The following is a 144179-nucleotide window of genomic DNA, read 5'->3' as shown; positions in this document are numbered from 1 at the left end:
GAAAGCCACTTTCACTTTTACATTTGCACAAAAGAATAGCAGGAGCAGGAGGCAGTGCAGTAGGATAGGTACGTTGCACGGGATTTACCCATGTGCAATAGTTGACAAAAGGTCTTTAATTTTGAACTCATCTATGTACCAAACAAAGTGCCACCAGTCATTTATTTAGGGTAACTTTGGTTAATTTTATGAGTTGGTTAATTATTTATAGTTAAAAAAAAAATATATTTTGTGTAATTTACGAATTGTACTTTTTTATTCAATTTATTTTAAATAAATCAATAAATTTAAGTTATTCTTGATGAACACTTATTTGTAAAAATTGAAGTGGCAAAACTAGTATTGTTGTAATTCAATGGCATCACTTGTCTCTTATGTGAAGAAATCCACTATTCATATCCCCTCTCTCCTACTGGTTTTAACAATTAATTGAATTATCAAGAAGAATTTGCAAAGATGAAATTGCTATAATGGTGGTCAGTGACAAAATTTAGTTATTGGGATTTTATTAAGGGTCATGCAAACGAGTGCTCTTAGGACAATGATTAGTAATCCATTTTAGAAAAGTTTTGACACTAATTTTATGGAAAATGAAAAAAACTATTAAAACATTAGTTGCTTTTTTTTTTCCTCATAAAAATTTTCTTTAAATGGATTGTTAACCATTACTCTAAAGGCATCTGTTAGCATTTCTTTTTTATTAAAGCATAAAATTTAGAAACAATACATTCAATCCCCTAATAAATTTTAAATATATAGTTGCATTAACTAATAAATTATAAACAATATTATCTTTATTAATAAACTTCAACCAATCATCTTATCTGTTCACTTATTTTAATACAAAGTTAATTACTCATTATCATCAACAATATCTATTTCAATAACATCTTATCTATAATAATTAAATGAAAGGTGACACCATTAGTTCAACTCCGTGTGAATAAGGCAACATTCGTAAAATCTTTTTTTTTGGTGAGGCAGGAGTAATTGGAGGAGAAGTAAAAGGCTTAAGTTATGGAGAGAATATCTTATGCATCAAATGTGTATATCCCGCATCTCATAGCATATTATAGTTGTGAAGTACATATATTGTACAAGGACGAAAAAAAAAAATCAAATACATGAGATAATCATTGCAATCTACGAGCGTCTCATACATATTTATAAGAGCAAGATTTAGGTACAGTATTTAGGTGTTGTTCCTTAGGTTCTCATTTTAAGATTTTACTATGTGAATTTTTTCTCATAGGATGAAAGTGTATTTTTAAGTTAACTACAAGACTGAATCTTAAGAGTGAAACCTAAATAATAGTATCTAAGGTACTATACCTAAGTTTTTTCCTATTTATAATTCCCATGTTGAAGCAAGTAGCATCCTATATAGGCAAAGCAAAATAAAAGAAGTGTGTTAGAGCTTATTGCCATATTGTGATTTATAAATTGGTTTATGAACAAATAAGTGCTCTAAAATCTAAATATGCAATAGCTATCTTACGCACCCACAACTTGTGAGACACCCATTGGATTTGGATATAGCAAATACATAAAATACCTCCTCTTAAGCATGAACATTTTCTTTGTATATTTAAATATTGTTACACGGCATATATATAAAAAATTAAAAATTTTAAAAAGCTATTTATATAACTACGAATACAACATTTTGCATAACTATGTGATTTATACATTTATAAAAGTAGTGTTGGTGGACTGAACTACTGAAGTGAAGTATCTGTGCAGGTTGTTACTTAGTACCAGGTTGACTAAATTTTCGTGAAATGATGAGTAAACCTAATGGTAAGACATTAATTATTCTAGGCAGCATTGGTAATACCAGTAAGTAGAAACATTTAATGGTGAAGCTAAACACTGTTCCTAGTTTCTACCAAAAAGAGAAACGAAGTTAATTTATTGTATAACTGCCCTAATTTATAAAGAGAGAGAGCGCGCACGAGGAGGAGGCAGGTCTGCAAGGTCTGAGGTGCAAGCAGAGAAAATTCATTGAGTCGAATAAATTAATCGTGCGAATGCGACGTGTAGAGTTATTTAATATAAAAAACAAAGGATTTATTTCACAGTTCACTCGCAAAATGCAATGGTATGGTGTGAATGGAATCCGAAGGAGGAGCGAGAGAGAAAGCAGAGGTGGTGGGTACTGTGTATGGATGAATGTGATTCGTCAAAAGGCAAATTTATCTGAAAGATTAGTAAAGGGTCGAGGCATCTGTACCACTCCACGGGATTGGTGGAAGCTGGGCTGCTTCGTTTTGGTTTTTTTTTTTTCAGAAAACAATAAGTCTATGTGCATCCAATCCATCCATCCATACTTATTTCCATCCAACTCAACTCTTTAACGTTATCCACACACAACTGCTACACAAACAGCCCTAACTTTCTCTCTCATTATATTTCCTTTATTATTTTATTTATTCTACTTGCAAGTTACAACCATGACCCATTAATAAGTTTTTATATTTGTGGTGAATTTGCTCTCGGGTACTTTCTTCTCTCTCATTATATTTCCTTTATTATTTTATTTATTCTACTTGCAAGTTACAACCATTACGGCATTACCCATTAATAAGTTTTTATATTTGTGGTGAATTTGCTCTCTGGTACTTTCTTCTTCTTCCTTATTATTAATGTTCTTTGTGTAACTAATTAACCAAATAGTTGCGTGAAACTGCGCATTGTAGATTTTTTTTGGGGCGGCAGTAGAGAATTTTTTTAAAAAGTTGAAACTACAATCAATTTTATTATAAAAAGTTATAAATTAATATGATAATGAATATGATCGACACTTTATTCAAGTAGTCATCTTGAGTGAAAACTGAAGAGTGGTGTGGTATAGGTTTTGGATTGAAAAATACCCTTGCATGAGTTAGTGAGTTTGTTTATCGTTGGAGTTTTGAGTGTGAAAGCGTTAATTGTATGAATTGGAGTTTTGAGATTGTGTGTTTCTATGTTTGATATTTTTGAGTTTGTGCTTGTGAGAGGTTTTATTTATGTTTGTAAGTATTGTTTGTAAGCAGTTGTGAGGTTTGATTGAGAGTAGTTTGAACTTAGAGCTTTGTGATGTAAAAAAATTGGGTGTAATATTTAATTTTTTTTTTGTTGTTGTTGTAATTGAGTATATAATTTTATGTGTATTTTGATAATATATAGTTGTGTAGTTATATATAGTGCTTGATTATGTTTGGATTATTTTGAAGAATGTTTTAAATTTAATGTAAAGATGCACACTAATGCTTGAATTTAGCTGAATAATATTTTGTTTCTCAAAAAAAGAAAAGAAAAAAAGAAGCTAAATAATATTTTAGATGTTCAATTTTGAATTACTGCAATCCAACCGATTTGTACAATTTGACTCGTGATAAGAATCTAAGATAAATGGGTGGGTTTATCAAATTAAAATGGAATGAGTTTAGGATAGAATTTATGACAAAGTATTTAACGGGTTTGAGTTTGGTAGATAATTTGGGTGTTTCATGAATGAGATATATTATAATGACAATATTTTTGCAATACTTTTACAACAAGTCTTAGATGATTAGTTGTTACTAACAGTTATTAATAGGTAAAAAAGTAATTTTAGTAGTAAATTCAAATTAGAACTAGTAATTATTTACCACTTAGGATTTGATTTGAAAGTGTTATAAAAATATTGTAGCTAGATATGACATTTCTCCATGAATGAATTGCACATGTAACTATATCACTAAAATATGTTTATTTTTTAAAGGCAATCTAAACTATGTTTATAATCCTTTTCTTTTTTCAAAATCAAGTTTTCTTATTAACAACTTCTCAAAAAAAAGAAAAAAAAATATTAATTGTATGGTTGATGCTTTATGCATTTGTAAATTGTAATATATGAATAATGATTAGCTTTTTCTGACTTTAAGTGGCAAGTTGAACTTGCCGCTTGGCCAAGAAATTGTTCCAATAGGACCGCGACAGTGATGGTGGGCTACTAGCAGCTTTCGGTGGCTGTTGATTATATTTGAAAATATATAGTTGAGAAGCTCATTACGCTTGCAAGTGCCAGGAGCATTGAGCTAATAAATCCATTCTCTTTTTATAGTTAAGCTACTTGACAGTTATTTGATCGATGGTCTAAAGTCTAAACCTTTAAATGTTTGCAGTTGCTCAATTTTCGGGATAAGACATGTTATTAATGAAAAAGGAAAGAATTTATTAGAAAAAATAAAAGAAAAAGTTAACTGATACTTTAAGGTCATTGGTTTAAAATATATTTATACAATTTTTTTTTTCAAAATTTTTTTTTTGACAATTTTTTATATTTTTCATAAAAGTTGTATTAATTTTTATATATAAATAAATATATATATATATATATATATTTATCCATTAACAAATGTCTTAAAAATACTTATTATCCGGACCCAAAACATAAAACCTCTATATATTCAGTATCAATTGTGTACATAAAACATGGGTATACATATACAAAATACACCAAAGAGTTACAACAGAAAATTTTGAGCTTTAGAAGTCTCAATTATATATGTTTTAAATCAAGGCTAATTAATATGTCTTGATTCTTTTTATTCTTCAAAAAAAAAAAAAGTCTTGATTTGCTATTTTTCTTCTCAAAAAAAAAGACTTGATTTAAGCTATAATTTAGATATAAAAATAGTTTCATCACAGGTAATAAACTTGTAATAAATACAATAAATATGATAATATCCCCCTTAAACTTGTTGGGACGTACAAAAAAGACAATTTGAGGTTGAAAATCAGAAAATGAGATTGCAAAAAGGCAAAAAAGTGAATGAGATTTACTGATCTAATCTACAAGTTGATCTTTAGAGGAGACAACCTACAAATTGAGGTTGTTATACTGAAGATAATGATGAATAAAGTGATAATCAATCTTAATATGTTTAATGTACTCCTAAAAAATATTGTTATAACCAAGTGATGATAGAGAGTGACATTTAAAAGATGATTGCCATCATAAGCAAGCTTCGCATAGGTTTTTTCTCCCCTGTTCTTTTCTATTTTCATGTTATAAGTATTTAAGATATCTAATAACTACAATAAATATGGTAATAATTAGTAGTAATATAGTTTTTTTTTTTTCATTGACATTTATGCTCTTAGGTTAGACTTTCTTTCCTTAAAAGAGTATAAATTTATCAACTCTTTTTTAAAAGAAAAAATAAATAAAAAAATTTATCAAACTGAACCAGCAGTGGCCGCATCTTATCCTCTTCATGATACTTTTAACCGATATTTTTGTTTTGTTTTTTTTTTTTTTTGTTTTGTTTTGTTTATTATTATTATTTGTGTAGATTGATTCTGAGTTATAATGTTTGGGATTCAAATGCTGAACTTTGCTGCCTGTGTACACTACACCGTCATAATTAAGAAGAATCACTGAATCAGTGTCAGATTGCAAATATGGAAATAACAAATTTAATATTAGTTCTTCAAATATATATATATAATTTTTTGTCCCCAACTTATAAGATGTAGAAGCTGATTCGCTTATAACTAAAGAATAAAATATAAAAAACTTTTTTCTTGGCTTATTTTCGCTGCTATTGCTGCCTGAAAACCCTGCTAAATGATACAGAAGTTGTGCCTCTATAGCCTCCAATTAAGTACAGAAGTGAGGTTAAAATGTTGAGAGAAAGAGGCAACAAAGAAAGAAAATAATTATAATAATATATGGTGGAAAAACGAGCGCATGCATGACATGGAGCATTTCTGTCTTTAACATGCCATGGAATTCCTTTACAAAAAGTCCAAGTTCTCTGCTTCATAAACAGACTTAAATCATGTTGAACAATTTGTTCAAACAGAGAAATTGGGGTTTTCTCTTTTCTCAAAAAAAAATTAAAAAAATGGGGGAAGTTTACAACACTAATTAAGATTATTTTGTCAGTCACTATAGGCTTTTGCTCTCGTTTTTACAAAGCCTGGTCCATATAGTACTTGCCGCAAGATTTCAGAATACCCATCAATAGTACCTAAAATGCCCCCGGGTATGAGTAATAATAAATAACTAGTAAACCAAAAAAATCCAAATATTGAAATAAATATATATATATATATATATATATATATATATCCCATGTCCAAGTTAATACATCTCTTCTTTTGGTCAAGTGCTGCGGTTGAGTCATGGGTGACACTACTAACTTCTTTTGTGAAGAAGAATTTGGTTTCAAATCTTCAATATCTCACTTATTATTAAAAAGAATCCCCTTTGAAATTAATGAAGGAGATGGATTCATTTTGTTAGTTATACACACATATATCCTTTAATTTGTATACATAAACATACGTTCAAAGAGATAGATGCTCATACTACTTTAGAATCACTAAATTCACTATTGGGGGAGAAGAAAATTTTCATTTTTGTGAGGTCTCTTTATGATTGTACTTCTTTATCCTCTTTTTGGAATTTGTTGGAATTCTTTGTTTTCTTGAATTTTAGTTAATAGATTTGATCTTGGGTGGTTCTCTCATATACATTTTGTTTACTAAAATTTTGTTTTATAGGTGGGTTCCAATTATAGGTAGTTCAATTGATAAAATATCTTCTTTTTTTTTTTTTTTTTTTTTTAAGGTTAAAATGCAAAACTGACTCTCTAACCATTTTCATATCTCATTTCAGCCTTTTAACTCTATTTTCATTCATTTCAGTCTTCTAAATTTTAGATTTATTCAATTAAGGTATTTTCGTTAACTTTTGTTAAAAATTTTTGAAAAAAAAAATCGGGAAAATATTTTTCAATCATTAATTGAATTTTTTTTAATTTAAAAAATTTGAAGAAAAATTTATAAAGTTGAAAAATTAACCAAAACATATAACAAAAGTTGATGGAAAAGTCTTAATTGAATAAACTTGAAAGTTAGAAGACTGAAATGGACAAAAGAAAAATTAGAGAACTGAAATGAAATTTGAAGAAATTTAGAGGGCTAATTTTGCCTTTTACCATTTTATAATAAGAAATTTGAGTTTGAATCTCATCTACACCAAAATCAATTGATATCTTGCTTTGATAGAATGGTTAGGAAATATTTTTAAAATACAATAAATGCATATACTCCCCCCTCTCACATAATAGTGAGTTTTACTAATTAAATTCATGGTGGGATAGAGTATTCATGTGAGAGACGAGAGTATGTATTTATTGTAGTCCCAAAGTATTCTATAATTTTTTCAGTTTGATAATAAAAAGAAATTATCATAGAACAAATTTGATAAACAAAAGTTTTAATGAATTGATTCATTTAATCTTCCACTAAAGTAAATGTTTTAATGAATTGATTCATTTAATTATTTATTTTTGTTCAACAATGAATAAATTTATTTTTTAATATTAAATTTTGAAATAGGAACTTCATGTGTGAGAACATAAGATTCTACCATGCATGTGGTGCATTTAAAAAAAAAAAATCATTTAACCATCCACCTACGCAAATATTTTAATGAATGATTTAATTTTTAATATTTATTTATATTCAATAATAAATAATTTATTTCCTTAGTATTTAATTTTTAATAAAAATTTTGGACATCCTATTAGAAATATATATATATATATATATATTATTTTATATTTCATACTAGATACAATTGTTTTTCACAACTGCCTAACTAATAATTTTGTTCACACATCTCATTCCAAGCTGCAATAGCCTAAGGTTTTGCCATATGACACATTATTTGAGAATGAAATAAAATACTCTTGATTTAGCCTTCTACCTTAGTAAAAATTTTATTCATTTGTTTAATTCTTTTTTATTTAAAAAATGATAATATTAATTTATTGTCATGTGTTTAGTAAGGTACATGCATCCATTTTTAAATATTATTTTTTATAGGTGGTGCACTAATTATTCATATAAAAATGAAAAATTTATGATTTTTTCTTTTTCTTTTTTCTCAAAATAAAATTTGGCAAAGAGGATTGTAAGGTCATAATCTTGAGCTTTTAGCATAACAGAGATATGGACTTAAGCCCAAAAAAGTTCCAAACAATAAATTTATAGATAATGGGTTGGAAACCTGGACTTTTGCGAATTAGATGATCGACCAATAGGTTTTGATGATAAAGAAAGAAAGATAACAAAAGTTTACTAGGGAAAGACATTCTCGGATTTTACTCGAGGAGGTTGATTCTTAAATATTGTTCTCAAGACTTTGTTACAAGTTTGGCCCCCAGATTGCTCCGAGGCCCCCCCTCTTTCTCCTCTATTTTATACTATCTTCTTCTCATTTCCACCATCTACGTGTAGATTTAGATTGATAGTGCTGATACTTGTCTCGTCAGCCCCTCCCTAAAGTCTTTGGGAGTGGTTGTAAAGGCCGAAAAGCATGGTTCAGTTAGTTGCAAAGTATTTAATGCAATAATAGCAGTTTTCTCTTAGATATTTCCATGCTTTCCTTTGTCCTGTTCTCTCTTAATACTTATCATCTTCCATGGAATGGTCTAGAGTGTTGCTCTTAATGGCAGACCATTCACTCTAGACCATTTCCTTTGTCCTCAGCCTTGCCTAGCCGAGGAGTTCTTCCTCGGATTGGACCCTCGGCCCAACATATACATAGATATTGGCTCCCTGGCCTTTCACCCCCACAAGGATTTAAATTTGGGTTTTTTTCATGAAATTAATTCCATTGTTACACAAGGATCTTGTCAATTTATATGATTTTTTAAAAGATTTATTTAAAAAAAAAAAACTAATTTGGAATATGGCATTTATGCTCAAGTTTAGTTGCTTTATTAACCATTGAAACGAAAACCAGTAAAACAAAAAAAATCAATGATTACCTGCAATAAAAAAAATATAGAAAAGAATTATGTAGTTAAGTAAATCAAAATAATTAAATATTTGTAAGTTCATTAAAACAATATGTTTGTGTACAGACTTATGTTAATCATAATATAATTTAGATAATTTTTTTTAAATGACATGCAAAATAATTTATTCTCAAATATAATACTACCTAATGAGTATTATACATGAACTATTAAGATAAATTTTTACAAAATTTTTTAATTTAAATTTATAATGTACTTGCGCATCATGCAAGAAATCCGTAGTATATATAAACAAAAAATGTTTGACTTTTAGTTGACCTCATAATATTTTTTCTCATAAACTTTTGAAATCTCACAATTTATATATATATATATATATATGTGTGTATATACACATTTATTTCTAATCTAAATTATATTCTATATTTAACTCTTCAATTAAAATTTTACCATCTTATATTTTCTTTCAATGTTAGAATTGATAATCTGTTTTTTTTCTTGGAACCTTCTTGCTGAATAATTTGAATAGTGTAGGAAAAAGATTTTCATCTCATATATTTTTTTAGGAAATTGTGTTACTTCTTCCCAAAAAAAAAAAAAAAAAAAAAAAAAAAAAAAAAAAAAAAAAAAAAAAAAACCCCACTAGTGCTCAAGTAATCATGCTTGCATACAATGATTGGTAATGATGTCTGCTGGCTCATTTGGAGGTCATATAGATATTTTGGATAAGCTTTAAAAAAAATATATATATATATATATATTTGTTTTGTCTTAATTAAATTATGTCTTTTTAGATAAACACCCATGTTATGAAGTAGTGTAATCATACACGGCACTGTAGATTGCTCACTAAGAAAAAATGGGTGCAATTGTAGAAGTACACCCATTTTTACAACAATTAAGTTTTTACATAGTTATATTTTCATTTCATTCTATCATTGATATTACTGTATCATTTACTATTAACAACTTGTCACTACGAAGTATCTTGTAATTTTTCTTAATAGGTATTTTTTATGTTTCCAATAATGACGAACAAAGTTCAAATGCCCAATTCCAATGCTAGATAAGTGAATCTGTTCTCAATTTTTCATTCTTGAAGGCAGAAAGAGGATGTTATGTTTCCACTATATGCAAAGTCATGCTCATAGTGTATGATCAGTGTGATGTTGCATTGCAAATGGCCGAACACGTAATGCTGCGTAGTTGCGGTGAGGAAGAGACTAGTATCGATAAAGAGTGAGAAGCAAAAGCTGTGTAATTATGGTTGAATGAAAATAGATGAATAGAAAGGGCCAAACCTCCTAACTACCCCCTTATAAAGTAGGTAATAAAAAGGAAACAAATGTGGTTTGCCAAAACAGAGAAAAATCCAAAAGAATTTGAAACCCAAGACTGTCCCCAGCTATTTATAACGCCTTCTCATCCATGAGGCTCCTCCGGATCAGCCTCTACTACCTCTGCATTGTGTACTTTCTCTAGTGTCTTTAAGAATATAAGGAAAAATGAATACTCATGATTCTCCCAATACACCTCATCACCTAAGTTGAGACACTTTCTAGAGAGGTAAAAATCATGAGGAGTCGATCTTCAAAATCAGAAACTAGGCAAGGAATGGAAATAGATCATAAGCTTAATAGTAAGCTCAAAGAGGAACCTCATCTCTCTGGTGCTTACATCCGTAGCTTAGTGAAACAACTTACCTCCTCAAGAACCAAAGACCCCATGAATTCCATAGACCCAGAAACTAGTGCTGTTGTTGCTGAAGGTTTACCTGGTGGCCAAAATTTAACATCATTCGGTGAAGCTTGTTTCAGTGATCAATCCCAGCAACAAGCACAGCAAGAACCTCCACAACCTCAACAACACAAAAAACAAGTTAGGAGGAGACTCCACACCAGTAGACCATACCAAGAGAGGCTTCTAAACATGGCTGAGGCTAGGAGAGAGATTGTTACTGCTCTTAAATTTCATAGGGCAGCTATGAAACAAGCCAGTGAACAACAACAACAGCAAGTGCAACAACAAACCCAACAAGAACATCATCAACAACAACAGCAGCAACAATTGTTCTCAGTGCAGTCTCAACCACCCCACTTGCACCCATGTTTTGAACAAGAAAGGATCAAATCTAGGAGAAATCCTAGAATATACCCATCAAGTACCCCCAATTTTTCTAATTATCTAGACAGTCTTTCCTACTCATCATCTTTTTCTCATTCTCCAGGATCATATCCTTTCACTTGGTCCACTCCTTCTCCATTTGCACCTCCACCTGTTGCTGAAAATCTCAATTTCACACTTCCAAACCAGCCCTTAGGCCTAAATCTCAATCTTCATGATTTTAACAACTTAGAAACCAGTCTTTATCACAACCCTTCACTGTGCTCATCCTCATCATCTCCATCTCAATCATCATCCTCATCCCCAACTCTTTCTTTAGCTACTGATCAGGAAGTACCCAATTCAGTTGTGACTACTCCTGCACTAGCAGATCATGTTATTGAGTCTTCCAGTGGCACAGCTGGTGGCAGTAGTGGATCAGGAGACTTACATGCAGCCATGGATGATGAAGAGATGGCGGAGATTAGATCGATAGGCGAGCAGCATCAGATGGAATGGAATGACACAATGAATTTGGTCACATCAGCATGGTGGTTTAAGTTCTTGAAGACCATGGAAATTGAGGGTCCAGCTGAAGTTAAGGCTGAAGGAGCTGATTTTGAAGGGTACCATCCATTTGATGAAGTCATGGAATTCCCATCTTGGTTGAATGCAAATGAAAACTGCTTGCAACAACATTTCAATGATGACTGCGCAAAGGACTACTTACAATATCCTGCTTTGCCTTGGTAAGAATCCTATATTTTTAAGACTTTAATTTACACTATGTTTGGTTTAAGGAAGAAGGGAAAGGGAAGAAAGTGAGAGAAAAGAAATGAATCCCTTTGTTTGGTTTAGGGAATTAGGATGGAGGAAAGGAAAAGAAAGAGTACAACGTTTTCTTAAGGGATTCATTTTCCTCATTATTCCACCATTTTTTTGAGGTATTAATTTTCCTGTTTGGCCTACTATTTTGTTTCTCCCAATTTTGGAGGAAATAGAGAGAAGAAAATGTCTTGTTTCTTTATCTTTCCTCCTCGCAAACCAAACACTTGAAAGGGAAAATTCTTTTCTTCTTCTCTTACCTTGTGCTAAGAATGTTTTTTTTTTTTTTTGGCTGTGTTCCATGCCTCTTTTCACAATAGTTAGGTCTTTTCTCTTTTGGAAAAATCTGCTGACACCAAAATTATTAAAATCATGTTTGTTCCTAAAATGAAAGAGGGATGTACTTTAGTTTCGATCAATCCTTTCATCATTGTTTTTCCCTCATTAATATTTTGAGCCTTTGGGCCCCCTTTTTTTTTTTTTTGGAAAAAGAGGTGACTTGAACCCTCAGAGCATTACTATCAAGTGTGCCAAATACCGAAAAACATCTCTCATGAGATGTTCTAGATGACATTGATAAATAGTACACTCTCAAATATGGAAGCGTACGGACAGATATTGTAAAATTTTAATGATTTTTTTTATTCTTTACTCTCTCATCTCTCTGTCAGTCTCTTCCTCCCTTTTTTTTCTCAAACACTGATCATAGCTCTATCATCCTCTCATATTTTCTTCTCTCACCATCAGTGGCAACTCTAGGATTTTTTTCTAGGGGGGTCAATAGTGTCGAAGTTAGAAATTTATTGTGGCAGGAGTAAAAAATAAAATGATTATTATCTTTTGTATATAAAACTTTCATATTATATAAAATAATCTAAAATAGTATTCTAAATACAATTTAGTATACAAACTGCATTGTGCAATAGCCTAAAAAATAATAGTTCAAAAATCAATAAGACAACAACCATTGAATGCATAAATAAATATAATTAAATAACTAATTAAACATTTTTGTCAAATTAATAATAATTTATTATATTTATATGTACTAACAATTAAAAAAATGATAAAGAAGAATAGTAACACACATAAGATTTGGTTTGGGAGTAAATGTGAAACTAAGAAAAAAAATAGTAATTGATATAAGTTTTTGCTTTTGAAGTGTATGAATTTTTAACATACACATGATCATTCTCTTGAAATTGGAACAAACACTAAAAAACTTCTTGGACTTGGAAATCTATAAAGCACTTATCAACCTACTTGATTAGATAGAAAGAAAACATAGAAGGGAGAAAGAGAGAATGAGAAAAAAATCACAAATATAGATAAAAATAGGTTTGTTGTAGATGTGGTGTAATTTTTTTTTTAATTACTAAAAGTGGTGAAATTTTTTGCTCATGAAGAAAAAAGTGCAAGGAAAAATAGTTTTATTTTGCCATCAACAATAAAGTAAGCTAGAGTTAGATAAGGACTATTTATTTATTTATTTATTTTAAAACGAATGAGCAATTTTAAGAGTAGTGTTACTGCACAACACTTTCATAACAAAATCCTGGTGACAAGTTGTTAAATGTATGTAAAAAAGTGATGTCAATTGTGGGTCTAGATAAAATCAGTTACAACTTGCCACTTAACATTTATTTTAAAATTATTATGAAAATATTGTGAAAGTAGCACTAAGTTAAGCATATTCAAGCTTATTTTAGCTAGATTTAAACAAAATTTATGTTCAGGGTGTTCAAAATTTTATTTTAGGGGTTCAAAACAAAAAAAAAAAAAAATTAAATTAAATTTTATATATCAGGGGGTTCATTTGAACCCCTTGGGCTGGCTGTGGAGACGCCCTTGCTCAACATCACTTCTCTTCCACGCTAACGCCGATGCATCAATTCCACACCGCACCGATGCATCACTTCCATGCTAATGGCAACGCCAACGCTGACGCATCACTTCCATGCCGATCTCTCTCTAGCTATGGTTTTTCCTTTTTTCTTTTCTTTTTTTTTTTTGGTTGTGGTTTGATGGGTGGGTTCAGATGGGCAGATCGGTGGTGGGTGGGTTCGGATGGGCAAATCGTCATCCACCACACAATGGTTGTAATGGGCTAATGTTGGTGGGTTATGGCGGTCGGTGGGCTAATTTTCATGGGTTGTGATGGGTTGATGCTGGTGGGTTATGGCGGTGGGTGTGGGTTGATTTTGGTGGTTTGGTTGATTTTGGATTTCAGCTATGGTGGTCGGTGGTAGTGGGTTGGTTGATTTTGGGTTTTGGTTATGGTTGTCGACGGTGGTGGATTGCGGTGGTTGTAGGGGTGGGCTACTATGGGTAATGGTGGTGGTGTGCTATGGGCAGTGGTGGTGGTGGGTTGCATAGTATATATTACTATTTGAAGTATTTTTTAATAATATTTTAATGTGATGTATATATTATTTTAATATATGAGATTGAAGAATAGAACATATGATAAATGGTATATTATAAAATGATGTGTTAAAATAATAAAGTAAATTTTTGGTGTATTTAAATGACATTTTTTTTTATGGAAGAACCGATGAGAATGTTCTTATACACCAGTTGAATACAATGAGAAAGTAGATACAACTTTTGTGCTATAACTATTATAACAACTATGATATAATAAATTGTGAATAATGGAAAAAAGTTAATGAGTCTAATTAAAAGTGATAAACAAATATTCACAATCTATCATGTCAAAGTTGTACTATAAAAGTTGTCCTCCTAACAAAATTCCAATATCATAGAGCTGATGAGATCAGGTTGTGTTACTTCCTTAATTAGTTGGTAAGGTATTTGACTTTATATATATATATATATATATATATATATATATACACACACATCCTAGGCCGCTAGGGTCATGTCAGATGATTATGGACTCTCATGACAAAATTCCAATATCATAGAGCTGATGATATCAGGTTGTGCTACTTCCTTAGTTGGTAAGGTATTTGACTTTATATATATATATATATATATATATATATATATAGACACACACACATCCTAGGCCGCTAGGGCCATGTCAGATGATTATGGACTCTCATGACAAAATTCCAATATCATAGAGCTGATGAGATCAGGTTGTGTTACTTCCTTAGTTGGTAAGGTATTTGACTTTATATATATATATATACACACACACATCCTAGGCCGCTAGGGCCATGTCAGATGATTATGGACTCTCATGTAAAAGGTTGCCTCAGTTTGAACCGGCCACATGAAATTATATGCAACTTTATTTTTATTTTTTATTCTATTCCTATTTTGCTTGTTGTGTACTCGAAAGGACAATTAAACTAATTTTTATTCTATGTCCCTTTTAGTTATCGGAAAATTTTGAGGTGTACTAATTTTTATTTTATTTTCACTTTGTGATTCTTTAATACACAGCATGGACATTGGAGAAATCGAAGGCATGGACGGGGACTGGTTATCATGACAAAGGATTGATTGTTTTTTGTTGATCAAATCTTTGGCTCTATATTTTTGCTCCATTAAATTTTTGTTAGTCCTAGAAACTTTGTTTTCTATCTTTGATAAATAAGGCTTGCAAAGATCTCAAAGAGTTAAAGAGTTAAAGAGTTAAAGAGTATGGTAGATGGCCATAGAAAATAATGTATGTAAGAAAGAAAGGAGTATGCTTTTCTCCTTTATACTCAATTCTTATTCCTCAATCTTGAATTTCCGGACTGTGCTTCTTAATGTAGTATTTGAGAGTGAATCAATGCACTTTGCACTAGCTTTAGAGGAATACTGGAAGTTTATATAGATTTGTGGAGAAGTGACAAAATCCTCCACTTCATAATTTGTACCTTAATATATACTGAATCATACAAAGATTATTCTGTATTTTGTTTAATCTTGGAAGAGTAGAAACATTCCAGAACATTACATTGAAGTTCTATCAATCCTGCGGTCCAAGTAAGAGTGTTAAGACTGTAGTCAAAAGGAGCAAGTTGGTTGGTTAAGGCTTTTATAATCGGCAGTAATAACAAAAAAATAGAATTGTATCAACGTGTCCAACGCTTATTATAAAACTGCCACTGGGTATTGCAACAGTGGTTGATGCAACTATATATCTTTTCTCAAGCTTTCTTTCCTGGGCAAGGCCGGCCAGTTCCAAAGAAACACTCTTACCAATTTTATCTCTCTCTCTCTCTTAAATTCTATCTTATACACTAATATTTGACTGTCATGCATGAAATCCTAAAATAACAATGGCAAAATTATTAGGCACAAAAATATTAAGAATGCCTAACTTCTCAGGAAATTCAACAAACTACTCACAAATTGAGAGGCACCCAATTCTCAAGAATATACGAGGATGTTTTAATAAGTAGTTCATTTATTATAGATCAAATAACAACTAAAATACAATATATAAATGTTTCGAAATAATAGGAAACCTTATCTTATCAATACATACGTGGGGGAGGAAAACATTTCAATTTTTTTTTTTTTTGATGGGAGAGCAAATATAATTTATTCTCTTGCACTAGCTAGCTAGCTCACCCCATTTAAATCTACTACTAGTTTTAATTTAATTTTCTTCTTCATCAATGTAGTCTTGGCTGTTGTAAGGGCTAAAAGCTTCCGAAAGCCAATTCTTCTTCCTCCAAGCATTCCATCCCATCTCTTCACAAATCTCATCACTGTGGTTGATACTGAAAGTGGAAATGCAGTGTCTCTTGTAGAATCTGGTTGTCCTCTTCATGACTTGCATCTCTTCTGTTACTTGTGTCAGCATTTTCTCAACACTAGGAAGCTTGAATACATTATCAGCCAATCTAGCCAGCCAGGTGCACCGTAACTCCGCCGTGTGCAGATTTGAGACACTCTCAATATACCCCACAAACGCCATGTTGGGGATTAAGGGATGAATTGTGCCTCTGTTCATGACAATCATTTAATTAGGTCATTTGATCCTTCGAAATTACAATTTAAATCCAAGTCACATATAATCTTGATCAATATGAAATTAATGAGTTATATGTCTTTGTCTTGTTTTCAATAAAAGGATTTTTTTATTTTATTTATAAAAATATGAGATAATTTTAAACCTAAAATTAATGAGTTACATGTCTTTTTCTTGTTTTCGATAAAAGGATTTTTTTATTTTATTTATATAAATATGACAGAATTTTAAACCTATATCATTCGCTTTATGATAATTTCTTTTTATCATCACTCAAAAACATCAATTTGTTGTTTTTTTTTTTTTTATATATATATATTAATATAAACAGGATTTGAATCTCAAATTTCATTCAATAACAAAACTTTATGAGTTGAGCTAACTAAAACCAATGTTTTAGTTAAAGGAAATTAATTCCTTAGTAAACATATAATTTAAGTTGGTTAAACTTATTCTTTACTTCATATGCATGGACGCGCCAAGGCCTGCACAATCATGCACATTAAATATATACTGGACCATTAGAAGCCACACTCAATACACAGCAATCTTTCACACGGCTAAGAATACATAAATAATGAAAAATTATTTAATACTTTCAACGTAGAGCAACGTTGACGTAGTATACTCTCTATCATTCTTCTTAATGTATTCACGCGAGTTGAAAAAATTTCATATTTTAGAAATACTTAATAATTACTTATATTTATTTTAGTTTAAATACCTGTAAAGGGGCATGATCCCGGAGTCATCCACTATGAGACTCCTAAAAGGCTCAGGAAGTACAGCTTGAAGTTTCTTCTTCCCATCATAACCAGTAGCAAGAAGCACAACATCAGCTTCCAATCTTGTGTTGTCTTCAAATTCAATTCCCCCATTCCAAAACCACCATTTTGATGTCTTTTTAAACTCTATCTTTCCCTTGTCTGCCTCAGCAAAGAAATTCTCTGGCAAGATAGCCATCTGGCAGGAAGCATAGTCCTCCACAAATGGATGATCTGGTTTCAGTCCATACTTCACTAAGGGAAGCTTCCACACCAAGTACGACTCTATGAACTTGGAAATTGCTCTTTGCTGTTTGGAGACAAGAATCACTTATCTGAGTGTCAAATTATACAATATGATGGCACATAGTACTCTAATAATAATAATTATGATTATGGAGCAAATGATTTTGGGAGGAGTTCATAGTAACAACGAAAGCAAATATTTTTTTTCCCTATATTTAATTGGGTTTGGGACTAATAAGTATAGAGAAGTGAATTACAAATTTTGGTATATGGGGAAGTTTATAAAATTTTACAACATAAATCTTATAAACTTAAGTGTTATTAATCACTAGTCATTTGTTTAAATAACTCGTGCATTGCACGGAAAAGTTCCACAAAATATAATATTTTCTCTTTTTTTATTTTTTTAAATATAATATTTCATAATTATATTAGTTATTAGTATGTATTTATATGACTGTGTTCCTCTATAGAATTATTTATGAGAGCCTAGGGATTCAACTTTTATCATAATTTTGATACGTATGACTATGAATAATAAAGAAAAAGTTATGGGTCCATGTACAAGGGATTGTTTATCATTTATAGCCGACCACTTCAATAAATTGTAGTAAAATTGTTACATATGGTATAAAATAGTCATATACAGAACTTAGAAAAAGTGATTCTTTATTTTACCGCTTAAAGAAAATATGTCATGGCTATTATTATGGAAGATCTAAATATAAAAGGTTTTATAAGGAATCTTCGTAGAATTTAATTAAAGTCAATTAATATATAATAATAATATTAATAATAATGTGGAAATTTTGTGAAGCCTCTAGAATCTATGTGGCTCAATATTAAGAGATCAACAAAAAGTCAATTTTTTCTGGTTTATATATTATATATATTATAATATATATATTTTTTAAATAGCTTCAATTGCATTCTTTGTCACATCAATCATAAGTTATTTGTAATAAAATCTATTTTTTTTAATTAAAAGAATTTTGTAATAAAGTCGGCAGTGTCTTTACTCTTTATCCATAGTGTCTTATATACTATTGTGCCCCAATCACTAAAAAAAATAAAAGATATTTTTTTATTATGTTTCCGCAATGACACCAATTGTATTCATTATCACATCAATTTGTAATATTTTAATAGTAAAATCGGTAGAAGTTTTAGCAATTTTCATATCCATATTCCATATATTCATCTTATCATTTTTTTTTTCGTGAACTTATATTTTTTATTCATCTACTGAACAAAAGAAAATAAAAAAATATGATGAATTTACCATTGGAGATAAAACAGGTAAGAACAAGGTCCTGAACAAATTTTGATTTGGCCTTTCGTGTAGAAACTGAGAGGACCTTGTTGAATAAAACAAGAAAAATGGCAATCCCCAAATCCTGTAAGACGGAACGGTCCAGTGCAAAGTCCTTATCACCATCGTGCATGATTGCCCATCAGGTCCTTTAAAAGTAGGGCAAAAAATGTCAGTTTTCAAAGCCTTTTTTCTACAAAAAGGCAAACCAATAATTTCATCTGGCTTGCAATTTCTATTAGCCAAAGACCTATTATAAAGGGGTGCAATAAGAGAAAAAAAAAATTAAGCATATCTGACTATTCTCTTCTCTGCGACGTTCTTGGCAATTCTACATCATAGCACTTTCAATGAAATTTCTTAAAAATGCGTGTAAATATATCTTATACGTATATATTGATGTCCAATCCAATATTTGAAACTTTATTAGCAATTTAGCCCCAAAAGTTAGTGGTAAATAATTTTTTACATTTTTTTAATATTCTTTATTTACTTAGCAAGACATGAACTTGTGGGTTCCAGTTAGATAAAGACTCTGATTGTTGTTTAAGAGATTTAAGATTTAATCTCTACTTATATTAAAAACTGATTGGTGATTGGTGTCTTGATTAAACTTATTTGAACTTAAACTTAATCTCACCTTGTCTAGTGTTGCTGACTCATGGAGTGTGCAAGATTAAAAATTGAGAATACATAATTTAGTGATCGGCCAATCATTTTTTCTTCATCACTCACACTCGATCTCTTAATAATTATAAAAATAAAATAGAAATTAAACACTCCATCTCTTAATAATTACAAAAAAGAAAAAAAAAAAAAAAGTAGTGTATGTATGATTAATGATTGACAAAAGACTTCAAATATCACACTGTGCCCCGGCCTGCCTATGTCAACTAGACCCTTGGCCTAAGTTGACCGCTCTAACTGTACCCACCTATGTACTAGTAGAACTCGGAGTCTCTGACCCCTAAACAGGGAAAAAAAAAAAACACTAGGAATCTAGTAGCACCTAATATTGAAAGCAAACCATGGATCTTGGATCCTATATTGTATAGGAAAAATATGATCTTATAAGATCATATTTAAGAAAAAAAAACGAGTGTAACAGTATCATTGTCCGATTATATGTAGTTTATATAATTATATATACCTTGGTTTGCCTGTGCGCACTCGACGGCTAAATCAATAGCTGATTTTTTGTAGCCAACAATTGCCACCTTCTTTCCTTTGAGAAGTGCACGAGAGGTTTCTCTGTCAAGTTTGGAGTAATCCACTGAATGTAAGACCTTGCCTTGAAATACTTCTTGGCCTTTGTTTGGTGGAAAACTTGGCATTTTTGGTACGTCTCCATATTTTCCGATGCATACCACAAGAAACTCGAAAGCATACCACTGTTTAATTTGTTCCAAAATGCTCGATTAATCAGCAAAAAATAAATAATTAGAAAATAATCTAATCGCGTCATTAATTTATCATATAATTTCCTAGAAGCAAACCTTGGACGATAGAGAATATAATAATTGATATATTCAGGGAGTTTCAGTGCATGCGATTCTTGGTATTATTTTATTTTGTTTTGGATAAACTATCAAGGTCTTAAAACTTATATGGATTAATTAAGATCCTTTCAGTGACATGCAATTACCGAACAGTGACACAAAGCCACACAAGCATGACTACCTCTTGGCAATTGGCTTTTAAAAGATATTGAAGTAGAAGAACTAAGATTTTTTATTATTTTATTTCGAATGCTTTTTTTGGATAATCCAATAATTAGGATGCTGAATCATTTCTGAGTTGGAAACGCTAAAAGTGACAACTGACTTACAAGACTCTTCACGTAAAAACAATAAAAACAAGATAAAGTTTAACATAATTAAGAAGCTCCTTAAAATCAATTAATAAGAGAGAAATGAATAACCTGAACAGTTTGGGATTGGTTATTTTCTATGGCAACCTCCCAAACAGGATGGCCTTTCAGCAGATTCCCGTACTCTGTGGATGTTTTGGAACTCAATTTGTGCTGAATGTTATCAGTACTCCGGTCACCAACATACCGGATTTCAATCACCCTAGAGTTGAACTTGATGAACTTCAACACATCAAAGTGTGTTGCATAGCCATGCAAGTATTCCAATATTTCAACATGAGAAGGGAAAGTTGAATTATCTCTTTCAGGCCAAGGGTAATCAGAGAACTCATAATCACAACGAGGGGTTTGGAGTTTAGTAGAAGTGAAAGAACAGTGTTTCCAGACACCTCCTATGGAATCTGTGGCCTCAAAAACCACAGGGCTATAACCCGAAAGCTGTTTAGCGGCAGCGATTCCGCTAATACCAGCCCCAATGATCCCAACCTTAGATGCTAAGAGAATGTGGCTTTGGTTTTGCTCGCTAGCCATTATAGTGTAGGACTAGGTTCGACACAATAATTAAGCTATAGCTTGCTTGTGAATTGTGTGTTGGTGTAGTAACTACGAGGATGTTCATGAACTATTTATAGAGTTGTGGAATGACCAATTCTCGAGCTTGGCCCCATTTTTCTTTTTTAAATTAATCAATATCATGTTGTATATTTATTTAAGTGAAAATGGTAGGTTGCATGGTTACTTACTATTCATTCATGTACCATTCCTAAACGGCATTTGTTTATGGGCTCCTATATACCGTTAGGGAATATCCAAAGGAATCTCATTTGCATTAGACGGTGACAAAATTTCATAAAAATCTTTCAAGTTAAAAGTATTTGTACTACTTATAAAAATATCATCGTCCTTTAATGGTCATGAATAGGATCCCTCTTAAAAATTCAATAGACGGTGACAAAATTTCATAAAAATCTTTCAAGTTAAAAGTATTTGTACTACTTATAAAAATATCATCGTCCTTTAACGGTCATGAATAGGATCCCTCTTAAAAAATCAATAGCATGTGTAGGGTCACGATTTTTTAACGACCCAAGAATGACGTTGGACTCGTATGTAAAGGGCCCTAACAATATGATTTGTAGAGAGTGGGCTTGAAAGGCAGGACCTTGGTCACAGGTGAGCGGTTTAGTCGTAGTTTTTATGGAGGCTTATACATGGGCGGACTTGGCTTAACTAGCTAAGCCTTCCATTGGTACGGGTAGTGAGATTTAAGTCCTTGGACAGTGTCCGAGGAGCATAGTCTTCTTCCCCTTCTCCCTTTTGTAGGATTTTCCCCTCCCTCTTGGGGCCTCTCACTTCCCTTCGCTCTCTCTCCTTTTTATACTAGTGTTCACTTCCCTTTTAGTGTCCACGTGTAAGTTTTACTTTCTGGGCTGCAGACCTGTCTTGTCGATCCATACCTCTAGTTGTTGGGGGCGGTTGAAAAAGTTAAATAGTATGGTTTGGAGTATGGGCCTGTCAGATGCAGGATTCGGTATTACAATGTTGGCAGCTTTCTCCTTTATCCTGCCCTTATACTGAGTTTGTCCTTTTCTTTAGGTGTTTTGTGAGGTGCTGAGCATAAGATCGTCCTCGGCCATATCCTTGTACATTTTTTTGAGCCTTCATTATGCGTCCTTGGTAATAACTCTCCTCGTCTTAGGCCCAGACCCAAATGTAGAATGGGCCTGGGCCACGAATTCTCAGGCCCCACAGTTATAATTGTAGTTGTAGGATATGTTTGAGATGACAACTCACATTACTTTATTTTGTAAACCTTTAAAAAAATAAATAGATGATTGATGAATTTAGGATTTGAACCATAAATGTTTTCATTGGAAATATCAAAATATGAGAATTTAACTACAAAATTTTGATAATTAGTTTGGAAGACATTTTTTTAGAAGACTATTTTGTAAGAATTTTATAATATATGTAATTTAATTGAGAATCTTATCATATAGTTTATTGTTTACATAAAGTAACTCACTCGGGCATTCTAGTGAGACTAAATTAGTGACTTCACCTCACTATCAAGGATGGAATTTTACTTTATTAAAATGTTTAATAAATAATAAAATTTTTGATCTCTCAAATATTTCTTAGCTTCAAAACTATAGTTGACAAGATTTTTTTGGATTCTCAAAAAAATAAAATAAAATAAAAAAGATGACAACATTTTTGTGTTAATTAATTCTTCCCTATTTTGTCCATCGAAATTTATATGTTGCAATTGTAATTGTAGAATATGTTTGAGATGAGAACTCAAGTTACATTATTTTGTAAGACATTGATTAGAGAATGGGGGGATTTTAGCTACAAAATTTTTTACTAGTTTGTAAGATTTTTCTCCTTTATTTTTCCTTGAGAATCTTATAATATAGTTTATTGTTTACATAAATTAGCGAATTCGCTTCACTTTCAAGGATAGAATGTCACTTTGATTAAATTGTTTATTAGATAATAAAATTTAATTTCTCAAATATTTCTTATCTTCGAAACGTGTTGACAACATTTTTTTTTTGTTGGAGTCTAAAAAACAAGTTGACAACGTTTTTATGTTAATTAATTAATTCTTCCCTTATTTTGGTTGACCCAAAGAAATTAAACATGTCCTCCGTGTTTTGTGTCAATGGTTCTCTGATTGATCAGGGAAAGTGCGTGCATATGATAACTGGTAATGCTAATAATTTTTTATACCAAATAAAGAAAAAAAAAATTGTTTGTCTGACCTTGAAGTGTCTACGGATTGCCATTTTTTTGTTTAATTAATTAAGCACATTGCATTATTTGATTAATTAAAAGAAAACGAAAATCCCTGGAAAGATAATGATAATTTTTTATAAACAGCTAGATTAGTTAGCCTAGGACTCATTTAGTTCTTGTGTTCCCATAGTATGACCATAATTTTCAATAGGATTCTAAGGTGAAGTCAATGTGGTTTGAGATCTAATTGTCCCCTAAATATATTTAATTTAACATATATGTTAGTTTCACTCTCAATGTATCAGTGATGTCAAATTGTACGTATTAATATTAATAAAGATAACTGACGTTTCATTAATGTTGACTTGATCTAAAATAACCATATAAACAATTATGAAAGAAACTGTTTTAGTTTTGGCAGGTAACTTCTAGAAAATTTAACATGAGTAATGATCGAATTATTTTTTTGGTTCAAATGAAATTTGACATGGCATAGTATACGAAACTATATGAGAAACAGTTTTTAATCTTAAAAGTGACATAAATTTTAGGTGTTTGGAATATATTTCCCTGTTTGACTTTATTAATTGTGATATATGGAGACTGAAAAGTTGTATTCTATTAATTATAGTATAGATAGATGATAATCAGCATTTATTTAAATATTGATATAACAAAATCCAATGCACTTATTTTAAAATAGATTGCTAGAATATTACAAAATTTCTGATGCAAGCATCCAACAACTCTTAAGAATCCTAATTTGAAGTAACTATGATAAAAATATGGAAAATTTGCACTTCTGGCATGGGTGGGGTTATGTTCGTTAACTTGTCATTCGGAAAATATTGCTTCCTAAAGTTTGCCATTTGGCGCAAGTTGGATAGAAATTAAAAGACGTGCTGCCAGAATAAATTTTGATAATAGAAAAATGGTCCTAAATCCTAGTAGAATGAACCTCAAATGGGTAAAGCATATTCTTTGTTTTTAAAGTAAGCCAAATTAACTCATTGATCCTATATCATAGTTGAGAAAATGAAATGTTTTCTAAATAAAAACTTAAATCAAAATCTATGCATGACTCAATTGAATGCTATGTGTTAACAGCTTCGTTTTTCTTTTCATTTTGACTTTTAGAGCTATATTATGCTAATGAAAGTAGGTATTCCATGGTAAGCTTCTATTTGGTTAAGGACCAATACACTGCATAAATACATTTATCATTGCATGGTATTTGCTTGACGTTTATGCAAACGCACACCTCTCATGCACTATATTACTATTATATATCTAGTTGTCACGTTATGGATCATATTAAAAGTTATATTTAAGATGATTGTTAATAAATTATTTTAAGAAAGTTTTTATACTACTTTTATGGAAAATTAAAAAAATTGTAAAAATACTTTAAAAAAATTCTTCTTTATAAAATATTTCTTAAAATGATTTACTAATAAATACGTTGAGAGATATCATTAATTTTTACTTTTCTTATGAGGTCTTTCTATTTCTAAGTTATTCTACAAGTGTTAAAACGTTTATTTTCATTACATAAATAATCAAGACACTTACTTCTTACTAGTATAATATAAACAAAACATGGAGGGAAATATCGAAGAAGTAAGGAAGAAGTTTAACAGAAAGAAGTCCATTTGAATTTGGAAGAAACTCAACAAGATTAGACCTTTACTGAAATACATTTAGAGCGCAGCCATAAAGAGACAGCGAAGTCGTTGTCTCTTTTACCAAAAAAAAAAATATAAAAAAAGAAGTAGTCATTGTCTCTATGATTAAAAAAACACAATAAACAATTTGCTAACTCAAAGCGTGCAGAGAGATTTTTTTCCCCTCCTTTTGGGTTCAAGGATAGGTGAATTTTGGATCACCTATTATTGGGTTGACGTAGATGATATTGTCATCCTAGCTTTTTCTTTCCCGAAGGCCAAAGAACTTGGAAAGTATATATACTACCATAGTATGTTTGGGATTAGCTTTATACATTAACTTACTAATTAATTTATGTACAAATTTTTAAAAAGAAGTGTTATGTTCACAATATTTTTACAACAAATTTTAGATAGTAATTTATTATTAGTTCTAATTTGAACTAAAAATTGAAATTATTATTTGTCCATCAATAACAGTCAAAAACAATTTGCAATTGAAGATTTATTATGAAAGTGTTGTGAAAATGTTATGAAAGTATTTTTTATTTTTAAAACCAAACTTTTTTCTTTAATATTTTACTTGTCAACTTTCAACAAATAAACAATTAAATTTTCAATAAAAAGTTCATCCAAATGAATGCAAAAGAATAATCTAACAATGCTAAAATATTTTGATTGTACTTTTATCCCTATTTTAAGGAGAATGCATGCGACTTGACAATTTATAGGATTAAAAATACTACGGCCCTTTTGTTTTTATAAAAAACAATTTGTTGAAAATCTTTAGTGTATCTTTTATGGGAAATGCTTGACTAAATAATATAATAAATAAATATATATATATATATATATATTGACACACACTAGGTGGTAATCAGTAAAATACAATTTTTTTTTTTCATTTTTGTCTATATATAAATTTTGATAATTATGATGGTACCTAATAAACATTTATTTTAATTGTGTTTGTATACAAAACTATATATTCTAATATTAAAAGAAAATATAATGTATCAAGAGTCTAATAGAGAGTTTAAATATAGAACGAAATTTAAATTTAATCAAGAAATATATATATTGGAGTAATAACGTATTAATTTACGAGGCCTAAAAAGTTGATGTGACAAAATATTATAAAGTTTACAAAAAGTAAAACATTTTCAATTTAATATATATTATAGATTATAGATTTGGACGTTTTGTGTTACATTATTTTGTATGCAATATGTCTATGCTTGATTGATTGTATAGAAGTTTGAGAAAAACTCAAGAGAAATGTTTTTAAATTATATTTAATCTATTTACTTTTTTTATGTACATCGTTTTTAAATTTTATTTCTTTTAATAATTGCATTTTTACTAATTTTTTTAGTAATAAATAAGAAAATAAAATTTTCAACAAAAATTTAATCCAAATATACACTGAGAAATAATTTGGTGTGTTTTAGTTTAAAATTTCAGTTTATTTTTATTGCCAGCTTATATTTAACTTTTTAAAGTTCTTATTATACAGTTATATTTTTATACACCTTTATTTTTAAAATATAAATAAACACATCCAAACGCATGGTAAAGGTGTCTTGTTAGTTCAAGTAATAGAAAGTTAATTACTATAATTTTTTTTATCTCTCTTTTAAATATTCAGCATATAAGTGATTATCATTATAAATAGTTTTTTATTTTATTTTTATACTCAATTATATTATGCATAGTATATACTAAGGCCACATAAACTTACACAATTTTTGCCACAACTCACCATGTAGTGAGTTGTAAGTAATAGAAATGTAGTAGTGGATCTGGATCTAGGTCCACACATCTACCACTTACAACTCACCAAATGATGATTTTTGACAAAAATTGTATAAACTTATACGGTCCTAGCATTGTTCGCATGCATATAAGCATTCATAAACTACATTATCAGCAGCCTAGACTAACCATTGTCAGTAGCTGGATAATAGGAAGTTTCAGGAGAGGAGCCGAATAGAATAAAAGAGCTAGCCAACTACTTTTTTGTTCAATATAGCCGCCTTGTCTTCCAATTTATATATGATCTTTAACAAGGATGTATCGAGGGAAATTACTTGGATCGTATGTTGCTCACAAAATTTGGAAAAAATTGTTTAGTCCATATGAGTTATGACAAACTTTCCTATCCTTAAGAACAAGCCAGCTGTATCCTATTCTCTCTCGGCATTTGTCTTTGTCTCTATCATACAAATGAGATGACACGTTCACGGCCCGCCCCCCCACACAAAAAAAAAAAAAAAAAAAAAAAAAAAAAAAAAAAAAGAAGAGAGAGAGAGAGAGGATGAGTCGCATTTGGTATCACAAAATCCGATATTTCACACTACAACTCTAATATAGAAATGAATTTTTCTTGGTATAAGTATGACCATTTTTTTTTTCAACTTTTGGAAATTTGACTTAAGTAGAATAGTAATATCTATTGAACTTCATTCATACATCATTTATAATAAGGCCATACATTCACTAATTAAAGAGTGTAATAATTAGTTAAGTCCATGATCAATGTGCTGATCAGTGGAATTATTGGTTCTGTAATGGCGCCACATGATCATGAATTGACCAGCAAAGACTTAGAAAGTTAGAAGTCCTTTTATTTTAACAAGCAGAAGACAAGAGAACATGCATGCAAATTTTTGATAATGCTTTTTGTTAAGTGTCCCTAGCAATCGTATCCTACCAAGCAACCAAGATGATATTGAGGGTGAGATTGCACTTGGAGACAATGACTAAATAAGTTTTTCTTCTTTGATATTTGATTTTTGTTACGTGATGTTTTCTTTGTCTTTTTATTGTGCGGAGAAAATTTTCCTATTGATGGAAGAAATGATAGCAAAATGGCCTCCTTTTAGTGCCTCTCCCTATCAAAGTGAGTATCAAATTCTTTGCCAAAAAGCAAAAGGAGGCCAAATACAAATAGAAAAGCCAACCCGATCATTCTTAGAAGGTGTAAGTGTAACCATATAGGAATGTTTGGCACCGGGCAAAGCTAGGTGATAAGTAATTCAATTAACGTAGACTTTGATGTCTTTTTTTTGTTGCTGAAGCTCATTGAGTCAAGGTTAATTAAGAAAATTTCTCCCCACGACAAATTGTCTCGTGTCTTTGAATTTTCATTAGAAAATGAAATAAGTTTTCATCCTCAACAACCGTTTCACTCTCTGTCTAGTGAAGACCACCTTTCGGTCAATACATTTCTAAATTCTTAGTGATGAAATTTAGTTTCCCATTTGATTCATTCTTTAATTTCTAAAACTAAATTAAACAAGTGTTTGACTCGGAAGAAGTTTCATTTGGAATCTGGCAAGGGTCAGTTCTGTATATAATTAATTCGGGGAAGGTTTTCTAAGTTCTCACCTGGTAGTTGACAAGTTCATATAGTTTTAAAATTCATATTTAGTTTTTTCTTTTTTGGTAAAAATATGTTAGAGAGAATAAAAAAATAGAAGAGAAAGAAAAAGAAGAAGATGTCAAGTGTCAACACAAGTTCAAATGAATTTTGTAGTTTCTAATTCCTACTTGCACTAAAATGCCAAATAAACAAGTCTTGGCCCAATGATGAATTGGAGCGGTTAATAGTGTGAGGGACCGCACCCCCAGCCCGTTTTATGAATGTTGGACCAAACCCACATGAATAGGTGGAATCATGTTATTACCTCTCAAAATGGAGGTTCGACTAGTTATATTTTTCCTTTAGATTAAGGGTTTTATAATGGAGTTGTCACTTATTTAATTATTGAGATAAATAAGAAAACCAAAATTGAAAAATTCCTCATTTTATTAATTTTCAATTGAATTTACATTGATCAATATCATAGGAAAATTACATGGCTTTGGTCCTAGATACAATCTAAGATAAAGTACATAACTTTGTTTCCTAGTTACAATATAGAAATTGAAAATTATTAGGATAAACATTGGTCTATCAACCCTTGATCTAAATTTGGAGGCTATGTTACGAGGTGGGAAGGTGTTAGGCACCCACCTTGCTCGGTGAATTCAGTCTTCTAGATTATGGTGGTCAACATTCATATCATGTCATCCAATATGTTATCAATCAATTTGCATGTTGAATTTAAAGTATGTGCATGTGATGAACCTTAATTCAATTTATTAAGGATTTCATTTAGATTGAAAAATAAATTCTAATGAATGTGTGTGTGGATAGTGATATCCTAAATTCAAGAATTTGAAAGAATTATTAAACAAACATGTTTTTTTATATTTTTGATGTGGATTTAAAATTAAAATTAGTGTTATACATGAACGTGTGATGAACAACCAATAACATGTAAAGAACATATAATAATAATTAAGAACATTCAAACATATTCAAGGGAATTTAAATGATTATTATCATGCTTTAATCTTAAACTCTCATCATGGCAACACAAAAAACAATTAAGGAAATGGATTATACTTTCATTCAAGATCTATATAATGGAGGAGGAGACTCTTGAGGGAGGTCCTAAAAGTGGAGGAAAAGAAGAATTAGGACAGGAAGTGTGAGTCTCACTCAATACCTAGAGTCTCAAGAAAACTAAGATATGACAAGACTACTCAACTTCCTAGAACTCAAGAGAGAAGAAGAGATGGGGTTTTTTCTATGTGCTTTGGAATGAAGGAGGGGGGGTTTATATAGTAGTGGTAGAGGAAATATGAATGGAAAGCCATTTAATGAGAGTTGATAAAGAATTATGAACCTAGACCTCATTTTAGCCTTGGGGAAAATTTGGTGCATTAAATGGAAAAATTGGTAGGAGTGAGGAACAAACCAAAATTCGGTTTTCCCATAGCTGTTGTAACAGCTTGTAGATCCAACTTCGAATAATTATATCTGACTTAATTCTAATCAGAATTGTCTCGTTCGTGTGCTCAAATTGAAGCCCTATATGTCTAGTTTCTGGGAAAATTAACCTCATTCATAGATTCAAAATATTTTAAGAGATATCGATGAAATGATGAGCAGGGGTCATTTGTTAGAAAATGATTTCAACATAATTAATATTAATAGATCCCAAATTAACTCCCAATTAACATTAAATAGCTCCAATCACTCCTATTTCAGACTTTATTGGTTCCAAATTTACTCTAATTAAAATATAATTGCACAAATTACTCATTAAATAATTAATATTTAATTATCTAGTTAATTAGGTGTGTGCAACCCTACCATAAAATGTAGTCCTAACCAATCAAATTATGACACATCATCTTTCTCAAATTGATTATACTTATAACCAATTGAAATCAATTGTTCATAATCACATACAGTCGAATTCAATTTGTGATTGTGCATCTCGGCCATTAAAACTTGATTTGATGATAACTTTCAATCTGATGGTCCGATTAGGGCTTATGACCAGTCAATTTGATCGTTAAAATATCAAGATTATTTTGGTGAAATGAGATTAAGGATCTAGTGACCAGAATTAAGATGCATATTTCTAAGGTAAAATTACCCGTTTACCCTCCATGTGAGGTTAAATATGAGTTGCAAAATAGGGTGTCAACAAATAGTAATGATCATGATTTTAAGTTTTGAAAAGACCGCCTAATCGTATCTAATTAACTAGGAACCACCGTACACCCTTAGTATGATAGCCACTCCATAAGTATAAGTGCTTGTAGGGGTATGAGGGGCAAGGATCATGGTTCAAGTCTCCAAGAGAGAGCTTCACGTACACACATATACACTTAGATTAGGTTAGAGTAGAATTTCTATTTTGTAAAAAAAATAAACAAATAAATAAAAAAACTAGGAACCAATCACTGATTTGGTTTTTAAAACTAATAAAATTCGAAATTTCAATGTTTATTGAAAACTACATGAACTGTAGTCAAATTGTCCAATTTACTAAATCGAGCATGGTTTAGAGATTCAAGATTTGAGGATCTAAACCACTTAATTTAGAGATTTATACCTACATTCAATGTAGGAGTACTCAAGGTTGAATTTGAATGTTCTTGAGTCCTTGGATTGATGTACAACACATTCTTCCTTCAAGCTCAAAAATTGGGCAACACTTTGAGATGATTTAACTCCTTGGTTTTGAACAGGGTGATTTGGGTAGCACCTCCATGGATTGGATCTCGAATGGGGGCACCTCCTTTGATTAATTGGACAACACCTCCTTTCATTGAAGTTCATTTGAAGGTGTTCTTCAAATATTTTGGAAAAGTAATGGCAAATCTTGAAATTTTCTTCGAATTCTTCAGACAATTAATGGGCTTCCTTTGAGTGTGTTACTATTGAGAAAGTCGTGAATTGACAAAAATAATCAACATTCACCTTAGGGATTGGTGATTTGCAAATGAGGGAAGCTTCTCTATTTAAAGAGAGAGTAGAGGGCATTGGGGTTGAGTTAGGATGAGTTTGAAACTCTTCCTAGCCTAATTCTTACGCACATATTTTGATAAGGTCAAGCAATGCAAGCTAGAGTTTCAAAGATATCCTAAAATTTTGAAAGTTGGAGGGAATTGGGTTCACGTGCAAATCAGCACTTGGAATAGCCCTTTGACTACTGGTCAGTAATTGAGGTTGGTGTAGATACCCCATGTTGTACTAGTTAATAATTTTTAGTCCTTAGTCCCAATGTGGAGCTTGATATATGTCAACTTAGGGTAATTGATGTATTCACAATAATTCGGACATAATCATAACTAAAAGTGCTCAAAATTGCTTTGAAAATGATGTTGAAAATAACCTTTGCTCACTCGTTTGTTGATATCTTTCGAACCATAAAGACTTTTTTAATGAGGTTTTTTCATTGGAAAGTAGAAATGTCATTATTCAAAATGAATAAATTTTTCCTTTCCCAATTTGGATTTAAAATGAGTTAGTTATGACCATTTAAAGTCAAGGGAATAGTGCTATGAGGAAATTAGGGTTATAGGCAAGACAACGTATGCAAGCTTTAGGGCTGCATATCCAACTTCATCCCAAACACCTTAAACTTCCATATTTTAGCCCAAAACACTTCAATCTTCCATGGACACTGTCCAAACCTCTAAGAAGTTCTAGAACCCTATATATACCCATATTATACCTCCATTCCAAATCACTTCTAGAGAGAGATTCTTTTTCACCAGTACTCTTACAATTTTTTTTTTCTTTAAATATTTTCACACTCCATCACTTTGCACAATTTTCCACTCTTCAAAACTTCTCTCTATTAGTCATTAGGGCAAAAATCATTTTCAATCATCTTTCAAAACATTTCAAGAAAACTTTTTAGAGAAAGAGTACTTTTCTATGTTCTTCATATTAAATCTTTTATCTCACTAAATTCTTCATACAACCATGTATTTTATTTGCAAAACCTCTCCAGGAGTCACTTTGAGCAACAAATGGTTTTTGATTTCGTTTTCAAAAGGTCTTTGAAGTATTTTCTTCTTTGAGTTGTGTTCATCAAGTTCTATGAACTTTCTTCAATTCCCCATGCTATCTCATTGAATATTATTGTGTAGCCACTGAGGGGTTGATTATAAAAGAATCAAACCTGTGATTTTCAAGTAAGGTAAGTCCCTCTCCATGACTTTTCCTAGCTTGGATAATTGAACATGCTTTTGTGTTGTGTTTTTGTTGTTCTTAAGCAGATTTAAATCATTTGCAAACTTAGGAATTGTTTTTGATTTATTTAGTTTTAATTCATTGTATTCTATTTGTTTTGAGTAAAGTTTTAAATGAAAAAGTTAATAGATATGTGAATCAATGAACATGCTTTGTTTTATGATGTGTTGTTCTTGAGTAAATTTTAGATTCTATGCATGTCTAGAAATAGGTTTTGATTTCTTACTTTTGATTTGTTGTATTTTAGTTTGTTCTCAATAAAAGAGTTGAATTGATAAATTAATAAGATGTGTGAATTTGATTGAATGTGGGAAAGGATTTGGAATCATGTTTCTTAGACAAGATCCATATGCATAATCAAAGGCACATATGCATGCTCGAAAACTTGCGTACACAATCTTCTCCCTACACACATAACATGAGCCAGAAATTTTCGAATCCATGCTTAAATTGTTTAATCGATTGCCTTGATGCTTTTCATATTCCACATGACATGACTTTGTTCTCATTATGATAATAAATAAAGGGAAATGCTAACTAATACTCTTAGGGCATTGGTTAATAATCTATTTAAAGAAAGTTTTTATGGGGAAAAAAAACAATTAATGTTTTGATAGTTTTTTTCATTTCTCATAAAAGTGGTATCAAAACTTTCCTAAAATGGATTGTTAACCAATACCCTAAGGGCATTCGTTAGCATGACCAATAAATAAAATAGATATTTTCCATGATTCCTTTAATTGACATTGCAATAATTGAATTGATGTGAAAATGTCTAGGATATGACTTTTCCTTATCAAGGCATGTTTAATTTGATTAATTAGAGTTGATTTTTTTTTTTTTTTTTCAATTTTAGAATATTTGATTTGACTTGACTTTAATTTTGAATTATTTTCTTTTGTACCATGATGCGATGTAATTGAATAATAGGGTTTATATAAGTGTGTGGTTTTGTGTATTTCTTGTGCATGATTAGGATAATTCCATTAGTAGATTCCTTGATAGAACTAGGCAATGAACATAAGAGTGGAGCCCGGCTCAAGAGTTATACAATTTTGGGTGCTTAATACTTTACCAGGCCATACCTTAACTCCAAATCTCAAATCTGGTCTGTAGGCCTTTACAAGAGACTTAAGTTGGTTCATTAACCTAAAATAGATGGTGACTCCAACCCTTTGTGTCTTGGACCACTCGACTAAGGCGTACTCCTATGGACAACACTTGTATTTAGCATAGGGCACCCAATAGTGGAATCCAATCACCAATTTGCACTTGGTCCTAAGTCCAAGTTTGATCTTTATTCAAATTTTGAAAAGTTTGAAACTATTTAGGATGAGTTTTAAGGTTTGTATTTGACTTTAAATTCTAGATTTAATCCTCTTAAAATCCATATTCATTTTGTATAAACCAGTTTTTTAAATCACATAAACTTTATCGTTATCTTGAACTCTTAGAGTTTATTGCAGGCATCCTCAAGATTACTATCATGGATTACTAATCAGATTATGCCATATAATTAATTATTTAAATCTTTTTATTTACCAATAATAATTCATTACTAATAATCACACATGTCCCGCCTTGATTCGTTTGAATGCATATTAACCGTTAAAATTTTATCCAACTCTAACTTTTTTAATTCAATGGTCTGATTTACATACAGTACATATCATTTTGATGATTGGAACTTTAAGATTTAGTTTCAATGATGTGGTTGAAGATCGAATGGTCAAAATTACAAATTTGCCCTTACATTGTAAAATGACTATTTTGCCCTTAATGCGAGGTTAAATGGAGGTTGCAAAATAAGGTGCATATACCATTCAATGGAGAGGGTTGGAATCCATGGATATAACCCAATCAGATTAATAAAAATATTATTATTTTTTCATTAAAAATAATAAATGAAGCTAAGGAGACGTAGAGATAAAATTCTTATCACGGTGACTTTATTACTCTTATTCATATGTTTTCTTTTTGTAATTAAAGTGATTGAAACTACTGTGGAAAATAGTTTATATTTTAAATATAGAGTGAAGTAAATATCTTGATTGATTACCTCTAAATATTTTAATTTGTGTTCGTTCAACTTACTTTTTATTAGGATGTGCTTTGTATTATCAAAGTTTTAATTTTTTTTTTTAAATACTAAGTATTTTTAACCCACACACGGGAAGAGAGAATAAAATTTTAAAAAAACTGACAGTAATATATATCCAAAAGTTTTAAATTCTATTTTGGTGTTTGTTTTAGTTTGCTTATTGAAATGAATTATTTCGGTCCCAAACAATTTTGATTTACCATTTCGGATATGTATTTATACATTGCATATTTTATATCTCTAAAAAAAGTCCACAAGACTCATAAAATTGTTCAACCCAAACTCACAAATAGGGATGGCAATGGGGCGGGGCGGGGCCGAAGGATGGGGTCTTCATCCCCGCCCCGCATGGCTTTATCTTACCCCATCCCCTCTCCGCCCCGCATGACGGGGAATACTTTCTTACCTTATTCCCGCCCCTTGGGGCCCTACGAAGCCCCGCTCCACCCCGTAAAACTCTACTTTTTGTTAATTTGCCCTACAACTAATACAATTTTTTTAATGAAACCTATTTCATTAATAAAAATATACTTGAAATTACAACTAAATTTATCCCATCAAATCAAATCAATTTTTAGAAAAAATTGAATAATATATCCAAGTGTTTATCAAGACAATCATTAAAAAAAATAAAAATAAAAATCTCATAGTATAACACAACAAAATAAAGGCAGAGAATCACATTGGGTAGAATAAAATATGCTAATATTAATATGTTTGTTTAAATAGTAGGGTTTTAGGGTATGAAAATTTTACAATTATAACCTTTAGTAACGTGGGGCGGGGCGGGGACGGGGAGGGGCGGGGCGGGGTGGGTCTAAAAAGCCTAAACCCATCCCTGCCCCGCCCCATGATGCGAGGCTAAAATCTTGCCCCATCCCCACCCCACCGCCTTTGTGGGGCGAGGAAAACTCGTGCAGGGCGAAGCGGGGAGGGGCGGGTTAAGCGAGGTGGGGAAAAATTGCCATCCCCACTCACAAACTCCATGATCATACAATAAAAGCCCACAAAGTCATCTCTCCATCAAAAAAAAAAAAAAACCTTTATTTTTATTCTTTTTTTTTTCTAATATTTCAAAATGAGGGTATTCAGACCTCTTCAAGTATTTAATTATTCTCTCATGCATATGTAATCTTCTCATCCTATACATACCAAGTTATTACAAAGAAAGTCTTTAAAGATGCTCTCAAGACACTGACAAGAGGTTTTGTATTCTATTCTTTGTGATCGTGGCCAATCCTTTCCTTATTCATTTTTTTTCTCTCTCTTACCTTTATTTTCTGTTCTTTTCCTTATTTTTATTTTCTAACTATGCCAGACTCAACCACTTCTATTTCTCTTTCTTACGTCATATCTTTGTCCTAATCTCAACTTACGTCTTATCTTTCTAACCATGTCCAATCCTTACTTTGCTACAGTTAGAAGGTCGATTATACGGTTTTAAAAAAAAAAAAAAAAGAAGGTCGATTATACAATAAATATTGTTAAAAATTGACTACTAAACAAAAGGAAAATTAATGAAATTATGATTATTTGGTTGCAACGCGAAGAAAGATATATTTATCACTATTAGAAACGGAGAAAAAAAAAATCATACTATCAGTCTCAAAATATGAAAAATTATATTTTGAACAGCTAAGTAAATATTTATATCATATTTTGAATGAGGGTTACATTTCTGTTTAATTGTTAGTTTATTTAATATTTTTATCAATTAATAGTTATAGAATTAGTTTGCTTTCATTAATCTTCTTTAATTATACCCCTAAACTAAAATCTTGACTCTATAATGGGTCTTACATTTAATAATATTAATTAGAGAAAATGATAGTTTTTCCAGTGATATATCATCACCAATCATCATTGAGTAACTTCATAATGCATTCAAGCAAAAGAAATTTAAATTATTAAAAAAAAAAACTAAAACTAAAACTACTACTAATTTTACAATAAAAGACTTATAAATTGACATTGTGTCAAAAAAAACATAAAAAAATAATATTTAAATGACTGTTTTTTAATGGTTAATGATACATCAACTTATAAAACTTATGTAGTAACATTTGTAATATCTCTAATATCATTTTAAAATAATAATAAATAATTAATGGTTTTCGTGTGAAAGTTTTTTTTTTTTTTTTGGGAAGAAAGAGGTTATCGTGTGTAAGTTGAGCCCTACCTTTTAGTCCAATTTAAATTATCAAGAAGTGTGGGATTGGGACCACAATAGTAACAATGACAATTGAGGATATATAAAACAACTAAGTCTTATCTCAAAATTTTGAGATCAATTATGAATCCAACAAAAAAATAAATTGACACCATAAATAGCTATTACTATAGTTCAACAAAGTAAGGTTCATAGCAAAAGCATATATGCCAATTTGCCAATATATCATTTCGAAAAGGAAAAAAAGAAGAAGAAGCAAACCATAGGAGTAAAGTACTAATTAATCCATCAAACTTCTGAATTAACATAATCCAAATGAAGCATTAGTAGCAATACCTTGCTGATTGCCAGCCTTAATTATTAATTGACCCTACAGAGAGAGATTCACAGGGTATCTGTCAATGCAATCGAGCCAGGGATTCCTATTAGGCTTCCTAACACGACGCATGGCCCTCCAAACCACACTGTTGCACTTGAAGCCAGACCCAAATGCTAGTTGCCAAACCCTGTCTCCTCTTCTCACCCTCTCTTTAGCCTCCAAATAAGCTAACTCGTACCATATACTGCTGCTTGAAGTGTTACCAAAGCGGTGCAATGTCATCCTTGAAGGTTCTATGTTCTTGTCACTCAGCTCAAGGTTTCTTTGTAGCTCATCTAACACGGTCTTACTCGCCGCGTGCACGCAAAAGTGCTCGAATGCCAACTTATAGTCAGGAATGTATGGCTTCTTGGATGATGGTGATGATGAAGGGTGTAAACCAGGTCCAGTTTTACCACCAAATAAGTGCCTCCAAACCAATGTGCCGAAGAAGAGGAGCTGCTCTGATAAGGGTAGCACCAAAGGTCCAAGTGTGGTGATGTTGGTTTTGAGAGCATCACCACCAATTTCCATTAGGTCTTTGCTCACCTTTAGCCCCTTAAATTTTTGTTCATCTTCCTCCTGGTAAACACAACTGTTGCAATATTGCATATTTGTTTTGGTTATTTAATCAAGAACCTAATGTACTGTACCTAAGATACTATACTCAACTTTTACCTTAAACTTCTTAAAATATTAAATTGTTAATTACTACTATACAAGATATTTAAATATTATGAAATCAGCAATTATGCTTTAACAAAATCAATGAGAATTATTTCATATGTCTAATAACAATAACTCTGAGTACATACTTAATTCAAACTCAATTTCACAACATACTAAAATGTCAAGTTGTGATTGATGCACAATAACGCTCATAGTATTTCACATTCTTATTAGATCTTATCATAATTTTTCTTAACAAAATAGATAAGTAATATAATAATTTTCATTCAAATAGTACATAATGTTGCCAAGAGTCTTATAATTCAATTAACATCTCTAATTCAAATCACCAACCCCAACTATTGAATTATTAGCACATATCCTAAAATTTTAAATTGTACAATAAAATTGACACCTCAAACATGAATGTGTCAACCTCCCTAAATCCCTTCTTTTATAGGCCTCAAATTAGTTGATGCTTTTAATTGGGCTCTAGTTCCTGGCCCACATATGTTTTCCGATCATAATCACATGGACCTGAGTCTACGATACACTGTCAAGGCTAGAATGGGTTCGGCTTGCAGTACAATTTTAATAAAGGGTCAACCCAAAAGCCTGACCCGATACCGCTGAAAGTTGGGTATGCACATTTATGGCCTTTATTAAGGTCCATCCGCCACTTTTTATACTTTTGAACGAACGTATATTATGTATTAATTTGTGAATTTTGATGACAAATATTTGCATCAAGGAGAAAATTATGACCAAAATAAAAAGAACTATTTTAATTTTTTTAAGTACATATTGCAAATTTTTTTGATTTTAGTGTGTTCTCGTGTACTTTTTGAGAAGGGATTTAGGGTACTTGTACTCAAAATAACTTATTTTGTGAAATAAAAATAAATTTGGTTTGATTAAACTGTACCTTAAGAAAATAATGCTTTAAAAATTTATATAAAAAAAATAAATAAATTCACTTCATTTATAAATTAAGCTTTACGAAATGAATAGGTGACAAAACATTAGAAGAAGTCAATGAAAAATTAATGACTTTTATTTTATATTTTATTAAAAATTGCTAACTTATGCAATACACGAAAAAGTTAATTGAAAAATATTTATAAGTTTTTTTTTTTTTTTTTTTTTTGAGAAGAGAAAAATATTTAATAGTTAAATAAGAGAATTTGTAGAAAAAAATTAGTATAACCAAATTAGAATTTACTTTAAAAAGATTGAGCATAATTTAATCAAAATTTGTTTAGCGTTAGGTTGGTTTATTGTAATAAAACAATGAGTTGTAGTTGGTTTTTATTGACATGTGGTGATAGAAATCAATTAACATATAGTGGGTTTTCAAAATTATATGTATCAATAACAAAAGAAAGTATCAACCACAAAGTCAATGACTGCCATTGTTGCAGTGTTTAGGCCTAGGGTGGATTTTGGGTAGAGGAATATGAGAGGGCCATCAGGCAGAAGAGAGAGGAGAATTAATTGATCAAACCACCTAGAATTCTATAGGAATGACCGAATCAGATCTGAAAATCTTTACTATATTCCTTTTTTTTTTTTTTTTTTTTTAAAAAATTGACTGAGATTGAGAAATATGATGAAGTTTCAAAAGTTTTGGTGGCAAGCCAACTAAAAAATTAACTAACTTTCGTTTTATATATTTTACTAGACTCCATAAAACTCTCAACAATATGTCAAAAAGTTTGAAATATATATTAAATTAATAAGTATTAATAAATACAAAGTCAATTGAGTAAAAATTCTTCAAAGTAAATGAGTAAAAATTGACAAACATTAAGTCTAGGGGCTTACTTTATTCATGTCAACAATTGTGAAATTATATTCTTAACTCGCTAAATAAGCTAACAAAAACAATTTGTGTTTCTAACCAATCATGATAACGAAATTAATTGTCAAAAGGTTTGCAGTTTAACTGATATTTTCTAGTAGTTCTAATGAAATTTCTAAGATTTAAATCATCATTTTCCAATTATCTAATTATTAAAAAAAAAAAATTAAGACTGAAATTAAATAAAAGCAAGAAAAGCAAACCTGAAACTCCGGTCATCAGCTCCTTTATGGGTTCGAACAATATGTTCAAGGCGGTACTTGGCACGACGGTAGTCACGGCCACGGTTGGAGAGGAGCACCGCGGAGCATCCCATACGGAAAAAACAATTGGGAATGAGCATGGACCTATCACGCCCTGGGTACCAATTATACCCTACACTCTCAGTGCTCACCACAACAGCACAGCTATTTGGGTTTGATTGAAGCATATCTCTAGCCAAGTCCACGGCTATAATCCCAGCACTGCACCCCATGCCACCAAGGTTGTAGCTCAGTATGTTACCCCTCATTTTATAGTGGTTTATGATCATTGCAGAGAGTGATGGGGTAGGGTTGAAGATGCTGCAGTTCACTACTAGGACTCCTATATCCTTTGGACGCACCTTGGTTTTCTCAAACAGCTCGTCAAGGGCTCCAAATATCACTGTTGAGGCCTCAGCGCGACCTTCTTTCATGGTTGCACAGTTTTCGGTGGACATGATCACTGATTTTGGGACGTAGGTTTCATCACCTATGCCAGATGACTGTAGAATTCTCTTCTGGAATTGCAGGCTTGCCTCGTCAAACTTGCCTGATTTTCGTGCCAGCTCAATGAACTCCTCCTTGGTCACCTGCATGAAATGAAATTTTCCAGATTTATCATATTGATATGAGTTGCTCTTCTTTTAAAATCTTGTATCTTAAAAAAGGAGTTTGAAATCAATTTGTCATGGGATCATATCAAGGAATAACTTTTACTTGGTTTTAAATCTTGTATCTTAACTTTTGCTTAATGATATCTATGTTTTTAACTCACATCAAATTTCAGCTCCAATGTTATTTATTATTTGTTTCATAAATACTTGTATTATATATGATTTTAAAGTTCAAAAAAATTAAAACATAAATCTTTTGTATATTTCATAATTATTAATCTCTAGTAATACTAATATTTTGCAAGCATGTATAAAAAGAAAATATAATCCAACAATAAATTTGTCCGAAAGCACGCTCAATCAAAAGTTATTGAGTAATATAAAATTGACAAAAATTACAAAAAATGTAACTTAAACCCAACTATTGCCACAACAACAAGAACAACTAAAAATTTAATAGATTGTAAACAAGCCGAGTCAAGTCCAAGTAAGCTAAGTATTAAAAGTTTAAAATTATTCATTTTATTTTATTTAACCAAACTTGAACTCATCACCAAATAAGATTAAGTGTTCAAAATTGATTAATTTCCTTGTTGAACAAGTCCAAGCTTGTTCATGAGTTACTTAATTAACTTATCTTATTTCTCTATATAGTAAAACCATGACTAAAATTGTTTATCCCTTTACAAATCTAAGAATTTTTATCACAAATGGATTGTTTTTAATATTGATAAAATAAAATTATAATTTGATATCGTATAAACCTATTTATAAACTTATACAATCTAATCTCAATTCAATTTCTAATCTTTATAAGTATATTTTTAAACAAGTATACATATAAAAATATAATATTATATAAAATTAAATCGAGTCTCATGTTCATCAACACATTATTATAATTTAGCTTAACTTTTGTTTAATAGTCAAGCATAAACTTTGGCTTGAACTAAGAAACACGGGTACTCCAGTTTTGTTCTTGTACTTGTACTTGATGCAAATCAATACCAAATACCTTTGGGATAATCTTGTATGTGGGTTCCAAGTTTTTTTTTTCCTTAACTGCTGATATGTCTCAAATATAACAGTGATGTAGCCTAATACGGTCATAACCCAACCTCCTAATAATGAGAGATAGCCCAAACTTGTAAATATATGAAAAATGAATACTACTTAACAATAATAAAAATATATTTAATAACTAATTAATACATGTTTTCTTGTTGGATCATATCCTAATATGTTAGGAATTGTCACATCATCATATCTTGTATAGTACCATAACCTTTTTTTTTGCAAGTCTAGCTCCATTCATTAATAATCTCCAATAAATTAAGTGAACTTCTGTAGCTAATTTAATATATTATGTCATTCCCTCACATGAAAGTGGACTTTAGTCTTCTGAATAGGCCCATCCATACCGTTATATGAAACCGTGAGGGAGGCTTACTTTTACATGAGATAGTGAAAGAGATGATGTAATATACAGGTGTGTATAAATGAGCAAACCATGAGAGAGTCTTATTTTAATGTGAAATATTGAAAGATAGGTACATAGTATATGCATATAAAGAGTTAATGCATGCGTAGGAACTATTAATCTTACTTTACTTAAGAATCAACTCATTACCTTAAGATCATCGTGAGGCTGATAGCACGCAAAATCGACAAGGTAAATGGATCTTGGCCTTGACATAAAGTAGACAGAAAGTGTGAACACAAACACACCAAAGAAACCAAGCACAGTGGCAAGATCATAGCGTGCATCTTCCCACAGCTTCCTCCATAGCTCTTCTCTGCTAAGACTCCCCACCTCTGCACTAAACACAAGGACAAGCACAGGTATGGTGGCCAAGTATATGCCATGGTTTATGAGATAATGGTACCCTAGTTTCACATACTTGAGGTTAACTGATTGAAGAAAGTCTGGTAGCCTTCTTCGGACCCTAACTGAGAATGTTAGAGAGCCAGCATTGGGTCCAGAAGACTCAATCCCTCGGTTTACAATCTCTGTGGATAAGAGATCCTGTTCATTAGCCATGGTTTTGGACTTTTGGTACGGGGATTAGTATTGATTTGAGTTGTGAGGGCATAGGATATATACACTTACATATATATAATCACAATAGTTGGTTGAGATTAGTAAATGCTAGCACCAACTAGATGTAGATGTAGTTGAGGTGCTTTTAACTGCATTAAATTCTTCATTGATTGAGAGTGGGTGTATGAATTGAAAAGTCAGAGAAAAAAGAGAATTGGTTCTCTCTTTTCCCATGTCATGTTCGAAGTTTTGAAGTCACCCTTTGTTGCGTTTCTTGTGAAATTAAAAGAGTAGAAACAACAAAGACATGGGGGTGGTTGAGGGATCACCAGGCACCAGCTTTACTGTGTAATGGATTAAACAAGCTAGCTAGGCACCAGCCTTTGTTTCATTACTTTCACTATTCATATATATATATCTCAAGACACAGTATAGGGGGACCTACCTTATCATGTTGTAGATGTAGATACAGCAAATAATGCCGTGAAAAAAATGACAATGTCATTTGTTGAATTGTTAGATAGGTAAGGTATAAATTTTGATCTAACCAACTCTATATATATTTATAAAATCTTGACTAAGAAAACATGTTGCTAGAAACATTAGTTGTCAAACTCAAATCAACTTGACATGTTGCTAGAAACATTAGTTGTTAAAGTCAAATCAACTCGACTACTAATCAGTATACTTAGGGTCGGTTTAGGATCCGTTTATTTTTCTGAAATTGAAAATTTTTTGTTGAAAATACTGTAAATAAAGGTAAAAGTTAGTTGTAATAATCCAGTAGAACCCATAAATAATATCGGATGGAGAAGTTTCTCGGCTCAAATATTGTGGAATGTTAAGGCCAGTATGTCAAGATGGCAAAATGACCCCCTATTCAATAGCCTACGGAAACTGTTCGTTTTACGGATGATATGTTCTCGGATAACTACTTCTTACACCTTATCGAACCCTTAGTCACCATCTCGACTAATTTTAAGGTAAGTCTCGTTCCTCACTGGTCGGATTGTTATGTCGAATAATAATTTTGTTAAAGTTGTTATGGCGTCTTTTTATTAACGAGTATTTTGGCCTTAGTTGTCATTGGTTCAAATGCTATACTACTGTGCCGAGCAGAGCTTGCAAATCTATTAAAACATATAAACAGAACATGCGAAATAGAATAACAGTAACTTTTATTAATATAAAAAATTATTACAACATACAAGGAAGGGCTTAAACAAGCCTATACAAAAAATGAACTGCCGAAGCAGTAATAACATCCGTAATACGGATAAGTAAACCGTCAGGTGTCCTTTAAACTCGCCTTCAAAGTCTCTCTGAAACCTCTGCCTCAGTACTGCTCATATCAGAAGAAGGGCCTTATATAGAAAAGGAGAAGGAGAAGGAAGAAGAATTGGAACACATGGAAACACTTCAGCAAGCTCTTGTCGCTGAGGAGAGCAAAAGGAAAAGAAGATGGAGGACATGAGTAAAAGAAGGAGGAGAAGAAGAGGGAAGAAATGAAAAGAAAGAAAAAGGAGCAAAAGAGGGAAAAGGAAAAGCACCAGGATGGGTCTGGTGGTGGAAAGAAGAAGAAAGAAAAGTAAAGGGTGGCGCCAGTGAACGAAGAGAGAAAGAAGCAGGGGCATTTAGTCCCTGCCCCAGTCCTGACTCTTAGCACACCGGTGCCACATTAGATATGCTCATGAGAGAGCGGGTGGTGATGATGCTGTGCGTCCTCGGCTCAGTCACGTCGAAGGTGCGACGTGACGAGTTCCTGCTTTGGATTTTGGCTGAAAGGTAGGCGGGATAAATCTTGAGTCTCTGCCATCCTTGCCTCGACCGAGCCATCTCGAGCCTGGTCAGAATAAGGTGTTTTTGGGAGGGAGAAAGTTCCTTCATCACCTAGGACTGTGTCGAACGTATTACGAGTCGATGTATAATCAGAGGGTAAATGTGAATTCTGGGAGGAATCTAAAGACTTCAGTTTTCTGGGGGATTAAGGGATTCACATATGAAAGAAACAACTCATGTCCACCCTCTTTATATAAGGGACGAAGAGGATGGCATTAAATGTGTTCAGATCTTCAAGGAAATCTGCCAGTAAGAATGCGCCTGTTCCGCTCCCCCACGCTATCAGTAACCATTGAATTTGAGAGGTCTCGTGAAGGAAAAACATTAAAAACCTACTTCGGGTAGCCAAACGGACAGAACGTATAAAGGCTAAATCAAAAAGGATATCTCGAAGATCGGAGCGTTTCCTGGGCATTCGGAGAATTGCCCACGCCAGGGAAGGGTCGAATTAAATGAGCCGTAATAAAGGCTCGGAATTACCAAAACCCCCCTCTCCTACCAAGGGGTCGGACAGCAGGGTTTTGAGGGGCTATTGTGGGGCCCAACAATATATGGGCCAGGCCCACTTGTTCGCGGGAAACTTTGAGGTCCAAAGCCGAAGAAGGTGGCAGTCCAAGCTCATTAGCGCAAAGTACAAATGGGCCCAGAGAAGCGGCCGAGGACGATGCAGCCCTCGGCTGGCCCAAAGCTCCACCAGGAAAAAAGGGCAAAAGCGGCATAAGGATAATCTTGAAAGAAAATCTGAAATATTTGGGAAAGGCCGCCCTTACTACCTTTCCCAGACAGAACTTTACACCTAACAGAATCATGTCCTTTAGCTTTATCAACTACTCTCAACCATTTCGGGATTAGACTGACGGGACAAATATCTGTCCTGGAAAAAATCGACCCTACACGTGGACGAAGGATAACGAACGTAGGCTAGTATAAAAGAAAACGTAAGGTAGCAAAAAAAGGGACCCCCCATCTCACTTCCTGGAAAAAACTCCAGGAATGGGAATGCCCGGATAATATATGCGCTCCACCATGGAAAACCCATCGACGGGCAACCAGAGAAAAACACTAGTACTCCTCGGACATGATCCGAGGAGTCCAATCCCTCAATTTATAAAGTTATTGGGCTTGGATATCCGGACTAAAGCCTTTTCTAGTCTAGGTTTATCTAAGGTCCGGCCTATACTAACGCCCCGTGACCCAACGCTAGCCTTTCAAACCCACTCTCTACAAATTTTATTGTGAGGGATCCATCACGCGCGAGCCCAAAGTCATTGTTGGGCCGTTTGAGAATCGTGTCCCTACAACACACTTAGATTGGTTCAAGTTTGTAATTAGACTATTTAATAAATTTTTCTTTTAATTTCTCAAAAAAATAAAAATAAAGAGACTATTTAATAAATGATGCTGATGATGTCTAATCCATCAAATTCGATGGATTTTTTCATATACTCCAAATATTTTTTGCATATTTCTAAATTGAAATTATAAATAATTTGGCATTTTGGTCTTTTAGAAAGAAATCAAATTATAACAATAACTTCCATGATTTTTTTTTTATTCCATTTATTTTCATAATTGTTTAAATTATTTTTATTAGTTTATTATGAAAAAATATATATAATTAAAATGGTTTAAATTATTTTCATTTAAAAATTTTTTACCTTATTCATAATTTTTTTTCTTAATGAATTATTTCTACCTTGTATTGGCTGTTTTCACATATGTCTAATTTTTCTTATATAATTTTTTTTTTTCGATCATTTCCTATTTGTTTAAAAACTTTGGATTATTTCCTTAATAAATTAACCTCAATATTCTTTTTATGATTCATCATATACGAATTTGTTGACTCCATATATTTATACGCAAGCTTAAGGATTTGATCATTGAAAAAAAATTTAGACAAAAATTATGGAACTCTCTATGTTTACCTTACACAAAGAGAAGTCAATAACTAATATTGTGTTAAGTAAATCATTATAATATTGTGAATATTTTGCATTTTTTGAATTTTTAAAATTTACTTATCAATTTTTAATATTTTTTTTAGACTTTTTATAAACCATCCATAATTTTTATTTAAATCTTGATTGAATCTACAATTCAACCGATGTCCCACTGATTAAGACAATTATCCAAACGACTCAAAGCCTGATCAAGTTGATAATTGTATCTCATAATTTGTTAGTGTTTATGTATTTTCATAACGAAGATCAGACAATGCATTAAACGATCATTTGGAAAATAATTGTCCCATGCAATTATGATGGGTAAGTTTCTTTGCAAGTTGCAACTATGTAGTTAATCCTTTGAAAGGAATGAGACTTTGATTTGATCACTTCAAAGTAGAGAACTTATCTCCACTATCACTAAAATTGAACTCCACAGTCCTACTCCAGTTTTCATTTTCTTTTCAGGTGAAAGCTATTGTCAACGGAAGATTTTTTTTTTTTTTTTTTTTTTTTTTTTTTTTTTTTTTTTTTTGTGTGGGGGAGGGGGGTGGGGTGAAAAGAGTATTAATTGCTCATCTGCCAACAAAATTTCCCCTTTTCAATGAGCAGTAATTGCTCAACAAAATTAATTAAATTTTATAAAATATAAAGAAATGTCTCTAAAAACTATGAAAATATTTGGTTTCATAAAACTTAATTAATAAAGTTTCTAATGGTTGAAAAAGAGATTTGAAATTCAATTCCCACCTACACCAAAAACCAATTAGTATCTTGATCTGATAATAAAGAACTATTATTAAGAGTCAACATCATAAGTTGAAATCCTCTCAAAAAAAAAAAACAATGTAGATCTAGGATATTTTGTACATTGGCCGTTGAGCCCAAATATCATGTCAACGAGAAGTGCATTTCAGACATGAGTCATGTTAACGGATACTCTTAAGATAATTGTTAATAAACCATAATTAAAAAGTTTTAACATCACTTTTATAGAAATTATGAAAAGCTATCAACAAAATTAATTGTTTTATTATTTTCTCATAAAATATCTCTAAAAATAGTTTATAAAAACATTTTTTAACATTTTCCATGAATATATATGATAATTTTCCACCATCCATCTCTCTCTCTCCTACAAAGTACAAACACTATTAGTAGTCTTCATAGGCTCCTTCAAAATCTCTGTCAACACTCCGAGCCTCGTAACTCTGCCACCACAACCTCGTCAGACACCCACACATATTTCTTCTTCTTGGATCCAACAAGCAATTTCGGTTGGACATTTTAATGTGAAATTTTTAGTTAGTTGCACTAATGTCAAATTTGGTTAGATAAATTCATGACGAACTTTTTTCATGCATGCCCGAATTAAATGACTAATAACTTGTAAAGCCATGACTTCAATTACAAAATAAAAGTTGTTCAAAGTTCAAACTTTGCTTGGTTTAATATGCAGCCTACTATGCCAAAGGCTTTGCAGCTGAATTGATATCTCTCTATACACAAAGTGCTTAAGGGTCTAGGGGAAAAAGAGTTCAAACTGCAAGGTTAACAACATATTGTAATTATCTCTGGAAAAAAATATGCAGCCTATTATACATATATATATATATATATATATAGTATTTAATGGGCTTATTATAAATTTATAATACACAGTTCCATACAGTAAAGATAAAGTCGCTGAAAATGCTTTCTATTATGAATATATAAACCGTGGTTGAACCATGTTAGTTCTTAATCTTAGGTGCTTTGGCTAATTTTTCTCTCTCTTTCTCTTTCTTCTCTCTGACTCTCCGGTTCCAGCATTAATTCTGACGGTAAATCAGTCATTCCCCGTGTTATTTGGTATCTGTCTGTATTCTGTAAGATGATTAACGAGCAAATGGTAGCTCATTGAATCACAATACAGCCCCCACATGGTGTACCATAAAATTGACCACGAAATCAATAAAGTCTGGAAAGTCAATAAAGGCTGGCCTACTAAAATTAATGAGAAAATAAACATGTGAGCACAAAAAAAAGAAAAAGAAAAAGAAAAAAAAAAAAAAAAAAAGCTACGCATCCAGAAACAGTCAAAGAAAATAAAAAAAATAAAAAATAAAAAGAAAAAGAAAAGAAGCTACATTCAGACAATAAATAAATAAATGAAAACCATCACATCAATAACAAAGAAAAAAATAATAATAAAGAAGTCAACACGTGAGTAACAAAGGAAGAAAAAATGAAAGGAAAAAACAAAAAACCAACACATTGGAGACTTGAAGGTGAATTTTAAGAAAGGTTGTGTTAACGGGGACCGCACGATGCCCATTAAGCATACTTTTTTCTGACATTATTTTTATCTTTTTTTCAATTTAGGCTACTTTTTCAGTGTGAAATATTGTCTTTTCTTCCCTTAACCAACACCGCTTGGTGCTGGTTAACATTTTCCTTTTAAGAATATTTTTGGAAGCTTATTTCATGAGTTTTTTCCTCTCAGTTTTCTCTCCATTTTGGAGAGAGAACTTTTTGGTGAGACAGGAAAGAAAATACATGAATCCCACCATTTATTTTCCTTCCTCCCCACCCAACCAAACACACTCTAAAAAAGTTTTCCTTCCTATTTTCTCTCTAAAGTTTTCTATCCTCCCTATTTCACCCCAAACAAATACACCCTAAATCTCAAATTTTCATAATCCTTGAGAGCCCATTAAAGATGTGTGGTATGTATCATGGTGTGCACTAATATCATCGACATATCATGTCTTCTAGTACTACATTGGTTTTTTACTCCCCTCTCCAGTCTCCATTACCAAGGACGAAGTGTGAATGGTGCAGGAAAGGGGATGAGATGTAATATCAATTAGAACTAAATGGAATGTGAGTTGCTTAGAACAAATTGATAAGTGATTACGCAAGAATATGAAGTTTTCAAGAAAAACTCTCAAGCTTATTTCATTCACATGCAAAAACTAGTTACAATTGAGATACTAATTGGTATTTATACAAAATGTTTTGAACTTAGCAGCCACTTGATTGGCTCAAGACCAGCCTAATTCCTTTTGGTCTAAGCTGTATTAACTAACTAATATCTTATCTAATTGAAAAATTTTATGAACACAACAAAATCTTACAATATTTTCACAACACCTTTGTTTTTAACCATGGTGGGTTCTAGTCTAATATTTTATTATATTATTATGATGTAGAAGAGACTAGCACCTCAACTGTTGGGACAATTTGTTGTTGCTAGCATAACTCTATCTAATTAGGTACAAGTCACTCCCATTGTTTGCTGCCACTGCACAGCCAACTTACACACACATGAAAGTAGAGGTGTGCAGCCAACCCGCCAAAACTGAACCAACCCAACTCAACCCGTCGGGTTGGGTCGGTTTTTAGGGCTTGGTGGGTTGGGTTAGGTTACAAAAAAAATTTTGATAACGGGTCAAGTTAGGTTTGGGTCATAAAATTCCAAATCCGCCAAACCCAACCCTACCCACCTATATATTTAATATATAAATATATATTTAAAATATATTATATAATTAATAAAATTTTTAAAATAACTAGCTCTTCCTATCCTATATAAAAATCAATTAGTTCACACAAATCCTAGTAAATTACTATTGTTGTTTAGTCATTATTATTGTTTACTTTTAAGGAGTTATATTGATACTAATTTTTGGATTTTTTTAATATATTTATATTTATATTTTTTCTATTTAATTTAATAATAATAACAATAATAATAATAAATTTTTCCAATCCATGGGTTCAACCCAACCCATGTGGGTTGGATTGGGTTGCATTAGACTTATGTGATTGGTTGGATTAGGTTGAATTTTTTTTTATCCACCCTGATGAGTTGGGTCAAAAAAATCTCCTTAACCTAACCATGCACACTCCTACGTAAAAGGTGCATCAAAGTAAGGGGACTCTCTAGATCCAGATTAGCAGAGCAGATGGAAGCCCAACCAATTGTTTAGGCTGGGCTCACCTTCGGCAAGAAAATAGATAATGTGGTCCAACCTCTTTGCATAAACAAGGTTAAATTACGTTTTAAATCTTTATATTTAGGAAATGTTTCAAATTAAACTCTAGATTTGATTTTCAGGTTTGACTAGGCATTTAAATTAATATAATTTTAAAATAATTCAAGTTAAACTATTGAAATTATAGGGTTTAATTTGTAACAATTTTGAAATTTAGAATTTAATATAAAATTTTTGAAAATATAAAATTTAATATGAAACCATCACTAAAGTATATAAGGTTTAAAAAGTAAGTACAAAGTACACCATTTTTTTTTAATGAAAGTTGCAAAGAATAATCGCCAGAGGAAAAAGAATTTTGCATCCACTCAGGAAGGAATGAACACAATGAATGATAGAAAATATTGAAACAACTTCCACTCAAATTATTTCCATAAATTCTAAATTATTGTAGCAGAAGATCTTCATTAGCAACAGAAGTTTGAAGACTCCACCTAGCAGTGATCATGGACAAAGGTGACTGTGGGCATCCTACACTACAAGGTGGCGAGAGAAATAAAATCCATTGGAGCAAACAGAACCGAAGAAGTCTAAATTATTGCACGTCCACAAATCTTTTGTAAATGAACACATAAATGACATAATATGGTAAGATAGACTTGCAAGTTGCAACCTAAAAGAAGCAAGAACATGGTAAAAGGGACTGCGTATCCATCCATGGTCACGAAAGAAAAGACAGTTGGGACACTAAAACGACGGGTCATGATACAACAATGAATTGTTTATCAACCACCATCACAACCATTGACGGACCTTGAATAGCTCTAAAGTCTAAACAATATACTCAATCTTTCACACTCTTGGACTCTCTCTCTCTCTCGAATAGCTCTAAAGTCTAAACAATATACTCTCTCTCTCTCTCTCTCTCTCTCTCTCTCTCTCTCTCTCTCTCTCTCTCTCTCTCTCTCTGATCTGTAGTTTTTACCATCCTCACTCACTACTTGGTCTCAGTCAGACCAACACCTCTTCAACTCCATTGACGCCACTTGAACCTCATTGTGTCTGCCAGTAAGGTGAGTTCTCTCGAGCATCCAGCCTTTACCATTCTATGTTTTCTTTTGGAGCTCTCTCCACCAATTTAACCACTGTTTCTCTTCTTTTTCTTTTTTATGTTATGAAGTTAATAAGTTTTTGTTAAATGTTTCTTTCTATATAGAACAGTGAATGCTTCTTCTTCTTGTTTTCTTCTCTTTTCTTTTTGGAGCATGTGTGTGTGTGCGCGCGCGTGTGTGTATATATGTAGTTGATAAGTTATTCTCTTGTTTTTGATGAATAGTTAGTAAGATAATGTTAAAATATACTTAAAAATATTTCATTATTAATTAACTGTCATTTCTATGCCATGTTTGTCCTAATTTTGTAAGCATTGCCATGCCCCATATCATGTTGTCTTTGCTTTTTAACTTGTGCATCTTAAGTACGTTGGGTAGGAAGAATGAAAATTTTGAACAGTAAAAAGTAAAAACTAAAAATAGGATGAAGGGACATACTTCTCAAGACTCAAGATATGTCCAAAGCATGAAATTGATTATACAATATACCTGTATCTCTGCCTTTCTAGAAAAATGATTTTTTTCGTCATTTTAATTGACGCAACATATGGCCCAAATAAAGAAGCAAACTAGTAGAGAAATGGTTAAGGGGAAGATAGTGATGAACACCCTGAAATAAACTTCCAAAATCAACAGAATTATCTAGTGGTTTTTTTTTTTTTTTTTTTTGGGTAGATAATAGAGAGAAATTTTATTAAGGAGGGCCCAAAGAGGGTAGGGGCAATGGGGGAACCGGCCCATCAGCATCATCATCCCAAGAAAGGACCTAGGGAGGGAAATCAATAGCATTGCTTCTTAGGATTTTAAATAGGCGGAAGTACCTGGTGTTTAGGTTGGAGGAGGTGAGCCATTGAATTCACAATTTTTTTTTCTCCAGTGCATATCTTCTTTAATCATGCATTTGTTGAGTTCTTGCAGTAATTTCCCTCCGGTGTTGTTGTTCAAGGCAGAGTTGGCTTGCTTGGATTTTGTTTATTTAATCGGTGATGGATTTGATCTTGTAACAGATGTTCCCAAAGACATCTTTGTTTCATTTTTGAGTAAGAACTCAGCTTCTCTTATTTTCTGGGACAAGCAGTAAGGGAGGGATCCATGGAAACGTTTGATCAAAGCCCCTTTGATGACGGCAAAGCTTGACGGGTCCCTTGTCCACATGGACTCAAATCTGAAGGGTTTTGGATAGATATGGGTTTCGCCCATTGTGCATAGGATTATAGGAGCATGATCTGAGCCAGTGATGGGGTAGTGTTTAAGGTTGGCATTGGGAAAAAGACAACGCCAACTCTCATTGGCAATTGCTATGTCTAAACGTTCTTTGATGGTGGCTCCTAATGGACATTTATTAGTCCAAGTGAATTTGTTGCTCTGAAAGCCTAGGTTGATCAATCTGTTGTTGATGATAAAGCCATTCAGACCTCCAGCAAAAGGTTGACAGCTTGCTCAAGATTGTCTCAGAAAGTGGCTTTGAGGGCTAACAAGTGAAAGTATCCAGGGGTTATTTGGGGGCTCTGAGAAGATGAGAGCATTGATGTTGGTGTTTTGTGATACTAATTCTACTTCTGCACTATTTTTACAGCAAAGCAGAATCCACCTGCCTTTCTAACAGAACTCTGGTAAATGATGTTAACAAAGCCAAATTTTGACAAAAATTGGGCTAACTTTATTAATATTATATTAGGAAGACACATTTAGGGGATGCTTCTTCAAAGAGCGAATTGCTGTGGCAAGGGCAAACCCATGGCAATTCCAAGCAAGGATCCTCATGAAAGAGGAGGGGGCTTGGAAAGGCGCGGCTCCTCTGCCCAAAAGAGTTTCTTGTGGGAGCATTTGTTTGGGTCAGAGATTTAACTCTTGCAAGTTTCTTTAACTTTAATTTGGGAATCTTTGGGGTGGGAGAGGTTCCTGGGTGAAATAGGATTGGGTAGTTTTGTGGTAGCTCTGGGTTGGAGGGAGGGGGATTGGTTGGAAGGAGCTTGAGCTTGAATTTCTTGTGGTAGTTTTCCTCTGAGATTGGATCCCATTTGCATTTCAAGGTTGAGTTTTCTTCCATGGGTATTTGAATTTGGAGGGAGCCAAGGTCAGGTATGAATGCGCTGATGGGGATAGGGCTGTGGGTGGGCTTTTTAGGCATGTTGATAACAGTGACCCAATTAAAACATTTGTTTGGGCTGATGTAGGTTGTCTGGCAGAAGGCTCTGGGTTAAATGGGCTAATAAAAGGGAGAGAATGAGTTAGGCCCAATTCAAGTGGATTGACATGCAGATGTGGGATGGGTGGGCTTGGAGGGTTTCATAGGGCTGAGATAACAGGGATTAAATCTGGTTGAGGTGGAACTGAGTCTCGTTGGGAACCAGATGGTACAAGGGGGTCCTGTTGGTGAAGATCTTCAAGTAGATTTTAGGGTGACTTGGTTACGGAAGTGTCAGAGGTAGATTTGAGGGTGTGTGTGTGTGGTATTTGAGAAGGTTGGTGGAAATCACCATCAACCAAAAAAAAAAACTGTGTACACTCTTACTTTTCCAACCAAATAACAAAGACATCAACATCCTAAAAGAAAAAAGATTCATTATAGATGCAATTTGAATTACTATTAAGTATTAACTCATCTTAATAATAGTTGGTAAAATTGCAGATCTAAATTTATTTTCTCATTGAGGTGTAGACTAGAAGTTGCACATGGCATATCAGGACAACAATCACGCAAAACAAGAAATATTTAATTGCATCAGATTATTCAAATATCAATCTCATGTACCTCAGAAGGGGTGAAAAGACTACAAGCTTCATCAGTTATGTCCAACAAAGATGCTTCCTGCCAAATTGGGAAACCAGTGAGACAATTGCAAAAGAAGAGAATCTCAATTGATCATCAACATAATTTATTCCAGAGATACGCAATAACCAGAATTATTTTGGTCAAAAAACAGAAAGGAAGAAATTGATTGCCTGTTTGCATAAAAACTAGAGAGAAGAAGAATCCTGCCTTGTAAATTTCAGCATGTAACAACTTTTTTTTTGATAGATAATGAAAAATTTTATTAAGAAAAAAATAGCCAACCCGAGTATATTGGAGATGTACTGTGGGGGAAAAAATCAAGAACCAAAATTACAATGATCAAGAAACAGAGGAAGAGAAAAAATGGAAAAATGCAATAGGGCCACACTCCAAACAAGAAGAGTGTAAGAAAAATGACTTAATCTCTAACAAGGACCGTTCACATCCCTCAAAACAGTGAGCATTTCTTTCCCTCCAAATACATCACATTAAACAGTGCGGCACAAGTCTCCAAAGATCTATATTGCGATGCCACCCAAATTTACCTTGCCATGATTCAAATACCTCAATAACCTTAGATGACATAACCCAATGCAGCCCAAACAAACAAAACACCAACAACCACAACTCACAAGCTAAGGGACAATGGAGCAAAAGATGATCCACCGACTCTCCACACCTCTTACACATGTGACACCAATCAAGAACAACAATTCGCCTTTTGCGAAAGTTATCAGTTGTAAGAATCTTACCGAAAGAAGCTGACAATGAAAAGAAAGCCACCCTAGGAGGAACCTTCAATTGCCACACCAACCTCCAAGGGAAAGAAAGGGAAGGAGGGTAGAAAGAAAGATAAAAACTACTAACCTCAAACCCTCCACTCCTAGCTAGCTTCCAACAAACCTTATCAGGGCCAACCCCCTGCACTTTCGAAGAATAAACAATTTCCATGAACCGATCAAGAGATTCTTCCTCCCAATCTTGCGGTGAATGACGAAAATGAAAATTCCAATGTAGCTGCCCACCAAACCAGCCCATAGCCTCCACCACTAAAAAATCCCTTGACCTGCTAAGACCATAAAGTTTTGGAAAAGCCTCTTTGAGGGGACAATCCCCACACCACACGTGCTTCCAAAATTTCACTCTAGTACCATCACCCACATTATACCATAACAGTTTAGAGAAGTTCAACCAGCCACTTCTAATAAACCTCCAAAGACTAACACCACACGGACTAGTCACCTTTTTCGTGCACCAACCACCCCAAACATTCCCATATTTCGCCTCTATGACCCTCCTCCATAGCACATCTATCTCTAAACCATACCTCCACAACCACTTGCCCAACAAAGCAATGTTAAAACTTCTCAATCATCTGATACCTAGCCCCCCAACCTGCATTGGCCTGCAAACCTTAGCCCATTTCACCAAGTGAAATTTGGAAACACCATTAATACCACTCCAAAGAAAATCTCTTTGAAGTTTTCACCATATGATTAGCAACCTTCCTAGGTATAGGAAGAATGGAAAGGAAATAAGTAGGTAAAGAGGATAAGGTACTTTTTATAAGAGTGACCCAGCCTCCCTTAGATAAATAAAGCCTCTTTCAACCTACTAGTCTTCATTCCATCTTCTCTAAAATAGGATTCCATATTGATACCTCCTTGAATTTGGCGCCCAAAAGAAGTCCCAAATATTTCAAACGAAGAGAAGAATGCCTACAACCCAACAACCCCAGTAGCACATCCAAATTGTGTACCTCTCCAACTGAAATCAACTCTGATTTTCCCAAATTAATTTTTAACTCTGAAACCTCCTCAAATCTATTCAAAATTTCCCTTAAATTAGCTAACTGGTTAGGATTAGCATCACAAAAAATAAGAGTGTCATCCACAAATAGGAGATGAGACACCATCATTGAAGCACTAGTAGTAGAACCTACAGAGAAGCCCGTAAACTGTCCAGCAAAGATAGGCTCCTTGAGCTTACCAACAGCAGACTCCAGCTTTTTCCTGAAATCCTGCATCAATATATGTAAGTTAACAAGTACTGTAACATAGCTACACCACCCAAAAATCCATGATTTAGTCTCCTTTTTTTCGGGGGTTGTTGATAGGTAAATACAATGCACCCATACGTATATAATGCATTACCTCACCCTCCACACTTATGGGGCTGAGTAAATACCAATCAGCCCAATCAGAGTAAATACAAGATAAAGGAAAATACAAATGCAGATAAAGGCGATAAAGGAAAATATTTTATTACCAAAAGGCGGAGTCCATCTTAAATTACAAAAACCAATGCAAATAAATGCTACCTTTATGTGTTCTTCTCTAGACTAAAAAGGGTGGCGCACAAATGAATGCTCCTAGTATAACAAGACCTAATGTGTTTTGAGTTCAGAAAAATATGATGGCCTTATCAAGAAATAATATCTGACCAACTTAATGAATCATAGGCATTTCCCTGTACATCATATTTAGTTTAAGCAGTCATAATTTATGCTACAGTAAAAATCATAGAAACTATTATGCTTAGTTGTTTCACTAGTAACAGCAAAAGCTCAATGACATCCTGTTCCAAGACTTTCTGTCCCACTAAAAAGCCCCATTCCAAATACCATAGCACTTGAAGATGCCTGACGAACCTAGACAAAGATACATAAGTTCATAGGCCCTAACCAGAGGAAAAGAGAAGAATCCTAGACCATAATCACAGCCAAAATGATACAATCAACCTTGACCAGTTTAGCATCTCATCCCAAAAAAGAAATTATTGGGTATTCAGTAAGACACCCAAAAGTTCCATAAGCAGAACTCCAAAATGAGAAAGGATAATAAACCAGCAGATAGAATAACTTGCCATCAATTTCCCAGTCTCACAGCAAAAGCTTGAGCAAACATTTCAATAGAATGCATTTATTACACAATTGAATGAAAGAGAACTTAAACACAGCTTACCTGAGTTGCCCTTATTGCATAAACATTGGGGTGGTATTCCTCATTAAATAGATCCAGGAATTTTTCACTAATGCTGATTCGAAGATCATACAGTTTGTCCTCTCCCTCGCTCCCTTCAACTTTCCTTTCCAAGGAGATATCCATCCTTTTAACCAGGAAGGAACCTTTCCAAAGACAATTTCTGTTCTTCTGCATCTCTTAGAAGTGCTTCCAGCTGAGCTGCCAAGTTGTCCAACTCTTTTATCCGTCTCTTAGTATGAGAACAAGTTCCATGCCTTGCCTGACAATAAAAGCTGCATTAGGTGTTTTTTGGTTTATAAAAAAAAAAAAAAAAAAAAATCAGCTTTGATTGTGGCCCTAACTATTTGTGGCACTGAAAGAGTATCAAGTCATTACAAGATGATCACAGCAAGATAATAAAATAATGCTAAAGAGCACATGTGAACATTTCATTATGTCACCTGACATTAAAAAAGTGTCCGCAAATTATATTATATACTATAGCAGGCTAATCGAAGCTGCACAACCTCCCTCAAATGGAGCTTTCTCATAAAATATTCTACTCCATTCTTTTTTCCTTTTTTTTCTCTTTCCCTCTCCCTTTTTCCCCTCACATCAACAAGATCCACTCCTCTCCGCTTTCTCCCTCTAACACTCTTTGCTATGTACAAAGCCTTCAAGTTTGACATTATATCTAATGCAATAATCTATATAATGAGCATCTACCTCACTTCAAAGGTGCAAACTATAAATAAATGACAAGATTTTTGGCAATTGGATTATGATCCTCTAGTATTCTTAGAATAACTCCACCATGGAATTCCTAAAATTCTATCCATCCATTTTGAAATGAATGGATTGATTCTTCCATGTCATCAATAAGTTAAATAGATACCAAAATGGTAATAGGCAGTGTTTGATAAAATGTTAATGATGTGAATTAATCTAATCCCCTCATTTCAAAATATATAGATAGGATTTCAAGAAATCTTTGGTGGAATTACCCTAAGAACACTACAAGATCCTCATCCTTGGCAATCTAAAACTGTTAAGTAAAATTACCACAAGATTTATGTGGATAGGAGTACACCCATCTGGAATATTGGAAGCTACAAAGAAATTATCAGCAACTTCATTCACAACACTGTAGCTGCACGGAAATTTCAAGAAACATATCCATTAATTAAACAACACCATAAACTCAATCATATGCTCTTGTCTTTTGCACAACACTACCATGTTACTACATATGGAAAATCAATTCATGTTACATTAAAATGTCCAACAAGGCTATTTTTCCATGACTATGATTACATAAATGGAAAAGCAAATCATATTACACTAAAAAGTGAGTTCTTTTTTTCTTTTCTTTTTTCAATTCTCTCAGACGCCACAACAATAGAAAATACAAAAACGAGAATTCTAACATTCTATTCTTTTCCTCAGTTCTCGGAAGCCAAACAGGGAAGTAAAATTAAGGGATCCGTTTTTATGTACAACTAGATATGTCAAAACTCTACAACTGATCAGTAATCAAGCGCAGAATAAAATTAAAGTTCCGTAACAAAACGAAATAAAAAGTATAAAACCTAAAACATTAAAATTAAATTTCCAATCTCATTTCTTAGCAATTAATAGATGATTCAGCAGATGTGAGAGAAAGAGGGGGACCTGGTCATGATAGAGAGGTGTTGCTGAACATCGAAAGCTTCTTCAGCATTTGAATAAATTAATTGAGATAAAAATACTAGCAGAAGAAAACGAATTGCCTCCATACTGGTGGTATGTGTTCAGACACAATTAAGCTTTGGCATGGAGTAGAAAAAAATCCAACTTACAGTGTCAAAGGTTTTTATTGTTGCTGTCTGCTTGGGGAAATTCTGTTTTTGATTTTCAAAATGAAAAATGTGGAGCAACGAATTCTTTGAAGTCTGGTGATCTGGCAAACTGCTACAGCTAATTCTGGCCATTGATTTTATCATGTCATCTGAATTGGTTGACCTGCAACAAGGCCTCCGCCAATGGAAGAATTAAATCTTCTTATCTAAGTGACAAACTAGATCTTGAAGCTGCTGTCTTAGATTTGAAGTTCAGAACCAAAACTTCCTTGCGAGTCAAATCACAAACTGCAAGCTATTGTAAGTTCATCAGTATCAAATTATTACAAATACAGTTAATTAGACTCTTTTTGCAACATTATTATGATGATTTGATAAAGTAGATTTATTTGTTCTTCAACCAAACAGATGGAACTTATAAAAGTATAAAAATGAGAATGCTTTTTTTAGCCAGGGAGTTATGAGAAATATATTAACACTGAAAATCTGATTTCAAGTACATGAAGAGTATCAGTACTATACAAAAAGAGAAATACCCATATCCATCTAAGAAAAAAGCAACATAAACCCCATAATATGTAGGCTTGACCTCTCCTTTGCTGACACTATCTAGATCTTATATGAAAACCACTTAAGCTCACCAACCATTAGTTTTAGGCATCCACAAGCCTCACAGATGACTGAATTACTTCCCTACTTTAGTTACAATAACCATCAATGCAACACGTGTAGCTGTCCATATTCCAGTGCGACTTGGATCAAAGTACATGTTGGAAAACAAAATCTACTAAAAAGAATGAATTCTTTTGTTCTGGAAATAAATCATTTTGCTCTTAAGCTATAGCCAGTCCCATCACATTCATATCCAATATGAATGAAGAAAAAGTAGCATGAGATTAAAACCAGAAATCCCATTTTTGCAATTTTATAGAATTTCTATTGGAAAAGGCATTACCTAAATCTCTGAACACAAATACAAGACTAGAGCAACATGTAAGATGGTGTAAATCAGTATAGGTCATGCTTTCATTGAATGACATAAAATTCTGCATTTATTTTTTTTCAATAAAATAGCTTGTTTTATTGACATCTGGTTTCCTGTTACTTTCTATACAGCATGCATCTTCATTTGGTGTGTTAACTTTCAAAGATTTTTAAAACTTTGCCACAATATGTATCATAAGATGTTCCTCGTAATTTATGAAGAAATATTGCATTTTAAATTAGAGGATGAGATTTATAGAAATCCATCAACAAACATGATTTTCTTATACAGATTAATTGTAAATAAAAAGGCATTGACCTCAAGATGCTTCAGCATCCTCGTAAGCATTGCAAACCTCTCCAATCTCCATCTCCTCATTGTCTCTAAGTAAAGTATCCTCCAAACTACCCATGGTATCCTCTTGCCCAAGTTGCACTCTAATGTGTTCGTCCTCAGACAAACCATCATCTTCTATATCTGACACATCACTATAAGTTTCAATCTTCTTCTTCTTTCCTCTGTAACCAGCAAGACTCAGGACTTTCTCCTTCCAAAGCACCAAGGGCCCTTTCTCAATCAGTTCCGAACCTTCATAAGCTTCAGTCAAGAACACACTAAACCTCTTCCCCCTCTCCGAGACATAGAAAATCCCAAAATGCTTCAAAAGAAGTCTCATTAACTTCTGGGGCATCACGAGCTCCCACCGAAAATGTGTAAGGTGATCAGTAACCAATCTCTTCTCAATGGTGAAGCTTAGCAACTCGTGCATAACTGCAACCGCCCTCTTATCAAACTCTAGTGAACCAGCCTTGAGTCCCCGGGCATCCGCATAAGGAGACAAATATGACCTCTTCTGAAAATGCTCAATCTTTCCTCCATATCTATAAACTTTCTTGTAAGTAGAAGGGAATTTCAAAGGAAAAGGAAGCGAAAGCAATCCCGGGTTATGACTAATACTATGATCTTCATGAACCTCATTCACTCCCATTCCCATTGCTCTCTTTTCCAACTCAGTAATAGCCCAAGCTGGGTTCCAAGAAACAAGTTCCAAAAACCCAATCTCATCATCCTCATCACGCTTCACAACCTTAAAGTACTGAGGATATTTGTGCACCCAATTGGTCCTAAAATCAATAGGCAATCCAAAGTCTCGTCGAAAATGCGCAATCTTATCTAAACGAAGTCGTTTATCCACAGACATCATTAGGAACCTTGTAACATACTCTGCAACCTTGTCTTCGTTTTCCTCGATAATTCTCTGCTCCTCTTCGACCAAGTCCTCGGCTTTCTTTGTCATTCCACACCACAACACGCCGTTTTTGTCCTTGTAGAGTTCGAAAAGTTTCGGACATTTGCGAAGCAAGTCGGAGATACTGTGGGGTTTCGGGAGACTCATTTGCTTGCGGTTCTGTTCCAGTTCACGAACTGGCATGACCATCTCAGGCTCGTTCTTCAGAGTCTCCATCAAGAAGATGACCCTGTTCGCGACCTTCCACTTCTCCTTCGCGATTTCCAGGTCGTGTATTCGCTTGTTCTTGCTTCTATCTTGTACTCGCTTACTGCTCGTCATAAATCGGTGCTGATTCTTAGACCACGTACTGACGTAGAAGCTAAAATGTGGGTCGAGATGCTCAGTGGCTTTGCTCAACGTGTTATTCGTTTGAGCGAGTTTGAAAACTCGGCGGGTGGTGGCCATTGATTAAGGTGTGAACGTGCTGAGCACAAGGTGTTCGTGAAAATGCCTAAACGAAAATTGTAAATAGAACGTATAGTAGGCTGTTGGGTGTTTCAAAAAAAGACTGGCCACACTGACCATTGCACCGCATTAGTGTATCTTTGGGCCTGGGTTATTGTGCTAGTCCAGCCCAGCTATAAAGAACACTAATGCTTGACCAAGCCTGTATAGAGAAAGCCCATTAAGTTTGTCAATGTGATGGGAACATAATAATCTCCAGGGACTAGGAGTGACCAAGAAAATAAAACAGTATAATAAATCTTCAGCCAAAAACAATATATATTTGTAATAATAAGATCACAGGTTTGTAACAACTGGGAAGAGCCTTGTAACAACTGGGATTTCCCTCAACCTCCAAGCTCCAATTATCAATGTATTAAAAAAATAATAATGATTCAAATATTAGATAATAAAAAAAATTTAAAAAAAAAGGCTTCCTAGTACATTGTAACACAATTATCTATCAAAATGGAATTCACCGTTGATTTAAATCTCTTATATCATTTATGGTTAATTCCATTCTAAAAGTTTTTCCAATAATCTACGAATCAAATAAAAGTGATATTTATTATCTCCGTATATATTCGATAACAAAAAAAAAAAAAAAAAAAAAAAAAAAAATTATAGTCACCAAGTAAAAAAGTTAAAAAAATTATTTTAAAAAAAAAAAAAAACCAAAGCCGTAATAAATAAATAACCATGTGAGGACAATTAGACAAAAAAGAACTAAAGATGAAGCTCTTCTTTTTTCCTTTTTCTTTTTTCTTTTTTCTTTTTTTTGAGAAGAAGATTAAGCTATTAAGTTAAGCGAAAAGTTAATGATTGCCCTAAAGGCATTAGTTTATGAAATATCTTTAGAAACATTTTACGGTAAAAGTAAAACATTTTTTTGACAGCTTTTTATATTTCTCAAAAAGTGGTATCTTAAAATAGCCTATTAACAAATTCTATTAAGACACCAGTTAACAGGACCCCTAAGTTAAAAGGAAAAAGTTAATGAATGCTTATAGAACATTGATTTATGAAATATTTTTATAAACTTTTTGTAGGGGTCGGAAACTCAAACACAAACAGAATTTTGGTATAAGGCCTAAGTACCTGACTTGCTCAATTAATTTATCAAAAAAACGAGGTAGAAATTCCACAATGGGAAACTTAAACAACTGACTAAGAAAGTAGGAATAAAGATGAGATGTTTTATTATATACAAATCACTTTCCAGATGTGTGGGGAGTAAGCAAGAAAAGAAAAATACAATATGACTCTCTCCTTCTCTCTTCTCTAGGGCTTCTTATTAATATTTCTCAAACCCCCTTTTCTGTTGCAATCTCCTCCCTTTTTTATAAGCATTTTTTCTTCTCTTATTTCTCTAGGTAGCCTACTCCCAGCCGGATTTTTTGGGATATTCGTCCCATCTTCCATTGGTTCTCCCCCCATTTCATCATGAAACAAGACTTTTGGGGGGTGTCTGTACTATTCAAGTAGTCCTATATGTATTTAATATGGAAGAGATTAGGTAGATAACCTCTCATTAATACGAAGGTGACAACCTTTGTGATTCTTATCCCTTTAGGAGGTTTCCCAAGGTGCACCTAGTGAGAGTGGCATCTTGGCTAAAAAGGAGGGGATTGGTTCCCCATGGTCCTTCCTCTGTCTACCATAGGGTCACCCATGCTTATGACCTCGGATAGGAGTTTCGATATAGGTGGCATACTTATAACTGAATCGTCTTGGGATGTTTCCCTTAATTATTCATAGAGATGGGCCTAGCCCATCTTTTCAAGTATGATCTTCCAAGCCCTTTGGGCCTCAGCCTGGAATTGAGTTCACCCCACTCCCCCCCTTAACACTTTTTATGGGGAAAAAAAATAAAAACTATTAAATTTTTTTACAGTTTCCCATTAAAGTGATATGAAAACTTTCCTAAAATGATCCACTAACAAATGCGCTAAAAGCACTTATTAACCATACTTTAAGTTAAAAAATAATGATTCCAACCCACCAACAATCACTATTTGGTGGAGCCATAATTTTAACTATTTGGCACCGCCAAAAATTACTTTATCTATAATAGGTCAAGAATATATTAACCCCTTGTGATGAATTAACCATAATTAATTCAATTTGCATGCAATAAGTGTGATAGCACAAACAAATCACCAACTAAGTTAATATGCAGCGGAAAATAAATTAACACAGTAATTTGTTTACGAATGGGAAAAACCTACACGACAAAAACCCCACTGGGTGATTTTAAGGTCACCACTCCCGAGAATCCACTATTATCACAACAAGCGGTTACAAGTAAAAGAATCTCAATACCTTATACCAACCTATAGTTGAACCTTTACTCCAATACCCAATTGGACTTGTTCTATAGTGACAATCTCTCCTTTCAATGCACAACTTCCAGTACATAACTAACCAATTAATGCATGGATCCCAGTACGCGGCTTACACGCCAACTTGAGAAAGATGTTGGCAACAAAGTTCTTCAGTTCATCCACACGATGAAGATCACGAAACTCATTGGTTACAAAACCCTACAGTGTACAAACACAGTAGCTTCTTAAAAAGAAAGATGAATTAGGGTATATGTCTCCGGTTCACAATATGCTTTGTGAAAAGCTTTTGCATTAAGGTGCATTAGTTGTTACAGCCCTCAAAACAATCCTGATATATGTTTAGGGTGGTGAGAAAAGAAAGCCCAAACATCTATACACGGATTGGATGAAAATCAGAACCGAAAAACTGATTTTCTTAAATCTTGATAGATACCCTATTTATTGAGCAACTATCGAGCATCGAGCTTAAACAGCCTTTTAAATCTCAATAGATACTAACTGTCAAGTTAGCTGTCAAGTTTTAAAATCCAGCACTTCTTCACTTGTTTCTTGGACAGACTTGCAAGGTTTTAACACTTGAACTTGAAATCTTGTTCCTTGAAGTATTAAGCACATCCTAAATCTACCAAATTACAAGTAAAGTGCGTTTTGTCAAAGGATTAGCCAATTCTATATTAACATATGTTCCTAACATGATTCACATATGTCCTAGCAATCTCCCCCTTTGGCAATCCGTGACAAAACCACAACAAACAAATGAACATATGAGAGAAGTCATAAATCACTCAACTCATACTCAGTTGTTGAATACAATAAAATCTATCCTAAACACAAACTCTTGAAAAACTTTGCAAGAAGAGAGTTCATGGCAAGAAGACTTTGACAACCTATATTTTTGAAACACTTTAAACAAAACTCATCAAGGCATTTTAATGTGAAACAAAAATAAAAGATTACATACAATATATAAGAAGCATGTGCATAAAAAGAGAAAAGAAACAACACATGAGAAGATAGGTGAAGGAACTGTAATAACAACCTCATCATATATATAACATCATAAGTAAAAGATTTGCTATCACAATGTAAGAATAATGTATCTCTAAAAGAAGAAAAAGAAAAAAAAAATACATAAGTCCTCACTACATCCCTCAAAAAGAAAAAACACTCCCCCTAACAAAAATCTTCTAAGCTAACTCTCCCCTTATGTACATAACTACTCTCATATCAAAACTACTCCCTTTTTTTTATCATGAATGACAAAGGGTAAGTAAATCAAGCAATCATCTCATCGTTACTGGGTGAGCTAGCATCCTCATCATCATCATCGTCGTCATCCTCAGATGCCTCTGGAGAAGGAGAGGAAGACTCTATGAAGCCACCAAGGCGAGCCTGCCATCAAACAATACCACCCACACGGGTGTTCGCCTGACACAACTCATCACTGAGTGTGTTAAGGCGAGCATCCATGCGCTGTAGCTGCGCCATGACCGCCTTGAGGGTCACACCACCCGCGGATGAAGAAGGTGCGAATGTGGAAGGAGCAGAAAAAGCCAGAGGAGTTGCTGTCTCTGTCTATGGCCACTTCGATCGAAGCTGGACCTCGCTCCGTCTAACAATAGCAACATCTATGGCACACATAACGGAAAAGTGTGTAGACTTTGGATAGGAGACAGAAAAATGGTGAAGAATTCGCATGATAGCCGAAGGAAAAATGAGCTTATCACAGATCGCCGTATCCCTATAGACATCTATGAGGGATAGAATGAAGTGAGAGGGAAAATCAATAGAGAGTCCCTTAAGAAGGGATAACAAAAATCAAGCACGAGGCTCTGTGATGGAGTTATAGTGAGACAATGGATGGAGAATGAATGTCATCACAATGTTAAGGTACCTCGAACCTTTTACAAAACCTGAGCAAAGGGTGTTTTGACGATCACCCCAAGATGAAGGTGTCTCATAGAAAAGAGACGAGAGTTCATCTTTGGACACAGTACTTAGACGATCACAGCCAGGGTGGTTAGGATGCGCTACCCTAGGAACATGTAGCATCTCGGATACAATATCCGAAGTAACTACAATGCACGTACCTCGAACGCGAGTGATAAAATGAGGTGCTGAATAATCAAATCCATACATGTTAGAGTAGAACTCTTGAAGGATCAGGAAGGACAAGTGACCGGGATGTCACACTATGACTCCCAACCCTGACTATAGATGATAGTGGGAAGGTCAGTATCGAAAAAGTCCGATAGAACGACTTGGCATTCTAAATGAATCCCGCATCATGAAAAGTTCTCCGAGAAGTCCAACTTGGCCTTCTCATCATGGAACCTAACATAAGAGGGGGTAGAATCAGAGGAAGATGCCCTAGAACGAAGAGGGTTCCGAGATTGAGCAAATTTGTGTTTAGATGCCACAGAGTAGACTAACGCAAGAAAGAGAGAGAGACACACACACACAAAAGTGCCAAACAAATCAATATAAGAATATAAAGAAATGAAAGTACGTATGCATGAAAAATGCATGAACATGTAACATGCAAAATTAAAAGCATCATGGGCTCAGCCCAATCCAATCCTACAAGCACACATCATTTTAACATAGAAATTACACATCTAAAATGCATGAACATTGTTAAAAATGCAAATGTGATGCAATGCATGAACATTTAGGATCATTTACACAAAACCCATCCCAAAAATTTCACCAAAACTTCATCAATTTTGAAAAACCCCAAAAATTCTTCAAAACAATCAAAAAAAATTAGGTCTAATGTGTGAAATGCATGAAGAATTAAGGATGAAGGACCCTTACTAGAGAAGAAAAGCTTGATCTATGCCAAAAATCACTTGGGAATGAAGTTTGGAGTGAGAGAGAAGTGTTTGGGAAGGTGAGAAGTTACAAAGGATCGATAGAGATTGAGAAAAATGAAAAAGGATTTATATAGAAATCCCAGTTTCTCGATGGATCGAGAGGTGTTAAGAGCTGTCGAGAATTAAAATGCGAGATTAAGCTATCAAGCAGCTATCGAGAAGCTGTCGAGAGGTGTCCACAGCAAATTAACTTCGATGGATCAAGCTTTAAAATCTCAGTACCTTATACCAACCTTCATATAGAAATCTCAATACCTTATACCAACCTCCAATTGAACCCTTATCTCAATACCCAATTGGACTTATTCTGTAGTGACAATCTCTCCTTTCAATGCACAGCTCCTAGTACATATCTAATCAATCGATGCGCGGATCCCAGTACGCGGTTTATACACTAACTTGAGAAAGATGTTGGTTGTAAAGTTCTTCAGTTCATCCACACGATGAAGATCACAAAACTCCTTGATTACAAAACCCTACGGTGTACAAACACAGCAACTTCTTGAAAAGAAAGATGAAGTAGGGCATATGTCTCCGATTCGCAATATGCTTTGTGAAAAACTTTTGCATTGAGGTGCATCAGCTGTGACAGCCCATTAAAACAATCCTTTTATATGTTTAGAATTGTGAGAAAAGAAAGCTCAAATATCTATACACGGATTTGATAAAAATCAGAACTGAAAAACTGATTTTCTTAAATCTTGATAGATACCCTATCTGTCGAGCAGCTATCAAGCATCGGGCTTAAATAGCCTTTTAAACCTTGATAGATACTAGCATGGTTTTAACACTTGAATTTGAAATCTTATTCCTTGAAACATTAAACACATCCTAGATCTACTTAATTACAAACAAAGTGCGTTTTGTCAAAAGATTAACCACTTTTATATTGACCTAACATAATTCACATATATCCTAACAGTCTATTTTACCTTCTCACTTTACAAAACATTCGACATCAATAGTTTTATTTTAGCTTTGAACACAATAAAATAATATAAACAACACAATAAAATAATTATTTAAAAAAAACACCGTAGCCACAACCACCTCCACCAACGGCCATGGCCACAACCACCACTCTACTCTGGCAACCACAACACAACGTAGAAAAGAAAAAAAAAAACAAAAACAAAAACAAAACCACAACCTCATCACCACTAGCCACCACAACCACAACCACCAACCATCACAACTACAACCCACTGCCACAACCACAACCACAAACCACAAAACCCATAGCCAAAATCCACAAAACTCACTGCCAAAGCCAAAATCATCCACCACCACCACAACCAAAATCCACAAACCCACTGCCAAAATCATCCTCCACTTCTACCATAGCCAAAATCAACCACCACCACAGCCACCAAACCCATATGAAAACACACCAAAAAAAAAAAAAAAAAAAAACCCAATCACAACAAAGAAAGAAGAGAGATGGGTGGCGGCAACAGTGGCTTGGGGCTTGGGTCGGCGACGCTAGGCAGAGAGGGATAAGAAAGAGAGGAGATGTGATGGGAGTAATGAGAGAGAGAGAGATGAGTGGAAAAAAAAAAGTGGAGAAAAGAATAAAAAAACATTAAAGGAATTTGGCTTCTTGCTACAATAAACAAGTACTAGTACCTGTTTACTCTAGCATGTAGCCAAATCTTTTTGGCTATGGTACCACCAATGTGCACAATATTTTGTAGTTTGAGGAGGCAAAAATAGCATTATATCTATATGCCTCCACCAATAAGAGTACTAGCAATAATGGTGCTAAATAGCTATATAACTATTTTTAACACTACTAAGAGCACTCACAGCAGTGGTGCTAAATAATCATATTGCTATTTTTAGCACTACCAATCACAAAAGTGGAGTTGCAGCAGTGGAGCTATAGCTAAAAAATTTGGCTTCTCAGCTACAATGCACATCTCTCTTTAGATGTGCACTGTAACTCAAAGCTAAAAAAAAAAAAATTGTGTTCACACATGATTAGAATTTTTTTTTTCTCCTCCTTCTCCATTTCAACCCGTTGCTCCTCTCTCCCCTCAGTCGGTCCTCACACTCTTCATTTCTTCCCATTGCAAGCTTCGATTCCTTCACTCGCCGCCAACCCAAGTCCCTGCCCAGCACTGATCTTTCTCTTCGTCGTTTTCTCTCTCTAGATCAAATCCAAGCTCAAATGATCTAATGATTTTCGGTTTTAGTTGATCTGGTCAGTTTGGTTGTGACAGCGCGATGGCGGGGAGTTAGCCATGGTGGGTTAACCCTCTCTTTCTCTCTGTCTCTCTCTCTCTAGCCCTCTCTCTAAATTGAATCCAAGCTTTATTGATTTGATGATTTTCAATTTTTGTTGGGTTTTGGTTGATATGGTGGGTTTAGGTTGTGATTTGGTTTTGGGTTTTGATTTGGGTTGAGGTTGTGGGTGATGATGGCAGTGGCAATGGATGTGGGCGGTGGTGGCTGGTGGCAGTGAGTGTGGGTGGCAGTGGTGGGTTTCGTTTTTGCAATGGTTTTTTTATGGTGGGTTTCTAATGGTGGGTGGTGGCTTGAGTTTGTGATTGGTGATTTTTTTATTTTATTTGTGATTGGTGATTTTATTTAGACTAGGTTGAGGAAAAAGATTAAGGATTTGGGTTGGTGGTTTTTTCTTTCCTATTGTGGACTGGTGGTGGTGATGGTTGTGCTGCGCTAGTTTTTTTTTTTTTTTTTTTTTAATGAGTTATTGGTATTACTGTAATCAAATAGCTAAAAATATAGCTCCATTGCTGTGGGATGTGAAGAGGTAAAATAGATAAAGTGACTTTTGTAGGTGCCAAATAGTTATATTTTTTGCTCTACTGTTGTGAATGCTCTAAATATCAAAATTTACCTTGCAATAGTAGAGCCAAAGCTATTTTTTTGGCTCCACAGCTACAATGCACAATTACTTTTGGTTGTGCACTATAGCTAAAAGGTATAAAAAAAACTATATATATATATATATATATATTTTGCATTCACACTGCTTTTGTTTCTCTCCTCACTACCTCTCCATGTCTCTCTCAATGTCCATCATGCGTTCACACTACTTTTGGTTATAGTTGCCAAATAGTTATATTTTTTGCTCCACTGCTATGGATGCTCTAAATATCAAAATGTACCCTGCAATAGTAAAGCCAAAGCTATTTTTTGGCTCCACAGCTACAGTGCATAACTACTTTTGGCTGTGCACTATAGTTGAAAGGTATAAAATATATATATATATATATATATTTTTTTTTTTTTTGCATTCACACTACTTTTGTCTCTCTCCTCACTACCTCTCCATGTCTCTCCCAATGTCCACCATGCGTTCACACTACTTTTAGTTGTGGTTGTGTTTTAGTGGTTGAATGGAATATTATTTTATGAGCAAGACTTAGGAGTACTTAGGTGTTGTTCCTTAAGTTCTCTTTTTAAGATTCTCTCATTTGGATTTTTTCTCATGAGAACCTGTGCATTTTTAAGTTAAGTAGCCACATGGCTGAATTTTAAGAGAGGAACCTAAGGTACTGTACTTAAGTTTTGTCCTTATTTTATTGTAGTGTTTATATTATTTTGTTATGTTAAAAACTAAAATTGAACTACTGCTGTTGGATGTGAGAGAGTAAAATAGATAAAATAACTTTTTGTAATGCTAAAAAATTAAAAATTTAGCTTCACGACTGTAAATGCTCTAATTACGCTCTTTATAAATGTATTTGCTCAAAATTTCTTGGTTCTCATTTTGTGGTATTAATTAATTGTGTCTATATGCGGTTGACCATCAATTAATTAGCAGTCAACAATGGGGTGTGGCATTTTTATTTGTGTCCATTTCCAATGGTCTTTGTCTCTTTCGTATAAAGGTCCTAAACTAAAAGACAAAATAAACACAGCTTTATTAATTATCCAGCAACTCACTACCGAAACTATGCCCTGCTACGGTACTCCCCACGCAAATACTCAACTATATAAATTATTCAGCAACTTTACTATAAAAACAAACTCAACATTACTTAAGGGAGAGAATCAGTGTCATAGTTCATTTTTTTAATTAAAAAATGAACAAGAGAGGGAGAGATATAATCAAATAATTATATAATTAATTACTATTACGTACTAAGAGATTTAGAGAGATCCCCCCCACCCCCCCCCCCCCCCCCCCAAAAAAAAAAAGAAGAAGAAGAGAGTTTAAGTTAGAGATGCCAAATATTAGAGATGGAGCTAGGTGTAGATCGGACGTTAACGACTTGATGCAGAGATGAAGAAACTATGAACCAATCGGGTGGAGTGATGGTGCCGATTGAGCAATTCAATGGCTTGTTCCCGTACACAATGGCCTTTGGAGTCTAGAGTGAAGAAGGTAGAAATGGAAGATACACACACTATAATTGGTAAATTTGAGTTTAACAAAAAGTGTGTAAACAAGAAAAAAAAAAAAAAAAAGTTTTTCTTTAAGCCATTCCAAAAAAATTTGAAGGGAAAAAATTAAAATTACTCCAAATTTGAAGGAATTTGCAATTTAACTCATTTGTTTATTTCAGTTGGCTTCAACATGGAAAATCATGGTACCTACAAAAATTAAAACCCTTAAAAAATTTTACAAATGGATTTTAATTACTAACGTTTAGTACACACTAACAAACAATTTAAGAAATTTTTTTATGGAAAAATGAAAAAGTGATTAACTTTTTTTTACAACTTTTTCAGCTTCTATTAAAAAATTCCTTAAAATAAGAACATACATTAATCGGATCCTTTGCAAATTGACACCAAGACAAACTGGCGACAGACAAATGGTTTCGATTGGTCAAAGTCGGTCGCTTTTTCTTACAACCCACACGCACTTATCATTTCATCATCTACTTAAACTAGGACAGGGCAGGTAGCATCTTTAGCTTTGAAATTTCTTCTTCTTCTATGGTTTTCTTCTAATGTTAGAATGTGAACTCGATATTAATTGGTTGACAGGTTGAGAGATCGTTATCGTTTAATAAAATGTGGTAAAATTGCTGGTCCACACGTACTATTTTTTCCATGGTTTGTTCACCTAGCTGGTTGTCCTAATTTTGAAAATTATGACCATGAAAGAAGATGTATTGGACAAAATAAAAACCAGGGAAATAGATTACTAAATAGGTAAAACGTGAATCTTATTCAAGTGATAATAAAAATCATCTTTTAACAAGAGTCATATCCTTCGATTACAAGTCTAAATTGAGTACTTATATAATACCCACCTACCCACCAAATAACAGAAAAATAGTCTAAATTTGAGTAACGCGTATAACCCACTAGGCATTAGAATACATAGTTCCTAGAGCTAGGGTTAGTCATATTTACCAACATATATTTGTTTGTGTATATTTTTTTGATAAAATCTCTGTTCCTTGTGTGTAAGAGAGAGAGAGACAGAGAACCAATATAATAGTGGAGTCAATTTGTTGAACTAAGAATTATATAATATTAATTCTTCTTGATGATGAAGTCAATTATTATTTTATGAGAACCTATAGTCAACATATTGAATATGAATATTCTCTCCGTGTCGAAGAAAGTCGAAGCAGAAATGTTAGAATATTAGACTCATCAAAGAATTTGCTTATTTACTGGCAACTAGCGAATGCAAACGAAACAAGGGCTGGCCATTGCTCATGAGTCATGATCATTAGGGGACATGCACTATGCTTATTAGTCCAAATGATGTTGTCATATTGTGACCAAAATTTTCTTCCACCTTTTGAAGAACAGATAAATGGCACTTTAAACTGCTTTTAATCGTCACTAATTCTTTGTACCACCAATAATCCAATATCCATTTACGACCAAGTTCACCTGCTGCAAACCATGACATCTTGTTAACTCATGATGAATATATAGTTAGGCCAAAAAGTACAACAAATCATTGTTTACTTTCTACTTAATAAAAAAGAGGTCGAAGATTTATGTGTAAGGGCGTTCTTTTCTAGGAGAGTTTTTTTTTTTTTTTTTTTTTTTTGTCTGGATAATGTATGTACTTAGAGTATATATTAATTATCTATTTTTGAAAATTTTTTAAGAAAAATTTAAAAAACTGTCAAAAAATTTAATTGTTTTTTTATTTTTCATTAAAATATTTTCTAAAATAATTTATTAATATATGTTTTAAGAGTATGCGTTAGTAAATTTTTTTTTTTTTTTAATATTGAATAATTCGAGATTCGAGAATGAGAAAACCAGGAATACAGTGAAAGTTGATCAAGTGCCGACTACCGACTTTCAATGAGCATTATTTAAGTTCCATCAGTTTTTAGTTTTCATGGGTTGATTCAGGGCCCCAGTCAAATATAGGAGTAGGACTAGTGTTCTGGAAGCATGTTAAATTCTGAAATCTAAAATCCAACGCGCAAAAATGAAAGACAAACCAAATAATAAACAAATCTCTTTTGGAATAAAAGTTTGTTTTATACCGAAAATTATCTTATGAGAACAATAATTGTGAGAGAGTAATTTCATTGAAACACATGCTACGTAATGTAATATAAGTTATTCTAAGATTTCAAATTACGATATTTATTATATTATTTTTCACAACTATTTTATATAACTGATTATACAATTGATTATTTGTCACTTTTATATGAACTCATTTTTTTTATCATTATATTTTATCAAGTTAATTTTTTTTTTTTTTATGAATAACCAAGTTAAATTTTTATTTTTTATTTCATAAATAACCACGTTAAAGTTAAGCCACAAAAAATTGTGATCATAAATTTTATAATGTAATATCTCGTTGCTTGGACCCGCGTGCCGATAACTACTAAGCCAAATTGGACTAATATCCATAGAATTAACAAATATAAAAAGTTTAACCCTTTTGCTTTTTTGGTCGGATTTTCTTTTTTCTTTTTCTTTTTTTGGGTCGGATATAAGCCAAACCAAGTTGCAACCCACTTGCTTCTCAAGGAAAAAAAAAAAAAAAAAAAAATTGCAACCCACTTTATCATTAGGAAGAGAATTAACAACTCCACGGCACGCGCTTCATATAAGGTGGCCTTACTCCACCCAGTAATTTTTTTTTTTTTGGGTCAACTACTCCACCCAGTAATTAAGCATTTTTTTTCACAACAAAACTAATCATGCCTTGATAAGCAAAAAAAAAAAAATGTGAACACTTTTTTTTTTTTTATACATGGGTAGTTTACATGACAATTGACTTTATATAAATCTTTATAATGCTATCCTAATTTTTTCAAAATGAAAAATATATTTTTAAGTTCACATGTTAATAAGTTTAATAAAATATATTTATTATTCATAACATCACAGTTCAACCATAATTCAACCTAGCTAATCTTACCACTAAATCAAGAACTACTTCTATTTTTTTTTTTTTTTTCAATTCTTTGTTTGATAAGCTCTTCAAACTATATAATTAAACAAAATTAAGGCAAATTTTGGTTCGACGGAAATTGATTTCCAAAAAATATTTTCTATATTTATAGGTGTTTGGGGTTATAGAAAATGTTGGTCAACCGGAAATTGTTTTCCAGTTAACCATGGGCGGCTCCACTTGTAACTCAGGATGGTCAGAAGACTACCCTGATTTGCCAAAAATTGTATATATATACTTGCAAAATATATATATACACATACTAAACTAACCTATTTTGACCACCTTGATGAAAATATTGACCACTCTCACTTGAGAATTACCAGAATTTAGGTTCAACAAAAATAAAAGTAATGCAACATTCACAACATTTTTACAATATTTTCACAACAAAATCTTATGTGATAAGTGGAAATTAGTTCTTAATTCTAATTTGGGCCCAATATTGACATCACTTTTTAATCCACTAATAACAAATTGTTGTGTAAGATTTGTTTTAAAAATATTGTAGATATAGCATTACTCCAAAAATAATTCTAGCCCCTTAAACATAATCCTTAACACCTTAAACCATTAAAAAAAAAACCTTAAATAACAACAACAAAAAAAAAAGCCCAAATAACAACAATAATAACCCTAACAAAAACAAAACTTGAACAAACAATAATTATTCAACAAAAAAGAATATTCAAAAAGAAAAATAATCTTTCAAATTTGTAACACTTTCAACCTATTACATAAAAATAATCTCTAATTTCATTTTTCCTTGAAAGAATGACTTAAGAAAAATTTTGTAGCTTGTATGAGTTCTCCTTGATAGTACTGACAGTTATGTTCTTTTTAGCTTTGCAGTTGTTAAGGGTCATTTTTTGAGAATCTAAGTAGAAAGAAGAAAGCCCAACGACAAAGGCAGCAAAGAATTGGCAAACAGATAGCAAAACCATTAGGCCCAAGCGGTAGGAATAATGGATCACAGGCCCATGAAGTGAACAGATGGGCCTTAAAGAGGCAAGTGGGCTTAAAGAAACCCGGAAAGAGAGAAATAGCATATCCATGGGTAGTATATGATGTAGAAAAGTGAGAAAGGGCCACCACAGGCCCAAAGTAATGCAAACAAAGAAAGTAAGGGATTAATAGCAAGTCCATGAACCCCAAGGATAAGAATAAGGTAATTGAGCCAGGTAAGTCCAATGAAGTTAGTAAAAACTCATGGGAATGCGGAGTTAGTAAAATGGCCAAAGAAGCCCAAAGAAAGCAAGTGGGCCAAGGATGCCCAAGAGGAAGACAAAAGGGATACAGGAGTCCATAAGTAGGAAAACCAATGGTCATACCAAGCTACTGGGGGAAAGAGTAAACAGTTGGCCTAAAGAGACCCAGCAGGATTGAGTCATTACAGCAGGAGTGATAGAGTAATATGGCAGGAAATGAGGGTAATCAAGAAATGGGCCGAAAGAAATGTAAGACCCAGTATCAAATAAGGCCCAACTCCTCAGGGGAGCGGGAAATCGAAAAACAACTCACATAAAAGGTCAAAAGGAACGAACGGCAAACTATACAGGCAAGCCTCCAGACCACGGAAGGCGAACAACCAGCAGGCAGATTTTGGACACACATGGAAGGGAGGCACGCGCAAGGCCCAAGCACCACCAGCCTGTACCCAGTTAATACAGGGCATGGTAAGGTTGTGGGTCAGAGATTCAGAGGGCATGATTTGGTAGTGGGGAGAGGGGAAAAATCTATTTTTAAGGTTCCACCTCAGGCTCTTTCGGAGAAGTGTCCGGCTGGGATGACATACTACCCAAAAGAAGCAAGCTGAGTTGGAACCACTAGGTGCATGCCATGAAGGATAAGGAGAGAGAAAGAACCCAGACCGTAGTAGGAAAGGGTGCCACGGCAGACAAACAAACAAAATGCCCTTCTTTGTCTGGTGATGGGAGGGGTGGCACATAGACGGACAGTGGTGGTCGGCCAGTACACCTAGACCAGACAAAAGAGGTTAAGGAACTAAAACAGTAAAATCCAATCACTGCAGGCATTATAAAAAGAGAACCTTGTCGTGAACAAAAAACAGAGCAACAACGGAAACCATAACTAAAAAATAGGAATTCGAAAAGAGATACCAAGAAATAGAAAAGAAATGAGTGGGAGGGAAAGAAAGAAAACAACCAGAAAGAAAATAGAGAGAGAATTAGAACGGCAGTCATGCATCGGTAGATTGATTCCCTCTCTCCCTCACTAAATCCTCCTCTCTGTCAAAACTAAAAGGAGCCCTTATGCATTAACCATTCAGGTCCGTTTCCCTCAGGATAGTTAATCTCCATGGCAGGACTTTCCTGAGAGATTAATTGTGTTGAGAAAGAAAGTTCTTTCCTCTCTGGTTTTGCTCCTATGGACCAGATTTAAATTGATTTCTTCATCTTCTGATTAACCTATACATATTGCTATTTACTCCCTTTTGTTCTTTTCTTTTTGTAAAAGTGATTATTTTTACTGTGATTGTGTTTGGGGATCATTTGGTCATTTCCTACTAAGTAGCCAGATTTTTTATTTTCTTTGTTATTATGTCTGTCTGCTACAACTTATCTGAAACAACTCTGCCTGCCACAAGCACGTTCCTAGCAAACCAGACATAGTTTGCACATAAGCCGGACCAAATTGAGTTGCAGTTGGACCGATTCCAACTCCCTTATCCAGAAAACTTGGGTCTAGTGCAACAAGAAGTAGCCCAACACTACTAGCACAGCCCACCACTTTACAACAGTCATAATAATTTTGCTCTCCATAGCAACTCACTTAGCTTGCAATTATAGGAAATATCATCCGTTTTACTTTCTCTTCTCTATTATCATTTCAATTCTCTTACTTTATTACTCTTTATTAAATTTTGTATAATTTAAGTTTTTTTAGTGACCACACTAAAAAAATTCTTAGAGCCGGCACTGTAGTTAACCATAAATCTGGTTTATACTTTATGGCAGAAATTAATTTATGCTTTCATTTTCTGTAATCTATTTTTTGTTTCATCTAAAACTTATCAACTAAACCTCTGCCCCCTATCCCCTATTGTCTACCATCCAACCACCATCCCCCACTAGTGTCTCCGGTCTTCGATGGCCAACCACACTGCCGGTGGCTGGTGGCCACCACCACCACTTGTCCTTGATCATGGTTTTTATTTTTTAATCTAAAATTTTCCCTTTTTATATTGTATGTGCTTGGGAGATGAGAAAATGTGAGAAAGTAGTAAAAAATATGTTTTCCATAGTATTTTAAAAGGACGCAACCAAACACTTGAAAATATTTTTTGGAGCATTTTAAGGAACGCAACCAGACACCAAAAATAATTTCCACCACCGCGAACCCCAGTTAGATTCAGGCATGATAAACTTTTTAGTTATTGGGAGAGCTTTTCTAAAAAATATTTTCACTTGAAAATATTTTACAGTCGGAACATATTTTCCACCGAACCAAACACATCTTAAGTGTAAACGATCGTAAAACCAACACCAGATAGTTTAAGGGCTTATAGATTATGGATTGGTGAGTGATGAAGCTCTACTGAAACTAAGTACTATTTAAGTCCTAATGAGAAACATGGTACTACATTGGAGAGGGGGGGGGGGGGGGGGAAGAGAAAAGATAAGAGGAGGTTTTGAGTTTATGCATACCACTTTAAGTTGATGGAAGGGGTATTTATACCCTTACGCAACATGTGCAACATGTTAGGACCATAGGTGGAGGGAGAGGGGGGGGGGGGGGTTTAAGGGGCCATGGACCCCCTAGATTTTCCAAAAATGCCCCCTCCCCCTCTATTTAATGTTAAAATTTTAAAATAATAAGTAAATTTTAGGTGATGGCCCCCTTTCATTAAAAAAAAAAAAAAGTACAAATGCTCTTTAATTTATTGTTGTCTACTTTATTTTAATTTTAGGAGCATTCAAAGTATAAGTTAATAAAAATATATAAGTAAATCTCTTTAGCAAAAGATTTTTGTTATTTTCCAAAAATAAAGTCATACTCATTTATATATATAGTTAAAGTTATCGGAATACAATAATACATTTGGGTTGGCCCTCCTTGAGAAAATTTTCTAGCTCTGCCATTGGTTAGGACTATATCATTTCTTTTTTAAGGCTACTTTTGGCTCATGGGACTACCTCCTAATGAGACAATATAGACCGAACACAACTAGTACGACTGTTACTATCCCAATCCACTGTTGTTGCCAGTCTCAATGCATAATATCATTGCCAATATTCCCTTCCATAATGAATTTTCACTCTTAAGGGTGAGTTTGGTTCAGCTTTTTAAAACTGGACTTTTTGAAAAGGTGGGGTTTTCAAAAAATGCTTTTTGAAAAAGTTGTGTGTTTGATTAGCACTTATAAAAGTGGTGGTTTAGGTGGTAAATTACCAAAAATGACAATATATATATAAAATATTGTGAAAGTATTGTGAAAATACTTTCTAAAAAATTATTCTAAAAATAATTTTCAGAGTTTCTAAAAAAATTATTTTTTTCTCACCAATATTAACTAATAATAACCTACCACTTAAGATTTATTGTGAAAATATTGTAATAAAATTTCTCATTCTTTATTTATTTTTCCCTTATTTCTTTACTCTCTTTTTTTCATCCATATTTCCTTCTTCTTTTTTTCTCCTTCACACACATACCCTTCCCTTTTCTTTTCTTTTTTTCTTTTTTCCTTTTTTCCCTACCACTTCCTCCTGAACATTCCTTTTTTTTTTCTTTTTTTTTCTCTCTTTTCTCTTACCACTCCGTCTACAAGTTTCTTTCCCTCTATCCCATCAAAACACACAAACATAAAGGTCACACACACCACACCATTTGATTCTCATCAAACGAAGATAGAGGGGGAAATTGCCAAGGGAGGAATGGATTAGATTAGTGCTTGATCTTTGCCTTCACTACTGTCTGTCTTCCTCCCCACTGCTACTTGATCTCTTCCCCACTGCCAACAACATGTGGTAGAAATGGGTCAGATCGGTTTTTTTTTTTTTTTGGTTATGATTTCATTATTGGGTTCCTTTGTAAAATTGTGTTATAAACAAAGGGATAAAATTGGGTTTTTAAGAAAAACTAGTGTTCAATTTGGGAAATTTGCGTAACGTTAACATGAAACGCACCAGCACTTTTTTGCAATGGAACTCAAGGCTGCTTTCGCAAAACACGCTTTTACTTCACAAATGAAAACTTAGGTCTTTTAGAAAAAAACAACTTTTAAAATTTACCAAATGCATATTTTATTTATTTGGTTTCAAAAAGCGTGTTTCAACTTCTAAAAGCTGAAACAAACGGCACTAAGTGTCTTAAGCCTATGCTTCTTTTTTTTTTTTTTTGATAATCCTCTTAACCCTATGCTTATTTTCTACCTTGTAAGGTAAGGATTATAAGTGTTTTGGACGCCCCATGGGTGAGAGTACTCTTGAATCCTCTGGGTTGGCCAGGGAAAGCTCCAGTGACCTGGTGTGGTCCACCAAAATCAACATTTAACACACGAGTTAGACATAAAGAAAATGATATCTTTCAGAAACACTTTCACGTGTTCCTATTCTCCTCAGAGTCCTAATGGCCGTACCGCGTCTCTCACTGCCACGTGTCCAATTACTCGCATCGAACACGTTTGTCGTTTGGACCTTCGAAATTCTACTCCTATTACCTTATATTATATATAGTACTATATAGAGCCGCCACTTTCATTATCCAACTCCAACGCATTCCAAAAACCAGACCTGTTCGCCCCCACCAATTGATATCGCTCTCTCTTTTCCATATAGCAGAGTTGTACAACCTTAGCGCTGGGTTTTATTGCACAAAAAAAAAAAAAAAAAAATGTTAAAGCCAACAACAATAACAACAAGTAGTAGCTCTAGCAGGGAAGTGCAACAACCTTCGGAGAGAAGTGACGCCAAATACAAAGGTGTAAGAAGGCGTAAATGGGGGAAATGGGTGTCTGAAATTCGGCTTCCGAATAGCCGGGAGCGAATATGGTTAGGCTCATACGACACGCCTGAAAAGGCAGCACGGGCATTCGATGCGGCCCTTTTTTGTCTACGTGGTCCAGATGCTAAGTTCAATTTCCCAGACACTCCTCCGGATATTAATATCAATGCTAATGGCAGGCACACTCTTAGTCCACAAGAAATTCGAGAGCTTGCTGCTAGGTTTGCTAATGATGATGATGATAAGGACTCGCACCCTCAAAAAGACAATGACTTTTTGGGTGAATCTAGTTCACACATGGTCGTGGATCAATGCTACACGCCCTCTACTTCATCTGTGTCTGATGGGACAGTCCATGTGGATAGCAACAATGAGGCCATGGATTGGTCATTCTTGAGCATGTTAGATTCAAATGACATGGGTTTTAGCTCTGATTTTGGGACTTTTTCCGGGCTGGAAAGTTTGCATTCAGGGGAAATGTTGTATCCTCCAGTACTTCCAGGACCTGTTGAAGATAATGGGGATGAAAATGGTGCTGAGGCTTTTTCTCAGCAATCTTTCCTTTGGAATTTCTAGCTAGAATTTCTGAAATCTTATCCAACTCGAGCAGACTCGTTTGCCAATTATTCTTCGCTTTGTAAGTTTATTAGGCCGGAGAGTTCCTTCCCATTCCAAGTGGAAAATGGCCCGGTTTTTTTTGGTTGTGCCATCTCCCTTATACTAAGATTTGCAATCTCACTTCCGACCAGTAGGATATCCTTAATATAATGGCCGGCTAAGCTAGCTAGCAAAAATAACAAACCTTTCCTTTTTTTTACAGATGATTCTGGTTATATATAAACTGTGTGCTCTACAATTGTTAATGTAAGTTGTATCGTCTTTATTATCAGAGCTGAAGTACAAGGTGTAGATCATCAATATCCAATGCATATAGTAGCTAAGCTAGCTAGCAAAAATAGCAAACCTTTCCTTCTTCTTTTTTCCAGATGATTCTGGTTACATTTATAAAGTGTGTACTCTACAATTTTTAATGTAAGTTGCATAATCTTTGTTAAGTGCTGAAGTACAAGCAGGTGTAGATCAACAATCCAATGCGAAAGGAGTTTACTGTTTATATCAAAATAGAGAGGACTTTGCGCCTCTTCTTTTTAACCATGGGTTAGCATGATTGACGGTTTATCTTGGTGACAATTAATTAAGCCACAGATTATGCTCCTTCTTTGATCTATTGATTTGATTGATTCAAATCAATAGATCAAAGAAGGCTTTGAGCCCGCAAAACCGATCACAGTTGTCTTTGGGCCACAAAAAGGCAAGAGAGTGCATCGGTATAGTATTCTAGACGGGACACGTAAGAGAGTGACATGTAATAATTTTTTATTACATGTTAGTTTAGTGTTCATGCGTCTTGTCATTGGACTTAGAATTAACATTTCTAATAATTTATTCAGCAAAAAAAAAAAACATTTCTAATAATTTGGTTGTCAAAAAAAACATTTCTAATAATTTTAGAAAAATTGTTTGTTGCACCTACAGTACAGTCAGTACTTGGAAATTTAAAAATTGTGCCTTATAATTAAATTATGTTTTGAACTCACGATTTTAATTAACGTGATGCGCATGTACCGTACACTGATGTGTAATTAAAAGCACTCATAATTTTATATAAATATGTCTAACAATTATCAAAGGTTATTAATTGTTGTTATTTATTGTTGGAGTTACTTGTAAGAGCAAGATTTAGGTACAGTAATTAGGTATTGTTCTTTAGATTCCCTTCTTAAAATTCTGTCATGTAAATTTTTCCTAATAGAATTGAAGTGTATTTTTTAGTTAAGTAGTTATATAGCTCAATCTTAAGTGAGGAACTTAAGGAACAACACCTAAAGTATTGTACCTAAGTTTTGTCCTACTTGTAAAGTGATGTTATAACTACAACAAATATTATAACATAAACTTATGAATTGATATGTAAACTTCTAAACACAATACAAAAAAGAAAAAAAAAAAGAAGAAGATATTTTTGTTTTTATATTGTTCATGTGACACTAATCGCATTTATTGTTATGTTAATTAGTTTGTAACCATTTCAAAATAATAATAATAAGAAGCTTGGGTCCAATGCTTTCTATGCACGGGACTTGATGGAATGCTGCCATATGGCATAAAAATTCATTACATTAAGTATCAAAGGATCAGTGGCCATCACTGTATTGATGTCCTTCTTATTATCCATTTTTCCATATATTCATTATTCAAATCTGCTATGCAGTGAATTGATTTATCAAGACCTGCATAAAGGCACTTAACTTCTCTATAACCATTTACACAATAATATATATGTAATATAAAAATTTTTCAGTTTGGGACTAAGGCTACTTACCAATTACCTCTCGCAATTCCACCTTTGTGCATTTGCTACGACCTTGTATTAAATTTTCTTTGATTTTCTCAATCTTATGCTTCATGTATTTACTTGTATTCTTATAAGAAGTGAAAATTTTTTTTAGCCAATTACAAATTGTCCCATCAAAATTTAGTTACCAATCCTAAATTTTGTGTTATTAAATCAATTAAACCAAATAAATCAATTGATGTCATATTGGTAAATTAAAGATTGCCATTTATCACTTGGACAAACAAAAGAGATAAGCTAGTCTTCCAATAAAATTGGGATATTGATAGTTGATAATTCCAATAAAATTAGGATATTGATAGTTGATAATTCTTTTTATGGTCACTAGACTAAAATTATACTTCAAAATAATTATGTAAGAAAAGTTAATGAATATCTTAAGGATATTGATTTAAATATTATTTTTAAAAACATTTTATGAGGAAAAAAAATTAATTTTTTAACAACTTTTTATATTTCTTATAAAAATAATATCAAAATTTATTTTAAATAATCCATTAAAAATATTTTTTAAAAATTCCGTAAGCAGTGACGAATCACCAATCCTCTCTCTCTCTCTCTCTCTCTCTCTCTCCTTTGACCTCATGTCAGTCCTTTCATCGTTCGCACTTGTGTGCAAGCAGTACAAGCAGTACAGCCTGTCTGCTTTGGTTGTGCCAATTTAGCCCTTCAATTTTATTATTTATACACGCAGATATGCACAATTTTTAATTTCTTTACTTCATGGCAAACAAAAAAACACTATTTTTCCCGACATATATTAAGCAAGAACGCGTAAAATTTAGAGTCAACTCATGAAATGGCTTATAAGTAGTAAAGGTACATACCGTACCAGCTGGGGTAACTAGTCTAGTGTGTGTGTGGACATGAGCGAGAGGGCCGGGTCTTTCTTTTCTTGGAGTCTAAAGGGACCCGTGACATGCACGTTATTATGAGAAACAATTGTAACATGCATGAAAAATTTCTAGATTGTCTTGTCCTTTTAAATAGGGAAATGTTTCATTAACAACATATAAGTGGAGAAACACATTGTATATTATCATTACTCTTTCTTTAAATAACTGATTCTTTCTCAAAATTTAAATAAATGATTTGAGTACTATCCTCCTCCCAAACACAATATGAGCATATTTTTGTCCTTTTAAATAGGTAAAATTTTCTTTAACAATAAGTGGAGAAACACAATATTTACATTGTTATCATTATTCTCTTAAATAAACGATTGAGTATACTCCTTCCAAACACAATATGACTATATAAGCGATGGTTTTTCTTGATTTTTTTTTAATTATTTCTCTTTTTTTTTTCTTTTTTTTACATACAACAGTTATTACTTATTATCTTTATTTATAATCGAGATACAAAGAAAAATAATAAAAAAAACTAAATACATAATAATAATTTACACAATTATTATAACAAACTTGTAAGTTTACATAATTATACACTCACTTATTGAATTTAGATAAAATTTTATACATTTTTCTATTATATATTCAAGAATGTAAGTGCTCTAGGTAGCTTTTAACTTATATATTTTTATGTGTTTTTGTTTTTGTTTTGTTTTTGAGAATGAAATGGCATGAATGTTTAATGAAAAAGAAGGGTGTCACGCGCCATTAGATACACGTTGACATGAGATTAGCTTTGTCAACGAGGACTGCGGTCTTCACCGCGGAGCAATGTTTGTCCTTATATATATACATGTACAGTTTTGTTGACTACTACAAGTCTCATCCTATATCATATCTGTCAGATCGAAAAATGAGAAATCAGCCCTTGCGTCACCTTATACAACTCTTGTTATCAAATATTACCTCATCATTTTTTGCATCATCATCACTAATTAAAAATAATGCATATGTAACACGACAAACCCAAATTATCACAAGCTTCGTCCTCGATCTCTTTGTCAATCTTGTCATGTCATATTATTATATATATTATGCATGCCTTAACTAGGTTGCTTGTGCTAAAAAAAAAACTAGGTTGCTTCGAATTATCATCATGTGCCTTCAATGAATACTTTAACCCTGTCGATGTTAGAATAAAGATTTTTTATGATAGGCCGCAGACTCCTTTTCTGGAATCTCGTGATAGCTATAACAAAAACGAGTAGTCAAGTTTCTCGTAGCATTTATAAAGTTCAGTTTTTTTTTTTTAGTCTGATTATATAGTCCAGTTCGACCAAATAAGTATTTGATATAGAATTCAGTATGAGCCCGTACAATATACATATCCTATTCAATCGGATGTAGAATTCACTATACTCCCGTACAATATAAATATTATATTCAATCCAAATAATTTTAGGTATCACTTGGATGAGCTCTTTAAAACGGAAAATGCTAAAAGTACAGTAAGTTTTATTTAGGCTGCGTTTGAATTGGGTGAAAACCAATTTCAGAAATCAATTTCCGGAAAATCCATATGTTTGGCTGTCACGGAAAACATTATTTTCCGGAAAATGATTTCCAGTTGACCACTAATTTCACCTTTGACCCGGAAATGAATTTCTCCTCTCATTTTCACTTCAAAGGATTTCCAGAAAAAGAGAGAGAAAGAGAGAGAGAGAGCGCGCGCGCGAGAAGAGAAGACTAGTCCGAGCTCCAGTCCGCGCGCGCGAGAGGAGAAGACCAGTCCGACGACCGTGATCGACGCTTCGCAAGATCGTGCCGTCGATTGCGATCTTGCGAAGCGTCGATCGCGATCTCGCCTTCGCGAGATCGCGCCGGATCGAGATCGCGATCAACGGCGCGATCTCGTGAAGCGTCGTTCGCGAGATCGCACCGTTGATCGCGATCGACAGCGCAATCTCGCGAAGCGTCGAACGCGAGATCGCAACGTTGATCGCGATCTCGTCTTCGCAAGATCGCGATCGTGTTTTCTGGGTTGTGGCTTGTGTTTTTCTGGATTTGTGTTTTCCTTCTTCTTTTCCAAACACCAGAAAATATTTTCCGGAAAATTTTTTGAAATGCAACCAAACACATAGAAATATTTTCCTTTTCCGGAAAATATGTATTTTCCGGAAAACGTTTTATGGCAACCAAACACAACCTTAATAAAACTTACAAACTAATGTGGTAATGAATATGATTGGTAGACTTTAACCATCACATAACTGAATATTTGAATTATCTCTTTATAATTAGTAACATATCAATTTATAAGTTTGATATACATAGTAAAACTTATGGTACCTATAGGAAAATACGTAGATTATCGCACTAAAATACCATTGTGGAAAAATCCACTATTACCTAAACATTATCTATGATCTATAAGAGCAACCATATCAGTAGTTGTAAAAATGTGTAAAATGTAAAAAGTGCTCAATTTTGTACATTTTAACCCAAAAAACACTGACATCAATCTTTGCAAAATGTGCAAATATACACCATGACTTTGCAAATGAACAGTAACCGTGCATATATGCACGGTTACTGTTCATGTGTAAATGATTTTTTTATTCTTTTTTTCTCTCTCCTCTATCAAACTACTTCTCTTCCCCAACGTTTACAACAACCCAGTGTGGCAAAATAAGAAGAAGGAAGAAGAAAATAACCACCCAACCACCAAACCCAGTGCCACCACCAAACACCACAAATAATCATTGGAAAACCCAACTCAAAATCAATCAAAACTCATTGGGAAACCCAACCCTAAACACCCGATCTGCTGCCACTGCTACCACCCGATCTGCTGCCATCAGGTCTTCCATTGTTGCCACCTTGATCTTCCATTGCTGTCGTTGGTTGAGGTTGGGAGGCGGAGGGTCATCGGTTGGGGATGGGAGGCGAAGGGTCAGTGGTGGAGGAGAGAGGGAGGGGCGAAGGAAAGAGGGAGGGCGAAAGCGAGAGGGTGGCCAAATCGACGGAGGGTTGAGGCAGCGGCGGTGAGCTGGATTAGCGGCGACGACGGGCTAGGTGAGGCGGCTATGAGGGAGAGAGTGAGGAAAGGGAGGAATGGGTGAGAGAGCTGAAAAAGTAAAATAGATTCTGAGGGAAAGAGAGAATAGGTATTAATAAATAATAATAAAAATAATAAATAATATTATTTAAATTAGAATAGATTTGTAAAATAGATAAACTCATGTGGGTGTTTTGGAAATGTAGTAGTGTAAAATAGAAAAAGTAGGTTTTTAGTGTAAAATAGATGAAAAATTTTAGATTGACTGATGCGGTTGCTCTAACTCTCCCATTTTCTCTAATTGTGAATATTAATTTTCTTATGTTTTTATTTTTATTTTTATTTTTATTTTTATTTTTATAATAACTTGAGGAGCCCCGTAATTTTTTGCTTCAGTTATTAGTTGAATTTCCGAAATTGTATTCTCTCATTTCTTCTCAACTTGTCCTTAACATATATAAGATTCTCATTGATTCCATTAAAGTGTCTCTTTTATCTCCTTACAAATTATTGTAAACAAGCCTCAAAGGTTGGTTGTTTCTTAAAGTCTCATCTCATGAAATATCAGGTTCAAACTCATAACAAATATCTTGAAGTCGCCCCAAAAGAATTCCTCAATATAATTACATTGTGTGAGACATAAGATTACACTTTGGACACCCATGTTAGGGGGAAGAAAACTATTGCAAACAATCATATTTAAAACTAAGACCTTAACCCAATTATATCATGCCGTGTGTGGTGATTATACATTGGCACTTGCTAACCATCCATTCATTTTATTTTATTTTTGAAAAACAAACGTGCGCACAAGGGAGAGGGAATGAAAATCTAAGACCACACATTTTTGTTCCACAACTTTAATGCGGAAGACTATGACTAATGAAGAAAACATGATTGGGCCATCTGAAAGTAACAAGTAATCAATCACTATATGCCTTTTGCCATGTATAATTATTGTAAAAATTAGTGTGTAAAGGAAGAAATTATTGAGTCCACGAAAGGAGTGTTGAAATGGTCTTCTCAACTAATGAATTAATGTCACTTATATAAATGTGTAAGTGAGTTTAATTCCTAATCAGCATAAGAAATATAAAATAAAAGATTACTCGGTAATATTATACTTGCATAAATTACAGCGCGTTTTATTAAATGGGACAAACCTAATAATTTCTTAAGTAAAGGTTGCAATCATTCTCTCAGGTTTTTTTTTTCATAACTGAAATCCACGGCCCAAAGACTCAGACGTCAACTACGCCGCTTATTGTTTTCATCCAAATCCACGGTCCTTCATGCTCTGATTTTTTTTTTTTTTTTTTTTACTTAGTTTTTTGGCATTGAAATTGAAACTACAAGCTGCTTCAGAGCGCGTGGTCTTGAGCATCGTCGTAGAGAAAAAGGTTTTGATATTTCCGATGACACCAATGTCCACTGTTAAACATGTGCGTTAAGTGCAACAGAACATTGGACCCGCTTTACTTCATCCTTGGACTGAAGCGTGTGCACATTTGTGCGCATGAGTTTTTGCTGACTTATTAGATCAAGATTGACCTCTCATTCTTGAATGGCCAAGAGCGAGTGTGGTTTGTTGCTTACCAGTTACCACCTACGAGCCCCACTTTGTGATCTCCATGGCTCTGTTTTGTTCCATTAAAGAACATGCAATGTGTCTTAACATCAGCCATATTAATGCTCTACTAGATAAAGATTAATGGAGTTGGGATTTCCAATTTTGAAGAAAATTGTAGACAATCCTATCCTTTGAATTGTTGTAGACCGTTGGACAATAAACGAGTCGTGCTTTTGTCCTTCACTTGCTCCATCTACCACAAAGCAAACGTTTTTTTTTTGCTAAAACCACAAAGCAAACGTATTATCACCATCTTTTGTGCATTGCATACGGCTATACAACAGAATTTACTTTACCTCCAATAAAGAAACATAAAATCAAATATAGGGCCTACTAGAAATTAATATTAATGGCTTGAATCATGTATCAACGGCCAATATCTGTTAGAGGTAGATATGAAGGTTCCATCGGAACAATTATTTATCTCTATTTCAGGTCATCTCGTCTCTCCATTTGGACTTGGACACATCCAAAATTTCTTTTTTCTTTTCTTTTTTATTGGAAAAAACACCATGTTATATCAATGTAGAATTTTGAGAATCAGGTCATATACTATTTACATCCCAACCCCTAACCTCCAACAAATGGGTTCAAGTAAACCCACTTTAAAGAACTAAAAAAAAAAAAAACTTCAAATCTTAAAATTTTTCAGAACAAGTCGAGGGCGTAGGCAGAAAGTATTCTAAACTTGTCCCACTTAGTTTTAAATGAGCAGTTGGGAGGAAGAACAAGAGGATGGAATGGACTGCATCCATTGTGCTGCACAATCCTTGTTTTCCCAACAGTCATGCACAAGTCTATATATATAGTAAAAAATGCATGATCGGCCTAAGTCAACACTGCTAGTCAGCTCTAAGTGATAAGAATTGCTTCTTTTTGGCCTCATAGTGATCGATTTTTATGATAACAAGTTTGTGCCATTACAAGTTTATTACAAAGCATATGTTGCAACGTTAACTCTCTTTTCTATGGCCTTGGAATGCTGAACTTAAAGGAAGCCTGTATTGTACAAATCAAGATAATAGGAGGGAGATCATCGCATTGGCAGAATCTGACCCATCATTATTTACACTTGGTATTACATTTATGGGAGATACAAGCTTCACAAAATCTTTCAGTTCTGTAAAGCTGGAATGCTCGCTATATGGCACTTCATACCTGGAAAAAAACATAACAATCTCAAATTAGTCCCTGTTTAACTAAATATAAAATCAATTCTCAAGTCAAATTAGTCATGTTCTATTTATATAAATCAGTCCTCAAATATTCACATATGCATGTAAACATAAATTTTGAGCTACAATGACAATCCCAGGGAATGAGTATTTTATTAGTTTGCCAAACTTGTCAAATGTGGTTGAAAGTTCTATTTTATTATTATTAATTACGCCCTTAAAAACGGGTTGAAATAGAATATGCATACCAGCAATAGTAAAGACTACGTCAATTCCTTTTGCATAAAATGTATATTATGAAGTTTGGAGGCTAGGGCTATGGAGAAGAAACACTTTAGCAGCACATGTTCAGCCCCACTCTATCCATCAGTAATTGCATATTTCATGGAACTGGGCCAGAAGTTATGAAGTAATTAAGCCCCAGATAGTTTTCAAAAGGTCTTTAAAGTTGAGGAGATTGCATCACCTTATAATGGTACCCTGCTGTGACCTTCTTCCCGGAGATTTCTTCTTTCCTTTACCAAATGTCCACCCAGTAGGAGAGAAAGCAACTATAAGACTGAATCGACCCTGGACAATCAGCACACAAATGATATTGATGAATGTCCATTTCATGAAACAAAGTGAGATTCAGTATTAAAAATGCAAAATAGTATATAAATTTATATTGTCAGTCCTTTAAAATGGTCATATTGCCTATAGCTGGAAGCCTAGAGAAATTTGTCACAAACAGGTAAACTTGAGGGGGAGAGAGAGAGAGAGAGAGAGAGTCATAAATCTTATATTGTACTTGGATCTCATGAAATGTTCCTTATACAAACACGTTCTAAAGCATACATGCTTACATATGAATGTGTGTGTGTGTACATCTGTATTCATGTCTTAAAAGAAAGGGGTAATAATCTTGAGCGCACCACATATTGATTGGAAACATGCTTCAGACGCTTGAAGCTCGCAATTGTCCACATAGGCACAACATGAATGTGGCTTTCTTGTTCATTTAATGTAAACCACCGCATATCCTCCTCAGGGAACCCTAAGCATCTTAATATATGCAGCTTTGCTGCAGTGACATAAACCTTTTTACGAAGCACACGTGCAACCTCCAAGAACAGCCGCTCCTTTCCTGTTAAGGGGAAAATACTCTTGTCAGCAGAAATATAAATAAATATATAAATACAGCAATCTGAAGGGGGTGGAGTGGAGAAGACTCAGTAACCAAATAAAAGAAAAGGTATATAAGCATATAAAGATGTAAGCTTAAGTTCAGAACAACAAATTGAATTTGTTCACATGAAACTTCCTTTAACCAGAATCTTGGAAGGATTTACTTCAATGTGTTAGTCTACTATGGAGATCAATGGAAAGAAGGGGAGGGAGGGCGGGGGGAGAGAGAAGGAGAGAATGATGAACTCTACCAATTGTATAGCTACCAATCAAAAAAAGAGTTTTAGGGTTGAAAGCTTCAGCTTGAATGGCATCAACTACAAACTGAATTACGGCCTCTTGCTTTGGAAAGTCATACTGCAAGAAATCATGAACAGTACAATTCATAAGTATGCTCCAGATAGAATAGTGAGCAGTGGCAAAATAATAAAGTATTTTGACCCCTTTTAATGGGGAAAAATCTCTATTAGTAAAGGGAACAACTTAATATTGTGGTATTAATTTGTCTTAAAGAGTGCCAAAGATGCATATACGTGAAGTTACAACTTACAACTTACAAGTAAAGACATGGATATCCTGCAATGTAAACTTTTACAATTATGAATTGCAACTTTGGAAATATTTTCTATTGATAAGTTAACTCACACACACGACACACCAGTAAGTCTTGAACTCAATACCTTACCTTTCACCTTGATCTTACAAGGAAAAGGGGAGCTATTTGAGCTAGAACTCATTGGCAACAAATAGGCAATATTTTTTAAGGTAAATGTCATAAATAGAGATATAGGTGCGTATTAAATTATAAAATCACATAAACAAATCTACCACATCAATGCATATCTTGCAAGAAAATAGAATACTAGGTTTCCAACGCTAATGCACTGACCAATGACCACATAATGCCCATGTCTCCAGCAATGCACTAAAACAATACAGAAATTTGAACTCAGCAAAAAATTACAAAGTTTTAGAAGTCATGCCAATTGCCAATGAGCCATATTAATTCATCTATCTAAGAGCCAAGCCCAAGCTTCAAACCAGGTTCACTGAACTATCCTAGTTGAGCTTGAGAGGGCTGAAATTAAACCTACAAGTTTAATTTAAAAAGATCAACACATTAATAAGCCAGTGTAAATGCTCTTACACTTTAAAAAACCTGGGACTACAGGCTTTAAACATAATTCTCATCCAATTACATTAACACGATTGTGGTGAGCTTTAACCAAGCCAAGCAAAAGGGAGTTTTACTCAGCCTAACTTGTTTAAAGCCCAGAGATTTGATAAGAGATAATTCAACTGTTTACGTAGACTCACCTGAGGATTACAGTAAGTGGTGTCAAGGATAAGAGTATGAATAGGACATGTTTGCAAGATGGAGATGCTTGCCATATCCTGACTAAAGCGAAAATCCCCTGTATGCAGAATAGCCTAGATGCAAGGGAACCTGGATCAGCTTTAAAATCAATGGTAGGCCAATAATGGAAATTAGGGTACAGTGTATTAGGAAGTCAGTCAGGACCACACCTTACCATTGGGTGGTTCAAAAAGGATCATTATTGAACCAGGGCAGTGGTTTGCATCCAAGCAGGTCACATCAATACCAGCAATATTGATCTTTTGGTTGAGGGGTAAAACTTGCAATCTATCCCACGGGATCCCAATCTTCATATTTACAAGACTAGCTGTTATGGAGGAGCAATAAATCTTTCCATGACAGAAGGACCTTGTAAGGCCTTGATAATCTGCAGGAAAAAAAAAGTAATGGTATAAAACCAAAAGTCTATAATTAATGAATTATAAACCGACAATCTTGACTTCTGAATGATTGCAACAACCCAGCCTCAGGCATTCATTTGGACAATGAAATGACTGTAATTCCTTGAACCTCACTTTGTCCTCAATACAACAAAACATGATCACAGTGGACCTATATTTTAAGAAAATGATTCATGCAACAGAGTACCACCCATGTTTCTGTAATTCTATGTGAGTGCATCTACTGTTGCCTAACTATGAAAGAATTCCATTAAATTTCATGGGCACATCAGTAAATTGCATTTTTAAGGTGATCTAAAAAAGAGAAGGTGATGCTTCGAGATTATAAAATACCCTTCCCAAATGTTTGTAAACTGCCACTTCTATGAAAACTCTTCTCAAAAACGTTTACGTGCATGGCCTACTCAGGAAAATTTGTCGCAGAATGAAATCAAGTCACTACTACTAGAATTTCCATATTTAGTCTGCAGTGTGCATAAAACTAGGCCTGTGCAAGGAATCTATATCTAATTATCCAGTGGGGAACCTGCAGAGAGGGGACTGAAACTTAATTGAATAAGTAATAATCAAGGAAACATTGGATTTAGTTTCAGAGTAAATATTCCTTATATAAAGTACCATGTTAAAATATTGCAAAACAATTTGTATTAAGCAGAAAGCAACTCTAGAAGCAATAATAAATGATCTATGTGGGATTGCTATAAACAACTGACATGACAAATGCATATTAAACATTTTCTCTCAGACTAACAAACTTCACAAAGAAGAATTGTTATTGAACTTACGGTCCATATGAAAGTGAGTGAGAAACCAATGGGAACAATCTCCTCTAAGATGTCGAAAAGCATCCTGCAAATGCCGATCAGAACAAAATTAGCAACACAAACTCTGTGATAATTATCAAAGAAGTGCAAATTAGCCCTAAAATTCTCTTAAATTTCAAGAGCAAGTACATATTGGAAGCGTTCCACATAAAGAAAGAGAAAGTCATTGTACTTAACCAGATTCATTGTCGTCACATTTCATGCAGGGGATAGAACTACACCAACCCCATGTCTGCTTTACAGCAAGGAATATGAAAGTGACTAGATTACTGAATACATGTTGCTGGCTCAATGGCCAGCCAGCATTTATGATCAAGTTTTACAAATGTCCATGTAACAACATGACCATGATCAATGCACACAATGAATACAAAATCATTACATAAGAGGAAACTCTTACTATTATCGTTATCAATATAATTTATTTTCATTATAGTCCAGTGCAGGGAGCAATCAAGACTGCAAAAGTGACAAATCAAAATGACAATATTTATAATTAATTGGAAGGCCATTTACCACTCGAAATGATGTTCCTGGTATGCAACACCACGAGGGAACATCCTTGAATTTTCCATTTGCAACATTATTTTTTGACATGGCACGTTTACGCCCAGAATTGGAGCTTCTTGTTTCTACCCGATTCTGTCCCCGAGAGGTAGTGACTTTTTTCCTGTCACTAGCAGAGCCCGGAAAATAATCTGTAATCAACTTGTTTGTAGCTACTTTATTAGTTTCATCAACTGTTCCTTCAGAAGCATCATTGTGCATTTCAACCCCATGGGTGCTGTGCCTTTGAGGTTCAGAATTGGCATGAATATCAGTATGTGTTTCAGACAAATGGGCACTTTCTTTTCTAAGTTCACTAAGAGCATGTGCAATCTTCTTCCTAGGACCAAGTGCAGTAATACCTATGCTGAACAGATCCTTTGAAGCAGAAAAAAGGGGAAAAATCAGATGAAATTTATTGCATAAACAAACAAGCCACAAGATGAAGTACCAAAAGCAACAGCACCATAACATAAAGAGAGCAAATATGAGTTCTTTGAATTCTGAAAAAATATACACTTATACCCAAACAAGACACATTGTTTGAATTCTAACAAAGAAATTCATTATGATTATAGTTCAATTATCACTCTACGTAAAATGTTTATCATATCAAATTCATGTCCACATAGTTGGCCAGCAGCACAAACAATCCTTTTCATCTAGAAGAAGGGAAGGGAAATTTTTCATATCCCAACCTATATTTAACCATATGCTTGTTTTCATCTTTCTTATAAACTGAATTCTAATAATATATTTTGGTCGCATCATCTAAAGGACTAAACTTCAGATACTAAAATCGCTGATGGGTTTAGCTCATCCCTTCACAGGGACTAAAAGCAATAGCTTTAAGTTTGTTAGTGACCAAAATATTTTGGCCGCGTCATGTAAGGGACTAAAAGTGATCACTTTAAACTTCAGAGACTAAAATCGTTCATGGGTTTAGCTCATCACTTCATGGGGACTAAAAGCAATTACTTTAACGATACATTAGAGCTGATTATGAAGGAAGGAAGCACACACCTCTTCTGTGAGCCACTGTAAGGCATCCCAATCGATCTCTTCTCGAACAAAAACATCTTCATATCTCTCCAAACCGAGGCTGCGCAGCCACACGAGAACAGTAGAAACATCAGCAACTTGCCGAGTAATTTGAGGTTCACTTTTATCGTCATCATCCGGAGGAACAACCTGAATAAAATAGCCCATATATTAGCATTCAAAATATAAACAAACATGTAAGAGAAAAAAAAAAAGGAGAGAGTTCCAACTTATTACATGTTGTTGAAGTTGAGGTTGAGGTTGAGTTTGGTCTTTGTCCAGACACTGATTGGTGTGTATTTGGCGTTTTTGGTTACTCATGTCGGAGATGTCAATCCCACATAGTGGACAACGAACCAAATCATCTTCTAGTTGAGAATCGGAACACAAATTGAGCAACAAATCGAGCTCCTCACCCATCTCATTCTCGGAGCCGCCGACGACATTGTCCACAGCGGAGTTCAATAACCTAGACTCTATCGAATTGCAGAGGTAACCGCCACTGATTTTCGTCAATCCCTTCTTCTCATCTGTGACCGTAGAATCTGTGCAATCGACGATGCTGGACCGAATCGAATCCAAGCTGCTGCTGTTGCAGCAGCCAAGCAAATCCGAGGATTCAAAATCATGGAGTTGAGATTTCTGAGATTGAGTGGCTGTGGGTCCCGGGACATTTACATTCTCTTTGCCGGAGCGCTTCGGCTTCTTGGATGGGCGGCGCGTGGAATTGGTGGGCTTGAGAGGTTTCCGTATGGATGCTTGGGTGAGACTCAGAGGGATCTGGAAATCGTCGTCATCGTCTAACATTGGGGAGCTCAACAAGCTCTGAGACTGAGACTGAAATCCCATTCACACCGCGCCGCTCCTGGTGCTGCTTTTTTTTTTTTTTTTTTTTTGAATTTGAATTTGATTTCGGAGCAGAGGATGCGGAGGGAAATGGACAAATGGGTCATACAAAGGTTTCAAAATGACATGTCTATACTTCTTTTTCTTTTTTCTTTTTTTAATGATAAATTGCAAATTACTCTCTTAAATTGGGAGTGATTGAGTTTTACACCTTAAAATTTTCGAATTTAAAATTTATCCCCTAATATTTAGGGGTGATTAGATTTTACACCCTAATGTTTCAGAATTTAGATTTTACCCCCTAAAGTTTTGGGGTATTTGGATTTTACATCTTGAAATTTTAAACTTTGAAATTTACCCCCTTAAAGTTTGAAATATTTGAATTTTACACTCTAAAGTTTTGGGTGTAAATTTTAAACACCCACAAACTTTAAAGAATAAAATCCAAACACCCCTAAAATTTAGGGGGTAAAATCCAAATTATGAAACATTATGGTGTAAAATTCTAACACCTCCAAACTTTAGGGGATGAAATCCAAATTATGAAATCTCAAAATGTAAAATCTAAACACTCCCAAAACTTTAGTGGTGTAATTTTCAATTTACCTTCTTTTTTTTTTTAATTTCAACCCATGATATTTGCTTCTGATCACTACTCTTTATCATTAGATCAATACCAATTGAACTAACTAGAACTCATGATATGTCAAAACTTGGGAACTCTACATTAGTAGAGCAGAGGAAAAGGTAGAAACTAGGAAGCAATATTTGTATACAATTTGGCATGTATTTAATTTAATTTAACTTTTTCCTTATTCACAAATTGTTTATCAAAAAATTCTTATTCACCAATTGTATTAATCATCAAACTACAAAAAATATTACTATTTGTGACGAAACTTTTTCGATGACTACAAAAAGCAATAGGAAAAACTAGCTTTTTCGACAGCAATTCTCTTTTGTCGACAATTACTTGTCAAATATTAAAACATTTGTGACGTCAAACTGAGTTCATTGAAAATGCCTATTATTTTTGTCAAAAATATGATTTATTTTGGAGGAAAGTGTTCCCGCCTTACTTTTTACAACAACATAAAAATGTTCATCGCTAATAAAGTATTATTTATGATGACCGAATAAAAATCATCGGAATTACTAACACTTGTGACAGCTTTTGTGCATCGGAAATACAAAATATATTTTTTTATGGTGTTATTATTTGTGACAAACATTCTTCCATTGTAAATATAAAAAATGGTATTATTTACGATGACTGAAGAAAAACCGTCGGAACTATTAACACTTGTGACGACTTTTGTGTGTCGAAAATACAATTTTTTTTTTTTTTTAATGGTGTTATTATTTGTGACAAACATTCTTCCATCGTAAGTATAAAAGTGGGTATTATTTACGACGATCAAAGAAAAACCGTTGGAACTATTAATACTTGTGACGGCTTTTGTGCGTTGAAAATACAAAATATACATTTTTTATGGTGTTATTATTTGTGATAAAAATTCTTCCATCGTAAATATAAAAAAAGGGTATTAGTGACAACCATGAAGTCATCAAAAATGGTAAAATATTTTGGAGGGAAAATTCCCTCCTTACTTTTCACATTTGTGATGACATTTATCCATTGTAATTTTTTTTTTTTTAATTTTTCTAATTGAGTTTGTATTTGCAACGAACATACTAACTATCGTAAATAGTTATTTTTCAAGACCCTCCAAGTACTTCAAGGCTATTTTGGTCATTTTAGAAGTAAAAGATATTTTGATCATTTTGAAGCTTTTAGGGTCCGTTTGGATGGAGGAGTGGAAAATTGGGAGGATGGAAAATTAGTGGGAGGATGGAAAAGTGGGAGGATAGAAAATATTTAGTTTTCCCTCGTGTGTGTTTGGTCGGAAGGATGGAAAAGTAGAAGGGTGGAAAACTCTTTTGTTTGTGTGGGGCCCAATAATTTATGGGTCAGGTCCACTTGCTCGTGGGAAGTCCAAAGGCCCAAGCCAAAGAAGACTACGGCCCAAGCTCAATAACATAAAGCCTAAATGGCCCGGAGATGTTGCCGAGGACGGTTCAGTCCTCGGCAGACCCAAAATTCCACCGAGAAGAGGGGCAAAAACGGTATAGGACCAAACTGGAAAGGAGACCTAAAATATCTCGGGAAAGCTGCCCTCATTACCCTTCCCAGATAAGACTCTGCATCCAGCAGAGCCGGATTCTTCGGCTTTATCAACCACCCCCAGTGATTCTGGGATTAGACTGACGGGACAAGTATCAGTCTTGGAAAGGTTGACCCTACACGTGGACGAAGGATAGTGAGCGTCAGCGAGTATAAAAGAAAAAGTAAGTAATCTAGATAGAGGGCTGGGGAACAATGGACAAAAAACCATGGGCTCCCATTCTACCTCCAGGAGAAAAACTTCATGGGTGAAAACCCCTGAACAATGTATGCACTCCACATAAAAAGAAAAACCCACCGCCGGATAACCGGAAGAAGACCTTAATCGTCCTCGGACTGACCTTAATCGTCCTCAGATTAAGTCCGAGGAGGCCAACCCCTCAGGATTTGACGCTATAGGGCTTAAATGTTCAAATCCAATTCCTTTTTTCTACATGAATTCCTCTAAAAACAGGACCGGACCATCGTCCCGTGATCAAAGACAAACCTTTCAAACTCATTCTCTACAAATCATATTGTGAGGGATCTTTCATGTACGAGCCCAACATCATTATTGGGCCGTTAAATAATCGTGTCCCTACAGTTTGGTTGAAAAGAAAAGTGAGAGGATAGAAAATGCAGTTTATATAAATTGACTATTATACCCTTGTTACATAATAGGTAAGAAATAGATTTATTTGTACTTATTAAATAATATAAAATTTACCAACAATTATTTTTTTCAATGAGAAGTGTCACGTCCACAACATTTTTCGCAATACTTTCACAACAAAATTTATGTGGAAAGTTGTTACTAGTTTTAATTTGAACCCACTATTAAAATTATTTTTTTACTCACCAACATTAACTAATAACAATCTGTTACTTGAAATTTATTGTGAAAATATTGTAGTAACATTTCTCAAATAGGATTTTTATTCTTTATATTATTTCTCTTTTCTCTCTTTTCATTTCATCCTTACGTTTTTCTTTTCTTTTTCTTTTTTTTTTCTTTTTTTTTTCTATGCTATCTCCTCCACACACGTTGTATCTCTATCCCACCCCATCTTTTTCTTTTTCTCCCTCATTCAAGTCTCCAGCACTCTCTCTTTTTTTCTCCAGTTTGCTCTCTCTGGTTGGTTTTTTTTTTCTCCACACGTTGTCCTTATATCTCTATCCCCTTTCTTTTATTTGCTTTGTCTTCCTCATTCAAGAAAGTTCCAGGCTTCCACAGGTGCAGCTCACATTCTCCAGCACTCTCTCTCTGTTTCTTTCCTTTCTTTACTTTTTTTTTTTTTTTTTTTTTTTTTTTTTTTTTTTTTTTTTTTTTTAAAGCTTGATTCCAGAGGGCATTATGGACAAAGTCTTCTTCATCAGTTTTCCACTCAAGCTTTTCCTCCCGATTTGGGGAGACGAAATTTGTGGCCGCGGGAGAGAAAATTTTCTCCCGGGTTTTCCACTCTCCCTATTTTCCTCTCTTTTCCAAACAGTGGAAAACACTGTTTTCCACTCAGTTTTCCGCTCTATGTTTTCCATCCCTCCTAAAATCATCCCAACCAAACACAGCCTTAGGGGCACTTTCGTCACTTTAGAAGTTTATGGGTATTTTGGTCATTTCCTAGCTTTGATGGTGTATTTTAGCCATTTTGGATGGTCGGATTGTGTCAATGGGGTTAAACAAAGTTTCCTAGTGGGTGGGTACAACAACATATGGCCATCGTGCAACTTGATGGAGGTCCAAAATCTAACCGTTGGATTGGTAGAATGTGATGAAATATTTGTGTTTGTAAATTACAATGAAAATTAGACGGTCAGATTGTGAGAACAGGGCAATCAAATCCTTTGAAACTTTATCAAAGTCTATTAAATTGGTCAATCTTTGGTCAAACTTCAAAGTTGGTTCTAGGACCACTAGATTTGATCAAATTAGATTGATTAGGGAGGTTTTAAGTGGGTTTTGGGTATTGGTTAGTATTTTAAGGTATTTTTGGTTTTCATGCTTTTATTAATTTCTAGTTTTAAAATGGCAAAGTCAAAGGTCATATGTAAATCCATTGGGGTCATTTTCTAGGTTTTTGGTTGTATTTTATAAGTAATTTTCTTGGTTCTTAGTAATATTTATATAGCGTATAACTCTCTTAGAAGAATATTGGATATTTTTAGTGATTGGAGTTTCATGATAGGTAGATACAACGACACACATCCATCTTGTGCTAGAGTTAGATTTAATATTTGACCGTTAGATTGAAAGTGTGGGATAAAATATTGGTTTTGATGAATTTTAAGCTCAATCAAACGGTTAGTTAGGAGAACGTGACCAATCAAAATTTCTTGGTGTATTGGTACAACATGTCAACAACACATGTCCATAATGCTTTAGACTCAAATCCAAAATCCGACTGTTGGATTTGAAGAATGTGATGAGATATTGGTGTTGGCGAAATATGACAACAATTAGAAGATCAGATTATGAGAAATGAGTAGTCAAAGTTTGCAAAACTTGGTCAATATTTGGTCAAACTTGGTCAACCATCGAATTTAGGTCTATGACCACTCGATAGGATCAAATTAGGTTGAATAGGGAGGTTTTGAGTGGGTTTTAGGTATTGATTTGTATTTTAGGGTTTTCTCGACTTTTATGCTTTTCTATAAATTTTCTTTTACTAAAGTTTAACAATGAATAGTACATACAATACTGAAAATTTTAGAATAATAATGCAAAGTTTATCAAGTACCAAATTACTTGTGTGGGGTCAGGGAACTTATGATCCGGCCCACGCTCTACTAGGGCCCAGGGCCCGTGCCGAGGAGGGTATTTGCCGAGGACAAATGGGGAAAGGCCGAAATGCCGGGGGCACAACCGAGGATGACCCTGTCCTCAGCACTCCAAGACTTCAAAGGGAAGAGCAGCATCTCATTGAAGGTTACCCCCAAAAAGCCCTCTAAAGGAGATGCGAATAGAATGGGACCCACGTGGGGGTACGGTGCGAAACTAGTTCAGGGAAAATATGTCCCCTCCGCATTAAATGCACCCGCCAACATCTTAACCATATTAATGAGAAAAGACGCCTGGACAGGGTGACTTCGATCATCGCAACTAACAAAAAGTAAGGGGGGACAGTTGATGGGACGGGTACTGAAGTAGGCACCTACCTGATCAACAAGTGGAGGGCTAAGATCAACCAAAAAAGGCTATATAATGTGAAGGTTGATGCGCCAAAAAAGGAGGGGGGGAAAAAGGCCAAGAACCAAAGCCTCCCAGACCGCCTCAAGGGGAAAGACTCCTTGAGCGAACACAGCCTAATTCTGTACGAACAAGACGATTAACCCTCGTTCGGTGACCAAGACCTAGCCTTTCAACCCACGCTCTATAAGTGATATTGTTTAGGCCTTTTTATGTGCGAACCCAACATCATTTTGAGTCGTTACAAATTGAGTCCTTACAATTGGCTCCATCTGTGGGGAGGCTTGTGTCTTGGCACAGGTGTTGGGTTGAGACAATCTCTCACATCATTTCCAACAGCCGGATGTAGTGTTCTAGCGTAACGTTCCATTAGGGGCTACGTTTCTTCACTAGGGGCTGCGCTTCGTAGCGTCAGCAGCACGGATGGTTCTAGGGGTTTGGCAGAGGAGCTAATCCCCCTAAACCAAGGTCCCACGCCATAGCCGAGGGGTTAATTCCCCCAACTACTTAAAAATCAATTTTTGGACAGAACCAAGGTATTGCATGGTCCTCGAACTCAAACCTATGGGGAAACCAATTGCTTAAAGGAAATTTAAACACCAAGTTGGTCCTAACGGCACATATGACCTTTCAGGTGATGCCTATATACCAGCTGAAATAGGTCCAGACACGAGTTCAATACCCTATGGGGGTGGGCGTGCTAGTATTCTGAAACAGGATCCTAAACATGTCATATGTGCAACCATGCATACATGTTACGATAATTAGTTCAGAAATCATAAACAGTAGTAAGTATCGACGAGGGCAACTAACAAGTAACCAAAAGGAAAAAGGAAGAAAAGAATTTCATATATATGGTCAACAGGTTCAAACTACCAGCAGACTACAAAGTTTTGAAAAAAAAAAAAAAAAGAGAAACTAGTTAATCATTAAACTAAAAACAAATACGGAGCCTGGCCGGGGTTTCTACTTCTTCAATTCTGTGTCGGCCACATCCTGGGAAGGCGGAACAGGACCAGTTTCGACGCCCTGGAGGACAGTCCCTTCTGGGGAAGACTGAGTAGGATCGGTGTTGGTACTCTTGGGGACCACAGTAAGGGGAATTGCCTACAGGGGCTGGGCAAGTATGGTTGGCTCTTCGGCATCAGGGATCTGAGCGCTGACCACAAGCTCGGCATCCTCTTTGGGTATCTCGGAATCCATACGTTTAGGTGCTTCTATCACATCCTGAAGCTCTCCCCCTTTAAGCGACTCGCTAGGAGAGGCGCCGACCTGTACAGCTTCCGACTGAGTGACCCCTCCCTCATGTTGGTCGCTCATAGCCTCGGAGCTGGTGGAGGCGGCCTCACGGATGGCTGTAGGGTAGAATATGTTCTTCGTTTTCCACAAATCAGACGAAGCATCCACCCTAGCTCGCTTCAAGGCCTCTTCCCAAACCTGGGAGCAGTATAGCCTGCATACTCCGGGAATTTGGGCTTTAAGGGAGGCTTGGGTTTTAGCTACCCCCGCGTTGTAACCCTCATCCTCGGCCGTTTTCTTGGCAGCCTCAGCCTCGTTTCTGACAAACTCAGCCTCTCGCTTGGCCCTCATGGCTTCGTCCCGAGCATACTCCACCACACATTTATCATTCGCTGCCAAGATCAGTCTTTTCTTTAAATCACTGGTCTACTCCTTGGCTATTCGCAACTGATCCTCGGCTTCGAGTAGACGTTTTGTCTGTTCCTCGGCCTGTTTTTGGGCGCCATCTAAACCCGCCGAGGCGCTATCCCTATCTCGGATAGCTTCCTTTAAGGCAACCTTGGCCTTGGCGAGGTCGTCCTCGGAAGTTTTGAGAGTCCGCGTGGCCTCTAGGCGCTTGGAGCGTTCATTCTCGGCCGCCTTACTCTGCTTGTTCACTTCCTCCTCCATCCTATAGGTGGCCTGGAGAGCCTGTCAAGTGAGATAAATACATCGTAAATGACAGACCGGGAGTAAGATTTAATAAAGTTTTAGTTTTCAAAAGCCTTACCATACCTAAGTACCTCTTCATACTGAGGAAAACCTCCTGCATCCTCATTTTCTTCAACTTATCCACGTCGGTGGGAAGTAGCATGGTTCTCCCTAATGCGTCTGCCACATAACCACCCTCGCCATCTCCAAGGTCCCTCATGGACGCGGTTTCTAGCAGTGACCCCCCGTGGAGCATTGGGGCGGGAAGCCAGGCGCTTGGCAAGGATTGGGCCTCGATCCCCTTTCCATTGCTTTGGGCAGATTGGGTTTCAATCTTTTTACCCTTGCTTTGGTGCCCAATCTTCAATTGTTTCACACGCAGGACTTCCTCCCTTTCCTTAAAAGGTTGGGATTTTCCCCCATCCATGGTTTCCTTGCCCTTGGGACTCCTCTTTCTCTTTGAGTCAATGGTCTCCGGCCGATGAGGCAAAACTGGTTGGGGAGGAGCAGGAAGTTTGGGGCGGGGAGATTGTGGCTGTGACTTTGTGGAGGATGACCTAGTCTGGATAGTCTGGGGCTGAGGAGGTGGGGACAGAGCACTGGACTGCGGTGTTCCCTGCACACCCTTCCCCAGTTGATCCTCGAGGAGGTCGAATAAGCTGGTCGGGGGCTTTCTCTTAAGTCCCATCTCGGCTTGGGAAGATGTGCCTACTGATGACAATTCCGCCTCAGACAAGGCTGGGTCACCTATATCACCAGAAGGATCCTCGGATTGGTCGGCTAGGTAAAATACCCCAAATCCCTCCTCGGACTGATCTAACTCGTCTTCGTCCTCTGCTACTTGATGAGATGAGGAGAGGTCCACCAGTGGGATGCCCTCTGGGACAGATGATCCTTCGGAGATTAAAAATCCTGACTCAACCACGATAATTTTTGGAAGCCGAGGACGGCTGGCGCTAATCACGTGCCTAGGGTCGGCAAATGACTTCTGAAGGGGAGCGTACCCTAATATTTTGTGAGCGGCTCGGACTTTACCATCTTCGTCATTTACGAAAACTGTCGCTTGTAGAACAGTCTCCAAGTCCACCCGGTTAACTAGGTGAAAATGCCGGTGAAAAGCGTGTGGGTCTGCAAAAAAAAAAAAAAAAAAAAAAAAAAAAAAAAAAAAAAAAAAAACACATACACATGATTAGTTACCGAACCACATCAAATTAGAATGGCGCAAAGGGTCGGCGCCCTTCCATTCCCTATACCCCACCTGGTTCTCCTTCTACCATGGGGCACAGATCACCATCATGCTATTCACCGGAGACAATAAGGAAATCCTTGTTTAATCCCTTGTTGGAATCAGGGAGGCATTGAATTAGTCGAACCCTCTCGTCTCTCGTCTTCATGTAGTAGGATTTCCCCTTCAAATTTTGGAGATTATAGCACTAATTCACGTCGTGGTGGGTCAATCTTAGCCCCATCTTTTCGTTTAAAGCATCCACACAACCCAGAATCCTAAACATGTTGCCGGTGCACTGGGTGGGGGCTAATCGAAAGTGCCTGAGGTAACTCTTCGTTACCGACCCCATAGGGATTCTCATGCCCCCCTCTACAAAGGCGAGGACGGGAATTACCACCTCGCCCGTTCCCCTCAGATAGTACCACTCCCCCATCTTACAATGCCTCAGACTTACGTTGGGAGGAATCCTGTAATCGGCGATGAACTTTTTCATTGCCTCCTTAGTATCGACTAATTTCCTCAATCTCAATTTAGCCATCTCTACGATTTACTAAACAAACTCAACCAGCGACGGGAGAAGAAAGGGAACCAAAGAAAAATAAACCCAGAAAAAAAAAAGCACGAGTTAATGGAGGCAGGGAATTTACAGAAAAGAGGAAAGACGCTTCGGACAGGCTTTTTGTGCTGGAGATAGACTTGAGTTTGGACGAAAGTTCAGATGAACCCAGGATATACGCGCTAGAACTCTTAAGTGCAAAACTGAAGAGACAAATCCGTTCTAAAAATCATTTATGCTTCCTATTGAGAGTAATTGCACAAATTTTCCCGCCCATAAAGGCCAAGGAATCCCCACCGTTAGATCTCCATCATGTCGTAGAACGTGGGAAACACAGAGCCGCCCGCATTTAATAAGGCCACGCTTCACCTTCCAAAGTCTCCAGGAATGTGTCTCGGGCAGACGAAAAGTCTCGGGAACCGATAGGTGATAAGGATTGACAGGCATTGACAGATGTCTGATGTTATCAAAACCATCCTATCCGTCCAAGGAGCCGGATAGCAGGATTTTGAGGGGCTATTGTGGGGCCAGGGAACTTATGATCCGGCCCATGCTCTACTAGGGCCTAAGGCCCGTGCCGAGGAGGGTATTTGCCGAGGACGAATGGGGAAAGGTCGAAATGCCGGGGGCACAGCCGAGGATGACCCTGTCCTCGACACTCCAAGACTTCAAAAGGAAGAGCAGCATCTCGTTGAAGGTTGCCCCCAAAAAGCCCCCTGAAGGAGATGCGAGTAGAATGGGACCCACGTGGGGGTACGGTACGAAACTGGTTCAAGGTAAATACATCCCCTCCGCATTAAATGCACCCGCCAACGTCCTAACCATATTAATGAGAAAAGACGCCTGGACAGGGTGACTTCGATCATCGCAACTAACAAAAAGTAAGGGGGGACAGCTGATGGGACGGGTACTGAAGTAGGCACCTGCCTGATCAACAAGTGGAGGGCTAAGATCAACTAAAAAGGGCTATATAATGTGAAGGTTGATGTGCCAAAAAAGGAGGGGGGGAAAAAAAGGCCAAGAACCAAAGCCTCCCAGACCGCCTCAAGGGGAAAGACTCCTCAAGTGAACACGGCCTAATTCTGTACAAACAAGACGACTAACCCTCGTTCGGTGACCAAGACCTAAACTTTCAACTCATGCTTTATAAGTGATATTGTTTAGGCCTTTTTATGTGCGAACCCAACATCATTTTGGGTCGTTACAAATTGAGTCCTTACAACTTCAATGACAATTCTTTCCACAACTCATTGAAGTTTTTTTTTTTAAAAATGACATACTAAATATTTTAAAATACTTTTTAATTAAAAATTGAAATCAATGAATTTTAATTATAAAATAAAATAATTTTGGAAATTTGCGGGTAGGTAAGTACACAACATTTTTAATATTAATTTAACAAAATTTGGTTAATGGGATGTCAAGTGGAAAATGTTTTTTCCCTTCAAATGGGATGGTTTTTCCAAAAGAAAAAAAAAGAGTTTTTTTAAGAAAAATATTGGGGTTATATTTCCGTAAAAAAAATCCACCTACACAATATTGAGGATATATTTCCCTGACTTTTTTAAAAGAACACTTACTATATATATATAAAAAAAAAAAAAAAAAAAAAATTGCAAGAAGTGAGATTTCATAGTTGTGGGGCCCGACCCAAAAATGATGGGCTATTCCAAGCTCAGGCCCGTCCGAGGAGCGTCCTGTCCAACGAAAAGCCTTATATGAAGCGCTATTCAACCCCAATAGCGTCAAGGAAACCTGTCCGAGGAGTAACTCCTCCTCGGACATCGCGAAGCCCAGACGAGAAACTTGCCCCAGCCATTTCAGCTCGTCTTCCCAACATATAAAACGAATTAAATTCAAAATATCTCACGGAAGGCTACCACCACATTAATTGCGCCCCAACCACCCTCTTGGCTGCATTAATGAGGAAAAGACTCCTAAACAGTACCGCCTTGGCCTCTGCAACTCACAAAGGGTCTGATGAGGGCGTCTGATGGGACAGGTGCTCGAGTGGATGCTTGGATGATTAACAGGTGTAAGGCTGGGATGAAAAGAAGAAAAATATATAATGTAGTGGAGTCCCTCAAAGAAGAGGACGGGAGAACTGTATCAGAAACAAAAAAGAAATAAAATCAGACTTGAGAAAGATCCATTCTGGTGTTTTTCTATTTTCCTTTTGCAAACCATACTGCCCATGCATAAGACCGAACAAGTTCACTGAGGCCAAGTTCTTTGACCCATCCTCTACAAATACTTATTGTGGGTTGCGCTTTGGGCCAGGGCCTAATCAACACGAGTTGGGCCAGGAAAATCGTGTAACCACAATTGGCGCCGTCTGTGGGAAGAGCTAGGGCATCAGCTAGTGCAACAGTCGAGCATGGAAGAACTAGATCCACACCAGGACGATCCTCACCAAGCTAACTCCCAACGAACACGACCTGCCGAGTCCCAGAGGCAAAATAACCCAACCAACCCAGGCGGGAGGGGGAATCGTGAGGGGAGTGTGCATACCACCCGGACGAGCCAGAGTCACACTCAGATAGGAAGTCACGTGTTTCAAAGGCGAAATAGTCACCAGGCCATGCAGCGAGAGATAGATGACCTAAAAAGGAAGTTACGACGTGCGCAGCGAAGACGATCTCCCTCTGACTTAGGCGAGTCTTCTAATCCGGAAGACGTGAGTTACAGACGAAGGTCAAGGACCCCCCCAAGCGAAACCTTTTCTTACGAAAATGAACCACGCCTTGTACGAAAGTATGAGCGCCCGTCCAGCAAAGGTTCGGGGAGCGACGCCATGAAGAAGGCATTGGATCAGGTTTCAAGATCACCCTTCACGAATAGAATCGAAGGGGCTAAGATGCCAAGACGCTTCAACCAACCGGCGTTCGCCATTTATCACGGCAAAGCAGACCCGGTGGAGCACGTGAGTCAGTTTAATCAAAAGATGGCAATTTACTCGCAAAACGAGGCCCTAATGTGCAAAATCTTCCCCTCTAGCTTGGGATCGATGGCAATGAGATGGTTCAACAGCCTGAAGACAAACTCCGTGGGCTCCTACAAGCAGCTCACTCAAGCTTTTTGCTCCCGTTTCATTACAAACACCAGAGTCCCTCGACCTCTCAGTTCGCTGCTGTCCTTATCCATGCACGAAGGAGAAACCCTGAAAGCGTACTCGGATAGGTATTGGGAGATGTATAACGATTTAGATGACAACCATGATAACGTTGCTATCAGCACGTTCACAAGCGGCCTCCCCACCGGGCATGGCTTAAGGAAATCCCTCACCGGGAAACCAGCTACTGACGTCCAACAACTGATGGATAGGATCGACAAGTACAAAAGAGTGGAGGAGGATCAGCTGCAAGGGAAGGGCAAGGAGAAGGTCATCCCCTTTAAAGCAAATGATTTCAGAATGGAACGTCACAATCCTGGTCAACCGAGGAGAGATTTTCCGCGACAGGCTGGGCAGAGCACCCCGCAAACAGTGAATGCCGTATTCAGAGAGCCGGTACAACAAGTACTGGAGAAAGTAAGGGATGAACCCTATTTCAGATGGCCGAGAAAGATGGCTGGAAACCCTGCCAATCGTAATCAGAACTTGTATTGCCAATATCATCAGGACCACGGGCATACTACTGAGGACTGCAGGAATTTGTGGAATCACCTGGATCAATTGGTCCGAGAAGGAAAGCTACGTCACCTGCTGCACCCATCGAGCGGCCATCCCGGCCAAGCGACACAAGAGCCTCGAAGGGACGTGTCTTTAAGACCCCCCACCGGGACGATACATGTCATCCTCGCTGCACCAGGAAGAACTGGGCCACCCATCCCCAGGGTATTGGCCGTGGACCACCTTCCCTCCGAGGGCAGACAAAGGGAACCCAAAAGGATAAAAAAGGGAAGCTCTTTGATACTGGGATTCTCGGATGAGGATAAGGGAGGAACAATTCAACCTCACGATGACGCCTTGGTGGTCACCTTGCGGATTGGGGGTTTCGATGTGAAAAGGGTATTAGTAGACTCTGGAAGTGCGGTGGAGATAATGTACCCCGACCTATACAAGGGGCTGAATCTGAAGCCAGAAGACTTGACAGCTTACGACTCCCCCCTCCTCAGCTTCGAGGGGAAGCTTGTAACGCCAAAGGGGCAAATCCGACTGCCCATACAGACTGGGGCGGAAGTGGTGGAGGTGAATTTCATTGTGGTCGACGCTTATTCACCCTACACCGCGATAGTCGCAAGGCCATGGATCCACAGCCTAGAGGCCGTGACCTCCACACTTCACCAGAAAGTGAAATACCCATCCAGGGGACGAGTGGAAGAGATCCGAGGAGATCAGGCCGTGGCCAGGAAGTGTGTGGTGGCCGCCATTTTACATCGGCCCTTGGTCGAGACCTCGGCCCCAAAGAGCTTATAGCAACCAACCTCCTCGGCAAAGCAAGACGAGGGGCTGGCCGAGGAGATAAGGTGTGAAAGTTTAGATAAGGTTGCTGTCAGCAATGACCCGGAGAAGTTCTTTCAGGTCGGCTCTGAATTGCCCTCTCAGGAAAAGGAGGAACTGGTCAGATTTCTCAGAGAAAATGTCGACGTATTCGCTTGGGACGCCTACGATGCCCCTGGAGTTGATCCCAGCCTCATCTGCCACCACCTGAACGTCAACCCCTCTTCCACTCCGAGGAAGCAACCACCCCGATGCCCTTCAAAGGAACACGCTGGTGCCATGAGAGACGAAGTGGCCAAGTTGAAAAGAGCAGGAGCTATCAAAGAGGTCTTTTATCCTGAACGGTTGGCGAACACAGTGGTGGTAAGGAAAAAGACGGGGAAGTGGAGGGTCTGCGTGGACTTCACGGACCTGAACAAGGCGTGCCCCAAGGACCCATTCCCCCTACCCAAAATTGATCGATTGGTGGATGCAACCGTGGGACACCCTCGAATGAGCTTCCTGGACGCCTTCCAAGGCTATCATCAGATACCCCTTGCGCTAGAGGACCAAGAGAAAACGGCTTTCATGACGCCCATCGGAAATTATCATTATAAGGTGATGCCATTCGGGCTAAAGAACGCGGGCTCAACCTACCAAAGGATGATGACTCGGATGTTCGAGCCGCAACTGGGCAAGATCATTGAGGTGTATATAGACGATATGGTTGTGAAGAGTAAAAGGGTGTCCGAGCACGTGCAAGACCTTGGAACAGTCTTCGCTATCTTAAGGGAGCACCGGTTGCGGCTGAATGCCTCCAAATGTTCATTCGGGGTCGGGTCTGGGAAATTCCTAGGGTACATGGTCACCCATAGAGGAATAGAAGTAAGTCCTGACCAAATCAAAGCCATTAACAGTCTACAGACTCCTCGGAACCCGAAGAAAGTGCAGAAGCTCACTGGCATGATTGCGGCATTAAGCCGGTTCATATCACGATCGGCGGATTGATGTCGGCCTTTTTACCTCCTGATAAACAGGTGGAAAGAGTTTAAATGGTCGGAGGATTGCGTTCAGGCTTTCCAGCAGCTTAAGGACTACCTGTCCCGACCACCCATCATGTCCAGTCCGGAGGCAGAGGAGGTGCTGTTTGCCTACATCGCCGTAGCTCCCCACGCCGTAAGCCTGGTATTAATACGGGATGATAATGGGGTGCAGCGACCGGTGTACTATGTGAGCAAGTCACTACATGAAGCCGAGGTGCGATACCTACCCTTAGAGAAGGCAATTTTGGCGATAGTGCATGCAACCCGGAAGCTTCCTCATTACTTTCAGGCGCACACGGTCATCGTCCTGACTCAGCTTCCACTTCGAGCCGTGCTTCGAAGTGCTGACTACACAGGAAGGATCGCCATGTGGAGTGCTCTTCTGGGGGCTTTTGATATTAAATATATGCCCAGACCCTCCGTCAAAGGACAGGTCCTCGCGGACTTGGTAGCAGAGTTCGCTGAGCCCTCTATAGAAACGGTGACCGAGAAGAAAGACCTGTGCGGAAAACTGGTCGGCGCGATTTAGGCCGGGGAAACCATGCATTGGAAGGTCTACGTGGATGGTGCGGCCAACCAGAGAGGATCAGGAGTTGGGATAGTTTTAATATCGCCAGATGGCGCTGTCATTGAAAAGTCATTAAGACTCGGATTCTCGGCTACGAACAATGAAGCCGAATACGAAGCCTTACTTCAAGGAATGGCAATGGTTCAAAGGTTGGGTGGAAGAGTAATAGAAGCCTTCTCGGACTCCAGGTTAGTGGTTGGACAAGTGATGGGAGAGCTGGAAGCTCGAGATACTAGGATGCAAGAGTATCTGGGACAAGTCAAACGGCTACAGGAGAGCTTTGAATCCTTCAGTTTAACGCACATCTCCAGGAGCGTAAACACTCATGCAGACTCGCTGGCCACTCTCGCCACGTCCTCGGCACGTAATTTGCCACGAGTGATCCTAGTCGAAGATCTAGTTAAGGCCAGTCCCATCAGTGGAAACCCAACCCAAGTCCATCAGATAAGACAGAGCCCCAGTTGGATGGACCCCCTAAGGAATTTCCTACAAGATGAGATCCTACCGGAAGAAAGACTAGAAGCCGAGAAGATACGTAGAAATGCTCCTCGTTTTTGGCTATCAGAGGACCGCAAACTTTATCGGCGCTCCTACTCTGGACCGTACCTGCTCTGTGTACATCCAGAGGAGTCCGAGTCTCTTCTTGAAGAGTTGCATGAGGGAGTTTGTGGAAGTCACACCGGAGGAAGATCGCTGGCGCACAGGGCACTCACCCAAGGATACTGGTGGCCGAACATGCAGAGACAAGCCCAGGAATACGCTAAGAAGTGCGATCAGTGCCAAAGATTCGCCCCAAATATCCACCAACCCGGAGGGGTTCTCAACCCACTCTCCAGTCCATGGCCGTTCGCGCAATGGGGTCTTGATATTGTCGGACCTTTCCCCAAGGCTGCGGGGAACAAGCGATACATAATAGTCGGAACCGATTACTTCACTAAATGGGTGGAGGCTGAGCCTTTGGCCAACATCAGGGACGTGGACGCCCAGAAATTCATCTGGAAGAACATTATCACCCGCTTCGGAACTCCGAGAACACTCATTTCCGACAATGGTCTTCAGTTTGACAGCAAGAATTTTAGGGAGTATTGCCGTGAGTTTGGGATCATTAATCGATATTCCACCCCCGCATACCCCCAAGGAAATGGGCAAGTCGAGGCCGTAAACAAGGTCATAGTGAACGGATTGAAGAAAAGATTGGATGAGTTAAAGGGGAGATGGGTAGAAGAACTACCGCACGTCTTATGGACCTATCGGACAACGCCGCGGCGTTCCACCGGTGAGACCCCCTTCTCAATGACTTACGGGGCTGAGGCTGTGCTTCCGATCGAGAACAATTTCCCCACGTTGAGGTCTAGCTCGTTTACCCCAAGCGATAACGATGAGTTGCTAGGAAGAAGTCTGGACCTAGCCGAGGAAAGGAGGGAGAAGGCCGCGATTCACATGGCCTATTATCACCAGAAGCTAAGACAAGGGTATGATGCTAACGTCAAACTGCGGCCTCTGGGTCCAGGTGATCTCGTGATGAGGAAGATTCTTGGCAGCGCAAAGAACCCCTCTTGGGGCAAGTTGGGGCCCAATTGGGAGGGACCATACCGTGTCACATCCGTGGCCGGAATAGGCGCCTACTACCTAGAAGATTTGGATGAAAAAGCTGTACCTCGACCATGGAATGTAAATAACCTCAGGAGGTATTATTATTAATAAGAATGGCTTAGCATACGTTCTCTTTCATGACTATTTGCCGCTTGCCAGTCTACATTACAATTATTTATAAGTTTTAAACAGAACCCAAGTCCTGCATGGCTCCTCGGACCACAGACTTGGGGGAAATTAATACTTAAGCCGATTATTTATAAGTTTTAAACAGAACCCAAGTCCTGCATGGCTCCTCGGACCACAGACTTGGTGGAAATTGTTACTTAAGCCAACTATTTATAAGTTTTAAACAAAACCAAAGTCCTGCATGGCTCCTCGGACCACAGACTTTTGGGGAAGTTATTACTCATGACAGCTCATAGTTTTAAACAGAACCTAAGTCCTGCATGGCTCCTCGGACCACAGACTCTAGGGGAAATTATTACTCATGACAAGTCATAGTTTTAAGCAGAACCTAAGTCCTGCCTGGCTCCTCGGACCACAGACTTTTGGGGAGATTATTACTTGTGATAGATTGGGAGATTATTACTTAAAGGAAATCACTTTTAATACATGCGCACAGTCTAGCACCATTGCGACCCTCAAATGAGCAACCCAAAAACTCATTTTCATTTTGACCGTTTGCCTGTATCTACCTCGTTGCAAATGTTTAAAAAAGAACGCTATTGACATACATTCTTAGTAAGCAAAACAAACATTTTATATTAATATTCCGAGTACATTAAAAGGAGAGGTCCTTACAAAAGAATGAAAAAACAAGACAACTCTCATTAAAAAAAAAAAAAAGGGGGCTAAGCCTTAGCGGGAGAATCTTCTTTCTGCTCGGGCTGAGGAGGAGGAACCTCAATGGTAGAGTCTGTGGCAGGATCCTTAGCCACATCAGGCACAAGGATGGCATCAGGCACCGCCAGGTCTTGCTCCGAAGCGACTTGGGCTTCATCAGGGTTAGCTCGGATCTCTGGAGGATAGAAGATGCTCTCGGGCAGTCTTAGTGCCGAATCCGCAGGAACTCCTGCAGCATCAAGAGCATGAGCCCATGAAATACTGCAGTAATCCCTGCATACCTCGGGAATCTCCTCAGATAGCCTGGCCTCCGTCTCTTCGGCCCCAAGCTGTCGAGCGGCCTCCTTCTCGGCCTCTATTGCCTCTCGGATCAGCTGAGCATCCTCCTTTACCCGCCTCAGCTCATCCTCTACTTTTTGCAGGGCAGTTTTGAGGTCCTGCACTGCCTGCCTCTCGGTGTTAAGGTTAAGCTGAGCCGTGTACAGTTGTTTGCGCTGGTCCTCCGCCTGATCCTCGGCACTCTTCAAGCCAGCCTCTGCACTTTTACGTCGGTTCTCCGAATCCTTGAACTCAGCCGTGAGTTTAATGTGATCATGCTTGAGGGACCCCAAGGCTTTCTCCACCTCTGTCCGAGCCTGGGTCTCAGCCTCAGCCAGATTGCGGCTATTACGGCAAAACTCCTCAGCCACGAAGACCTGCTGAGTAATCTGCAGACAAAACAAGAGTATCCTTAAAAGAAAAATATATAATCTAACAGGAGCAAGTAAATGGACAAAGCAGTAAAAGGATTACTTACCAGCGCGAGATCCCTTTTAAGGGATAGGAAGAGCTCGGACTGAGTGCACCGCCTGTAGGCCTCCATGTCCCGAGGAAGAAGTAGGGGCTGCTCTAAGACCTCCGCCACGTACCCTGCCCGGCCACGATTATACTCTCGGACCGAAGCAGTGTAAGGAATGGCGAGCCCATCCAGCTCCAACTTTGGGTCCCATGGACGAGGGGAAGTGCGCACTTCAGCAAGGTTTCCCTCATCCCTGCTGTCCGAGGAGGTGCCCCTTCTGCTCCTTGGCGCCCGTGTGGTTTTCTGCTGCTTGGTCGGCTGGACAGCCACCTCGCCTTCCTCAGGCGTGTCCACCGGCCTCTTCTTCTTCAGGTCCGGGATAACCTTAAGGCCAGGGTCCGAGACGCCCTGGGGGACCACAGGGGGAAGGGTTTTGACCTTTGATGGACTTGGTCCCTTCGATGGCTGAACCTTTGATGACTGACCTTTCCCCCGAGAGGTCATCAGCTCCTTTAGAGACTTTCCCTTTCCTGCCATGGGCTCTACCTCTTCGTCTGAAGTATCGTCCGAGCAGATAACGATTGAGGGAACACCAACTGCGGAATGTTGGTCCTGCTCTACTTCGGGATTAGAAGACTCCACCAAGGGGTTTTGCTGAATTTCCTCTTCGAAGTAAAACTTATCTATCTCCTCTTCAAGGGAAAGACGAGATGATTCAGCCTCTTCTTCAACCAAAACAGCAGCACCAGGCTCGTTTACCGGAGGTAACTGCTCCGCTAAGTAGGGATTTCTGACACCTGGCAACACAACTGGTGGCAAATCGTGGTCAGCTAGGAATCCGTCCCGGGACACGTCAATTCTGGCTAGCCTCGGGCTGCCAGCCCTTATAGCGTGACCGATTGCCTGGAAAGCGCTGCTCAGAGGTTGATAGCCCAAAACCAGATGGGCCGCACGCAACTGTCCGTCCCCGGTAACGTAAATCTCCGACCTGAGAAGATAGTTCAGCGCTGGCACGTTCACAAGTCTTATCCGAGGAGCAACGTGACTTTTGTCTGCAAACAAACCAAGAAAAGTGAGGTCAGATCATGAAATTTTCCAATTACAAAGAAAGCCAGAAAAAATAACCCTTCAACACTAAATCCTTTCCCCAAAAAGGATCAATCTTAAAAGCGCCGCACCTGGGTTTCCTGCCCGAGTTGGACAGTGAATACCGTCGAACCACTCCCCAGAAGCAATGAGGAAGTCATTCTTCACGGTCTTATTGGAAACTGGAAGACAAGAGATCAACCTAACGTCCTCGTTCCGGGATTTAAGATAATACCCATCATCCTCGAGGCGGTGACATTCGTACAAATAAGCCACATCGTGCCAAGTGAGGCCTAGATTCATCCGCTCGTTTAAGACATCTACACAGCCTAGTATCTTGAACATATTTGGGGCACACTGATACGGCGTCAACCTATGGTTGAACAGGTATTCCCTTGTGATCCTGCGCATGGGAAGTGTCATCCCTCCCTCTATGAAAGCAATCATGGGGATAACGACTTCTCCCTCAACTCTATCGGTCAATATTCCTTCAAGAGGACAGTGCCGCAGCCCAACCCTCGGGGGAATGTGGTATTTAGCCCTAAAGGCTTCCATAGCGGCAGGAGTTTTTACTAATTTTTCGAATCTACCCATCTGAACTGAACTGAGGAAATGAAAGTAAAGACTGAAAAGAAAAGTAGAGTCCGAGGAGGGAATTGAAACGGAGAGAAAGGCGAAATGTACTGGTACCTTCACAAAACGCTCAAGGGGACGCTTGGGAATCTCTCTTGGACGAAGCGCTTCACAAGAACGGCTACGGCGGCGTAACGGACGCAAGTGTTCGTATATCTCTGGGATTCGATGGAGTTCTCTGGAGTCTTTTGAGGTTTGCGAAATGCAGATGAAAGAAGGAACTGAACCCCTCTGGCGTCTTATATAGCCGGGAGGAGAGAGAAAAGATCATCCCCGCCTAGAAATACGGGAAGAAACGATGGCCGTTCGATCCACGCCAAACCGTTGGATGAAGGGAACATAACGCCTCCAGAAGTTAATGGCCACGTCTCGTAAATTGTAGCACGTCAAAAGTAACGGTCCGCACGCGCGCCCCACGATCTCCTTATTTCCCTCCACTCACAAACATCAAAACCCCGCCTTTCCCCTCGGAGGGAGGTAAAAACCGGAGTTTTGAGGGGCTATTGTGGGGCCCGGCCCAAAAATGATGGGCTATTCCAAGTTCAGGCCCGTCCGAGGAGCATCCTGTCCAACGAAAAGCCTCATATGAAGCGCTATTCAACCCCAATAGCGTCAAGGAAACCTGTCCGAGGAGTAACTCCTCCTAGGACATCGCGAAGCCCAGACGAGAAACTTGCCCCAGCCATTTCAGCTCGTCTTCCCAACATATAAAACGAATTAAATTCAAAATATCTCACGGAAGGCTACCACCACATTAATTGCGCCCCAACCACCCTCTTGGCCGCATTAATGAGGAAAAGACTCCTGAACAGTACCGCCTTGGCCTCTGCAACTTACAAAGGGTCTGATGAGGGCGTCTGATGGGACAGGTGCTCGAGTGGATGCTTGGATGATTAACAGGTGTAAGGCTGGGATGAAAAGAAGAAAAATATATAATGTAGTGGAGTCCCTCAAAGAAGAGGACGGGAGAACTGTATCAGAAACAAAAAAGAAATAAAATCAGACTTGAGAAAGATCCATTCTGGTGTTTTTCTATTTTCCTTTTGCAAACCATACTGCCCATGCATAAGACCGAACAAGTTCACTGAGGCCAAGTTCTTTGACCCATCCTCTACAAATAATTATTGTGGGTTGCGCTTTGGGCCAGGGCCTAATCAACACGAGTTGGGCCAGAAAAATCGTGTAACCACAATAGTATTTCTATCTTTTATTAATAATAATAATTAAAAAAAGTGACGTAGTTGTCATAAAAAAAAAAAAAAAAAAAATTTTATAAATAAAACAAAAAAAAAGTCACATTGCTGTAAACGCACACAGTATCATTTTAGCACTAAAAAAATAAAAAATAAAATGAAAAGACAAAACACTACCTCCTAGTTAGTTCCCTCCCTCTCCCTTTCACTGAAAAAAACGCCCCCCTTTATCTTTTTTATGGATCCCACGCCTCCCTTTCCATCTCACTAAAATACTAACTACTAACACTCTATTTCACTGCTTATCAAAAAAAAAAAAAAAAAAAAAAAAAAAACACTATTTCACTATACTCTATAATCTATAGCCCACATATTTTTCAATATTCCTCCGCCGTTCACTCTCTATCTCTTTCCCTTTCTCCCAATCACAATCAAACCCAAAATGTTAGTTTTCTTAAATCCTTATATTTTGATTTATTTTGTTAATGTAGTGGATTAGTAAATAGATTTGTTGGTTTATTTCCTTTATCTAAATTTTGGGTTTGGTTTAGATATATCTCTTACATAATATACAATCTCGTATTGTAGGCAAAGTTCTTAACAGTTTAGTACCAGTAAATAGTGTAATGTTTGTGTGCATTGGTGACCCTAGCCAATCTATTGATTAATCTTAATTATATGCAAGCACCTACTACACATATATATTTTTTTCCAGGATAATCAACATTAATTTTTTTTTCTATTTTATTGAGGTTGTTGAAATAAGTGATAAATTTGCTCATTATAGTTTTCAATTAATTGCTATTCTTGGTGCATATATAATTTTATATGACTTGTTGTGGTGATGGATATATTTTTAAGAGTGATGGGGATGTACTATTAATGTGATTATTGGTGGAAGATGTATTCTTGGAAGTTCTTATTCACAAGAGAACTACAAGGTTCTTGTTAGTAGTAAGGATTTATGATAGAGGCAATGTTTGTGTTGGTAGTAAGGATTTATTTTTGATGTTTTTTCATTTATCATGGTGATTATGTTAATGTTTTTAGATGAATATATTTTAGTTAATTCTTTATTATTTACTGTAAATATAAAAATTTGTGTAGTTATAATTTTTGTATATTTATTCACTTTAATTTAAAATATTACAGAACAATGTTAGAGAGGAGATCATAGTGTGAATAATGACAAAAGATGACTTTAAGGAGGAAGGTAACTCTCAAATAGAGGAAACTAGATTAGATGATGACTGATCTTCCAATACTTATGCTTTCAAGTTTCATGAAGGATATAATTAATATAGTTTTCATGTATTGTTGAACATCACGCTATTTTGTAGACCTTTTGATATTTTCAATTTTATTGCATTATTCACTTATTAGTTTTGAAAAATTATGGATTTGTACTTGTTATTTGAATGAAGAAATTTTTATTAGATATATGTTTGTAAGTTATATTATTTTATTTACTTTCATGTAATTCATGTGTTTCTTTTTCGACATAATTGTTTTGTCGCAATTAAAGTACTATAAACAACCTTTTTTTATTCGACAGAGCTATTTTGTTGCAAATAATGTATTAGTGACGTGGTAACTAATTTTTAATAATGGTCAAAGTTTGTCGAAAAAAAGTAAATGGTCACTAAGACGTCGTATTTTTTATGAAAAGCTAAGTATTTACGATGACTTTTAGTCGTCAAAAAAATAGATTAATGACGGCTATAGTTCCTTGCAAAATGTATTTGGTCATTCAACTTCATCTTTTGAAATTGTATTTTTGACGGCAAATCAAGTATTTATGATGAATTTTAGTCATCGAAAAAATACATTAACGATGGCCTTAGTTCATCACAAAATATATTTGGTCGTCCAACTTCCTCGTATGAAGTTGTATTTTCAATGACAAATCAAGTATTTATGACGAATTTTAGTCGTCTAAAAAATACATTAACGACGACCTTAGTTCATCGCAAATTGTATTTGGTTGTCCAACTTCCTCATATGAAGAATTATTTTTGACGGAAAATATCAAGTGCTTATGACGGCTTTTTACGGTCGAAAATAAGTGCTAATGACGGCCTCGTCATTAATATAGTATTACCGACAAAGCTTTTATCGACGGAAGTCGACGGCCTTTTGCCGTCGACACTACTAATCTGCGACGGCTTTTTGTGTTGTTGCGACGAACTCTAGCCATTGCTAACTCTCACGATATGTCATGACTTGGGTACTCTATACTAGTTAAGTAGAGGAAACGGTAGAAACTAGTAAGCAATATTTGCATACAATTTGGCATGTATTTAATTTAATTTAACTTCTTCCTTATTCACAAACTGTTTATCAAAAAATTCTTATTCACCAATTGTATTGGGGCATGTTGCATTAATCTTAAGCACTATTGTCTATCGATACTACCAAATTAAATTCAAACATTTTATTGACAATGAAGCATAAATAGTGTTATCTTTTCAAAAAATAATTGCATGTAATGCAATTAGAAATACCATATCGGCATATCATCAAATCACTTGTGTCTCAAACAAATTACGCAGGAAAGTTTCAAGCCAAAACCTTTGCCTCCCTCTAAGTGCTTGCTCAATCGTTTGTTCATAACCATTTCAAATCTCCTCATGACCTCATTCAAAGAAAGAGGTTGCTGTTGGTTTTCTCAATCATCTTGTCTTTGTACAAGTCTCGTCCCTTTTGTGTTTCGAGGTCAGTAAGGATTTTTGTCTCCTGATCATTTTACTTTGTTTCTTACACTTTGTTTGAGAGTTCATAAATTAATGAAATGAAATGTATTGTAATGGAAGAGAAAGCAATGAAATATAATTACGTAGACTTATTTGGATGTTTTAAATTAGAGGAGTGGAAAGAAATTGAAGATAAATTATCTTATTTCAGAGTAACATATGGAGAAATGAATTGAATCATATTATGACAAAATTGCTATTAAACCCCTATATTAAATTTTTATACAATTGTTTTTAACAAACTTTGCTCATGGGAGTGTTTTCTGTGCCTAGATATAGGCATGCATGGGATGTATTGTTAGTCTCACAGGCTAAGTCGATGTTAATGATATCCTCTTGTTTTATTGCTATTATAGTAGATAATATACAAATCACTTTAACCTTATGAACAAAATCTATATTTTTTAGAAACCACTTAACCAACCCTTAGAATTAGGATTGAACAAAATCTACATTGTCTTCCAAAAATAAAATAAAATAATAATCAATTGGACCGCATATAAGAAACTGAACCAAAATTTTATCATAAGATATTTATCCCTACCATGGAGCGGGCCACTCATAAACCATGGATCCAACAAATGCGTAAGCCCACAAGTTGTTAGTGATACATTTCGTGTGCTCAAAACATATTTACTGCACATTAACACGTTTAGAAGAATGCTTCAGTGTCATACTCTTACATACTCTCTCCTCCTACCTTCATAAAACCTCTTTCTTATGCTTATAGATACAGAGTTAAAAGAAAAGATTAAAGAGAAAATGCAGTAAATTACTCGTTCGTCTCAGTAAATTTATAGGGAAAGATGGTTTTACTAAGACTGAGGACGTTGAAATACGGACGGAACCAGAAATTTTTATTAAGGGGGCTAAGTTAAAAAATTATTTTTTTATCCAGTCATGTTTAAACTATGGACTATTTTTTAAATATTACTGATTAGGATTAATATTCTTTAAACACCTCAGATCACGATTTTTTGTCAAATTAATTAGATATTAAACAGTTAGAGTATATTAAATTAATAATAATTATAAAAATCATCAAACATATAAAATTTAATCAATTTTAGATAATTCAAATAATAAACTTCACTTTATATGCCTAAACATATTCACAAGTCAATATAATAAAAATATAAAAATAACATAAACTAATAAAAAAAACCTTGTTTTTTCTTATATGACAAATGCAATAAAGATTTTTAACTCTTATCTACAAAATCTACAATTGTCATTTGTTTTAAAAGTAGAATAATAAAAATATAGTGTGCATAATTTTTTTTTTAAATTATTTTTGGAAAATGAAGGTTTTTATTTATCTGTTTCTAGAAATATATTTCTTGAATATGCTTTAATTTAATGAGATACCAATATTATAAGAGTAATAAGAATAAAAAAAAATATTAGTCATTTATATAAATTATCTATTTTTACTAATATATGTATTGAATTTATTTTGATTTGGTGAACTGTGTATGGAATAAGAGTAATAAGAGAAATGGGTAGTTACAATTACCCACCTATGATTAAGCCCAAATTCACATTGTCTATCCATGACTAAAAAAATGTCATTTTGCCAAGCTAAGATTCACTCTGTTTGTTTCTTGTAACCTACCTCTATTAAAAATAGGGTAAATAAGTATCTTTACTTCGCTTTTATGTCTTTAGATGGCGTTTGGTATGGAGTAATGTTTTAGGATTCTTGGAAATGTTGAAAAATTCTCATGTTTAATTGCAAATCACACGAATATTTTCATTTCCTCTTAATGACCTTTTTGTGGGAATGTGGATTCCTTTTAAAAAATGCGAGTATTTACATTTTCATGAATGGATAAAGTTACATTGTGTATAAATTGACAATTTTACCATTTTCCATACCCTTTAACCAATAGAAATAAAATTAAAATAATATTTATTATATATTAACAATTAAATAATTATTTTTATTATACATGTTGTAAGGACTCAATTAGTAACAACCCCAAGATAGTATTGAGTTCGTACGTTAAAGGCCCAAACAATATAATTTGTAGAGCGTGGGTGTTCAAGAACTAGATTAACTTTTTTAAAAGTAAAGAGATTCAACCTCACGTTTATAGATGGATTAGAGCCAATATAACAATCTGTTTTTCTTTGAAACAAATACAGTTCTTACGTTTTTTTAGCTTTTTTCCTGAGTGTTCTTTTTGTTTTTGTTTTTTGTTTTTTCTCCCCCCTCCTGCATGCTTTTCTTTTATGTTATATACTGCCATCTTCATTCCATCTTCACCACACACTTGTAGGTTGGGTTCAAGGGTCTCTTTCTGTTTCATCTAACACCTTCTGGAACCTCCTTCTAACAGCTGTAAGGCTGCTTCGTCACTGTTCAAGCATCACTTCCACATTAATGCGGCCAGAGAGTTGGTTAAGGGACAATTAATGTGGAGGCAGCTGTTACCATAGATATTTGTTTGCCTTTTCTCTCTCTTATCTTTGGTCCCTTATCCCACCTTTAGTGGTGACGTAGCTCCGAAGTATGTTTGTAACAAGACGGTGTCCTGGTCGTCCTCGGACTCATATTGCCGAGAAGGATTTTATCCTCAGACGAATACTAAACTCACCTTTCATGATATTCACTCTTTTTTTCGTCTGGTTACCCCTTCAATTTGATATGGGTCTCCTCGGGCAGGTTTGCATTCTCGGATGGGCCACAGGCCCAATTAACTTGACTTTAATAATTTTAGTGAACGACCGGCCCCCACACATGTCATTAAAAAAAATGTCATACTATAATTTTATTGAATATTTCATGATTTATAGTTTATATTTTGCTTCCATGATTTATAGTTTATACTATAGATTTATTTGGAGGAGGATTTTTTTTTATTTTAAAGACCTAATGTTATATTTATCAAATCAAATGGTATTTTGAGAAAAATAATTAAATCTTATAAAATTCTTTGAAAGAAACCAAATACAAGCTTCTCATATTTTTAAGATTTTTATTAGAGTATCATATTTCCAAGAATTTGGATGCCATGATTAATGTGGATTCTCATGTAGCAAATAGTCAAACACCACCTATTTTAAATCCAATAGATTTCCATTTATAACCAGTAGCTAAAATGGACCTTTAAAGGTTTTTCTTTTTTTGGGGAGGAAACGTAGCCCTTATTTGTAGTGGAGGTTTGATTCGTGCCAAACAAAATTCCAAAGTTTTTATGATCTAGTATTGCAATAGGAGTAAGAAAAAAAAAAAGCGCCAAACTTGGCAATTGAAGTTCCCAAAAAAAAAAAAAAAGAGTTCCAAATTTGGTGTGAGACCAAGACTCTTGTTAGAATAATGTGGCCCAACATGATATTTTATGATATCTCTATTATGAATAAGTAATTATTCAAAATTTCTTGTGAAATTATGCAGTATTTTTATGATGTAAAATATTGGGTATATTGAAATATGTCTACTTGATTTAGTAGGCTAAGATTATAAATACATTCATTATAGTCATTGACTTAATTATATTCATTATGATGTAGCCTATTCTGATAGGTATATTGTTGGACTATGATGGAAAGGAGGTGCAAGTTAAAATTGCTCAAACTATTAAAGATAATAAGGGCTAGTCTTTCGATGGTTAGTGCATAATAACCTCGACAGTCTTTCCATAATGAGATTCATGCATGTTGAGTGTTGGCTTTAATAAATTTATTGTGTCATTACCAGTAACTTGAACTCCTATTAAAGGTGTTGTCATTATAGTGATTCTGGATATGAACAATAGATGAATCCATGCGTTAGTATGGAGTTACAAAAGTAATGACATGTTAATAAACTTCTTCATTAATGAATCTAATTAATGAAGTTTATTAATAAATGTAACATATCTGTTACATGAATTGTTATTACGATAGAAAGGAATTTTTGGCCGGTCATGTCTTTTCTGAATATTATAAATATTGTCAAGGCCACGCTTGCAAGGGGGTGTGAAAGAGAAAATAAAACTCTTGTTAATCCTAACTAGCAAGGGAGAGTATCCTGATTGCTTGTAAAGTCCTTGAAAAATATAATCTAGTAAAATACTTCTCACATCTTATAATTGATTTTTGTTATATGCTTATATAGTATTTGTTAATTTCTAGATGTATTAAATTTGTTTCTCCTGTATTACTCCCTAAGTAAAATTCCAGCAGTCACAAGCAAGTAGGCTCTACTTATACTTAATTATGATGACTTCTCTTTATCTTTATATATATATGGTTAAATATTTCCCTGTTGACATATGTGATATTGTTGTGCTATATGCTAAGAATATAATAAATAGTTATGGATAAATAGTTGCAACTTGCAACAAATGCAACATAGCATTGATAATAGTATTAGATAAGTATCATTTATCCTTTTTGATTTAATTTAAAGTTTTGTAGTAGGAGTTAGATTTCCCTATATCTAAAATTATAAATCAATATAGCTTTCATTAATCCGAAGCTCAAACATGATGACACCTCTTCAATTAATCACATGGATGGGTTAGGATTTGGAAAGCAAGTTAATAATAAAATAAAATAAAAAAAGGATTATATTCCAAAGCTCAAACATGATGACACCCCATTGGTTAATCACATGGTTGAGTTAGGAATATGATTTTTTTAAACATAAAATAAAATTATGTTCTAGAGCTCAAACATGCTAACACCCCTTCGGTTAATCACATGGATGAGATAGGACTTTGAAAGCAAATATTTTTTACATGTCCCCACCCCATGGATGGACACCGTTTTTAATATAGAAATCAAAGTGATAAATACTAATTGATTAAATTCTTCCTCACACCCCCACAAATACGAGATGAATTTAATTGATTGAAAGATTTGTCATAAATTATATTTATAAATTCTTGAATGTTATTAAAAGAATTAATGGCCAAAAGAATTGGATTTTAATGCAAATATATGTCACACCCCGAACCCAACCATAAAGATAGGCATGTGACAACGACCACATGCTTATAGAGTTTTCACTCTATAAGTGTGCAAGGCCTTCTTAGCAACTAAAAATTATCCTCAAAGAAAATTTCATCAATAATTCCACAATCATCCTCAATAATGCAATTGTCAAAAGATCTTCAAAGTACCAATAGAAACAACAATCCAAACCTCATGATCATTAAACAAAATGTTAGGTTTTTAGACCCCTTGTCACAATATGTTTAACCTAATATTAAACTAAATTGATTAACAATATTGTTATTCAAGATTAGGTTAAACACAAATAAACATAAAGCGGAAAATATAAAGAACACAAAGAATTGATGACCCAAGAAAACCAAACCGGTAAAAAACCTAGGGAGGATTTGACTTAGCTATCCTCAAGGTAAAAATAGATCCACTATGAAAGAATTGAAGTTTTACAAAAAGACTTAGACCACTAACATCCTAATGCTACCTCGAGTAGAAAACTTACTCCCACGACCACGTGCTAGCTCAGAATCTACGGACTACTTCTTTCTTGAATCTGCTATAGCACAAGTTCTCCTACTTGTGACTTAGAGACACCTCTCAAAGGTTTTGTTATTCTTTGAAGGTTCTTTATGCAGCAACTGAACCACCACCAAATCTTGATTGCAAATCTTGATATTGGTAGAGCTTTTTGTGTGTTCTAAGGTAAACACTTCTTAAATCTCACACAAGAGCAAACACATAACTATTCAGAGACATCTAAAATGTGGCTTGAGTTTTTCCTTTTATATTAGGAGTAAAACACTTAACCCTACACGTTCATTGGGCTTGGGCTACGTTTGAAACTTTTCTTTAGAATTTTGGAACTGTGTGTTTTGATCAATCAAGCCTTACTTTCGATCGATCGAGCCTTGCAATTTTACACAGTAAATTCGTGCAAAACACTCGATTCAAACTTACACTTAAACAAACTTTGAGCAAGCCTAAACCTAGACTCATTGTTTTGATCATGGTTTGCCAACATATACAAAATGAAATTCTAATACATTTAGTTCTTAAAGTCTTAGAACCTAACACAAAAGATATACTAATTATTACAAGATCATCTTATTTCAAAAATTCCTAATCTCCTTTCAAGCGTACACCCTCAGCAAAAGTCCCAAAACTTACTATTCTTCATAATATGAAACTAGAGGGGAAAAGGGAGGTGAGTTGACAACTCAATAAGTAACCAAATCCTAACTAGCTGAAACAAGTATATAGATTGACAAAATAATACATTTTACATAAGATCAAATATTTTACATATATCAAAAATTATAATATACTATGGATTTCAAAATAAACATAAGAAGTTTCATAGACTTAAATTAGTTCATATATTCAAACATAATTCATATTCTTAACCATCTTATATGACTATGATCACGCTATATCCTTGTGACTAGGCATCAGATTTAGATGAAACTAGTTACATGCTAATGTATATCCCCTATTATCTGGGTTTAGAAACACGATAGACTCATGATGCTCCAGATAGAACTAGTTTCGGTACCAATGAAACCTTTATTAGTTGGATATCAAGTCAAAACATAGTCAGATTGTCCAAAATCATATATATCAAATTATAATTCAAACAAAAATATATCTCATTCAAATACATATATAAAATCATATATATATGTAGTAATCAAATAAATTTATGAAGATTCTTTATTCTTTATTTCAAATCAATGTAGCTAACAATTGAAATAAAATTGTAAAAATTATAAACAATTTTCAGTAGTTAAAATACAATAATATAAGCAAAATAAAACTAATTTGGATAAAGTTACTTACCTCAACTAGCTCACCACAAAAAAACTTATTCCTAACACTTCCTCTAAAATTCTTAAATATCACCTAAAACAATTTCAGGTACTATTTACAAAACAATCAAATAATTTAAGAAAAATTTATAACCCAACTATTAGCTCTCCTCATCAAGGACAAAAATAGCATCACAGGGACTAATCCCATATTTCAGAATCATCATTAATTTATATATATATATATATATATATTTATAGATATATAAATTCTATCTCCTTACCAAACCTAACAAATAGTCCTCACTCCAAAAATCCACATAGGCATAATATTTTTTTTTCTTTACTTTCCGCCGCTACTAGTTCCCTTAGAATAAAGCCTATAGATAATAGAATACATTATCCATGTACCCATATAGGGTTAAAAATCAATTTGTAAAGGACACCACTCATTTTCTTCTATACGTGTGTACCTTTTTTTCATTTTTGGGTTTTTTTCGAAACGTGGAGTAGTTTTAGAACCATTAATTATTCTTCAATTTTTTTTTTTAGAATGTAAATAGTTAACCATCATTTATTATAGGTCTATTTTTTTTACCAATCTAATACGTCATAATTATGAAAAAAAAATGGTGAAAAATAATATGGTTCTAGACTTTTCTCTAAAGGTATATACTTTTTTTTTTTTTTTTGGTTACATTGGATGGTTTGTCAGACTTCAAGCCTACACTATTTGACTTATTTCCCAAATCCAACACTTCGGTACAACTTCTTAAAGCAAAAACCTGTGCAATCGGACCCACCATGCCTAACATTCTGCAACTTCTATTTACACTTACACGCATAACGCAACAGTAGGCACAGAAAAAAAAAAATAATTATCAAGACAATACAGGGATGTCGTGTAAGACTCCAAATTACCAAGAATATAATTTAATCCCTTCTTCGTTTATGTCAAAAAAACTCATTGGGTATATAGATAGTCTTATTACCGGCTAAAAATACCCATATAAAAAATATTTTGATTTCATATAAAGCTTAGATTTGATGAAAGATAAGATTTCATAGGCTCTTATATCTCAAGTGTGCCATCAATCTTTCTTTATTTGAAAATACTGAGAAGTCCTTCAAAAAAAATCTATAATTATACGCTAACTTAATTAGCTTCTATATAGCTAGAGTTACAACCTAATTTTCTAAAGACTCTCTTAGTATTATAAATTATAAAAATTGGCCCCAAAAAAAGGGTTACTTAAATATACCCTCTAGTTAAGTCCTTTTTTTTTTTTTTTTTTCCAGGTATTACATATTATCAGTTTTGCGTTTTACAAAGAGATGGTAAAAACTCCTCTAGTTCTTTGAATATGGCTAATATCATGAAAAACTGTACACTTTCAGAACCCAATTATGCAGGGTGGAAATATAGGGTTGATTTGTACATGCAGTTTCATGATTATAGTTCTTTTAAATCAGTGTCCACCTAAACCCAATGAGGAATTGGTTGAGTCTGATAAAATCTCCTATAATAAATGGATTGAGGAAGATAACAAAATGAAAATTTTCATGCTGAGATATATGATTGATTCATTGATGATTAGCTATATGAATTCCTCTAGTGCTAAATCCATAGATGATAGCCTGGAAGTGAAGTTTGGAAAAAAGTCTAGTGCCCATGTGGAAAGCTTATGGGAAAAATTTGTTAGGACTAAATTATCAGAAGAAGAAGATACTTGTCAACATGTGATTAATATGATTGCCTTAACTGATGAATTAGCCCTTCAAGGAAGACCAATAGATGATAAAATAAAAATTCCTACACTTACTAACCCTTATCTGAGGTCATGACTCAAGTGAATGCAAAATTGAGAGTTAACAATTTTTCAGTTAACATTGTTGAATAAAAGGAGTTTGTTCCTAAAGGAAGCAAAAGGTTTAAGAAGAAAAGAAAATTCAAAAGTCACAGAAGTGATTGAAAAAATAACAAGAGGACTGAAAACAAAACAAATCTTTTGCTATCATTGCAAGGAACCATAACATAAAAGATCTGAATGTAATTTTGTTTAGGGATCCGTGAGAATCAACCTAAAGGTTTTTCGCAACCTAATTTTCAAGGAAATTAATACCGCTATTATTATGCTTGGATTTTGGTGGGCCAATTCAAGTGTTATTGCTCATACTTTTAATATATACCTCACAAAGGTTTAAGGAGCCACCGAAAATAAATGATTGTATAAGTTAAATTTATATGAGAAAGGAAGAAAGGGTCAATTTAGTGGCCTAACATGATATTTTATGATATCTCTATTATCAATAAGTAATTATTCAAAATTTCTTGTGAAATTATGCAATATTTTTATGATATAAAATATTGGGTATATTGAAATATGTCTACTTGATTTAGTAGACTAAGATTATAAATGTATTCATTATAGTCCTTGACTTGAGCATATTCATCATGATATAGCCTATTCTGATAGGTATATTGTTGGACCATGATGGAAAGGATGTGCAAGTTAAAATTGCTCAAACTATGAAAGACAATAAGGGCTAGTCTTTCGATGGTTAGTGCATAATACTCTCAGCAGTCCTTCCATGATGAGATTCATGCACATTGAGTGTTGGCTTTAATAAATCTATTGTGTCATTACCATTAACTTGAACTACTATTAAAGGTGCTGTCATTATAGTGATTTTGGATATAAACAATAAATGAATCCATTCATTAATATGGAGTTACAAAAGTAATGACATGTTAATGAACTTCTTCATTAATGAATCTAATTAATGAAGTTTTTTATTAATGAATGTAACATATCTATTATATGAATTGTTATTACGATAAAAAAGATTTTATGGCTGGTCATGTCTTTTATGAATATTATAAATATTTTCAAGGCCACACTTGCAAGGGGTGTGAAAGAGAAATAAAACTCTTGTTAATCCTAACCAGCTGAAGAGAGTATCCTGATTGTTTGTGAGGTCCTTGAATAACATAGTTTGGTAAGAAACATGTCACATCTTATAATTAATTGTTGTTGCTTATGTGGGGGGATGAGGATCCAAAGAGTTGTTGAAGTTCATATGGGAGTAAACCTCGGACATTGTAGATGGGTTATCCTTGGAAGTTAGCCATGCAATTTGTGCTTAGACTGAGCAACCATAATTGGCGAAGATGCCTAACCTCGGAAGGTCGAGAAACAGAGTCAAAGGGAGCATAGCTAAGTCTGAGGGGAGACAAAAGTAATTTGGTGTAGAGTATGGAAGAGAAGAAAAAGGAAAGACAGAGTGGCCATCCCCTCCGCATTAAGTACACTGCAACCACTTAGCTGGTCGTATTAATGGAGAAATGACCTTAAATAATGCTTTCACAGCTACTACCTTAGTGTAAAAACCTTCTAGTAAGGTTTGGATGGGACAAGTATCAGGGAAGTATGATCATGACCCTCAAAATGTAAGATCCGTATGCATTTTTGCTAAGATATATAAAGCTAAGAAGCATATGGATCAAAGGGGAGGTCAGATTGAGAAAAAGAGGGAAAGAGAGAAAGGCCATCAAACTATAACATCCTCTTCAGACCAAACCCAAGGACGAACACTTAGTTATTTCAAAGCTATTTTCACTTGGATATTATACATACAATTTTGAACGTCACTTTTTATTTTTCGAACGGGTACTAAAATATTGGTCTTGTATCCCATCTCTAAAAATTAATTCTGTAAGTACATAGTAATTGGAGTATATCAATTCATTTCTATTAAATCCATTCTCGGCCCACCACAGCTTATATAGTATTTGTTAATTTCTAGATGTATTAAATTTGTTTCTCCGGAATACTTCTTTTAAGTAAAATTCCAACAACTCTCTCTCCTATCCCCCACCAAATGTGGTACCATGGCCACCATGGGTGTCAAATTCAATTTCTCTCTCTTCTTCTATGGTCATAATTCATATCTCTCTCATCTTGATAGCAGAAACAGCACATGTGAATATGTGATGCCATTTTCTGCAGCTTTCGTTCGGAATTTCACTGCTCTCTTCATTCTTTTAAGTCAGCAAGCAAAAACAAAACTTTGAACAGTACATTAGGGAGCCATCCTAGGACAGTCTACTTTTTTTTTTTTTTTGGTGGGACAGGACAGTCTACTTGATCCAATAATTGTATTATGTTACAATGTAGTACCAGTATACAGTGATTTTTATTCATATCGTTATGTTCAGCAATTAATTTTTGTGTTTGATTTTTTTTTCTTTGCTTTCGTTACCCCAACGAAAGTGTGAAGAAAATTTTTCATTTTTAGTGTGAGTGTGATACCTGATATATACCTCTTTTTTTTTTTTTTTTTTTTTGTTGTTGAGAATAATGATACAATGATACTCTGATTACATTTGTACACTTTTATCACTAAATTAGAAAAGAATTAGGAAGTTAACCCTAAACCCCCCAACCATCAAAATTAGTTGGTCTGTTACGAGTAATTTTTTTAGGTACTCTCAGAGTACAATGAACAATAGCAGAGTCAGAAATTTTTCTAAGAGGGCCAAGTTAAGTATTAAAAAAATTTAAATAACAAAGCAAAATTTCATAAGTTATCTATGTTTAAAGAACCATGAGATGTTAGTGAAACTATAAAGCTTTCGGCAATTTAGAATTGATTTTAAACTAAATTTTTTTAGTAATCTCTTTATGTGCAATTAGGCAAATTAAACCAAATAATTGAAGTGCAAATTTGTCTCTATAAAATAATCTTGATCAATTAAATATAATTATATAATATATAACAATAACTTAATTTAATTTTGGAAACCATTCTTAACAAATATAAACATCAAATAAAACCGCATGTTAACTACTATTGTAAAATTTAAAAATAAAATATAAATTGTAGATTATTTGAAGATGCTAGCTATTTACCACCTGTTTATTTTACATATAATAAGCATAATAAAATATATCGACAAATTACAAAGATTATCTACTAAACTATGTGTCATGTATACAGCAGTGAAGTCATAAACAACTAAACACAACTCTTAAACCAAACACACTTGTTTTTATTTTTTATTTTTTTCAAGTAAGAGCAGATCTATATTTGTGAAGCCCCAATCCTTACATAGAAGAGGAATACTAATTTAGAAGGGATTCTTTTTCCTTATATTACTGATTTGGGTTATTTATTTATTTATTTATTTTTTTTGGTGGATTTAGATTTGGGAATTTGTTATAGATTTTTTTGTATTTGGAATTGGGAAGATTATAGGCCCATGAATTAAGTAGGGGGGCCCGGTAACTTAATTTTTCATAAATTTTATCAGTGCTTTCCATTTTATCACTATTATAAATGAGATTTTGAAAAGTCAGGGGGCCATGGCGCCCTTAGCTAGCTCCGCCCCTGATAATGAATGGTGCTTTCTCCTCTCACATTCATTATTCATAATAGGGTCTGTCATAGATGTGAGAGTAGAGAGCATCATTTCGCTATACTCTGGAAGTACCTAAGTATTTTTCACCTGTTACACCAAAAATTAGGGTTAATAAATCAGTGTTAGAAAAATGTAGAATAAAATGTATGGGGTGTTTTTTAATTTTTATTATAGAGTTTTAATTTTTGGCATTCGGACGATCATGCTTCTTCTCATCAAATTAAGAGATCAATTAGTTTTTGGAATAGATGGTGATTAAATCTCAAATCTCTTATTCAACCATCAAATTTTTTTTTTTTTTTTTACCAATTGAGCTAACTCTAGAACCCATATAAATAAAGCAATCTTTGCTAATGTAAAATGCATATATATATATATATATATATATTGAAGAAAACATAGGAATACTCTAAATTGTTATTCCTTGATAAGTGAAGCTACTTTGCCCTCACTTGCATAGAAAAATAAATAAATAAAACACTTACCGGGTTCCAACCTTAAAAGATCAGCCCTTGACGTATAAAAAAAAACATAGAAGACATCCCCTATTAAGAAACCAACTTTTTTTTTTTCTATGTTTTGACCTTTTTACTATTCACGGTACTTCTTTTTCCCCTTATCGTAAATTTTTTTTTTTTTCTCACAGCATTTCAATGGGTCCCATATTATAAACAAAATAATGTAAAAATGATTACTTATTGTCCTTCTAAAGTTTATATACTTAAAATAATAGAAAAAGAAATGTTGAATCTTACACATTTTTTAAAAGCAAGGTAGTGAGATGTGTGGATACAGTATTTTGTCTAGCCCCGATTCACGCGTCAAAATAAAGCCTCAAAAAATAAAGAAAATTAGAAAATGTGCAAAATCATGAAGTTCAAAACCAAAAAGGGTAAAAATAAATACAACATGTTTGAACGATGAATCAAAAAATCACAACATTTGAAAAATCAATTTGACAGCAAATATGACCAAAACCCTAGTCAAGTATGGTCAAAAAGTTGAATTTTTGATCCGATCGTTGGATTGTGTTGAATTTTGGACTATCTTGTAGGGCATATTTTTCCCTTCGAATCAATAGCTTACTAGCCAAAATCAAAGTTAAAATGGATGAGATATCACAAAAATACCAGAACCCTAATAAATTCTTCACTGTATTTTTCAGGAAAACTGACAGTTTTTTACTTGACTTCACGCAATAAACTGTACTGATTAGGCAAGAACTGGAATGAGTGGGCTAGACCATCTTGAAGAACAAGGTCTTAGCTATTTTTCACCAAAAGGGCTCGACAATATCTACTTCAGGTTGGAAGATATGAATTTTTCAAGAAAAAACGTCAAGAATTTTTCAGCTTTGCATCACCTTCCTTGCGAGCATAGTATCTCAACAACCATAGCTCCAAATCAAACAAGGCTAGGACAATTGGAAACTACACATCCAGAGATTTCTGTGAATATAAAATTCGAAGAAAATGGAACTCGGAAAGGCCTCCAAACAGCCGCGTGAAGACTGTGCCAGAAATCATAAAAGACGAGAAGGCTACTAACGTTGCGGATAAGAGGGGAGGCTACCATTGATGTATCAGGATACACCCTCCCCCTCCCCCCCCCCCCCCCCAATTTTTGTGAAAAATCATGAGAAAAATAGTGGAAAAAAATAGAGAAATAGAGAGAAAAAGTGAGGGAAAATCAGATAAAGTGAGGAAATTCTAGAAAAATAGCCTTAGGAAAAAAAAAAAAAATTCTCTCTCTAGGAAACCCTACACAAAAAAAGCCTCATCATTTTTCTTTATTGTAATCTTTGTGGGTAAGGCTTTTGGGATGGCACATTTCTTAATAACTAAACCCATCCCACCCCATTTACTATTGTAATCATCCTTTCATATATGTAAAATTCTTTTCTTTACTTTGTTTGTGTACATAGTTGCTTTATCTTTACTATTTTCTTGTACATATTGTGTTTATATCTAACCCTTTATTTAAATGTTCATATTATTGTTGTTGGTTATTATTATTGTGTTGGTTATCCTAGATGGGTATTGGACCATCTCGTAGGTTACGTATGGGAAGTACCCTTAGGGGAAAAAAGTCCTATCCCACCTAGGCAGCTAGGGATTTTATTATTGTTTTTTAATTTCTTGTCATCCCATTTAATTTCTTGCATATTCCCACTCCCCTTTTTATTTTATTGCACTTATATATTTATGCATGCATGCATGTATGTATGTATACCTAGACACCAAAAAAAAAAAAAAAAATTTACTATCTCTCTTAAATGGTTTTTAAACCTCCATTAGAGCACAATATGAGTATGTCTCATAAGAATGGTAATGGTTTAGAACTCCCATTTCTTTATGTTGAAGGATCTATAAGGCTTGAAAGAGATTAAAATCTATTTAAGAGGGAAATTAAAAAAAAAAAAAAATCATTTTAATCAATCTTTGCAATATTCCAAGTCTTTACTTTTATGTCATTTAAATTCCAAGTCTTTACTTTTATGCCTTTTAAACTCCAAGTTCTTTACTTTTATGTCATTTAAATTTCAAGCTCTTTACTTTTCAAGTAATTTATTTTTCTGCACTTTATTTTTGTTGTCCCATTACTTTTCTTGTTAATAATGTGCCATAAAATAAATATGCTTGGGTAAAACATTTCCCCTACACCCTATTCTAAGAAAATGTTTTATTTTTATCCATTTTTTTTTTCATCTCTTTCACTAAAGATAAGGTTTTCTAAAAAAACTTTTTAAAATGTCTTTTGTCTTCAAAACAAAAACCCTTTTCTTAATTGTTTTTTTTTTTTTTTAAAAGAAGAAAGTTTTTTTTTCAAATAAAAAATCAGTTTTTTTTTTTTTTTTTTTAAAGGGGGAACCTGAACTTTAAAAAAAAAAAAAAAAAACTGCTTTATAAAATTGTTTTCAAAAATATAAAACTATTTTCTATATATAAAATACTGTTTTCAAATTAAAATTCGACCTTCTAAAAAAAAATTGTTTTCTAAAAATCTGATTTCAAAAACTTGTTTCAAAACTATTTTTCTTAATAAAAAAAAATGTTTTCTAAAAAAAAAAAAATCTGCTTTTCTGGAAAAATTGTTTTAAAGATTAAAAAATCTATTTTTCCCAAGGGGTACTTCACCTTCAAATGCAAAGTTGAAGAAACAGCCCCGATGGCATGGAGCCACTGTTTTCAAAATAAATAAATAAAAATATGCTTTTCTGAAAAACTATTTTAAAGATTAAAAAATCTATTTTTCTCAAGGGGTACTTCACCTTCAAATGCAAAGTTGAAGAAATAGCCCTCATTGCATGGAGCCATGGTTTTGCTAAGATAGCAATAGAAGGCAAATAAGCGTCCACCATAATTAAACTTACTTCAACCCACTTCAGATCCCGTCTGAACAGGCAACTTGATCAGGCCCTTCAGAATGATCGTTGTAGAGGTTGGGATACATGAGCTCTGCTCCACTACCTTGGTCGACCAGGACCCTTCTCACGTTGTACCCTCTAATTCGAAGGGTTACTACTAGGGCATCGTCGTGCGGTTGAAAAGTTCCTACCTTGTTGTCATCGAAAAAGTTTAACATTGGTTAGACCTCCAATCTCTCTCGTTTAGACTCTGGGATCGAGTCCTTGGTAAGTGGTCTTGCTATGGACATAACCCCATAAGGGCATCCCCCAACCCAACCTGGGGCTGCAAGGATTACATTAATGGTTCCCAGGGGCGGTCTTGAGGCAGACTCCCGTTGGTATGCCGACCCAGTCTGACTCCCCTGCCCAGAGGGCTGATGCAGGAACTGTCTTAGCTTCCCTACCTTTACCAATTGCTCCAAATAATCATAGGAAGTTCTACAATCCTTGGTGGTGTGCCCACGATCCTGGTGATACTGACAGTAAAGACCCTGGTTACGCTTCGTGGGGTTACCTTCCATCTTGTTTGGCCACTTAAAGTATGGCTCAACTTTTATCTTCTTAAGGATCTGATGAACAGGCTCCTTGAACACTGTACTAACAACCTGCGCACTAGGATGCCCAGCATGTCCAACAAAATCCCTACAGGGTCGGTTGTTATTATATCTCTCTAACTTGAAATCTCTTCGGTCAGGAGGAGTAATCTTTGCGTTCCCCTTCTCCTTCTCCTGCTACTGATCCTCCTTGACTTGTTTATGCTCGTCAATCCTATCCATAAGTTGGCGCATGCTTTATGCAAGTTTCATTGTCAAAGATTTTCTCAAATCATGCTCGGGAGGGAGGCCAACCTTAGACGTCCTTATTGCCACGTCTTCAAAATCTCCATCTATCTCATTAAACATTTCCCAATACCTATCCGAGCAAGTCTTTAGGGTCTCACCCTCTCTCATTACCATAGATAGTAGGGAATTTAAAGGACGAGGAACCTTGCTACACGTAACAAATCGGGCCCCGAAAACCCTAGTGAGCTCTTCGAAAAAGCTAATTGAGCCTTTATCCAACCCATCAAACCACCTCATTGCAACAGGTCCCAAGCTAGAGGAAAACACTTTGCACATCAAAGCTTCATTTCTAGAGTAAACAATCATTCTTTGATTGAAATGACTGACATGCTCCACTAGGTCGGTCATCCTATTATAAATAGTACAAGTGGGTTGTGTAAGGCGACGAGAGAGTTTAGCCCTGTCAATACTACGTGTAAACGATGATTTAGAAATTTGACACAAAGCTTTACTCATCACGTCATTCCCCACACTCCTAGGGGTCGGGCTTTTATTCTTCTTCCTGTGATATCGCTCCTCTTTATCCAGCTGTGAAGACAAAGAGAAGGATTCACTAGGGGGTGTTCTAGACCTTGGTCTGTAACTGCCATCTCCACTTAAATCAGTTCTTGGACTAAGAAAGGATGCTTCTTGTTGCTTATGTTGTAACCTCTTGTGCAAATGGTCTATCTCCAACCTGAGATTCCATGTTTCCTCCCCATGTGAGACATGGCTTCCAATTCTAGAGTGACTCCTATTGGTATGACCTATATGTACTCTAGGAGTTCGGTTAACTTCACGATCTCTCCTTCTTTCTAGATTTACAAACTGGTCTTCACGTTGTGATCTCACAGATTCTTCTCTGTTTGGTCCTGAACCCACCATGGCTAATCAAAACTGTAAGTGCTTCCCTGTTTCCCACAGACGGCGCCAATTGTAGGGATGTGAAATGAACTTAAGCCCACCAAGAACAATGGACAATGGCCCACTAAGCCCAAAACAATGTATTTGTAAGAGAATGGGTCAATCCAAGGAACAATCTTACAAGAAAAGAGGACCGCAATTGATAGAACTCAAGACAGTAAGATTAAAGACACACATTAATGAAAAATAAAGCTCCACGGTTAGGTTCGAGGATGATGTGTTTTTGTTTTCAACCCAAATTTATATGAATACACTATGTTCTTCTTTTCTGTTTCTCCTTTTCAGATTACATCCCTTTTTTCATGGAGATCACATCCTTATATAGTCCTTCACCCCTTCATCTTAGCCTTCCACCTCTTGATCAAATAGAAAATCCCTTGGATGCTTGTCCCATCAAGACCTCCTGAGAGCTTTGTTGGTAGCTGTGAGCTGAGTTGCCACTGTTTAGGTGTTATTTCCCCATAAATGCAGCCGGTTCATTAAGCGCAATGCATTTAATGTGGTGGTGGCAACTTTCTTCCCAAATATTTCATCTTTCATGGTTGACTAAGTTCTTTGCTACTTTCCCTGAAGCACTCCCAAGGTGACTTAGGTCCTCGGAAATTAAAGTTGACCCATCATTCTTTTTTTTTGTCCTCGGCCCATTGTCCCATGCCCAGCAACCCCATTGACTGTCCTTGGGCTTTTTATTGTTCTCAGGCATGGCCCATAGCTCAACATGCCTACTCAAGCCTCCTATCCCCATATAGGGAATGTAATTAAATTTAATGAAGTTTTTACTAAAACTTTCAATATACTCTTATATATTCAACCATATATTTTAAAATATGAGTCTAATAGTAATATTGTCATAAAATGATTTTATTAATTTTCTTTTATATTACTCCAAAACAAGGTTACTTACCTTCCATTCTTTTCCGTTCTTTTATATCCCAAAAAAGTTACAATAAAGCGAGGTTTTAGTGGGTTTCCAAACGCTGAAACAAACAGACATCATCTTATAGTCATAGAAGGCATTTGTTGAAATGCCTTGATGCTCAGATGCACTTGCACACATCCAAAATTGAGTAATAAGCACTCACCCCACTACCAATGGTATATTGACATCGCAATACATTTGGAACCCGCCAACGTTGGTCCCTTCTGAGAGCTCACTTTCCTAACTTCTAGTTCTAGGCCGTGCTAGCTATTGCAAGATTTATTTTTTTGAATATTTTAGGAATGGGATTGTAGTGTTTTCCAAGTCAATTGAACAAGGGATATAGCCAACTGGATTGGTGGTATAGTGGTAAGGCATTTGGGCACAACTTAGTTCGTGGGTTTGAGCTCTTCCGGTCCTTATGCACTAGCAAGTCATTGGTGCTCTTTGTACTCTTGTATTGCATATATAGCAATAGGGTCTAGCTTAGAGCAGTTAGGGTGTTACTATAGTAATGTCCAAATAAGAAGCCGCACTGGTCTCCCCCCTAACCCTTCTTTTTCTTTTTTCTACAAAAATTAAAAAAACAAGGGATAAAAAATATTCTCTATAATTAAATTAAATATTATAGATTTTGTCATGTGATTAACATTTTTTAAGAGTCCTATGTCATTTTGGTAACCATTTAAGATATTGAAGATGTGACAAAATATGAACCATTTATTTAACTATGAATTGTTAGGACAACAAGAACTTCATGGTAAAATTACTTTATAAGCTTTAGCGAATCTGGATCCGAAACTCACAATTTGTACAAGCTAAGGCCTTAATTTCTTCAATAATTACCATTGCTTCCCATCGAGGATCTCAATGTGAATCATAAAGCTATCGTCAATTCACAATGATGAATAGTAGATTGAGATTCCGACTAGCTATTGTGCTGTAAAATATCTTTTCAATGATGGTTGAGATCAAAATTTAAAAAATTAACTTTTAATTTCATCCATGGAATTAAAATAGTTAAAAAAAAGAGGTTAAGAAGTTGAAAAAAGTAACCTTTTTGTGAGTAAAGATTGGAATATTGTATGTTGCAATAGTTTTGACTTTTGAGTAACCAAGTCTTTATTACTTCTTGAAGGGGTAAGCAGGCCAAAATGGCCAAATACCACCATTTTTAGAAATTTGTAGCAAAAAAGCACTGTTTCTAGAACTCGAGTTTCATAAACTCGAGTTCCAAATGGTACTCAAATTTATGAAACTCAAGTTCCTCATCAGTTTTGCCACCGTGGCATTGCTGAGCTGGAAATTGGGCGATTAAAAAAAATAATGTTGTACTCGAGCATGGTAAACTCGAGTACCACACAACACAATACTTGAGTATATCAGGCTCGAGTACCGTTTATGAATAAAATGTTGTTCATTTTATTTATACAGTACTCGAGCTCACCATACTTGAGTACCTTGTAACCTTTTTTTATTTTTTTTTGGATTATCGACAAATAAACATAAACATAAACATAAAATGTTGTTTATTTTATTTCTACAGTACTCGAGCTCACCATGCTTGAGTACCATGTAACTTTTTTTTGTTTTTTTTTTTTGGGATTATCGACAAATAAACATAAACATAAAATGTTGTTTATTGTATTTCTACAGTACTCGAGCTCACTAAGCTCGAGTAACTTGTAACTTTTTTTTTTTTGGGATTATCGACAAATAAACATAAACATAAAAATAAGTAGCTTTTTTATGTTTTTATTTATTTAAATAGAAGCATTGTAAAATATAGAGATTTTAATTTCAAAATATGAATTTAATTTCTACATTAAGTAAAACTGTTCACTGTTTTCTCATAAAAATTTTTCACTGTTTTCTGCATAAACTATTTATTTCTGTTCAGAAAATAACTTTATGCAGAATGCTAGAAATAGTTTATGCAGAAAACAATGAACAATTTTTATGAGAAAATAGTGAACAGTTTTACTTAATGTAGAAATTAAATTCATATTTTGAAATTAAAATCTCTATATTTTACAATGCTTCTATTTAAATAAATAAAAACATAAAAAAGCTACTTACTTTTATGTTTATGTTTATTTGTCAATAATCCAAAAAAAAAAAAAAAAGGTTACAAGGTACTCAAGCTTAGTGAGCTCGTGTACTGTAGAAATGAAATAAACAACATTTTATGTTTATGTTTATTTGTCGATAATCCCCCCCAAAAAAAAAAAAAAAGTTACAAGGTACTTGAGCTTGGTGAGCTCGAGTAATGTAGAAATAAAATAAACAGCATTTTATGCTTATGTTCATTTGTTGATAATCCCAAAAAAAAAAAAAAAAAAGTTACAAGGTACTTGAGTATGGTGAGCTCAAGTACTGTAGAAATAAAATGAATAGCATTTTATTCATAAACGGTACTCGAGCCTGGTATACTCGAGTATTGTGTTGCATGGTACTCGAGTTTACTAAGCTTGAGTACCACATTATTTTTTTTAATCGCCCAATTTCCAACTCAGTAATGCCACGGTGGCAAAACTGATGAGGAACTCGAGTTTCATAAACTCGAGTACCATTTGGAACTCGAGTTTATGAAACTCAAGTTCTAGAAAAGTGGTATTTCCCTATATAGTTCCGAAACAGTGTTTTTTTGCTACAAATTTCTAAAAATGGTGGTATTTGGCCATTTTGGCCGGGGTAAGCACACTAAGCAGTGACGGTTACTAGCTTTATGATTCTCATCTCTAGCTATACTAGCCACTGCATTTTTATTTGGACCTTGTTTCTTTGACTACCACTTGATCTTTTTATTTAACACGAATTATTTCATAACTTTTTTGCTACAACTCTAATGTAGAAAAATCTGTGAATGGTTAACCATTATTTACATTTAAACCTATTATTTTTTCTTCAACAATCACACTTTGCCATGTAAGAGTTTTGTGGTTTTAAACTTTTTTTGTCTTGTTTTTGGTGGCTGAGCCATCGATATGTATGTCCCTGCAAGATTGCTGTAATAGATTTTGTATAGTGGTGGTGGGTTATGGAGATTGCTACGTAGTGGTTCAGGTTACTACAGCATTTTAAATTTTCACTTTTGACTCGTGTATTTTTTATCCTATTTTATTTAATTAAAATAAAATAAGTTATATAGAACTAGAACCTATCAAGCTAGTAATATATTATATATATATATATATATAAAATGTTCATAAAACAATGTGAGATATATAATAATAACAAAATCATAGTCAAATAATTAATTATTGGGTCAGTTATGGATCCTTATATAGGATTCATTTATGAAAAGTGACTAAATTTTGTGTTAGTAGTCAACCTATCACAACTTTGCTCGTTTGTATAAGCTTTAAATCGTTTGTGAACACACACACACACTCACAACTTTGCTCGTTTGTATAAGCTTTAAATCGTTTGTGAACACACACACACACACACACACACACACAAAGAATGAAAGATACTAGGCATTGGCAAAAGAAATGGACTTAAACCATATACTATATAATAAAAGTTAGGTTTAGACGCTGTGGTTGTGCCAAGTGGTTTCACCAAATTGTAGATTTTTTTTTTTTTTTTTTAGATTTTTAGATTTAAATAAATAAATATATATATATATATATAATTTTTCTTCTCCTATAATCTCTAATTTGATAAAAATCTTAATTTGATTACAATCCAAATTCTTCATATAATCCATCTAATCCTTATTTAATCTTAATTTAATTATAATCCAAATTCTTTATCTAATCCTTATTTTTTAAGTGTAGTGTATTATAAAAAAAACCAACAACTTTCTTTTTTTTTTAATTACTACACTACATGCTCTAATGCATCTTTAATTGCAGTTTTTTTTTTTTTTTTTTAGATTTTAAAAATATATATATAATTTTTCTTCTCCTATAATTTCTAAGTTGATAAAAATTTTAATTTGATTACAATCCAAATTCTTCATCTAATTCATCTAACGAATAAGTTTAAGTTTAAGCTTAAGTAAGACTCTTATTCTATTTGTTCTTATCGACTTATTTGGATAAAGTAACAATAAGTATTGTATCAATTTTTTTATAAAGTAACAATTTTACTTTTAGCCTAATTTAAAAGTTAATTGTTGTTTTTTTTTGTGTGTGGATAAAGTATCAAATCATAGCTAATATGTATTAACATAACAAGTTTAAGTTTAAGTAAGACTCTTATTCTATTTGTTCTTATCGACTTATTTGGATAAAGTAACAATAAGTATTGTATCAATTTTTTTATAAAGTAACAATTTTACTTTAAGCCTAATTTAAACATTCATTTTTTTTTTTGTGCGGATAAAGTATCAAATGATAGCTAATATGTATTAACATTAACGTAAATGTAATTAAAAAAAATCTAATTTAGGTAAAAAAAAAATTAGGATAAAGTATCCAAAAAAAAAAAACTAATATATATTTTAAATAATGACAAATTTTGCAAAAAAATAAATGAAAAATTCAAATCCACATAAGTTTGAAGAAAAGCATACAAATTTTGTTTCATGATATTGACAAAAAAATAATATACAAAAAAAAAAAAGAATAAATCATCTTATGCATTCTAAAAACAAATATGTTTATTACACTCTTTTAATAAGTTATTACTTATATATATATATATATGCATTTCATAATACCTTAGTTTCACACAATATGAATATATTATATAACTTAAAAGTAAAATATTTAATTATTTTTATTATCCATTCTATCATCGAATTTTGAGTAAATTAATTAAAAAAACTATTTACATATGAATTTGATTAAGCCGTGCATTGCACGGGCATAATGCTAGTACACAATATTACAAAATAATACCTCCTCCTCAGCATCATGCTAATCCGATATTAATCTCCTCTATCACTCCAATTAATAATGTATTTGGATAAGTTTTTTTTTTTAATTGGTTTATTTTGATTAAAAAATAAGTTGAGTAAAAGTATAGTTATAACTTTAAAAAATAGTGAGATTTTGGAAAATTGTAATTAGTCAAATTAACGAAATAAGTTAGAACGAAATAGGTTATGCTGGTCCAACATAGCATAACCTAAATCAAATAGCATTATTTATTAAATACAAAATATAATTAAAATGAGACATTCTTTTTCTTCTTAAAAAAAGGTTAAACATTGGATAGAATTTTAAATAAATTTTATTAGTTAAATAATGAAATAATCAATCGTAAATTAGGAATTGTTATTATTATTATTGAAAAACTACTAGTTAAGGAAAATTAGGAATTATAAGTCATGAGTCATGAGGCGACAGACATGAGTCCCACTTGCCATTTTTAAATTCTATGACTATAGGCTTTGTCACAACTAGATGATATGGTAGATTATGATTAGTGAACTATCACTTTTTTATGAACCTACAACTTTATAGTTAAATTATCAGAAATACTGTAAAAGAAAAATATTGTTAAAGATTTATTTTAATTTATTTTAAGATTAGTTAATGACACGGAATAGTTAATAACACGTGTCACCATTTAATTGGTCCAAGTAGCAAATGTGACAAAATGATGTGGCACTTAACAGCCACATCAACAAATAACTAACAGAGGGCTAATCATCCAAACAATATGTAACTTTAGGGTGTAAAATTCAAATTCTAAAATTTCAGGGTGTAAAATTCAATGACTCCCAAATTTTTGAAATGTACTTTGCAATTTATCCTAAAAATTATGAACAAGTGTTGGACTAGTTTGATAGGCCAAAAATGTATTGACCCCTTATGATAAATTAACCAATTAATTTAGCCAAGTTAATTAATTAATTCAATTAACATGCAGAACGCGTGGTAGCACAAACAAATCACCAATTAACTTAAATGCAGCGGCAATTAAATTGACACGGTGATTTGTTTACGAATGGGGAAAACCTACACAGCAAAAATCCCACCAGATGATTTTAAGGTCACCACTCTCGAGAATCCACT

The 144179-nt window shown here is 34.9% G+C and overlaps 7 protein-coding genes across 12 annotated transcripts; 2 read left to right on the top strand and 5 right to left on the bottom strand.

Moving 5' to 3' along the window:
- The first annotated feature begins 10379 nt into the window (after nt 1–10379).
- Nucleotides 10380–15195, top strand: LOC126703154 (uncharacterized). The gene is made up of 3 exons (XM_050402085.1): nt 10380–10771; nt 10940–11656; nt 15147–15195. The coding sequence occupies exons 1-3, from the start codon at nt 10380–10382 to the stop codon at nt 15193–15195; spliced, it is 1158 nt and encodes a 385-aa protein (XP_050258042.1).
- A 916-nt stretch (nt 15196–16111) lies between these two features.
- LOC126712746 (probable flavin-containing monooxygenase 1) lies at nt 16112–21445 on the bottom strand. Its single transcript, XM_050412200.1, has 5 exons — nt 20915–21445; nt 20144–20384; nt 18964–19142; nt 17396–17745; nt 16112–16645 (listed from the first exon to the last, which is right to left on the bottom strand). Exons 1-5 carry the CDS (start codon nt 21392–21394, stop codon nt 16297–16299), a joined length of 1599 nt encoding a protein of 532 aa, XP_050268157.1. The 5' UTR covers nt 21395–21445; the 3' UTR covers nt 16112–16296.
- Nucleotides 21446–37283: 15838 nt separating this feature from the next.
- Nucleotides 37284–42990, bottom strand: LOC126712744 (3-ketoacyl-CoA synthase 10). The gene is made up of 3 exons (XM_050412199.1): nt 42521–42990; nt 40238–40866; nt 37284–38099 (listed from the first exon to the last, which is right to left on the bottom strand). The coding sequence occupies exons 1-3, from the start codon at nt 42929–42931 to the stop codon at nt 37517–37519; spliced, it is 1623 nt and encodes a 540-aa protein (XP_050268156.1). The 5' UTR covers nt 42932–42990; the 3' UTR covers nt 37284–37516.
- Nucleotides 42991–47852: 4862 nt separating this feature from the next.
- Nucleotides 47853–62185, bottom strand: LOC126712743 (protein WHAT'S THIS FACTOR 1 homolog, chloroplastic). 6 transcript variants are annotated; one of them, XM_050412194.1, is made up of 7 exons: nt 60689–62185; nt 59386–59673; nt 58610–58697; nt 57548–57827; nt 56527–56604; nt 54564–54620; nt 47853–48702 (listed from the first exon to the last, which is right to left on the bottom strand). In XM_050412194.1, the coding sequence occupies exon 1, from the start codon at nt 62064–62066 to the stop codon at nt 60690–60692; it is 1377 nt and encodes a 458-aa protein (XP_050268151.1). In that variant the 5' UTR covers nt 62067–62185; the 3' UTR covers nt 47853–48702; nt 54564–54620; nt 56527–56604; nt 57548–57827; nt 58610–58697; nt 59386–59673; nt 60689. The 6 variants fall into 6 exon arrangements, with proteins under 6 accessions (XP_050268151.1, XP_050268153.1, XP_050268155.1 ...); XM_050412196.1 differs by having other exon boundaries at nt 56574–56604; XM_050412198.1 differs by lacking the exon at nt 56527–56604.
- Nucleotides 62186–80432: 18247 nt separating this feature from the next.
- On the top strand, nt 80433–81722 carry LOC126712742 (ethylene-responsive transcription factor ERF017-like). The gene has a single exon (XM_050412192.1). The coding sequence runs from the start codon at nt 80549–80551 to the stop codon at nt 81233–81235; it is 687 nt and encodes a 228-aa protein (XP_050268149.1). The 5' UTR covers nt 80433–80548; the 3' UTR covers nt 81236–81722.
- A 7743-nt stretch (nt 81723–89465) lies between these two features.
- Nucleotides 89466–96071, bottom strand: LOC126712741 (DNA cross-link repair protein SNM1). Its single transcript, XM_050412191.1, has 10 exons — nt 95384–96071; nt 95129–95296; nt 94076–94483; nt 93521–93584; nt 92484–92701; nt 92274–92387; nt 91208–91313; nt 90704–90915; nt 90256–90359; nt 89466–89772 (listed from the first exon to the last, which is right to left on the bottom strand). The coding sequence occupies exons 1-10, from the start codon at nt 95993–95995 to the stop codon at nt 89628–89630; spliced, it is 2151 nt and encodes a 716-aa protein (XP_050268148.1). The 5' UTR covers nt 95996–96071; the 3' UTR covers nt 89466–89627.
- Nucleotides 96072–113361: 17290 nt separating this feature from the next.
- Nucleotides 113362–114954, bottom strand: LOC126712740 (uncharacterized). The gene is made up of 2 exons (XM_050412189.1): nt 114320–114954; nt 113362–114230 (listed from the first exon to the last, which is right to left on the bottom strand). Exons 1-2 carry the CDS (start codon nt 114836–114838, stop codon nt 113532–113534), a joined length of 1218 nt encoding a protein of 405 aa, XP_050268146.1. The 5' UTR covers nt 114839–114954; the 3' UTR covers nt 113362–113531.
- Nucleotides 114955–144179: the final 29225 nt, after the last annotated feature.

Source organism: Quercus robur, chromosome 2 (assembly GCF_932294415.1).
Source record: "Quercus robur chromosome 2, dhQueRobu3.1, whole genome shotgun sequence".
Taxonomy (NCBI): Eukaryota; Viridiplantae; Streptophyta; class Magnoliopsida; order Fagales; family Fagaceae; genus Quercus; species Quercus robur.
This window is presented reverse-complemented; position numbering and strand designations above follow the sequence as displayed.

Excerpts from the sequence above, each read along its gene's own strand:
- LOC126703154 (XM_050402085.1), top strand. The coding sequence starts at position 10,380 with ATGAGGAGTCGATCTTCAAAATCAGAAACTAGGCAAGGAATGGAAATA. Across the intron at positions 10,772-10,939 it reads GAGATTGTTACTGCTCTTAA|GAGAAATCCTAGAATATACC; the intron begins ATTTCATAGGGC and ends GATCAAATCTAG. Across the intron at positions 11,657-15,146 it reads CAATATCCTGCTTTGCCTTG|CATGGACATTGGAGAAATCG; the intron begins GTAAGAATCCTA and ends TTTAATACACAG.
- LOC126712746 (XM_050412200.1), bottom strand. The coding sequence starts at position 21,394 with ATGGCTAGCGAGCAAAACCAAAGCCACATTCTCTTAGCATCTAAGGTT. Across the intron at positions 17,746-18,963 it reads TACCTGTTTTATCTCCAATG|CAAAGAGCAATTTCCAAGTT; the intron begins GTAAATTCATCA and ends GTCTCCAAACAG. Across the intron at positions 16,646-17,395 it reads GGGATCATGCCCCTTTACAG|AGGCACAATTCATCCCTTAA; the intron begins GTATTTAAACTA and ends TGTCATGAACAG.
- LOC126712744 (XM_050412199.1), bottom strand. The coding sequence starts at position 42,931 with ATGGCTAATGAACAGGATCTCTTATCCACAGAGATTGTAAACCGAGGG. Across the intron at positions 40,867-42,520 it reads AGCCTCACGATGATCTTAAG|GTGACCAAGGAGGAGTTCAT; the intron begins GTAATGAGTTGA and ends CATTTCATGCAG. Across the intron at positions 38,100-40,237 it reads GCTGATGACCGGAGTTTCAG|TTGTGTTTACCAGGAGGAAG; the intron begins GTTTGCTTTTCT and ends ATATTGCAACAG.
- LOC126712743 (XM_050412194.1), bottom strand. The coding sequence starts at position 62,066 with ATGGCCACCACCCGCCGAGTTTTCAAACTCGCTCAAACGAATAACACG.
- LOC126712742 (XM_050412192.1), top strand. The coding sequence starts at position 80,549 with ATGTTAAAGCCAACAACAATAACAACAAGTAGTAGCTCTAGCAGGGAA.
- LOC126712741 (XM_050412191.1), bottom strand. The coding sequence starts at position 95,995 with ATGGGATTTCAGTCTCAGTCTCAGAGCTTGTTGAGCTCCCCAATGTTA. Across the intron at positions 95,297-95,383 it reads AACCTCAACTTCAACAACAT|GTTGTTCCTCCGGATGATGA; the intron begins GTAATAAGTTGG and ends TATTTTATTCAG. Across the intron at positions 92,388-92,483 it reads TTGAACCACCCAATGGTAAG|GCTATTCTGCATACAGGGGA; the intron begins GTGTGGTCCTGA and ends CCTTGCATCTAG.
- LOC126712740 (XM_050412189.1), bottom strand. The coding sequence starts at position 114,838 with ATGGCAGGAAAGGGAAAGTCTCTAAAGGAGCTGATGACCTCTCGGGGG. Across the intron at positions 114,231-114,319 it reads TTAAAAGGGATCTCGCGCTG|ATTACTCAGCAGGTCTTCGT; the intron begins GTAAGTAATCCT and ends TTTTGTCTGCAG.